The 144179-nt window shown below is 42.2% G+C and overlaps 1 protein-coding gene across 2 annotated transcripts; it reads left to right on the top strand.

Moving 5' to 3' along the window:
• The first annotated feature begins 38375 nt into the window (after positions 1-38375).
• On the top strand, positions 38376-127385 carry MFHAS1 (multifunctional ROCO family signaling regulator 1). Of its 2 annotated transcripts, XR_010021492.1 has the most exons (4): positions 38376-41522; positions 114895-115021; positions 120329-120439; positions 124887-127385. XR_010021492.1 is itself a non-coding variant. In XM_063077031.1 (3 exons), exons 1-3 carry the CDS (start codon positions 38531-38533, stop codon positions 124918-124920), a joined length of 3153 nt encoding a protein of 1050 aa, XP_062933101.1. In that variant the 5' UTR covers positions 38376-38530; the 3' UTR covers positions 124921-127385. The 2 variants fall into 2 exon arrangements, 1 of the variants encoding a protein (XP_062933101.1); XM_063077031.1 differs by lacking the exon at positions 120329-120439.
• The last annotated feature ends 16794 nt before the right edge of the window (positions 127386-144179 follow it).

Here is a 144179-nt window from a genome sequence, read left to right as displayed (position 1 = left end):
CTCTAACATCTCTACTTCCCGCTTCCCCTTTCTGTGTAAGAGCTGGCCATAAACAAATTAAGACCCTCATTCCAGTGGACCCTACCCTGTACCTGGGAGGAAGGAATGCTGCACAGAGAGGCCAAGAAGAATCTGAACAGACAGGCCTTGCTGAGTTTCCCCTACTCAGTCTATTTACATTAGATCACACCTTTTTTGTCCAATCACATTTCTACGTGCTGTCCCTGCTTCATAGAACCTAAGCATAAAAATGGAGTTTTCCCTTTATCTTTGGGTCTTCATTCTGAAGTTTCCTGTGTGCTGTGGATTGAATATCCCTTCAAATTCATTGAAGCTTAAATGTGTCCCCCAAAGTTCCAGGTGTTGGAAACTTGGCCCCCACTGTACCTGTCAAAGATGGGAAATCCTATTATGGTAATTGAAGGGTGGGCCTTGAAGAGGTGATTAGATTGTAAGTACCACGCCATAGTGAATGGATTAATAATGGTGGTCAGGGGTGTGGTTCTAAGGGCTTTAAAAGAAAAGAACATGAGAAGTTCTCACTCTCTGCTCCATCATTTTCTGCCATGTGAGGCCCCTGCATTGCTGTAAAGCCACCACCAAGAAGACTCTCACCAGATGTGTTCCTTGGACTTTGGACTTCCCAGCCTCTAAAACTTTAAGCCATAAATTTTGTTTTCTAATAAATCACCCAGTTCCAGATATTTTGTTATAAGCACAGAAATAGACTAAATACACTGGCGTTATGTAAAACACATGATCAAATAAATTTGTTTTGCTTTTTTCTTATTACCCTGTCTTATGTTATAGCAGTGTCAGCCATGACCTTTATGATGGAGAAGAGAAGGAATCACCCCCTTTCCACCCCTACTATTCTCTTAATATTCCACTATATTCCATGAATGATAAAGAGATTTATTCTAGGAAACAAGCAAACAGATAATCTCATTAAAAACATCAAAACTCTCTTCATTATTCTAGAATGACAGATTTTGAACCTATTGTTTTTTCTGCAAGTACTTTGCTGATTATTGTTAGAGAATGTCTCAATCACAAACAATTATGGTATTTCAAGGGACTAAAGTAGATTTATCCGTAGTTCATCCCATCACACAAGAATACAATGAGAACTTTATCTCCAGATTCCCACACTCCTTGATTTTGTAAAATTTTGATTCATTTTTAGTATCATTTTTCAGTTTCACAGTAGCCAAATGCACTCCAGATCCTCAGATTGTCACTGTCCTTTATGTTCTATGTTTGGGACATTGGTGTCATTAATCTGGGGAAAGAATGTTCAGGAAACTTTCCCTATAAAGTTAGAAGTGCTTTGAAATCTAGAGCATATTCCCAAAACACCATCTTGCTTTCTGGCCAAACCTGTTCAGTGACATTTCCCACCTTTCACTAACAGCCAGGCTGGGTGTTGACAGCCCAGGGGAGGTGGGGGGAGGGAGGACAAACAGAAGAGGAACGGGCAGGAGGAATGGGATAGTCGTGCTTTGTTCTTCCCCTCACCTCTCCAGCCCAGGGGAGCTGCCAGGAGAGATCACCTTCTTTTAACCCGTCAAACCTGGAAACTACACAGCTCATACAATGTACCGATTCAACAAACATTTACTTAGGGCTTACATTTCAGGCTCTGTTATGTAAAGCAGCCCCCCCCCCCCCCCCCCCCCGTGCAAGGATCAAACTGTGGAAATCATTTAAATATCATTCAGTAAGTATATAATGAATATTGGGACGATCACAGAATAGTTTTAAAAGATGAGCTAGACTCCTGTGTATTGACAGGGAAAGGGAATCCAAGATACATAATTGAAGGGAAAAAGCTTACAGGACAGTGTGCATACTGTGATCACTGTTTTGATTGTTTTTAAAGTATAAATAATGATCAGAGGTAGATTTACAGTGGAGCTAATGAAGTTTAATGCTCAAGAGCTCTCACTTGCATAGGTGTCTTCCAAGACCCTGAACTTGATTTTATATTTTTCATAAAGAAGGTCTCTAGAACAGCGTTGAAGGGTGAGGTTAAAAGCTCGAATCATTCCCTGATATTTATAGACATGACAAACATATGGCCAACCTTGGTTATCATGGGCTGTTGGATACTTCATACTTTTCTATCATCCAAAAAACCTTCCTCCCACTATGGGTTATAGTCATCTCTTTTCTCACCCATATATCCCTGGCACCCACCCTATGTCTCCTACATCTTTCCTCTGAGTGGGATAATGCGTGGACTCTGTACACAAAATCTATGCTTCGAATAGTAGATATTATCACTACTCCTATGTCCCAGCCAACCTGTAGGAAAACCTCTATCATTTTCCTCCACATTCTGTTTTTCCTAGTTTTCCTGTTGACCAATATCATGACCTTCCAGTTCACTTCAAGCTATATTTCCTGAGTCTGTCTTTGTCAGTCTCTCTCACCCTGCTCTTTAAAAAATTACGTATACATGTTTCTAAGACAGAGACTTTCTTACTAGTAACAAAAAGTTCTAGCACAATAAATGTGCCTAAAATCTATTTAAAACTTAAGACAAATAAAAATAGCTAGGAAAATTTATAAAACCAAAGGCAATGCTTTTAACCAGATTATGGTGGTTTTTTGCATATGTTTTCCTTAAGGGGCAATCTTTGGAACCCAGAGAAGTTTAGGGCTATTAATTGCTGTCTGAAATTGGCTTTTTGGATTAACTACATTTTCTTCACCTTGACATTTTTTATTTTGATTATATATCAATATACTACATTCAGCCAGCACTTCAAAACAATTAGTAGAGTATAAACCCTTTGGTCATTATGGAATGAGTGCATTAATTATCTGCAATTAATCTCATTTATGTGAATTGAATGTGAAAGAAGCGTAATTTAACTATAAATTGTATCAGTTCAAATTAGACTGAGCTGCACATAACAGCTGGCTGCTTTCTCTTGCAAAAGGATTTTGCACATAGGCAGTTTGGGGTGGTTGTGGCAAGGTATCCTAAATTCATGAAGGACCCAGTCTCCGTCTGGCTGTCAGCTCTGCAGTCTTTAGAGTATGGCCCATGTACTTATAGTCCAAGAAGGTGACTGGTGTGTCAGCCCTCTCATCTATGTTCCAGGCTGAAAACAAAAGAGGAAGAATAAACACATAACACTTCCTTTTCAAGTACTTTACAGAAGTACTACTCAGTGTTTTCACTTATATCTCTATGGCAATTACCTAGTTATCTGACTAAGTCAGCTGTAAATGATAATAGAAAATATCATCTTTTAGCTGGATTGCAATGCACCAACCAAAGACTGGTGATCTGTTACTAAAAAGGGGGGAAAGAAACTTGTATTCCGTGCCACTGTCTTAATATTAATAATATCATGATGGGGCCGAGCCCGTGGTGCACTCGGGAGAGTGCGGTGCTGGGAGCGCAGCAACGCTCCCGCCGCGGGTTCGGATCCTATATAGGAATGGCCGGTGCACTCACTGGCTGAGTGCCGGTCACGAAAAAGACAAAAAAAAAAAATAATAATAATATCATGATGATTTAAAGATATTATGTCTCTTTTCATAATACTTTGAATGCTGCTAAAAGGTAGAGCAGATAAAAATTTGTTTAAAAATAAAGTAAAACCTGTTTTAATAAGTATAGTATATCATCAGAATTTAAGTAGATTCATAGTATCAGCAATGCATTCTTGGGCTGCATTTTCACTGCTTGGAAAGATGCAGAATATTCAGGGAGCAACCACGGCTCTCCATCTGAACTACTGCACGTACTGAGATCTGGAAGGTTCATGCTAGACCTCTGTGTTTGACTGTGGAATTTAGTGCTAGAGAACAGAAAGAAACAGAAGGTGAGGTTTCTGTCCCAAAAGGCATTTATTTCTATTTGTGCTGGGGAAATAAGTTAAATAAATTATTCAGATTTTAACATATTCACAGTACAAGAGTTCCCAGAACAATAGAAGACAACCCACAAGGCAGTGATACACACACACACACACACACACACACACACACACATTTTGTCAATCGAATGTTACAGACAATAAGGGCTGTAAATGATTGCATGTGGTTCTAGTGATAAGGAGGTAAAAGCTAAACTGTAACTAAAGGAAGAAAGGTTTGAAAAAGGAATAAGGAAATCTAGATAGCAGATTGGGGAGTTAGCATTTTTTGAAAGCTGCTAGGTGCCAGGCACTTTATTGGTGCTTTGCGTAACATATGAGATAAATAGTGTTATCTCATTTTCAGATGAGGAAGCTGCAGCTCAGAGAAGTAATTTCGCATGGTTGAACGGCCAGCTAGTAGAGGGAGCAGAACCTGAATGCAACCCTATTCCAACACCTATGCTTTTTCCCCCACAAAATTCTACAAGGGGAGTCGAAAAACGTGTTGTCATCCAAGCTTCTCCTGCTGGTAGTTTCTGCATAAGGTGACATTTGTATCCAGATTTTACTAGCTCCAAGTCCCTATCACTCATTCATTTAAGAATTCTAATTTCTCCCAATAAATCAGTCTGCACCACTACCTTTCGCCAGCATCTACCACCTGGGAAAGTGACTCTGACTGCTACATGTGGGCCTGGGCACACAAGCTCTGTTCCCCTCCACCATCATAATTCATAAATCCTGACAGTTTAGCAGTCTCTTTCTCCGTGAGAAGACTGCTCCCTGCCTTTCTCTATTATGCTCAGTTGGTTTGGGGCCATGCGGTGGGAAGTGATTCCATGTCAACAGCAGGATTGATCAGTACATTGGTTCACCGAGGACTACATTTGTTTCATTCATTCAAATATTTAGCAGGGGCCTCTAGGAGAGAAGAGGTGAGCAAGACCTGTGAGCCCGGCTCTTGTGCAGACACGCTACTATTATTTTAGTGAGAGGAGGCGGACAATGAGCATAGTAATTGCCAATTGGGGTAAATGCTATTAAGAAAATAGAGTTTGTGATAGGAAATAAGGGCAGACAATGGGGGAGGGGTGGTAGGGATTGTTTGCCTTTAAAGTATTAAAGCATCTAATAGGATAATCGTTTCTTTTCGCAAACTCAGCTTTGTTTGTTTAAACTCCCTAGAGCAATCCCTCCTACCGGGGATGAGTAGATGTAAACCTGAGCAGCCACCCTGAGGCCTCACCGGGAACCACTCTTTTCCCCTAATGGCCACTCACTGCTGCAGAATCCAGTTCATCCTACCAACCTCCTCTGTCCCTCCAGATCAGTGGTTCTGAGACCTGAGTTATCAGAAGCCCTGGGAGATCTTTTACAAATGTAGATGCCTGAGCCCTGCCTCCCGTGTAAGGAAAATTAAAATATAAATGGTTAGGTTCTCTCAGATGTTCAGAATCTTGCCGAGAATGACCTAGCCTGTTTAATGGAAATATGTGCACGTGCACCCAGGTGTTCTTTGGTTATCTGACTTGCAAAGTATAAAGGACACAGGGCTCTGATCCACAGTGCCTGCGGTATGCCCTGTGAGGTGAGGCCTCTAGGGTGGCTGCTGCTAGCTACCTGAGCTTGCATCTGAATAAAGCCTATTAATTTTTACCCACCGCTCCCAGGATCTTTTCCTATTAACTAGCTTGGGACCTACATGTGAGGGATTTCTGACCCAGTCTGCACAACAGGTTTGAAGGGTCTGTGGGCCCTAGCCCCACACTCCAGAGATTAGAGTTAGTTGTTTAGGTTGGGTATGTTCCCAGATGGTTCTAATTTATAGACAGGGTTGCTAAATCACTGCTCTAGTGGTTCTCAAACTTGAGCAGGCATTGGAATTACCTAGAGGGATTTGTCATTGTTCTGCCAGTTTCCCTTGTCCTAAGGAAATGGCATGGTGGCCACACTAAACTCACTCGTGGCTCCTGATGTTATTACCTATGATTTACATGCTTAGGGCAATGCTTCTCCAATTTTAATGGGCATAAGAACCACCTGGTGATCTTGTTAGAATGCAGATTCTGGGTGGTTGCTGGAGGCTGGGGGAGGGGAAGATGGGGAGTGGTTTAATGGGTCTAGAGTTTCGGTTTTGCATGAAGAAAGCATTCTGGAGATCAGTTGCGCAACAAAGTGAATGCACTTACCTTGCTTTCACATCATACACCGAAAAATAGTTAAGATGGTGAACTTTATGTTATGTGTATTTTACTACTTTTTTTTTTTTTAAATGCAGATTCAGTAGGTCTGGGGCAGGGCCTGAGATTCTGCTTTTCTTATAAGTGCCCAAGTGATGCTGATACTGTTGTTCTGGGGTCCACGCTTGAAGTAGCAAGGGTTTAAAGTACACAATATTACCTGGGGAACTTGACTTAATGAAGTTCTTCATCGCCATCTCAGAGAGCCTGATTCAACCTGTCTGAGTTGGGCTCAGGCACAGGTGCTCGGAACTTTCCACTTTGAGGAAACAATCCTCTGTGGGTATTGCTTTCAGAGGTGAGATGGGGAGATAGATCATTTACAGATGTGAACTGATTCTGACACTTGTTCAAAGGTCAAAGTTTCTGTGTGTCTTATGCTTTCCTAATTCAATTGGCTAAGAATAGATAAGATCCTCAATTGGAAGAGCGAGTAGACCCCAGAATTGAATCAGCCAGTCTTGGAGCTCCTGGAATAACCTTAAGCTCCACAGTGTGCCACACACACCCAGATACCTCCTGGGACTCCCATGCTGTGACCATCCCCCTCTCCATCTCCAGAACAGAGCCAGACCCAAAAACCAACCAATCCAAACCTACTCCTGGCATGTCTTGGGAGCCCCAGAGTCACCCAAAGACATAATAGTTACTTCTTATATGCACCTGCTCTGATGTACTTTAGCCCTGTCATCTCACTTAATCCTGTCAACCACCCGTGAGGCATTTACTGTTATCACCATTTTATGGATGAGAAGACAGAGGCTCTGCTAAGTTAGGTAACTTCCCCAAAGTCATAGAGCTGGTGGGTGACAGAGCTAGGATTTGAAGCTAGTTCTGTGTGGCAAGGATGCCCAGGCTCTTTACACTACGGAGCCCGGCTTTCTGCAGGCTAGGAATGGGGCCCAACTGTGGATTGTAGCCCAGGCGCACTGATTAGCATGAAAGCTATGGCCGGGATGCCAGGAAAGAGCCTCCCCTTGCAGCACACTTCTCCAATGCTGGATCTCTCCTAGGAGGATTTCTATTTAGAATAACTTGTACTAAGGGGTAAGCGACACAGCCTCCCTAGAAGTAATGGTGTTTTTTAAAAAGAGCGACTTGTTAACCTAGGTAAGTCCCTGGTTGCTAGAAAGTGCCAGAGAAATTCATGGGTGTATTGTTGGGCTGGGGTGCTGAGGAACTTTCCACTTAGGTAAGACGTTTGAAACTGAAAGGGACCCTAGATCACTTGGTTTCATCTTTCTTTGTTTCACGATGAGTTTCCATAAAGCAAATTGAAGTAAAACATGGCTTAATATAAGTTCCCACATGTCAGCTTACAAATTTCTTTTTCATTTAACACCCCGTTACCTTGTTCTAAACAGGAATTGAAGATGAGATATTAGAACACAGGTTATATATTTACTCAGCATTTGTTGAGCACCTGTTTACCAGATTCTGTGCTTGAAGCTTGAAATATAAAAATCAAAATAAAATGCTTGGCTCCCAAGAAATTTACAGTCTCCTATGGATATGAAATTTTCTTGGGTACTGAGTGTATGGCTACGGCTAGTGTCTGAAATCCTGTTCACAACACCAGTTGTCTAGCTGCTCAACCACACTAATTGTCGGGCTCTTTTACCTGCCAGTAATCCTGCCAAATGGACTGATTGTTGAGCTAGGGCTGGGTCTGGAGCTCCCAGAGCCCTCAAGCCCATTCACAGACTGGGTCACAAACCCTTCATATGCCAGGATGGGATCCCACACATGCCAGGCTGGGTCACCAGACCCCTTTACGCAGGTCTATGAGCTAGGAAACTGGCCAAAAGTTCCTTGGAAGCTGTAGGTTGGAAAGCATGGCTGTGCCAGGCAGATGCCCAAGGCATATGCCTGCCTACCTCCTTCACTAAAACTCTTCTCTTCTCTCTCTCTCTCTCTCTCTGAAGAACACAAGAATAGCAACAAAACTAAAAAGATACATTGACGTTCATGCGCACTAACTACACACACACACACACACACACACACACACACACACACACACAATTTACTTACAAAGGATGTGCTAAAACCACACCCAACCGGACCTGAGGTGAGGGCTCTGACCAAACTATTCTATTTTCCCAACACTGAGGTAGCTCAGAGGGGGAAGCAGTAAGAAGAGACAGTTTAGCTAAAGTTTGAACGATGGCAGGTTCAAGAGTTTATTAGACCAACAAGCAGGGGCAAGAACCTTCTAGGCGAGGGCCATGGAAGGGCCCTGGAGAGCCCACTGCAAGTAGTTTTCCATGGAGCTCAGGGCTGTATGAAGCAGCAGCAGGATGTAGAACTAGACCAGCAGGCAGGGTCGCACTGAACCCACCAGGGAGATTTTAGGGATCAGTGAAGGTAGTAGAGAGGGATTAGCAGGGTGAGCAGACTGGGTCCACTGGAGGCCACTTGGATGGCCAGACAACAGCCCAGGCCTAGAAGCATGAGGTCCCAAGGCGGGTGGGGGGAGGCGCCTGGAGGGGAGGTGCCTGGAGGGGAAGGAGGACTCAGGAGACAGGGGGATGCATTTTCATCTCTCATAATATTCTTTGTAGGAGGTGGTCCTCCAATCTGGAATGTTAGATTGAACAGGGAGGCCAGAGAAATACCAAAGGAATACATCCACGACTGCCAAAATATGAACCTGAAGAATATGAATGGCTTAACAAAACCTAGAAGAATTACAGTTTTTTTTTTAAAGTATTAATGCACCTGAAGTGAAATTTGAGGAAATTAGTTTTTTTTTTTAACTCCTTCCGAGGATAACTCAGTGGCTATTTCAGAAAGTAATAATGACAATAAGAGTTGCTAATTCAGCACTTAATACACGCCACCCCCTTGCCAGCACTGTGTCGCCTTTCTGGGCATTCACTCACTGTCCTGCTCCTCCCGGCTTCCTTTCAGCTCTGCCAAAGATGCTGTCTCAGTAGCACTGGATGGACTTTTCGGGCTTCCTGGAAGTCCCCATGGGACCAGGAGAGGGGGGCCTGATTCCTGTTTGCTCCAACATGGGAGAGTTCAGTGGGTTTTTCCAAACTGTTTTTTAACTATTGGTATGTAAAGAGTAGGAATCTCTCTCCTTCCACCCACCCTCTCTCTCACACACACAAACACACACGCACAGTCACACACACACACTCACACATTACAACAGCAATAACATAACATTCAGACAAGAGTTTTCTAAGTCATTTGGCCCTCAGAAGATTAACTATAGCATGGAGAAAGCCCTTTGCTCCATCTAGAGTCAATCACAGAGTGTTTGAGCTGGAATAGACCTTAGATTCAACTTCATAGTTGAGGAAACTGAGGTCCAAACAGGTTTAGTATCTTGAATCTGATCATACAGCTGGTTAGTGGCAAAGCTGAACCCATAAATCACATCTCACTCTTAGCCAGGCCTTTCCCATTTTACCTCCTCTTAACTCCCTATAAAGGCATTTAAAAGAGAAGCATCTGCAGAAACAAAATAAGGGAAGTAGAGCTAATCATTTAATAATCAGTCATGTCAGTCCCCTGATTAGCAATACAAGTAAAATTCCTCCAAAACATCTTTTTTTTTTTTTTTTTCCGGTGACCGGCGCTCAGCCAGGGAGTGCACCGATCATCCTTATATAGGATCTGAACCTGCGGCGGCGGGAGCGTCGCCGCGCTGCTAGCGCAGCACGCTACCGAGTGCGCCACGGGCTCAGCCCCCTCCAAAACATCTTAAAGGGAAAGTTTCTACTGAATCACGTTAGTTTGGTCAGATATTTCCTCTTTGGTTCCCATGGCTATTACTAAAGAAATGGCCCAGAGGAAAGCAAAATTTCAATCCAAAAAGGGATCTTTTAGGCAAAGAACTTGTGCCAATCTGAACATTTAAACTTCCAAAAAGTGTATCAAATAATAGATCTTAAGAACATTTACAGTTCAGGAGTCTAGGAATCTTTATATACATTGTAGATAGTAAGATAATCTTTCCAGAAAACTGGAACCAGGTTAAGAGGAATACATTTTAGTATTTTATAATATATGCTGCACAAAATTCATCTCCCTGATTTTAAACTAAAATCTACATAATAAACCAGTCTTTACTAAAATTACTTTGCTCTGAATCTAAATCAACTGAAACAAAGGAGCCTGAAGCCTCAGATGGGAGGAAATGTATCCTCTAAGAATCATGTTTCTTGTAAACAGAGGATGCTAAGACTGGAAAAGGTTACCAAGGCAGAGTCTCTGCATTTCGTGCTCTATCCTGCCATGCTCCAAAAAGAGGACTTCAAGCCACTGGGAGACAGGTTCCATGATCAGAGAAAATTTAACTGTTTGCTTTTTGAAGATTATGGTGATATGATTTTATGTATGCTGACTTGCTAACACCACCAGGATTAGTTTTAGTTTCTTAATTCATCTAAATTGCGGTACAGTATAATTAACTAGTTTTTTTGTTTGTTTGTTTGTTTGTACTAAGATGTCCATCATCTAGAGAAGAATGTCAACTACTACTTGGACCCATTTAGTCCATGTCCAAGCATTCATCCTAAGGAAATATTTCCAAAGGGAAAAAAGCTAATCATGCAGAGATGTTTAGAATCAACTTTATTTATGATAGCAAAAAGCAAGAGTGAGTAATACTTAGACAATGGTTAAATAAACTATGACAGCAATTGGGTTAGAATAATATGCAAGCATTAAAAATGATACATAGGGAAGCATACAGGAAGCAATCTTGTGTGAACATTATGCCCCATAATTGTACCCTGTAGAGTTTATGAATTATTTTTATATTACAGTATCTTACATGTTCTTCACAACAGCTCTGTGAAATAAAAGCAATTATCTCCATCTGATGATAAGAAAAGAGACCAGTGGAGATGAATTGGTTAGCCTGGAGTCACTCATGAAATATTCAACACATCCACCACAGCAATTTAAAACCAGAAGTAGCAGAAATCAAGATCGGACATATCATAATGAGTTGCAAGTAGTTGCTCCATTAAAATAAAGTGTTCCCTATGCAAATATGTGTATGTTTTTTGTAAAACTCCTTTAAACACTGAATACTTCTAAGATTATTTATCCTAATCATTGAAGCTATGTTCTTCAGCTTTCTTATTAAACATCAAAATCTTGAGATTACCTATGACACAGGTTCTCTTTGTGTTTCACAGATACACACAAATCATATTAAAGGCCTGCACTCCCACAGAGAAAGGAAGATTCTCAGGGTGGCCAAGCAAGTGCTCCTACATGTGACCTGCTAATTGTGTCCCCAATTCCAGCACTGCTGTGTCACAAGGGAGCCCATCCCCACTCAGTCTTGCAGGAGGCATTCACTTGTATTCCCACCAAAGAGATTCCTCTCTGAAAATCAAGGCCATGGCTCCTTCATGGCTGGAAGTTTTCAGAGATGCTTTTAGAATCAGTGTCCTGTGGGAGCCAAAGTGATTTGGTAGGTATAAGTGATAAAACTTTCAGCTCGTGCTACTGTGTTAATGTGACAAGTCTGTCATCCCTAATATTTTGCTCCATCTGTTTCTCTGTTCTCCTTGAGCCTCAGTGTCTTTTTCTAGGACATAAGCATTCTCTACTGGGAATGATCATTCTAATTTAAAAAAAAGAAAAGCTGGAACCACCAGAGCACAAGGCAGGATTGTGTTTCTCCTGTCAACACAGAAACTGACATTCACTCTCACTGAGATCATACCTTCTCAGTTATAGCACAAACAATTTCTGCTTAAAAGTGATATTTAAAGGATTACTGCCTGGCTGCAACTTGGTTGTAAATATAAATATAAACAGAGGCACTGAAATCCGGAAACAATACTCAGTTATAAATGGACATCTAGGGGGTAACAGTGTGTGTATGTCTTTTAAAATTCTCAGGTCTTATGGATTGAAAATACTTTCAAGGATCCTGGTTTGAAAAACATTGATCTTTTCTCCTCCCTTCAGAATCAAGGTTTTCTAAAGAATTGTCCACATATGTTATCTCCACTTCTTTCTCTGAAGCATTCTGGCTTCCACCCCACCACTTCACTAAACCTGTCCTTCCAGCAACACCTTTTGGTAAATCAATAGGCACAATTCAGAACTTGCTTACAGCATCTTTGTGCAGCTTTTGGACTCTTTTGACCTTTCCCTATTCTCTTTTCTTCACAACCCTATATGTAGTTCCTAAAAACCTTCAGTCCCCACATTTTCATGTACACTGTCCTGGTGTAAGTCCTCAGTCAAAGGCAGATGGGAATTGGTGATAAATCCCCGATTCCCACACCCTCAAGTGGGACAGCTCACAGGTGCATATTCTTCACCATTTCCAAGATTATCCCAGAGATTAAACTCCAGTTGCCCATAAGAATAACTTGCTTGATAATACACTCTTTCATTGGGCTTCTTCTCTTCTCTGCTTCACTTTCTCGTTGACTGTATTAGTCTGTTTATGTTGCTTTTACAAAATACCTGAGACTGGGTGATTTATACAGAAAACAAAATTTATTGCTTACAGTTTCTGAGGCTGGGAAGTGCAAAGCCTATCTGGTGGTGGCAACAGTGACCCAGGGGTCTCACATTGCAGATGGTGGAAGCAGAGAGAGAGACAGACTCTCTCCTTTTAAGGCTCTCAGAACCACACCCCTGACCACCATTTTTAATCCATTCACTACTGCATGGTCCTGCAATCCAATCGCCTCTTCAAGGCTCCACCTTTCAATTACCATAATAGGATTTCCCACCCTCTTAACAGTCACAGTGGAGCTAAGTTTCTAATACATAAAACTTGGGAGATAATTCAAGCTTCCACAGTTTTGGGGGGACATAATTCAACCCACTACATTGCCCTACCACTATTTTGGGGGATCACCTCTCAAATAAAGTACTTGCATTCAAATCCTTGTTTCAAGATCTGCTTTTGGAGGAGCCCCAAGCAAGATGCTGAATTTCTTCTGTGATGTACCTACTCTTTTGCAACATCAGAGATGTGGGACTGCTAGTCCTTCCATTGGCTGAACCCAACCAGAAGGCAGGAACCCTGATGATACAGTATACAAGAGTCAGCCAATAAGAGGATAGAGCAGCAGAGAGGAGGTTGGGGAATGGATCTGGGGGAAATAGAAGGCAGCAAGTGGACCCAATCAGCACAGCACTGCTGGAGGCACACGTGCTACCTAACCATGCTGCTTTGACGGAATTCTTTGTGGCCACTGGACTACATGTGGCCCTATGATTTATTTAGGCCTACATACAGTTCCCGATTTTTCTGTAACAGACTCACTTTGCTTTTACAATAAGAAAAAAATTAATGAAAATGTTTATAAATAGATTATAAATCAGACTTTTAAATAAAAAGAGTCTTCTTTATGCAAATTGCATATTGTAAATTTGTGACTTAGAATAGCCTAAAGGTCTTATTTGGTCTTTATTTGGTGTCAGTCATTATCAACCCATGTCACTATAATAAAAATAGTATTGTTTGTATATAACAGTTTACTACAATGAAAAAAACAAGCAAATCTGGTATTGCAATCATTCTGCTAAACAGGGTCCATTATAAAAGCCATGTATAGTGTATGAAAGTTCTGCTTAGGAGAAACAATAATGAAATATAATTTCAAGTCTAGCTCATGTTAAATACATTTTCTTTAATTCTTCAGGATAGACAAACTGAAGAAATGTATGGCCACAGAAGCAAAAAGGCTAACAAGAAACAATGCAATGCATATTTTTAGAATACATATTGACAGCCCCTTTTCTCCTCAAAGGAGTCATTCTTTCACTTTTTTAAAAATTGTGGCTCAACCAATGTCAGAATTCCTGGCAAGAATCAGGCAAGATTTGCTCTTTAGTTCACCCGTCTGCAGAGGGGTGCACATCACACGATACCCGCAGCAGACTCTCCTCTCTGTGTGATGCAATGACTTCCCCTTCAGTATGTGACAGGGCACTGGAGCACAAGGGGAAATCAGAGCACTGTTAACATTTGATTTTTTTGTTATGGGAAAATATACATAATTTACCATTTTAATCTTTTTTAGGTGTGCAGTTGATTGGCAGTAAACACATTCACACTGTTGTGCAACCATCACCGCATCCATCTCCAGAGCTTTTCTTCTTCCCAAACTGAAACTCTGTACCCATTATACACTATCTCCCCGTTGTCCCCTCCCTACAGCCTCTGACAACCACCACTCTGTCTCTGTGAACGGGATTACCCTAGATACCTCGCAGAAGTGAAATCGTACAACATTTGTGCTTTTGTGTCTGGCTTATTTCACTCAGGTAATGCCTTCAAAGTTTATCCATGTTGAAACATGTGCCAGAATGTCATTCCTTTTTAGGGCTGAATAATATTCTGTAGTGTGTGCATACCATGTTTTGTTTGCACAGTCATCTGTCAATGGACACTTGGGTCGTTTCCACCTTTTGGCTATTGTGAATAATGCTGCTATGAAGTCTGGCATATAAGTATCTGAATTTTAAAGGAAATCTCCATTTCTAACACATGTGTGATGTGTATTTAAACTTACTGGGAGGCTTTCCTTTTGAGAGGTTAGAGCTCAAAGCCTTTACAACGAAATTACACTGATGAAGTATTTGTTATGGTTTTGAAATATAGATAGAAAATATGTATAAACGAGGAGAGAGGCTTAATGCAAAGGAAATAAAGGTACAGCTTAATGAGAGGGTATGAATATCAAATACCACAACTACTGTAAAACATCTTGAGTTTCTTCTTTTGTAAATATTTGTCTTAGTTTTCAGGAACAGAACATAGATGAAACTTAGGAGACTGTGTTTTAGTGCTCTTAAACACACCGTAGTGAGAATTGTTTTATTTAACACTGACTTAACCTCTTCAAACTTATTCTGTGAATCGAAGTAAACCATTTTCTTACTTAAAAGTGGACTTTTGTTTTTTAAAAAAATCTGAGTTTACACAGTTGCTATCACCTGGCACTTAGGAACTTTAAGAGGGATTTTGTTTTGGCTCCAAATACTGTCAGATTGTTTTTCAGAACTGGAATAGTTTTCTATCATCACAGTGAGCACATTCACCTTGTCAGAAGGTGGGATAAGTCAAATAAAACAGATGGCCAGTTGAGCATTAGCCCATCTAACCCCAAAAGGTGATTCTTATTAGAAAACTATACAAGTAACATGTTTAGCAATACAAGGATGTAGCTCAGGCAAGTGTCTTAACTGAAAGCCACTGGCACCAGTGCTTGTAGCTAGTCTGGAGCTGTTGCTAGGTAACCACTTTGCATGGAGACCTAGCAGCTATTAGCTGCCATATTCCTTTCCAGCTCTTTCCATGAGCAGAGATCCCAATTCTTAAATCCAGTGTAAAATCAAAAGTCCAAGAAGCCAAGGTAGGGGGACAGCGGTAAGGGGGGAGAAAGAGAGAAGAGTGCCTATTTATGGAAATACTTAAAAGGAAAACTACATGCCATTCATGAATAACTATTTTCTTAATATTTTCACTGTTTCAGACCCAAAATTTACCACCTCCCAAACCAAAGCAACTTGTGTGTTGCTCTACATTTTTTATAGGTTATACTTCTTACCATTTCTCCCAAAATTCAGCATGAGCGTAATTTTTGGTATAAAGGAAACAAAAGCTAAATATGTACTATTGTTTAGCTCATTTTAAAAACTCTTTTGAGAGGATGATGAGTTAATACAAATTATGCCACTCATGATCAATTATTATTCCATGCCAGGGCATCATCTTTTGGTGGGCAAGAGTTCCTTTCATGTACCCCTTTCATTGATTAGAATTAAGTGCTTAAGAATAGCTCAGAATGTCTCACAAGGAGAGCTGTATCATGAAAATTTATGTGGCCTCATATTTTTGAGGAACGCAGAAGTCGGTGGAGGGATAAAAAGGAAGGGAGGAAAAGATATAAGTGAAATCTGTGTTACTTAGGGTTAGATTCATCTGTGAGTGATAGAAAATCCAAAATAAGAATGGGTTAAAACAAGGCAGAAGTTTCCTTTTCATTGCATGAAATTCAGCTGGTACGATGGCTCCAGAATCACGAGAAGCTAGGTTTCTCCCGTCTTCTGGTTCCATGTCCTCAACCCTTGTCTTCCACTTTGAGTGGTTTACCTTGGGTGTCCCACGCCAGGCACTGTGTCCTCATCCTACCTGGTAGGAAAGAAGACATGTGAGGGGCACACCCCTCCCTTCACAGACACTTTCCAGAACTTTCACATTCCCTTCCGATGAGCAGTGGTTATGATCAGTTTCTTTTCCTTTAGTCTGACAGACTCCACTTTTTTCCAGAGTTAGGGTCTGTTGGGAAAATATAGGAAGATGGTCAGGGCCCCTCAGATGTTCAGAATCTTGCCAAGCATTTGATGTAAATATGCACGTGTGCCCAGGTGATCTTTGGTTATTGTCCAATGTAATTGCGCATGTGCACCCAGGTGTCCCAGGTTATGGACTTGAGTATAAAGGACGAGTGGCTCTGATCCCCAGGGCCCCCACACTCGGGATGTCCCCAGGAGGGCCATGGGGAGGCCACTATTGCTGCTGGAGGCTCTTGCTGCCAGTGAGCCCAGGACCCTCCAAGAGGCTGCCACCGCCACGACCAGACCTGTAAACTGCTGGACCCAAAAGCTGACAATTTGCTTTACTCAACAACTGGTGTAGTCATGTAGCTTTGCAATTGGCTACGTCAGAAGGATTCTGACATTAGCCCTCGCTTTGCATTTGGTGTAGTCTTCGCAAGATTCCGGGCAGGTAGAAGAGCCCAGCAGTTGGTGGCATGGGTAGGATGCCAAGCAGGTAAAGAAGCAGAAAGCCCCTTGGGACGGGGAGGAATTGTGGCTACACTTGGGTATGTGGTGCCCGGTGGCTGCTTTTCTGTTGAATGGGGTCTGGCTGTTGTTGGGGTCTGGCCATTGTTTGCTGTACTGTGAGCCAACATAGACCAGAAACCCCACGAAGACAGGTTGGAAACACAAGTACATGACCTGGAGGCTGAAGTCATTCTTGCTTCTGACACCAAAGACATATAATGAACCTGATGGTGAGTTGGGGGAAACTGTGCATCTCCTGGCACAACCTTCTCATCAGAAAGTGACGCACAATCAGCCTTTGGGACCAGGCAGACTGGTAGACAACCCATAGGTGACCCAATTTGCCACTATGTCCCATATACCCAGGTCGAATTGGTGGGCTTTGAGAAACAGTAAAGCAGCAGAAACAGGGAGAGCCCCTGGCCGCTGCAGCTATGGGACCTAGGGGTGGATGGTGCAACGTGCTCTGGAGAAGATGTAGTAAACACATGTTGTGTTTGTCTGAAGGCAAATGGCTCACAGGGTGCCACTTAAACCCAAGAAGGTGGATGGTGTAATGTGCTCTGGGGAAGTTGTAATAAACACACATTTTGCGTTTGTTGGAAGGCAGATGGCTCAGAGAGTGCCCCTTAAACCCAATGGCTCAAAGGGTGCCATACAAGCCTGAGAAAGCAGATGGCTCAATGGGTGCTGTATAAATCTGAGTGCCACATGCAGAAGGGCAGATGATCCGAGGATGGGTGCTGCTGCAGAATTTCAGGTATGTTTTCACCTGGTGGAAAAGTTAGCCTCGGTAACTACGCACCCGTCTCGGAGGCAGCGGTTACAGGAGAGCGAGCCAAAGATATGGACAGGGGCAGGGCAGCCACTCCTTGATAGACTGGGTAAATGCAGCTGTTTGAACTGGGTGGGTATAAAGTAAACCTGCCCACGATGCCAATTGTAAAGTAAGACAAATCATAACTAAAGCCAAAATGTAATTGGGAAAGATTCCAGGAGCTGTTGGCAGATGACATGAGCTCAGTCCTCAGCTTCCTCGGCGGCAGCAGCTTACAGGCCTGGTAGCTCACGGGTCCGGCAGTGGCAGTGTCCTTTCAGAGTGTCCCGGGGGCACTAGCAGCAGCAGCCTCCAGCAACAGTAGTGGCCTCCCCATGCACACCCATGGGGAGGGGACATCCCTGGGAGGCACCGTGGATCAGAGCCACTCATCTTTATACTTAAGTCCATAACCCAGGACATCTGGGTGCACGTGCGCAATTACACTAGATGATAACCAAGGAACACCTGAGCGCATGTGCCTGTTTACATCAAATGCTTGGCAAGATTCTGAACATTTGAGGGGCCCTGACTATTTTCCTATATTTTCCCAACAGTGGGCAAATGCTGCGGAACTCCTAAGACTGTGAGTGAATGGAAGGCATATGCCAAGCTGATTCAAGTAATTCTGGAGCTGGGGATGAGGCAACTATATGCTAATAGCTAAGAAAATGAGAAAGGCCCTGAGGGCATTTCAGAAGTTTGGAGGAGCGCCCCTCCCATCACAGAGGCCTAGGAGAACTGCGTTTCTCTGAGGACACACTTGGGGCTCTGTTGCCCTCAGGAACCTGCTCCCTGCAACCTAGCCGCTCTGGCTGGAGTAGCCTTGCCTTGGGTGGCCCCCAAGTGTGGTTTGTGCAGGAGCTCCAGAGAGCACAAGCAGGAAACCCTGGTGGCATCCACGTGGTGTTAAGTTTGCAGGACAGCAAAACATGAGAGCAGGGGAGGCATGGCAGCCTCCAGCCAGATTTTGGAAGATGTATGAAAAAACCATGGGACTTAGGCAGAGACCTGCTGCAGGGGTGGAGCCACTACAGAGGTCATCTATGAAGCAATGTGGAGCCGAAAAGTGGGATCGGAGCCCCCACAGAGAACCCCCACTGAGGAAATATCTAGTGGAACCAGGATGGCGGGACTGCCACCAGGAGCCCTGAACTGTGGGGCTGCTGGCAACGTGCACCACTGGCTTGGAAAAGCTGCAGGCACCAGGGCAGCTCAATGGGATGCACTTGGCAGAGCTATAGGAGCGAGGCTGCCTAATGTTTTGGGGGCCCAAATGCCCCAGTGTGCTTAATGTTTGCCCTGTTTGGGTTTCGGATTGGTTTGGGGCCTGTTTTTCCTTTGTCTGTTCCTCCCTTCTGGAACGGGAATGTGTACCCAATGTCTGTTCCACTGTATCTTGGAAGTGAATAAATTTTTTTGACTCTTTACAGGTTCACAGCTGAAAAGAGTTTTGCCTTTAGTCTCAGATGAGACTTTGGACTTTTGAGTTGGTGCTAGAACAAGCTAAAGACTGTTGGGACTATTGGGATGGAATAGGATATGTGAATGCAAGGGTCAGTTATCTTCACTAAGGGAACATCGCAGAACGTGTAGATTGTATAGCGAGGGACCCTGAAGGGGTGGATTGTTGGGAAAATATAGGAAAATGGTCAGGGCCACTCAAATGTTCAGAATCTTACTGAGCGTTTGAAGTAAATATACACATGCGCTCAGGTGATCTTTGGTTATTGTCTAATGTAATTGCGCATGTGCACCCAGGTGTCCTGGGTTATGAACTTGAGTATAAAGGATGAGCGGCTCTAATCCGTGGCGCTCCCCACCCCCTGGATGCCCACAGTTGAGCCATGGGGAGGCCGCTACTGCTGCTGGAGGCTGTTGCTGCCAGGGCCCGCGGGACCCTCCAAGAGGCTGCTGCCACCGCCACCGCCACCGCCAGACCTGTAAACTGCTGGACCTGTAAGCTGACGATTTGCTTTGTTCAACAACTGGCATAGTCGTGTAGCTTTACAGGGTCACACCTTCTCCCCCACCCCCTTCGGTGAGGTTGTTCGGTACCTTTGCAATACAGTTAGATGGTTTCACTGCATTCTGCACTCCATCCTGGGATCCCTCGACCTCCTGTATGATTTATAAATTTGCACACACTCACTAAAGTTTACTCTTTGTGCTATCATATTCTATGGGTTTTGTCATGTTATTTTAAATATTAGCAAAATGTATAATTTAAATACCATATTAATAAATCACTTAGTAATTTAATCCAATAATTTTTAATATCAGTTTAATATAAACAGAAAATAATTTGCCCAGGGTTGCAACAGCTATTAAGTTGCAGAGCTAGGGTTCAAACCCAGATGAGAGGGTCTCCGAAGCCCCCTTTGCTTCAACCATGCCATTTTCTTCCTTCAAGAATCTTGAACTCTCAATCTTCTTAGGTGTTAGGGAAAAACTTCAGATTTTCCTATGTTGAGTTATTTGTTCTTTCCCATATATTGGCATAGCACTTTCCAGACATTAGGTCAGATTTGAAAAGTGGGCATGGCTTTGTTTTTAGAGTTGCCAACTGCCAGTGGATGAAAATAGCCCATTGAAAGTTGATTTGATAACAGAGCAATGAAGGGCACAGACCAGCCAAAGGTGTGGGTGATCCACTGTAAAAGCCCACCCCATCACCCACGCTTCTTTCCCTTTGTTGTATTAATATCTTGCATCAGTCAGCACCTACTTCCTGATCCATTTATCGCTGCTGCTTACCCTGCTGTGCCCTCTCGCCTCACAGCTTGCAATGAAGTCACTAAGGTTTCTCCCCTTACTTCTGTTTGTGATGGCTGCGGCTGTGCAGGCTGAGAACAGCTGGAGGTTGTGTGGTGGCCAAGGAAGGAAATGAGCATTGTGTCAAAAAGTTGCAGTCTCAGGAAGAAAAAAACTGAGCTTTTCATAGAAATTCAGCCAAAATTTTAAATAAAACCACTGCATTTTTCTCTTCCTTGACCTGCCACTCTAATGCATTTTTCGTGCATCTCATCTCTCCTTCGTCCTCGGTAATAAAATTGTTGAATGATACCAGACTCATGGCCTCCAGAATAATGTCTTTCAGACTCTCTGGAAACTGCTCTAGTTGATAAAGTTGCCTCCCACAGGTCAACAGTAATTCTGATACCGCTATACATGTAAGCTGGAACTGGGCAACTAAGCGAATAGAGGGCGGATGGTGGGAGCCGGGTTTCTCCCTGCTGGAGCAAGGAAAGAAGGCTGGAATAATCCATGGGGTAATGAATTAGAGTTGGAGACATCCCTATGAATGCATGGTTAGCTTAATATAAATGGTTACACCAGCCCAGCGGTGATCACCGGGCCACCGCAGGAGGCGCCCTGGGCTTTCTCAAGCCAGGGCAGTGGGGAGTTGAGGGTCTCGACACCCCCCACCCCCTGCCACGCTTACCCAGCGCAGTGACGACCAGCAAGACTCAGCAAGAAGGGCCCTGGGTTCCTGAGCTGGGGTCGTGGGGGGTGAGGGCTATTGCCACACCTCCTGACATCTGCACCCAGCCCGGCAATAACCAAACCACAACTGGAAGCCCACCAGTCTCCCCTGTGGGAATGTGGGGGTGCCACAGGCCTCAATCCCACCCCCTTCCTCTTCCTTCCATCGTATTTTCTTCCCCTTTCCCCCTCCCCCTCCCAGCTGCTCTACAACATCCTAGAATGTAAAAAAAATAATAAAATTTAAAAATATATATGTAAATGGTTACAGACAAATATTTATGGATATGTTCAAATACATGGGAAATACATGCACATATTTCTTCTTTCTGCTGAGAAGCAGACCCCCAGTAGCAACAACCATACCTAGCACCCAGATCTTGATTTCTAATACCATTCTCCAATGGAAGAACAAGGGCTCTTTTGAGAAATGGCTGATTCTAGGACTGGGACAGGAAATATACAAGGTAAGTCTAAAGCATCTTGTAGAGCCAGAAATGAAGTGTTTCAAAATAAAAAATCCATGACAAAGGAGTATGTCCAAGGGACAAAGGAGCCACTGAAAGAGCTCCCAGTGACCAAAGCTGGAAGAATTTGAGCAAGAAAATAAGGAAGTACTGGATTATAACCCAAAGTATAAAACACCATCCTTGAGTACATACTGATATACCCTTGAGTATATACTGATATAAATAAATGACTCTGCCTCAAGGAAGTGGAGCGTTAACTTCTGACTCCTTATCCACCAGCTGTGCCTAATGACTTTTTTCCAAAGGGTACACAACGCAAAGGGGGAAGGGGAGGTAACTTTACAGTAGAGAGACCTGACAAATATTACCATAGCCAGTGATAAATGTGACATCGGTAGTGATGAGTCAGGTTGACAGCATGCACCCTTGGTATGATGCGATGGAAATAGCATTCTACCTCTGTGGTCTTGCTCCCGGGAACACTTAACTCCACTCTAAGGAGAAAAACACTAGACAGATCCCAATCTACAAAATACCTGACCAGTACTCCTCAAAGCTGTCAAGTTCATCAAAAAGAATGTCTGAGAATTTGTCACAGTCAAGAGGAGCCTAAGGAGACACAATGACTAAATGTACGTAGTATCTGGGATGGAATCTTGGAACAGAAAAAGGACAATAGGTAAAAACTAAGGCAATATGAATAAGTAAGGATGTTTCATCATGTGTCAGTATTGATGTACGAGTATTATTATCTCTATGTACCTGTAACAATGTAAGATGTTAATAATAGGTAAAACTGGATGTGAGATATACAGGAACTCTACTGTCTTCCCAACTTTTCTGTAAATCTAAAAGTGCTCTAAAATAAACTGTTTACTTTTAAAAGAATGATATATGGAAAGCCCCTGGCACACTGTAAACATTCGATAGTGTGTGTTGACCTGCACTAGCTGTATTATTGGTATTATTCCCCAAAATGAGAGAAAAATGACTTCCCTGCCTTAGGAATTCTGTAGAGTGGGCTAGCATTATTAGAATTTTCCAAAATTCCTGTGAAGTTAGTTTAACTCTTGACAGAGAATATAGAATGTTTTTAGAAAGAAAACAAATAGATTTTTTAAAAACTTTGGAACAAATATAGACTTGAACATCAGAGAGTAGGGAGTGACTTAGGAGCACAGAGCCAAAGTTGAAAGTGACTCACTTCACAGAAGATAACAGAGATGCACTGGACTGACTGATTAGTCACACTGCCTGCTCTAATTGTGATTACAAAAGGCAAACTGTTTTTATGGGCAACACCCAATGAGCCAGACTAAACAGGAGGGATTAAGAGAGGGCTTAAATAGGGGTGCGGAATGGTGACAGCAGTCTATTGCTTCTGAGAACCCATACCAGATGCAAGCCCAACAGCCTGGAGAAAAGTAGGGGGAAACAGCTCTTCAAAACAGCTTAAGCAATCAAGTGACAAGAACCTAAGACCCACAGCCAGTGAAGGGAGGGAGCGGTTCTGCAAGCCCAGCAAATACAAAGGATGAGCCATTGAGAGGGGCAGGGTTTCCAGTCCTAGCTCTTAGAGAGCTGAGTTCATGTGGTTTTTCTTGCTGATTTTTTTTTTAAAAGAATTTCTTTTTCAGTAGTTCTTTCCTCATTTGTATCTATTTTTCTGTTACCTTGGTTACCATTCACAATTAAGCAAGCAAACCAAATGTGGACCAAGTGTGAGAACCTGATAGAAAACAAATGAAAACTATATACAGTGTGACTTCACGTGGACAGATTTGGATGGTTAAATGGAATCACTTCTATGTTACACCAGAGTTCTGTTTAAGCTGTTGGTACCAGAACTATCAGGCATGAAAAACTAAATTCATTTTCTGGCAAGTGACAGTGATTGATTGATGAAGGCACAACAGCTCCAAAATTAGACATTTTGTATGTATCTTGTTTATTAAAAATTATTTCTGAGGCAGTTTATACTATACAAATAACCACATTGGTCCTGTAGGCTCATGTGTCATGTCAAAGTTTTGGTTATTAACAATTGTGTCTTACATTTTTATAGCTCATTACATTTTAAGAAGTGTCTCACACATTTTATCCCAGTAGCTGTCACCCTGACTGACATCCTTTCCATCTTAGCCCATTTGGGTGACTCCCAAATGCTGCCAAAGTTGAGAACCACTGTCCCCATATAAAAAGGGAATTCCCGGGCCGAGCCCGTGGCGCACTCAGGAGAGTGCAGCGCTGGGAGAGCGGCACGCTCCCCGCCGCGGGTTCGGATCCTATATAGGAATGGCCGGTGCACTCACTGGCTGAGTGCTGGTCACAAAAAAGACAAAAAAATAAAAAAAATAAAAAGGGAATTCCCGATGAAAAATGGGATTGTGTGATTCTCCCACCATACTGAATTTCGGGATCAATAATTTTCTAGTAGTGCTTGAAGAATCAAAAGTAAAATTAGACCTAGAGAAAATCTTTTACAGACACTGCACAGAGGGTTTCCCCCACGTTTGCAATAGATTTGAGCCTTATAATCCATTTTATTTTAATTAATTTATTTCACTCTCCATTTTAAAACTGAGAAATGAGCATTAATGAAACTACAAACGACTTATAGGCTATGTATTTCTGCTAAGACAGCAACTTACTTTGTAAATTACTGGACACAGATTGAGGAATGAATTCCTGAAAGAGTATTTACAGTAACTAACTCACCTGCCATCACAACAAACCAATTTCTCCCCTGAAAGGCTTCTAAATTTGGGACTAGTAAATGCTTTTAAATTTGTAACAAGCACAAGATATGGCCAGATAACTTTGGGGAGTCAGTTGCTCAAGACTAAACATCCAAAATTTTCCTCTTAATCCAGCTCTGACATTGACCCACTCATTGATCTTTAGGGAGTTAGTCTTTCTGTGCTTTAGTTTTCCATCTGTAAAATGGAATATTAGCATCTATTTCATGGAGAGAAATAATTATTTATAATGTGCTTTGAAGATGAAAAGTACATGTAATTAAATTCCATGAGAGTTCCCATGGAGGTGGCTAAAGGTATAACTGAAGTTCATAGTTCTAGCTAGAAGTAGAATGTCTTTAATTATATGTTCCTTTTCAATTCTGCCTATTCATTGATTCAACACATATTCATTTGTGACCTACATGTGCCAAGGCCTAAGTTAAGTCAGTGGTGAATAAAATAGTCAAATTCCCTTCCTAATGAAGTTGTACTCTTGTGAGGAAACACGATAAACAAATGCATAGCAGGTAGTGATAAGTGCTTGGGGGAGGAGCGAGGAAAAGATGGGTAAAGGGACAGAGTTAAACTGGGTGAGAGGAGGAATGCAATATAGTTGGGGTGGTCATTGAAGGCCTCTAGGGAAGGTTACAAGAAAAAGTAGGGGAAGTAGGCTCGTGCAAACGTCTTAGGAGAGAGATTTCCAAACAGAGGGAACCAGAAGTGGAATGCTGGGGTCTACAAGGAACCATACAAAAGCCATGACAACAGAATGGAGTGAGGTTTATTTTAAATTAATATCGACCCATGTGATGTAGGAGTCAAAGTAATACACATAGACTTCTTTTCCAAGTACGTGATGATGGTTTACAGGTTAGCATAGGAATTTCAGAAATGGAGCCTGGGCATTCTTTTCTTCATCAGATATTTATTAGTGCCCATTATGTCTCGATTAAAAAAACACAAAATACGTTCTCAAGAAGTATACGGTCTGGAGAGCATATACATAAGGTCAATCTCAGTTTGGGTGAAGAAACTAAAGGATAGATAATATAATAGGTAATATAATAGCTTTGGTTAAAAGTCGTCTATAATAATCCATTTGGTTTCATTTATGTCAGGTTAACAGTAATTTGTGCTTATAGCCTTGCTCTTTTTTCTCTTTTTAAATTTCATTGACTCATGATCAACATTAATTCATCTATATCTTTATCTTCCTTATGACTTTTCACCAGAATATTCTGAAGCAAATGACAGTTCCATCTTATCTGTAAATATTTCATTATGTACTGCTAAAAGATAGTCTTTAAAAAAACCCCAGTATTTTCTTTATATCATTGCATATAGAGTTAGTTTTCAAATTGCCTTCATTGTCTCATTTTTTTTTTTTTTTTTTTAGAATTCAGTGGGTTTTTTAAATTATGGTAAAACCTAACATAAAATTTACCATTTTAACCATTTTTAGGTGTACAGTTCAGTGGCATTAAGTTCATTCACATTGTTGTGTAACCATCACCACATCCATCCATCCACCACATTCTCATCTTCCCAAACCTCTTAAACACTAACTCCACATTCTCCCCACCCACCTGCACCCTCAGTAGTATGGCAGGTGTCTTTGAATTTGGCTACCCTAGATATCTTCTATGAGTGGAATCACCTAGCAAAATGTCTGCAAGGACCACCCACGTGGTAGCATGTTCAGAGCTTCCTTCCTTTTTATGGCTGAATTCTATTCCCTTTATGTATATACCACATTGTGTTTATCCAATTGTTTCATTTTTCTTTTTAATTGTTTTATTTCGGTCTTTATTTGCAATTTCACTGAATTCACTGGGGGCAAAGCTGTACATAAAATATATGGTAGCAATACTTTTCAAAAAGCCAAAGAGATGAATAGTCTAAGAATCAATGACCAAATTTAACCCTCGGTAAGACCTTTATAGGAACTCTAGCAATCCAAGTTTAACTACCTTTAAAATAAGCTGCCCTCCACAGTTGCATGGCCAGGCTATTACATCATTCAGGGGATTTGGTGTCTCTTTTGCACACTAAGACATTGTGGCAGAGCACCCAGAACCAGTGAGATTGGCTCTGAGTGCTCATGAGGCTCGTCAGAAAAGGGAGCTGTGACTTGGCACACTGGTTCAGCGTCCCTAGCAGAGACACTGCCACAGTGTTTGTTCCCAGATGCAATTTCCCAATACGTCTGTAGTCAGCATCTAAAGCAACAAATACTATATGCCTGCATCATCATGAAGTCACTTCTAACGTGGTCTCTTGAAAGACTAGGTTAATGTTGTAGAGACACGTGAATAGACATTTTGCATTATTGATTTTCAAGCAGGGAATGAAAATCTGAAGATTCTGAATTCATTATAGTTATATTATTTACATATTGGTGGGGTTGGGGGTCTTGGAATTACAGATCTATGACTTTTCCTCATTTCTTTTCAACCTACTCTTTAAAAATATTATATTAAAATCAGCATCAGGATCATATAGTGACTATACTGTGTATAATCATTCTTAATATATATTAATTTTAAAACATTTTAACTAGAACAATGAATTATGTCTAATTTCACACAATTGCAAAATTGTTTTCATCAACATGAAATACAACAGATATTTAATATCTTAATAAATGTTCTGTATTTTGTAGCTCTTTTATATACATACATATTCAAACCCCTTTTGTAGCAAAACTGCTTGTAAATGAGAGAGGAAATATAATTTTCATTTCACACTGGAGTCTGTCCTCACCAATTTGAAGTTTAGGTTTCTAAACGTGGTATAAAATTAAGTTTTCTAATCAAGTAAAATTGCTATCAAAATACACAACTGGAGAATCATGAAATGTTAATGTTTAATGAAATTTAAAGGGTTACATAATTCATTTGGCCATAATCTCTTTTGGATTCATCAGTTGAAAACCTGATGAAATTCACGGATCTTTTCCCTAGAAAAACGCATTATCATTCTGCTTATAATTTCACCTGTTCATGGTCCTTCTGATGCCCATTGTCAGATTCCAAATTAATAATCTCACTTAATTCGTTTTTCCTTTTATGACTGACAGAATTGAGAGTCATGATGGCTATTTAATTTTCTCATGCTACACAGTAAGGTAGGGTAGAGAGCTCACTCTAGTTGCAAAGCCATTTGTACTATCTCTTGGTTACGAAACTTCTAAATAGAGTTCACCTAACTCGGGCCATTCATATGAGAGGCCCCATAGGCCCAAGTGTATCTCCCCACCCAGACTCTGATAACACCTCATTCTTACATGTGGGGTCCTCTGATAGCATGTTTATATTCACTTGGACATGACAGTAAACACTGTCCCTCATTCAAATGCCAGGTGTAGGCAAACTGGAGGAGGATATGGGTCACTAGTGCAGACTTACTTCCTCTCATGCTAAATTCTCTCATGGGCTCTTGGTCTCCTTTCCTGCTGTTAACCTTGACCCCAATACACATTTGCCTACTTCTCCAATGATCAGCTCTGCAGAACAGGAAAAAGTGTTAGGGAAATACGGTTTCTAAAAAAGCAAGAGGTTGGGCAGAAGAGTCTCTTTAGCAGGATTAAAGTTAAGCAAAAGCAGCATTTTCAGAACTTCATCTGCTTCAAGTATTTTTTTGCAGCTAAAAGTGAGAGTATGGGAAATGTTTTGTATTGTAACACTGAGCAACCAGATTCCTTACATTGTTGAGATGTATTTAAAAATCTCCAATTTTATGAGTTTCATGCAATTAGCTTGGAGAAACTGCACATGTTGGATAGGGTTGTATTAAGGCCAAGAAGGAAGCTTAGACTGATATTCCAGGAAAGAGGGAGATTTCCTTGTGAACATATTTGCTCTCAAACAATCACAAATTGAAATGCAAAAATATAACAAGTGCTTTTTGTGATTGCTTAGCAAAATTAAAAAGGAAGAAAATAAAATTGCTGTAATTTCAGTAAGTGGAAATAACAACTGACAATTTGCATGTATTTTCAGGTTTTCTAGGAATGTACATTTATACACACACACATATACATATATGTATGTATCTATTTTACACCAAAGTAGGGTCATGCTTTATGTGAAGAACTGTATCTTGATATTTTCAACAAACGTTACAGCTTAGTTTTGGGGGGAGGAGGGTTTGGCAGCTGGCCGGAACACGGATCCAAACCCTTGACTTTGGTGTTCTAACACTGCTCTCTAATCAACTGAGCTAACCGGCCAGCTCCTAATTTTTTAAGTTATTATATTTTCTTGGAAAACAATTTTTAATGGCTACATGGATTCTATCATATATGCATGCCAACATTTATTTAACCATTACTCTACTGTTGGAAACCCAGGGTGTTTTCAGTTTTCCCCACTGAATAAACCTGTATGTAGATCTTTGGATGTATCTCTGTTTTTTTAGAACAATTCCCAGGAGTGGAACATTCTTTTAGATTTTTGCTGTATACTCCTAAATGCTCTACATAAAGTTGTATCAGTCCAAACTTCTAGCTGCAGTACCCGAAAGTGCCCCTTTTCTCTATTCTCTTATTGATATTGGATGTTTAAAAATCTATGAAAACTTGATAGGTTAAATATGGTATTCTATTTTAATTTGTATTATTTTGTATTTCTTCTCATGTGACCTGTTTGCTGATTTTTCTATTATGGTCTTCATCTTTTGCAGATTGATTTGTAGGAACTCCTTATATATTTTGAACATAAACTCTATGTCATATGTATTGAAAATATTTTCTTTATCATTTTCTTCACTTGTGATGACATCTTTTTTTCTTTAATGTGTCATGAAATGCCCCCAAGTTGATATGAGCTGAATTGCTTTACAAGGGAACAGGCCTTATCGTGTTTATCTGGTGGGATAAATGGAATGAAATAGAGAAGGCACATGTACAGGGTTTGGCGAGTTTAAGTTGAGTTTTGGAGGTCAAGTCCTCAACGCCTATGGTTTCTCTCAGATATTCCCATTCTAATCGCCAAGATTATACATTTTCTCAATAATCACTCCAATTTTAGTTTCAAAATGGTTACAACACAGAATCTGGTTGCTACTAAGGAAGATACGTGATTAGTGTCCTTTTAGATGCTTTTAATACTGACTTTGAGCAGTCTTACGTGGGTGGCTCAGGTCAGAAAGGCCTCTAGTACAGAATCGTATTCTTACTCTACTTCCCTCTGTCCGCTCCTGGCCAGGCAACCTTGGCCTGAAATCTCTCCGTTATGCTCTTACTGCGCTTCCTGAAAGCCTGCAAGAACTGAGCAGATGCTAACACTGTGACTCGGTTGGAGGATTACCCACTTCTCAGCGCATCTGCTCGGACAGCTATTTTCTTTGATGGACTGTAACTTGCAAACTCACTTCCAGATTAAAATTTCATGTTAAGATTCTTGTAGCTTCAAAGAACAGAAACCAATTCAAGAGCACTCTACCCAAAGCAGGGGATTTATTATGTCTTTAGGGAATGTAGCTAGAATTCAAGAATGCCAGCCAAGACACCAAAATGTTGTTGGAAACCCAGGATACGTATTCTGCCTCTCTTATCTGCTATCATTTCGCATCTGCCTTTTTCTTTCTAGGTGGGTTGGCCATCTGATTTTTTTTCTTGATGATCTGGCTTCCCTCTGTTCCTAAGTCCCTTTAACAGTCTGGACACAGCTGCTCATGGCTCCAAATTTACTGTCTAGGCCCACAGAAAAACTGAGTTTCCTTCTCCCAATGCCAAATCCAAATTTCTAGGAGAGAGCTGTGGGCCCAGTTTTAATTAACTGCCCACCTCCAATTAACTGAAGGCAGAGGTGTGGGGTCACATGGGACAAATGATAGACAGGGGACAGTTAAAACAACCAATGTGAATTTACACAGATAAAAAAGTTGTGCGTCACGCCACTGTGTGTTTAAAAGCATGTCCTATAATTTCTGTCAGGTTTAATGTTATGTATGAGGAAATTTAAAAATAAACTAAAACTATCCCTTTTAAGAAAAACATCTGCAAGAAAGTGAGCACTGAAATTTAAGAGAAAACCTGAGAGTTTGGTTCCAGTTAGATTTGGTTGTTCTGTGGAGACAGCCTCTGACACAATAATGACAAGCAGAAGGGGTGTGTGATTATGTCAAGTGCAGAATGGAACCGAATCTGCTAGGATAAGGCTCCTACAATTTTTCAAGTTAATTTTGGAGCATATTTTCATTTAATTTGTATATCACATTAAACTTGCTTTAAAAAAAAACGTATTAAAATAAGCCAAACTAAGAAAAAAATAACAAATTTAGTATTCCACACAAGAACAAAATCCAAATCCCTAACACATAAACTTAATATTCCAAGTGCAGTTTTGAAAATGTAAATTAAATGTTAATATAATTGTATTCAAGAGCCACTAAGATAATGGAACAATATTATCTTACAGAGGAAGGAAAGGGCTTCCTCAAATTGTTCTTTAATACCTGAACTGCCACTGTAGTGAGGGAACAGGAACAAAACTGAGGTGTCTACTTTATGTAGACTTCCATCAAATCTGCTCCAAGAATTTATTTTTTATTTTTTAATTTTTTGACGGTTGGCTGGTACCGTGATCCAAACCCTTGACCTTGGTGTTGAGGCAGGACAGAATAGGGACACACCCCAGGGAGGCTGCTCATAAATATTCAGACAGCATCAGCACTAGCAGTTAACGAACCCATAATGAGCTGATGACAGCTTAAGCACCCTACCAATCAGCATGCCACCCCTGGAACCTCGCAGATTACAAAAACAGATTACAAAAACCGACACACCTATGCACTAGAAGGAACAAACATGTAGATGACCACTATACGAACTTCCACCCGTGATGTTAGACCAGAAAGGTCGCTGTGCATGACCAGAAACTTCAGAAACTTGGGGACACATGACGGGAAGCTGATGCAACCCCGCACTGGCCAATTAGGCCTTAATTACCCTAGATTGTCCCCTATCGCTGAATATTCCTCCTCTTAGGATAGAGAAAGACCCCCTCCCAGAAGAGCATATAAACCCTCCCCCTAAGAATCTGGGGGTGTTTCTCACTTGGGGGTTCCCACACACCTTTCTGCATGGACTTTCGCTTCACAATAAAGTCCTATTGTTTGAATGTTCTGTCTGTCTATCCCTCTTCCTTTTTTCTTTTGCTGAACAGGGCTCGCCACAATGTGGACTTCACTTGGTCCCATGAAAGGTTCTCCTCCACAGCTTGAGCAAGAACCTGGAACTGCCATCTGGTAACCAGCTGAGCTAACCGGCCAGCTGTGCTCTGAGAATTTTGAAATAGACAGTATCCTTTTAATTTATTAGAGGACCACAACTGTTGAAGATTCTAATCAATAGTAGACAAATGTTGATATCTAATAAATAGTAGACAAATGCTGTAGTTTTTAGACAGGACCTTACATAAATATTTGTTGGATTAATAATGAATTTATAACCAATCATGATGCTTATGATATATCATAGTCATACATTTATAATGCATATTTCAAGAAATCTCATCATTTCATAGGATGCAGTTGACAGTAGATAGAAAATTAGGTTTTCTTGTTCTGTTTTACAGAAGAGTAAATGGAAACTCTTCTTGCTACAATAGTAATAAGTATCAGAAAGAGCATAAATGGTAACTTTGGCTTCCCTGTCTAAATACATGGCTTTATAATCATCATCATCATCAAAATAACACTTCTTTGGGAAGACTTTACATTTTTGATGCTTTGCTTTATGAAATGTGTTATATAGGATGTCATTGCAGACATTTAAAAATTTTTTGAACTACAGTGTTCAAAAAGGCATGTGCTTAATATCCCTGTGTCATTTATTTAAAAGCTAGGAGTTAAACACTTTTTTTTTTTTAAATGGAAAATACTTTTCAAAATTATGCAGACAGAAGCAAGGTCTTAAATGATTTGTCTGATTGTCAGCAAAGCTCACTAAATTTCAGAAGAGTAACTACAACTCCACTACCAGTAGTAACTAAAAGTACACCAGCCTTGGAGGAAGGCAGTGGGAGCTAGAACCAGCTGAGCCTTCCTCTCCAGGCTGTGGGGCATGGCTAGGTCTGGAGAGAGAGGCCTCAGTCTCCCTTAGAGTGGCCCCCCGTCCACAGCTGGCCTTCAGCATTATGCACAAAGTGGGGGTGGGGGGGGCTGGGGCAACATGCTCTCTGCAGCCCATCTTCCCTATTGCCTCCTCCTGGACATGCGTCATTTCAAAGTGCCAAGTGTACTACAGTTAGCTTCATTTGTCATAACTGTTCCACAGATGTTTTCCATTTATCTTCCACTGGACTAATTTTCCTTCTTTTTCTAAGAAGGAGAACGTTTGCTCCAAGATCAGGACTGAGAATGTGTGAATGGTGAGCAGTGTGTGTGTGGGGGGGGGGGATTGGGGTGGACAGGGGAGCAGCACATTGCTACTTACAGACTCACAGGGAAAGTTCTAGAATTCTAGGTGACGTGGCAAATCCTTTGGCTTTCAGTGAAATAGCCTGGATACTGCCGAATATCTTCAGCTGAAAGTACTTTCAACGGATGCTAAAAATACATTGCAGTTTATTTTCCTCGCTGGGGAGCAAATGTGTTCCCACTTGACCTGGAAACACAGAGATCCAATGTTAAATTTAATGCTGCCCATTCCAAGATAAATTTGTTTTCTGTAGAGCAAGGGGGATAAAAAACCAAAACAGACATATTGGTACAATTTTGCCTTTGCTCTCTGGAGGAGTCAATGTCTTCAACACATTTTTTAAGTTCCCTGTTTGTGGTTAAGTGATAATTCTCAGGCTTCTTAGCCACACTGCTGATAAGAACTGGCTTGCATTCAAATCAGACAGTGAGTCTAAGGCAGACATTAAATTTTTGGAAAGAGAGGTGAAGTATGTTTTAAAAAAATTTTTTTAACCCAAACAAAAGATGTCAGTTTCTTTGTACCTAATCTCAGCTTGATAAATTAGTTTTCCATCTTTTTTTTAATGCCCTCATCAAAATGTAGAGTCTGAAATGCCCTCTAATTGTATAGATCGTAAGGACACTGATATTAAGCCGCTTCTGTCTAAAACAAACACAAACAAACACAACTGACCTACAAGTGGAATAGAAATTCTGCTGGCTTCCTGCAGTAACATTTAGTAACAGATGTTCAATCCAGTTGTTGTGGTTTGGGGATACTGTTTGTTTAGAGGTTTTGATTGCCCAATATGACATTCTTCAATTTTGTAAAAGCAAAGTTCAGTTTCTACTGAAGACCTGGTGTTTGCCCTATTTCCAGCTGGTATCACTTCCCTGCAGCTTAAAACACACAGTCTGCTCCCAGTGGACTTACCCCCAGAACCAGCCAGGAGGTTAACTATGTGAGTTCTGCACTTTGCCTTGTTTTGAACCTCGACTTTGCTACTCAGTAGTTCTGCCTTCATTTTTCTCCATCTGTAACATGAGGATAATATGGAAGATGCTCTTCAGGGCTGTTGTGAAGATGAAATGAAATACTGCATGAAAAGCACAGGGCATAGTGCCTGAGTGTATAGAAAACCTTTAACACATGTTAGCTGCTATCGCTGGCGATTATTCTTAGACACCTTGGTTAGTGATGCCCAGTATCAGGAGTTTAGATGACATGACCTCCAAGTCCCCCTTTGGCTCAACTGTTCAATGTCAATTCTTGAGGTTTTATTCCCATAAAACCTTTTAGAGGAACACCCCCTCCCTTTTTCTTTGTTTTTCCCTTGATTTCTTCCACTTCTGTCTCCTACAAAACCAAGAAGGGTGTGACCTAATTAAAATCATGAAGGTGAGATTTTCTTAGTTACCTTTAGCCAGAGAGGAGGGAACATTTTTGTTGTTGTCACTTATTTAAAGCAAAATATTGGCTGGACCTAAAATTACAAGAAAATAGAAACATGGGAAGCCCTTTTCTCCTTTTCATGACAGAGGCAGTATATACTTGACAGCTCCACTTCAGGGAGAGAATTAAGTTCATTTTCTCATAAAATGTTGTAACCCAGCCCTGGGTCTCATTTGCACTGAAGGGTTAAGGAATTGCCAAAGTTCCTTTCAAGACCAGACAGGTAATTTCCATACTGCAAAGTTAGTTAGAACCTCCAGTGCACAAATGTCCTCTCTTCTAAGTCAGTAAACAGCTAAGTAAACAAAATCAGAACCATTCTGAAAGTGTAAAGCAGCTGAAGCAAGTAAAGGGGCTCCATTTCTGGGAATCTGTACTTTTTGAATTCCTGAAGGGTAAAGGAGGAGCAAGATAAAGGGCTTCTTTTAAAGACCAACTAAGGGCCGACCCCGTGGCGCACTCGGGAGAGTGTGGCGCTGGGAGCGCAGCAGTGCTCCCGCCGCGAATGGCCGCGTACGGCCGGTCACAAAAAGACAAAAATAAAATAAAATAAAGACCAACTAAGTTAACTAATTGCAGTAGTTTCCCAGGGTTGCCCTGGTTTTAATCACAGAATATCTCCAGCCTGTGCACAAAGAGACATTTGGTCACCTGAAAATAAAGACCTGGTTAAGTTGTAATTGACAAAACTAAAATTCAGTGGAAAAGGGTACTCATATGATTTTATGAACTATACATCTTTAATATAAATAGAATAATATAAATAGAAATAGATAAAACATAAAGACTAAGTGCTCTCACAAAAAGCTACCCATATCTAGGCAAATACTGGTCAGTTTGTCTATGTAGTTATAGTGGTTCATTTGGTAGTACTTATTCTAATTGCAAACCCGATCCCTAAGAGGAAATAATTAGCTCTTTTGTAGGGCTCTTTTTGAAAACCCCAACCTTTAAGTGACACCAGACATCGCACGGGCCAAGAAAGGAGAAAGTTCTCAAAGCAAGTTTAACATTTTCAATGATGGGAAGCCAAGGAAGGAGAAAGGGTGAATCGACCTTTTAGAGAGCAAGACTGATGGCGTGGTGGGCGTGGGAGGCGGATTCCCGGGCCCAAGGAGGGAGCCAGTGGAGAGGAAGCAGACCACTCTAGATGACCTGTGTAAGATATGTGACAGGGAAAGGAAGTAAGGCAGTGAGACAGTAGCGAGGGGGTTAGCAAGGCCAAAAGGAAAACCTGTCCAGGTGGAGGGAAGTTGAGTACGCTGAAGACAGAGCAAAAGAAACCAGGGATGAAAGCTTACCTGGGGCTTGTTGCTAGTCTTAGCAAGGGTAAGAGCGAGCTACTCCTGCCCCTCCATTCAGACTGTTATTGCCAGATATTTAAATGGAAGACACAGGAGTATCCAGGATCCTCCCCTCTACATAGCCACATCTTTTTAAGGCTTGGCTCAAGACACAGCCTCTTCACATGCACTCTCCTGCTCCCCTAGAAGACTCTGTGCCCTAGCAAAAGGTCTGGACTCTGGGAGAAAGCCAGTGTACATGGGATGTTAGTGCAATCAGAAGGCAACAGCTCAAGTGAAAACAGTCTGAGAGTAAGGAAAAATAAGATCAATTAAAAGCCTTAAGTTACAAAGGTTTTGGAAAGTTTACACATTAGGTCCATGACATAGTATGAACAGCCAAAGCAAGAAAACTAATATTCAGAGTCCCTCTTCTCCAAACTGGGATTTTTTGTTGTTGTTCTTTTTTTGCTTTTAGGAAAACAGTACTATTTGCAGGGCCATCCCTAATGTTTGCGGGGCTTGGGGCAAGGGTACAAATAGAGGCCCACTTACCATATGCCTAAGTATTTAAATGTGCTACATCATGCTAACAAATGTGGCACACCCATGCCCCTTCTTCTCCTAACCTGGGTTCCATCCAGCACAGAGTGGCCATGTGAGTACACAGCTACAATCATGCCCTGTGCACACCTCAGGCCTAGGGTCGTGTGCATCTGCAGCTTCTTTTGAATGACTTCTTATGAAAGACTTCCCTACTGTCCCCAATAAGGCTTGAGGCTGTTTGCACTGGGAATTCAGGGTCCTTCATATCAAGCATGTTCCAGAAAGTGGAGGGCGATGTCCCCTTGGCTCATCAGCAACTTAACCACAAAGGGTGCAGTGTGGCACCGGAAGGGCCAAGTTGGGTGCCTTCGTGACTGGGTTTAAGAGCCATACTGAACACAATTTCTTTTCCTGGAGTTTTGTTTTATCGCTGAGTTCTCCTGATTCGACTTTGTAGTTTTGAGCATACTGACTTATACAAATAAGTACTGGACAAGGCTTCTTAGAAGGCTTCCTACAATATTACTACATCAGCCCTTTGCAGGCTGAGGGGCTCTAAAGAATTGTTCCTGCTGAGCAAATTCGTTCAGACCCAGGTTTGGGGACTCCAGTGAGGGCTGAGAGACCTAGCCTGGGGTGTTCTCTGGTCCTATCCAGTTGCTTTATTAGCTAAAGCAAATTATAGATTATCTCCTGACAAAGGGAGAGTACAGTTCTCAAAGGACAGTTAAAATGGAAGTATAATTTTCTGATGGCTTCTAAAGAGGAACGGTTTAACACATGTTATTTAGATATAATCTAAACCACTTTAGGACTTAAGTCTAGCCATTTAAGGTGGAGTAGAGAGCAGATGCCTTCTCTGGTCTCCTTGCGCAGGCAGAGGCTGAGATTTGTGTTAGAAGGATCTGAAAGAGGATTTGGGGTGCGGCTCAAGAACATGACACGTGTGAATGATGACACGTGAGGGGTAGAGCCGCAACAGTTACGTGGGGAAGTTAACCAATTAAATTCAGTTCTGTGTCCCTGAAAACTATTTGCTTCATCTTTAACCAACCTGGAGGCAATGATGCAGGTGGTATCCAGAGTCTTGATAGGTTTCCAGGATTCGGTAAATTCTGCAGAAATGATTGACTTTTGAGCACTGGACTATGAGTTTGGCCTGAAACAGCTGCCTTTTTCTTGAACCCACAGAGCAACAGGTACTATGGGGGATACGGTACTTGTTTCATTGGGTTGCTATGAAGATAATTGGGATACCCCAGATAAAATACTTAGTGTCGCTCCCACTCCAACAATCCCCATTAGGCTGGACACGTGCCTGCTCGAAACCTTCCCCAGGGGAGCTGAAAACGTCTGTTTTAGTCGGTCTGGCCCCAAATAGGGCCTCAGTAAATACTGCCCAAATGAATGAAAGGCTGCCTGCTGTTCTCCTTTTGTCTAAGCACACTCCCGCTCTGAGCCCCTGCAGGGATGCCCAGGCCCCCCACTTCTGCCAGTCCCACTGCGGCTGATGGAGGGGCAGCTGCTGGCTGAAGAATGAGTAAGGGAAGCCGGCGGCCCCGACGCAGGGGAGAAGAAAAGGAACCCCTTGGAGACGTGCGGCCAACAAAGCCAGACGCAGGCGAAGCCACCCAGGAGAGCCCCGCAGCCCCGGCGCGGCAGCGGCAGCGAGGACGGCCCCCTGCGCGCCTCCCCGGCCAGCCGGGCCCACGTCCGGGCCCGCCCCCGGCCCTCGGCGCCCCCAGCCCCCCAGCCTCGCACCCCCGCGCCCCGCACCCGGCGCTCGGCGCAGCTCCCGCCCCCGGGGCGGTGCCGGGAACACGCGGCGCCTCCGCCGGTCACGTGGGGGCCGCTCGGGCGGGCAGACGGCGCTGCCGCTTCCCGATCGCGCCCTCCCAGCGCCGGGGACGCGGCGCTCGCGCTCCCGCCCGAGCCCGGGGAAGCTTCGGAGACGAGGCGGCTGCGCCCCGGCCCTGCGCCCGCAACATGCCGGCCGCGGAGCCGAGCGCCGCCCTCCCGCCGGAGCTCGCGGGGCCGCCGACGCTGCCGGAGCTCGCGGGGCCGCGGCTGCGCGGGTAGCGGGGCCGCATCGGCACCCAGGCGGCGCGCGGCGGGCGGAGCGGGAGGAGGAGCAGGCGTCCTCCGCGGCGCGCGGGCGGCGGCCCTGCTGCCCGGCGCGCCCATGGCCCGGGAGCGAGGAGAATGCGCGCGGCGCTCCCCGCCGGCCGCCGCCCCCCGGCTGCGGGCGCCCGGCCGCCGGCTGCGCTAGCACCCTCCGGCGCCGGCCGCCCAGGGGTGGTGGGAAGGGAGGAGCGGGAGCGACAGGGCCCGGCTGCCGGGCGCCGGCCCGGGCGCAGAGCGGCATGTAGCTGTGGGCTCCCGCGCCCGCGCGAGGGTGTCGGCCCGGGGCCCCGCCATGGCTGGGAAGGACAGCGGCAACCTGAAGACGGTGAGGCTGTGGCGGGACGCCGCCCTGCGCGCCAGGAAGCTGCGGAGCAACCTGCGCCAGCTCACCCTCAGCGCGGCCGGGGGCTGCCCCGGGGCCGGAGCCGACCCGCTCGAGTCCCCCGACACCCCCCAGCTCGTGCTGCCGGCCACCATCGGCGACATTGAGGTGCTGAACCTGGGGAACAACGGCCTGGAGGAGGTGCCCGACGGGCTGGGGTCGGCGCTGGGCAGCCTGCGCGTCCTGGTCCTGCGCAGGAACCGCTTCGGCCGGCTGCCCTCGGCGGTGGCCGAGCTCGGCCACCACCTCACCGAGCTGGACGTGAGCCATAACCGGCTGACCGCCCTGGGCGCCGAGGTGGTGAGTGCTCTAAGGGAGCTGCGCAAGCTCAACCTCAGCCACAACCAGCTGCCCGCCCTGCCCGCCCAGCTGGGCGCCCTCGCCCACCTGGAGGAGCTGGATGTCAGCTTTAACCGGCTGGCGCACCTGCCTGACTCCCTGTCCTGCCTCTACCGCCTGCGCACCCTCGACGTGGACCACAACCAGCTCACCGCCTTTCCCCGGCAGCTGCTGCAGCTGGCGGCCCTGGAGGAGCTGGACGTGTCTAGCAACCGGCTGCGGGGTCTGCCTGAGGATATCAGTGCCCTGCGTGCCCTCAAGATCCTCTGGCTGAGTGGGGCCGAGCTGGGCACCCTGCCCAGCGGCTTCTGCGAGCTGGCCAGTTTGGAGAGTCTCATGCTAGACAACAACGGGCTGCAGGCTCTGCCCGCCCAGTTCAGCAGCCTGCAACGGCTCAAAATGCTCAACCTCTCGTCTAACCTCTTCGAGGAGTTCCCTGCCGCGCTGCTGCCCCTGGCTGGCCTGGAGGAGCTCTACCTGAGTCGCAACCAGCTCACGTCAGTGCCATCCCTTATCTCGGGGCTGGGCCGGCTGCTCACCCTGTGGCTGGACAACAACCGCATCCGCTACCTGCCGGACTCCATTGTGGAGCTGACCGGCCTGGAGGAGCTCGTGCTGCAAGGCAACCAGATCGCCGTGCTGCCGGACAACTTTGGCCAGCTCTCCCACGTGGGCCTGTGGAAGATCAAGGACAACCCACTGATCCAGCCCCCCTACGAGGTCTGTATGAAGGGGATCCCCTACATCGCAGCCTACCAGAAGGAGCTGGCTCACTCCCAGCCCGCCGTGCAGCCCCGCCTCAAGCTGCTCCTGATGGGCCATAAGGGTGCGGGAAAGACCCTGCTCCGACACTGCCTCACTGAGGAGAGGGTGGAGGGAAGCCAAGGAGGAGGGGACAAGGACCAGAGCTACGCACCTTCCCCTGCCCCCGGGAGCAAGGGCATCGAGGTGACTAGCTGGACGGCCGACGCCTCCCGGGGCCTGCGGTTCATCGTGTACGACCTGGCTGGTGATGAAAGTTACGAGGTGATCCAGCCCTTCTTTCTCTCCCCAGGGGCCCTGTATGTACTAGTGGTCAACTTGGCAACCTATGAGCCGCGCCGCTTTCCCACCGCCGTGGGCTCCTTTTTGCATCGGGTGGGGGCGCGGGTGCCTCATGCCGTGGTGTGCATCGTGGGCACGCACGCAGACCTGTGCGGGGAGCGGGAGCTGGAGGAAAAGTGTCTGGACATTCACCGCCAGATAGCCCTGCAGGAAAAGCACGATGCGGAGGGGCTGAGCCGTCTAGCTCAGGTGGTCGACGAGGCACTGGCCCGGGACTTTGAGCTGCGCTCTGCCAGCCCCCATGCAGCCTACTATGGTGTTTCAGACAAGAACCTTCGCAGGCGCAAGGCCCATTTTCAGTACCTGCTTAACCACAGGCTGCAGATCCTCTCCCCGGTGTTGCCTGTTAGCTGCAGGGACCCCCGCCAATTGCAACGCCTTCGGGACAAGCTCCTCTCGGTAGCTGAGCACCGAGAAATCTTCCCCAACTTACACAGAGTACTGCCTCGATCCTGGCAGGTGCTGGAGGAACTGCATTTCCAGCCACCACAGGCACAGCGACTTTGGCTGAGCTGGTGGGACTCGGCGCGCTTGGGCCTGCAGGCGGGTCTGACCGAGGACCGACTGCAGAGTGCCCTTTCCTACCTGCATGAGAGCGGCAAGCTGCTCTACTTTGAGGACAGCCCAGCCCTCAAAGAGCACGTCTTCCACAATCTCACCCGCCTCATCGACATCCTCAATGTCTTCTTCCAGAGGGATGCTTCCTTGCTGCTGCATAAACTACTCCTAGGGACCAGTGGAGAGGGTGAGGGGGAAAGCTCCCCAGTGATGGCGCTTCCCACCCCGAGCCAGGACCTGCTCCCTGCCACCCAGCTCCATCATTATGTGGAGGGATTTCTGCTGCATGGGCTCTTGCCAGCCCATGTCATTCGGTTGCTGCTTAAGCCTCACGTCCAGGCCCAGCAGGACTTGCAGCTGCTGCTGGAGCTGCTGGAGAAGATGGGACTCTGTTATTGCCTCAATAAACCCAAGGGCAAGCCTTTGAATGGGTCCACGGCCTGGTACAAGTTTCCATGCTACGTGCAGAACGAGGTGCCCCATGCAGAGGCCTGGATTAATGGGACCAACCTATCTGGGCAGTCTTTTGTGGCTGAGCAGTTGCAGATTGAATATTGTTTTCCTTTTACCTTTCCACCTGGGTTGTTTGCACGCTACAGTGTCCAGATCAACAGCCATGTGGTGCACAGGTCGGATGGTAAATTTCAGATCTTTGCATATAGAGGGAAAGTTCCTGTGGTGGTGAGTTACAGACCTGCCAAGGGGGTCCTGCAGCCAGACACCCTCTCCATTGCCAGCCATGCATCATTACCAAATATATGGACCGCATGGCAAGCCATAACCCCCTTGGTAGAGGAACTGAATGTCCTTCTTCAGGAATGGCCTGGACTGCACTACACCGTGCACATTCTCTGTTCTAAGTGCCTTAAGAGAGGGTCGCCCAATCCACATGCTTTCCCAGGTAAGTGGAGAGAGGAAGTTCTTCTGTGGTGTGTGTTCAGATGAATTTTTGGAGATAGTTGGTTTTCATTTGGCAGAATATTTACTTAACCTAATAGGTTCTCCAAGAAAGTTTTTCAAGGTACGTATAGAGAGAATCGGGAATGAGCCAAAGGCGGTCAGTACCTAAGCAATATGAAACACAGTCAGTCACAAGTGTCATGCTCTCCTAAAAGTCTCAGGCTTCCAAGGTAGGCTGCATTCAGAACATTTTCCATCTCCTTTTTCTTCTCAATGTAGCCCACGTTGTGTGGAAGGAAGTTTCAGGGGGTTGAACAGAAGCTGGGGAGTGTCTGGCGTCAGCCTCTTGCCCAGCCTTGTCTGTAAAGCATATTAGACACGTCTTGAAGGGAGGAGTTTGTGTCTATTGTGATGTTCTTTTGTTTAAGTTCAGGGTGTAATCATAAAGTAAAAATCATTGTTCACTTTTCTTAAGAAATTCCAGGGAAGAATGTTTTATAGTTGGGTGACTGGATGGGTAAAGACAAAAATTTCAAGCTGTGGAGCATGACTAAATCCCGTTTCACCCAGCACCCAGCCGCTCTAGGGCAGCAGAGGGCGATTACTGAAACCTCTGAGGGGAGTTTCCTTGGGTATTTCTTGGCAATTTTGAGCTTAGTCTTAAGGTTGGTTTTTGCTAAGTGTTAAGAGAATGGAGCTTCCTGACTGTGCTTTATAAGAGATGTAAGGGACAAAAAGCTGACAAGAATTTTCTCTTGTGGGGTGTGTTTTCTAACACGTTTTTTTTTTTTTTCTTTCTTTCTTAAACCATTATAGGTTGGTGGGTGAATTACAGGACTAGTGGTCTAGGATTTTTTTTTTTAGAAGACTTTTTTTTTTTTTTAGAGTAATTTTAGATTCACAGCAACACCGAGCAGAAGGTACATAGATTTCCCGTATAACCCCTGCCCTCCCACATACACAGCCTCCCCCATTATCAGTGTCCCTACCAGAGTGGCACATTTGTGATGTCACTGACACATCATTAGCACCCAAAGTTCATAGTTTACATTAGGGGTCACTCTGGGTGTTGTACATTCTGTGGGTTTGGACAAATGTGTGATGACATATGTCCATCACTACAGTATCATATAGAGTAGTTTCACTGCCCTAAACATCTTCTGTGCTCCCCCTAGTCATCCCTAACCTCCCTCCCCCAGTCCCCCAACCCCGGCAACCACTGAACTTTTAACTATCTCCATAGTTTTCCTTTTCCTTGTCTGGGATTTTTTTGAGCCTGGTTAATTAGTATCAAGAGAGTCTTTATTAAGAACGCGTCCCTTTACTCATCCTTTGTAGTTCTTCTTTAAACAACTGATTTTTTTTGGGGAGCAGGCTTGGTTAACAACATTGCAAGTGTCTTAAGCTCACTCGGAACAACCACAGTATCACTGCGAGTTTCTCACCTCAGTCCCCCGTCCCCACGTACATGCAGGGGTGGTGAAATGGAAGACTATGATCTTTGTCCTGGTTCCCGTGCCAACAGAATGCAGCTGGTAATAGTATCAGGAAGGCACTGGATACCAATATTTCCAAAGGTGACATCTTTCCATTGCCCTAGATCTAGTAGACTGAGTTTATTCTTCAGCATGAGAAAAGCCACCGTATTCAGTTACCAGTCAACTGAACCTTATCTGGTGTCTTGTGAGTTGGTAGACTCTTCAGTTTGTTTTATGTTTGCCATTGTATCGTATTCATGCAAGCAGAACACTTCTTTGTTGTGTTAGCAGATGGAATACAGTGGTTGGGAGTTAGTATTCACAGGGTCGTTTATTGAAGGAGCTACCTCGGGCCAATTCGCCATCCAAAGATGGAGCATTAATAACTAATGTTATCAACAACAAAGGGAAAGACATAGGTTATTGAACAAATGAAGATCTGTGCAGAGGAACTACCAGTACTTCGTGGAGTAAACAGTGAGGCTGGATTTCTCCCTAACCTCAGCTCTTTATTTTTGATTTTTAACAGTCCTAAAATCCACAAACAACTTGAACTGAGATGCAGAGACAAGCCCGCTCTCTTGCTGCTGTTTTGCTTATTTGCCTTTCAAGTGAGGCACACCTGGCTTGCAATCCAGGCTGTAAGGAAGAGATTATTTTTTCAACGTGGAAAACAGATGGTTGAACAATTATTTATTATCTTGTGTATTGAGTAGCAATAAGTCATCATGTGTTTTTTTATAATACAGACTATACCTTTCTGTCTTATTTGTAGTCAGAGAAATAACATCTTTTTTGATTTGTTTAGGATTACATTTCTTTCAAAAGTAGCAAAGGGCACAGAGTTGTGGGAAAAGACGATTACAGTACATTTTTCATTACGTTAAGACGACAAGAAAAGAGAACACGTTTTCCTCTTTTATATTTTTCTGTGATCGCCATCATTGGTTAGTATTTGTCACAATTCAGAAAGACTTGGTAACAGCTAAAATAAAAGCTAGAAGGTGATGGAGGAACAGAATTATGATGTTGGGTGTTTAATTAGTTAGGGCATACATTAAAAATACACTTGTTGAGTTTCTAGATTATTTATATTTTAATTCAGGAGTAACCTATTGATAGCCTTTTGTCTTTTTAAGAAGTCGTTTTGCTTTGTTAGGGACATTAAAAAAGTTGGTTTCTTAGTCTTACATTTAGGTATCAAGTTCTGTAAACTGACAATTTTATGTACAATGGTGAAAAAACTGGATTTTTAATTTTTACAACTTTGGGACATTACACTAAGTGTAAACAGCAAATTACTGTCTCCCTGGATTTTATATAAAAGATAAAGTTGCATTAATATTTTTTAAAATATTTTTATGTAGAAGTCCTGTTTTGGCCCTGTCCTATTGAATTTTCTGGCCCGAGCTGCATTAATGTACTTGGCCGAGGGAAGTGTAATGCTACATTTCTCTTTTCTTATTTTGGCTTACACAAGAAATATAATGTTTTGGAAAATCCTCAGCCAGCAACCACTGACTTTAAAAGTTCTTGTAAAAAAGATCTAATCACATTGTCAGAGAGATTACCTATTTGTCTTATTTAAGATGAATGGGTTGAGTGACAGGAGATTCTTTTGGAAACTCAAAAAAGGCCTGTGATGAAGCTTAAATGTCTTTGTGGAAGTCCTTACTTGTTTGCTCCAAGTACTGACTTATTGCTACATCTGTTAGCCAGGCTTCCCTTCCTTTTTCTCTTTTCCTTCTTGTTACTTGGCCCTGTGTTCTTGTCCTAGAGCAAGTTTCTTCTTGTGGGATATTTATTTGTGCTTTTATTCTGTCCTACCAATATGACATCTAAACCAGAAAAGCGGAGTACTCCTGAGGTTGGACACCACGTGGTATATTGAGTAGGATGTGGCTGCTGGAACACAGGCCTGCAGCAGGATTCTAGTGCTTTGATATTCCATCGAAGCGGCTGAACGAATGCTGTGCATTTCTAAATTGCAAGATTGCCTTAGTGAGTGGCACCTGTGTTGAATGTAAACTTCCACCAGTATCCTACTCTCCAAATTATTAAAGGTCAAAATTATTAAGAATAATGGGAAAGCAACCCAAATCAGAAGCCAGAGAATGAGTTACGTGGTTTTCTTTAACTTTCGTGTCTTTCATTGGCTCGGTAACTCGATGCCTTTCCTGTCTCCCACCAGGTGCCTTTGGCCCTCCCTCGGTGCCTTGTGCACAGTGCCTGCCTCTGGACAGTGCTCAGCATATTCTGACTTGTTCTGCTGGTGTTTGTGTATGTCACAGTATCTCTTTGATGAGGTGGTTCACTTGCTTCCTCTGAGCAGGAGACACGCCTGAGGCTTTGTAGCCTGCGTGAGCGTCTCTCAGATGTTTGCCAAGTGATTGTTTTGTCTTTGGGGAGAAATATCTTTTCTTCTTTGTTATTCACATACTCTTTGTAACTCCCAGGTAGTACTGTAGTGATCATTTTGCTTTGTTCTGCTTTCCAACTCCCCCACCCCCCAAAACGTTCCTCTAGCGTTTCCATTCGTGCCTGTATTACTGGTCTTGCCCTTGAATGGGTCCTTCATTTTGACCACTGAAGCAAAGCAAAATTCTTGCCTTGTTATATCTAAGTTTTAGAATTACTGGAATTTGAGCGTGACCTAGTTGTTTGGATTGAATTAGTCATTGTTATTATTTTCACAAAGGTTATTCAATATCTTTTTAGTTTAGCTTTATTAATATTGACGCCTCTTGCTTTTTATTTTTGTGAACACTCCTCTTTGAACTCTCTGGGACTTTGTTTTATATAAAAATCAAAACCTTAATCATGCAGTGGAAGAAAGAAATACTGTACAGAATAGAATTCAGAGACTGGAAAGACCTTTGGAATGTTCAAATTATTTCAAGTACTGGGTGCCTCCTCTTTAAACTCTAGAATAAAATCTCAAGTACATCTTTGCCCAAGTGGTTTAGAATTTCCTAGAGAAAGTATTTTTTATTTGTTAACAGATATTTTATGTTATGTTAACAGATATTTTATGTTATGCTCTGCTGCCTGTTCCACTTACCTGTTTTAGTTCTTATTCATTTACTCATCTTAACACCTAAAATATTTATAGGGTGTACTTCACAGGGCTGTTTTGGGGATTAGGAGAGAGAATATGTTAAGGAAAACGGCTCTTCCACCTGTGTCTGGGAAGCAGCGGGGCTCCTGCTGCACCCTGGGGTGGCGGGCGGCCTGGTGATTCCAGTCTCTGGAAAGTGCACCGCTCAGGGTCTCCTGGGGCAGGCTCCATCAGGTGTCTGTTCTCCCTGGTTCAGCCTTTCTAGCAGATTATTATTTTTTTTTTTTGCTGGCCAGTACAGGGATTGAACCCTGGACCTTGGTGTTATCAGCACCACACTCTAACCAGCTGAGCTAATCTGCCAGCTGTGGCTCAGTTTTTGTGACAAAGCCGGCTATGGGGTGGTTGTCAGGTTTACCTTCCTCTGGGGCTGGCGACCTTCACTTCAGCAGGGAGGCATTAGGAGGCCCTGTCCTGGCCTGCATCCTGCAAGGCCACCCTGCCTTAGTGAGGCTGGCCCTCTCAGCCCTGTTTGGCTCATGTTCATGGCAGCCGGTAACACCCGGAGTGATTGACAGGCATCTCGGACAACCACAGAATACCTATGATGACATGTTGCTGTCAAACCATGAAGATCCTCTCCTATGTAAGGAAGGGCGATGTCACTCCACAGTTACAGACTCTCCTCTCAGTTCTGGGGTGTCACGCATGGTGCCGCACTCTTTGTGCAGTGTCTGGCACAGGGCTGTGCAGGTAGAAGGGGCCCAGTACAGATCTGTTATTTTGAAAGAACTCTTGAAATGCTAGAGTTTTCAATTGATTCCTGGTAAGTGCTTTTATGGTTGTTTATGATGTTCTTTATCTTACATGTATACATTAGGGGAAATGCGTACCGTTTTCCCACATGATCTTTCTGGTACGTGTATTTCTTCCCTCCATATATGAGTATATCTCCTGATTACAGGAATGGTGGAGAATGGGCAAGGGGCAGTTTAGCAGGGTGTCAAGGTGAGTTGAGTGTAGGAGCTGGCTGCAGGAAGCCTTCTACCACCTGACGTCACTTCTGCTCTCCTTGAGGCAGGGAGCATCCCCACCCCCAAAGCTGACTGTTCCCTAGCTCTTTCCAATGAAGCCCCACTGTCCTTGATGTTGGCCTCTGTTAGAGATCAGGAGTAGGTGATGAGGCTCATGGAGCTGGGATGGTGCAGGTGGAGTGGGTGCAGGAAGGAAGATGCTCTTGATGGTTTGTACCAGCAATTTGGCCTTCTACCTGGTGATGTTGCTTTCCAGAAGCTCTGTACTGGGTTAAACCTGCCACTTTGAGTTCATGGAAGATGGTGGAAGAGTTGATGGCTGTAATGCAGAGATGGTTCCCTGGGTACTGTACACAGTGGCAGCAGCGTGGATAACAAGCCCCAGACACCACTGCCAGCAGGGCTGACTTATTTGTGGAGAGGGAGAAGGAAAAACTTTTGCATTATTTTTATTTTGGGCACGAAATGCTTGAAAACATTTTCTCATTTTTCCTTCCTCAGCATAATCTCTTAGCTGAAAATACTGGGGCTTTATTTCTTAAAGAGTCAGTTAGTGACAATCTATCAGCAAAAATTTGTTTTCCTTTAGCTGTACATTTACAGAAGGCAAAGAATACAAAAGGTGCAGGTTGGTGTGGGGAAGAGTGTGGGCGGGAGCAGGACAGAGGTGCTGGGTTCCCGTGGGTGCTGGGCTCACAGGGGCGCTGTGAGTCTGGAGCTGTTGCACCCTCCTGGGGCAGGGACTTCCCGCTCTAGACAGCAGTCCTCACACCAGGCTGTGCCAGCTGTTTCCTTCTCTTTCGCAGATCTGTGCACAAGGGCACTTAGGAGGAGGGCAAGGAGGAAAGGGAAGCTGGAATTATGTCCGGAGTGCGCTTTGGAGGGTCCTGTTTCGTGTGCCCTTCAGCTTTTTGGGTGGGGTGGCTTCCCGAGTCGGGTGCCAATGCTGCTCCTCCTCTTCTTCCTCTCTCTCCTTCTTGCTGTCTTCCTCCTTTTATTGAGGTAAAATTCACATAACGAGATTAGCCATTTACAAGTGAGCACTTCCATGTCATTCGGTACATTCCCACTGTTCTGCAGCCACCAGCTCTAAGTCTGGTGCTTCTTGAGGCAGGGAGCAGATGGGTTGGTGGCTTCCTTCCTGGGGCCAATCGCCCAGCTCTTTGTGGCAACTTTCCTTCCAAGGCACGACTGAAGAAGAGTAGGGATTTCTGAGCTAGGCCTTGGAGATACCGTGTTGATTACACATCTTTTAACACAGTCCTGGTAGGAATCCTCTTAGTGTTGATGGGAGGACAGAAAGTAGGACATGCAGGCCTTCTGGTGTGTTCTGTGGCGGATGTGATTTAATGAGGGTCTGACACACACGGGGCACCGTGAAGAACACACAGAAGAGAAGCACAGTTGAGTACTGTGTAATTGCTGTCTCCTGCACAGAGCTTTTTTCCACTTAATTGTGAGTGGATCTCCTGGAATGGTTGGCAAAGCCATAGCAGATATGAGGGCAAGAGGGTGGGATGCCAGTGATACAAAATTAGGTCATTACCAAAATAGACAGATAAGTGTACCATACGTGTATGAGCTTGATTCTGTCAGTCACTGTTGAATGTGAACAGAAGTTAGCACTGAACTGGGAGCTTTAGGAGAATAAAGTAAAATACACGGACTTGGCCATGGGGAGCTGACTTGGGATCTTGGTTGATGCAGTTGTTGATTCTTGTATACATGGAATCTGTATACATGGAATGGAGAAAATTGTTCATGTATTTGAGAAATTACTGGGAACAAATTTGGCTTTTTATTTTTGCAGAAAAATTATGATTCTATTGAGGAAAACTGGTGAGAGCTTTGAATTTGCTTGACATAGATGAGTAGGTGGAAAGTAATGCCCCAGTCATTCTTTTCTGTTGATTTTCAGTTTGGATCATTCATTTGTAAGAAATCTTAGGCAGATCTTGAGAGGGTGCTGGAAAAAGAAAATGCATTATATCTGAGGATTTCTAAAAACTTCCAAAACCAATTAGTCTTTTTGAGGAAAAGAAATTCCTCTTCAAGGAATCTTTGCCTTTCTGAGTCATTTACAGACTTGCTCCCATTTTGGGAGGGATTGAAGTCATCACTCATTTCTGAACACCAAAGACTCCAAAGACAGTATCAATTAAATTGGATACCACCATCATAAAAATATGACTGCTCCTTATAGATTTCTTGGTTGAGGGGTGCCTTGTTGAGGTGCTCCGCTATTATTAGCATATTAAATGTTGAGAACATGAAAGAGTTAATCTTAGATCCTTCCTATTCCTAAAATGAAGCATATGCTTATTAACATTGTGTTCGTACTCATTACAGTAGAAGCAGCTTCTCTCCCTCCTCTCTCCCTCTTTCTTTCTTTCTTTTTTTTTTTTTTTGAAAAGAGGGAGTTAGAAAAAAAAAGTTAATGGAGATGGACAGTGTCACACCAGAAAAATGGTAGTTCTCTTATATGCTGTTTTTTGACTTATCAACTTTATTATTGTTTTAATAAGATTCTTATTTTTCATGCCATAAAGGTTATTGTATTAATCATCACAGTCTTTCTAAGGGTACAGCATTGGAGAAAAATATGAGAATGGGAGACAGTGTTGAGTTTTCATCACGTACCAGAGGGAGTGCCAAGTGGTTCCTGTGGGCGATCTCGTCTAATCCCCACAGCAACCCTGTGAGGTGTAGGGATCATTACTGTCTTCATTTTCAGATGGAGAAATTGAGGTTTGGAAATTACGTTAATTCCGCAGAGTTAGAGTGCTCTGGGATTTCAGCCCCGACCTTCTGCTCCTTCCCACTGTCATGGCCTGCCTCAGTTAGGTTGCCCACTGCTTTCCAATATACACAAACCCACCTCCTCTCTGCTCCACTTCCATATTGCTAAGTACTGAGCATGTAGCATCTGGTAATGCAGGGAACCTACCTGCATGGAGGTCAGCAAGGTCACAGCCAGGTGGGGGTGAGAGGTGGGGAGATTGCCGCCCTGGTCTCAGAGAGGCCTTCCTGAAAAGCCACCCTGCACCTGAGTGTTAAAGGATGATTTCCAGTTAGCCACAGGAAGAAGTGGGGAAGGGCATTTGCAACTAGAATGGCATTTATAAAGGCCGGGGATACAGAGGTCCCCTAGGGGTGGGCATGTGTGCACAGAGCATTTAGCATTCACTAATTGTAGTAAGGAAGAGATTTCTTTACTTAAATTATGTTTGGGGATTGGTAAACATAGGCTAGAGTTTGGGAAGCATTGTCCCAGCCTGTTCCTTTACCACCAGGCTGGGCTCTGTTGAGATCATGGAAGAGATTTACTGGGAGAGTGGAAGGGTAGTTTCCAGTGATTTGCTCAGACTCGTAATCAAGTTATTGTTGGGCTGGCAGACACCTGCTCTGCAGATCCCTGTCGAAGTGTGTGGCTGGTCACTTTCTCCACGTCTGAGGAGGGGGAGAAAGGAGCCTTGGCGGTTCCAACAGCCTGATGGCCACATGCCTCTGTAATCCCTAGGAATGTGTCCCATAACATTGATTTTCCCTGCTCTAAATCTTACCATAACAGACCCTGCGATAAAGGCTAGTTTGGATCTAATACAATTAGCATTTTGTTCTGGACTGTTTATGTTTTACTATCTGTACTTCATGCTTTCTTTGGTGGCACTGCAGACTGACTGAAAATACTAGTTTCATTAACTTTGTTCTGATGGAACACCATATTTTATGCATTTCATATGTTTGGACTCGACTTACCACACTGGGACAGCAGCTTCTTGCCTCCTTATTCGATTTGACTTCCCTTGCTTCTCAATTTATCACAGTACACCCAATTACATTTTAATTGAAATGCTAAGAAGTACAAGATGTTTTAAATTTATACTTTACATTTTGACTGAAAACACTTGGACTTCTGCATTGCGTTTTCGATTTGCAGCTTTCTAATATGGTGCTTAGTTGCCAGGGTTCTGGAGGTAGACTTCTGAGCTCCAGTCCCTATTAGCTGTGTGACTGGGTGTCCCAATAGTTTCTGTCTTGTACGGTGGTCCTGAGGATTGAGTTAACACAGGTAAAATGCTTAGAACGGTGTTGCCACATGGCAAAAACTCAATAGATGTTAGCTGCTGTAGGTACTGCCGTTTTTCCAGTAGGTGCAAGAGTCTAAGCATGTATTTGGAAATTTTATAACGTTTGTGGATAAAACTCTTTTTTCATAGAAGGAGTAGAGTATAGCGTGATCCTTATTTATAAATATCTTATACTCTTTTTTAGTATATGTGCTGCCGATGCGAGCACTAAATATCTTATACTCTTTTTTAAAATGCTTTTTCCCACTATTAAAACATTTATAAATTTGGAGGGTAGAGGTAGGAAAAGAAAAAAAGTCATTTATAGCCACTATCTAATATAATCACATTTTGCTACACATTTTGCTGTATTTCATTTTTCACCCCCTTAAGCTTAGGTTTTTGGGATATGTAATTATAATCATATTGTATAAACAATTTAAATATTGATTTTTTTAACCTAAACTATCATGGATGTAGTTTCATGTGATTAATATCTGCATGATAATTATAAATGCTTGCATAATCGTACATGAAGGTGATTTTACCTTTGCTTATTTAACCTTATGTTACCTTTGTTGATTTAACCATTTGGTCACTGATGTTGTTTTCTGGTTTTTGTTGTGAGTGATTCTGTGATGATTGTGTTTCGCTCTTATTTGGGCAGTAATCCTTGGATTGGAATCATGGAGTCAAAGGCCAAGAAAGTTATTGTCCATATACGTCTGCGTTGCTTTCCATGAGGTGGACGGTTCATGGTTCTGACTGCATTGGGTATAAGATCTCTTTCACTGCACTTCCTCAATATTGGGTGTCACTCTAAAAATGTATCCAGATTCAATGGAAAACAACACAATTCAAAATTTTTAGTGAATGTTAATGTTTTCTTGTATGAATGTTGCATAATTGTGTTGTTTCTTTTGTGAATTCTCTGATAATGTAAAAGACATTTTAATGTAAAAGATGCCAGAAGGACACTATCTTAGTGATTTTTTGGTTTTTATGGTTTTATTTTCCTTTTTTTAAATTAAATTTAATTTAATTTAATTTTGTCAATATACAATGTGTTTGATTATTGTAGCCCATTACCGAAACCTCACTCTCTCTTCCTTCTCCCCCTTTCCCTCCCAACAATGTCCTTTCTGTTCGCTTGTCTATCAACTTCAAGGAATTGTAATTGTTATGTCTTCTGCCCTGCCCCCCATTTTTTTTGTGTGTTTATTTATTTATTTTTAGCTCCCACAAATAAGTGAGAACATGTGCTATTTCTTTCTGTGCCTGATTTGTTTCACTTAATATAATTCTCTCTAGGTCCATCCATGTCGTTGCAAATGGCAGTATTTCATTCTTTTTCATAGCAGAGTAGTATTCCATTGCGTAGATATACCACAGTTTCCTTATCCACTCATCTGATGATGGACATTTGGGCTGGTTCCAGCTCTTAGCTATTGTAAATAGTGCTGTGATGAACATTGGGGAACAGGTATACCTTTGACTTGATGATTTCCATTCCTCTGGGTATGTTCCGCTGGGTCATATGGTAGATCTATCTGCAATTGTTCGAGGAACCTCCATACCATTTTCCATAGAGGCTGCACCATTTTGCAGTCCCACCAACAATGTAAGAGAGTTCCTTTTTCTCCGCAGCCTCGCCAGCATTTATCATTCACAGTCTTTTGGATATTAGCCATCCTAACTGGGGTGAGATGGTATTTATGGTTTTATTTTCCAATCACAGTGTTTTCTTTATATTAACTCTTCATGTATTAAAGATAACTTTTTGTTTATCATACTCCAGGCATTTTTTTCTAGCTTGTTTACCTTTTTGATTGCTTAGAAAACTTCTGATGTTTTGAAGTTTTAAATTTCATTCAGTACAATATATTGATAGTTTCCTGTGTGATTTCTTCTAGAGTTTAAAAAGAAAAATCCGTCACAGTATTTTTCTAAATACAGAGAGGTAGCAGAAGGAATCACACAGTGATTCTCCACTTATGTAACTTTAACTGACAATAAAAAAAGTACCATCTGTATGGTACTGTGAATGGTGAATTCAATAGCCGACACCCCTTTCTCCTAACTCCTTCCCAAGCTCTTTCTCTTCTCTGTTAAATGTTTCTTGTGATTTCTTCCAGGGAAAATAAAGCATGTATTTGCATATATTTCAGCCTGAAAGAGATCATGCTATACTTACTGTTGCACCTTGCTTTTGAGCACTTAAAAATATATTTTGGAGATGCTTCCATATGAGCAGTTATAAACCTATTGCATATATGTGTGCGTGTGTCATTTAAATATATTTAGTTTCTGTATTGTGGGTGGTCCTGAGGATTGAGTTAATACAGGTAAAATGCTTAGAACAATGTTGCCACATGGCAAGAGCTCAATAGGTGTTAGCTGCTGTTACTGCCATTCCAGAATGTACAAGAGTCTAAGCAAAGTGTAAAGTAAATGTGTAAAATGGCGAGTATTTGCAAATAACCTCTGCGCATTCTTCCATATACTATAAATTATCTCCAAATTACTTATAATACCTAATTCAATGTAAATGCTATGGAAATAGTTGCTATACTGTATTTCTTAGTGAATAATCTCAAGGAAAAAAAAGGTTTGTACGTGTATTTTTTTTCTTGAGTATTTTTTGTCTGTAATTGGTTGAATCCATGGACGTGGAACCCATGGATATGGAGGGTCAACTGTGTGTATGTATATATGTATGATATGTACATATATGTATATATTGCATAATATTCTACCAATGGGTATACTGTTTAGTCACACCTAAACTGACAGACCTTGATCCTTTCCTGGATGTTTTATAGATGTCAAGCTAAGTAAGTTTTCCATCTTCCAGAGGCTTAAGAAATACTCAATTTTGTTTCTTTTAGGGTTAGTAATCCCTCTTTGTGCCCAGAACACTATTGAGAAGTAACTAGAAAAAGACAAATCTGTGAAGCAAAATGCTAGGACATAAAAAAGGGCTTGGGGATTATGAAAGCTTATCTTTGTGATTTAAAACAAGGGTAATTTTTTAAATTAGCTTTTGTGATGCATATTGGTATATCCTTGTGTTCAGCATAATTGTGCATTTCACTGCTTACTTCATCCATGATCGTGTGATAGTGTTTAGACATAGCAATAATTACATATCTTACATGTTTATAAATAAATATACCACTGATCAAAATACTGAGAATAATGCTGTGTCCGTGTAAGAAGTCAATGAAATATCATTGATAATAGACTATGTCTCATTGACTCAAAATATTGCTTCTGGCTTTCTACTCAAGCCCTCGGCTAAAGGAAAATCCGCCTGTGCCAGTGTGGCAGTTTCATTTCTATCCTATAACTGTTCTCTAGAGTTCCACACACTGTATTTTCTAGACCTAAGCTTGGTGCGTTATGCACAGGAAATATACCTTGGATGATTTGTTTTTACACCAAATGGGGGTTTAAAATCTTGAGAGATTACGCACACTTTTTTTTTCTGTAATGAATAAAGAACGGGTCTAATCAGCACACTGAAATGTGTTTGACCTGTGAAAACAGTAGACAATTAAATCCTGTTATTGCTTTTGTGTTTAAAAGATACTAAATGGTTTGTTTAGTTTGAAGCTAACAAAGTCATCAGTCAAGGTTCTTGGAGTAAAAGATTTTTCACAGGGCTCATTGAAGTGTTTGGTCTTTAAATGCTTCCTCTCATACTAAATGCCCAAATCAATTGAGACAGTATGGAAGAAAAGAGCAGGTCACATTTTCTCTGAACATGTTATTAAAACATATATTCTGGGATTCTCTTGACTCATGGAGTAGCTGAGGTGCCTTTGACTCAGGAGGGTTGTTGCTCAAGAATTTTCTGGGAAGAACTAAAAATAGAAATGTGAATTTTCCAGGCTCGCCTGTTACCCCACTTTGTTAGAGCATGGTTCTGAGAACACCAAGGTCAAGGGTTTGTATCCCAGTACTAGCCAGCCAGCAAAAAGAAATGTGAATTTTCCAGAAGAATGCTGCAATGCCAAAGATGGCTCACTGGCCTGCCGTGAGCTGAGCCATTTTGTGTCCAGGGTACAGTAACAAAAATTGGATGCAAAGCCCATGTAAGGTGCATCTGTCCCCTTCACCGACACCACTTACCTCCAGATGGCTCGCAGGTGGCCCTGCCCTGGTGGTTCGCCTCTCACTCTTCCGAGGTATTTTCTAGGGAGCAGGTGTTCTTTTGCATTTCTTTCTTTTATTAAGCCTCTGCGTCTATGTACGCCTTTTCCACTCCCAAGAAAGACACACATGTGCGTGCTTTCTGCTTCTCTCTGGTTATTGTTTTCTTCTTTTTTCCTGGTGTAGGGAAAAGGAAAATCCACTGGTTTTCTGTTTGGTCATGTCAGGAATGTGCCTTCAGGGCTGCTGGGCGCCCGCCACTTCTGTGTACCATGGTGCTGCACGGGATGCTTCCCCAAATAGCAGGGATGGCTGCATTTTGTTGATGAGCAGGGCTGTTCTCCTGCTTCACCAAAAATCAGGTGACTGTTTCCAGGGATAGATAAACCACCGCCTATCCAGCCCCAGGTGTTCCACACGAGGGAAGCTCCAGAGTTGGAACACGCATGCCATCCTTCTTTACTGTCCATCCATCTTCTGATTTATTGTGCCATTTGTGATTCCGGACACGTTTATTCGTGGGGGGATTTCCATCGAGATCATAACGCACTGTAAACCAGGAGGAAGAATGAGGAATGAGATTGCTGTACATTGCTCTGTGTTAGAGCCCTGATTCTCTGGTTGAAGACAAATATTTGCTTTTGAAGAATCTGGTGGTGCGTCAGTGTTTTTGTGCAAACACACTGTCTTGCCTTCTAAGAGTGCAGAAGCGTGTTGCACAGCTCACTTTATAATGCTCGAATCTGGGTATGTGCCACTCAAAGGATGAATAATTTTCCACCGCATCATCATCCTCCCACCATCCCCCTCTTGACTTAGCTCATGTCTGTAGTGGGACAGACCTTCATCCCAAGGAGTCCGCACAGTTTCCTGTGGAGGGTGACATAGAACAGCTGTGTCTTTAGCTACAGCCAGAGATGAATATTGCACGCAGCTTTCTTGCTTTGTGCTAAACCAGCACCAGAGAAAGAGACCTTACAGTCTCTGTCTTTGGATGAAATCAAAGGCAGTGGATTAGGCAGTAAAGAGACCTGGACCTCTGGGAAGCCACGTAGCCTCTCCCTCCCTGAGCCTCAGTTTCTTCATCTGTAAGTGAGGAGAAATAATTCTAACAGTTCCTAAGCATTTGCACCTGCTATCACAGTCCCCTTAGATATTGTGAGGATGGAATGAATTAGTAGACACCACGTGTCCAGAGTAGTTTTTACCATATAGTATGTGCTCAGTAAATGATAGCTCTTGATTACCATTGTCCCTGTTTACAGATGAGGCACAAGAGGGCTAAGTGACTTGGCCAGGGACACACAATACGTGGCAGAGCCCAGGCTGCCTTCCAGAACTTTGCTACCACCCTGTTACTTCTCAGAAACATAGTAGCTTTCCACCTGTCAAAAATGGGTGGTTATTAGAATGAAAAATGGAATAATGTGTATGAAATGCATATAATTGTTTTTAACTCTAGTTCTGGACTGTCAATATTAACTGGGGACCTGCAGTGCCTACGTACTGGGCAGGTCCTGGGGCATTGGGGGTGAACAAGGCCCTGATCCCACGAAGCTGCAGGCTCGGGAGGCAGAGCGAGCTGCAGACGTGCAGACCTGCAGCTGCAGTGCCGTGGAGTAAGTGCCGGGAGGGACCCGAGGAGGGGCTCCATCTTGAGCTCGTTGGGTGGGTTGGATGGATGGGAGAAGGGGTCCAGAGGAGGTAATGTTTGGGAACTCGAGGACCACTGAGTGAGCTGGGGTGGGATGAGGTGGGCTTGGGGGAGGCACGAGTGTTGTGCAAATTACTGGGAGCCCAAGTATTTAGCAGTGTAAATATTTTTTAGTCTATCTACCTGATCAGCTAAAATTTTTTCACTGGATGAGAACTCTTGGCAGCTTGATGTAAAGCTAAAATAAAGCCTGATGATTTTTTTCCAAGGGTGAGAGGGAAATATTGAAGAGCCGCATGGGGAAAAGTCAAATTTACATTTTGTGAGAACACCCAGGGTAGCAGCACGGAGGATAGATTTGAATGGAGTGGGAATGGAGTTAGACCACTCCGAGGCCATCCAGACAGTAATAAATGACACAGGCCCCAGGCAGGTCCTTGGGGACAAGGAAACAGAGTCTGGGCTGTTAATGAGGTGGAGTCCAGGGCCTCTCTTCTCCTAGCTGTGAGGTCTTGGACATGCCGTGTAACCTCTCGAGGCTCCAGCTTCCTCATCTATCAGATGGAAAACTTTTTAATTTGAGTGTATGGTTCTGGCTAAATTTTAACCACAGTGAGAAGAAAACAGGGCATTTATTTTAAAAACAGAAAGCAGAAGTGATTTGATAAGATTAACTTCAACAGGATTGATGTACGTTGCCTGCTGCCGACTTCATTGGTTTATTAGGGTGGTTTAACAACCTTCCCATGATGGATACCAAGTGAATTCTAGAAGATTTATAGTTTTATACTTGTAAGTAATGCCGTTTGCAGAAGAATAAAGTTCCCCATTTCTTAAATTTGGAAGGGTCATGAAGAAATAAGAGACTTTATAAGTATCTGGTAACTTTTCACCACTTAAAATATTGAAAGGATAAATGATGCTGATTGTGGCTTGCTTTTCGTCATGAATTATGTATGCAGCGGGCCCTGGAGTTCTTTATGGCTGGGCAAAGCGAATCATCTTTTGTTCTAGCTTATTTTCTGTGGTGGTGCTTATAAAAGGAGAGGTCAAAGCAGGTGCATTAAAGAGATCTGTTTGGTGCAGCATGATGGTTTTGCCATCCTGTTCTGTGTGTTGCTTTTGTTTATGCTTTGTTTTTTCATTATCAAATTTGGGGAGGGTGGGAAGGGCTGCCCCTGTGGCGTTGACAGCTGCGGGCTGGGCTTATGGTAGAGCCTGGAGTGGGCACCCTGCTCCTTGGTTGGCTGTACCTCCAAAGCAGCTCTCTTCCTGCCCTTTTTGTCCTCCTGTCTGCACCCTCTTTAAATTCTGCAAGGCAGTAGTTCCCCATGAAGATCTTTATACTCTGTGTAAAAGCAGGCTAGATCTTAACTACTTTTTGACCTGATCATAATAAAATGAAATCATTTGGAATAAATGATTGGGAATGTGCCAGTGATCTTTTCTCACACTAATTTTCTCTAGACTCTAAAATGAAGTTAGAAAGGATTTAAGAATATGAAACACAACAGAGAATTAATTTGTCTCTCTTTCTCCCCCTTTCCTCCTCTCCCCTAGCAAAGATTCCTCTAGGGTCTTAGTGAATATATTATGTGTAGCTGAACCGTAAGTGGAAAATAGGTCATACCAAGCAAGATATCAAAGGTACTGTTTAAATTCCACACGAGGAGTAATGATGACTGTAAGTGGAAGCTAGTTGTAACATGGCTTATTTTAGTCATTTATAACTTTTCATAATGAAAGCTACTACCTTTATGAGGGTGGAGCCTCCCAGACACAGGTGTCACGTCTGTCTCATCAGTAATTAATTAGAAAGTGCCCTACCCATGGATTTCGTTGTGGTTTGGTGAGCCTGCATATCTTTCGTAAGGTGATCATTAGTGGGAATGATCCAAGGCAAAGATCCAAGGAGTTGGGAGTGGCTCTAAACTGAGATGAGCCCAAGGTCTGTTGGCCCCTCTTTTGGGAAGGGTACATCTGTCTTCCAAGGACGGGTTCCAGTGTATTAGTCAGAGTGCCACTATGTAATCAATTTATAGTTAGTTTTAAAATGTTGGGGCTCTTCTTCCCAGTGGTTAATTATGGGTTTTTTTTTTTTTTTTTTAGCTCATACTAGATTTAAAAAAAAAAAAATCTTTGCAAGAACAATTATTTAACTTAGTTTTTCTATATTATCAAATAAAAGATGCAACACAGTGCTCATGCAATATACAGAAATGGGATAACATCTAGTGTTTACACATAGGTAGATATTTGTCAAGATATTGATTCATTTAATCCTGTATTCATTCTGCAGAAATTTACTGCAGCCTTCCAGCAAGGTACAGGCCCATGGGAGATTCAGTAGGAATCTCCCTCAGAGCCTGCCAGGGGATCTTGGTCTAGAAGAGATCAGGCTTGTGCATAACTGTAACATATTGTCAAAAGGAAATCTAGACAAAGTTCCATGAGAGTTCAGAGGAGAAAAAGAATCCTTCCAAATGAGCGGGCTGTGGAGAAACTAGACTTCCATTTATTAGAGGTGGGAAAAGCATATTGTAGATAAAGGACAGAGTTAAACAAATGGTCTTTTTTCCTCTGGAGAAATCATCACATCCCTGGGTTTTTAACCTGTTATTTAAAAAGTGCAGTAATTAGTAATTTTTGAATTACTATTAGCCCATTCTCATGTAATAATACTTTGCATTATTTTTAAAATCCAGGGATTATTTTAAAGTTATTTTAAAATCCTGGATTAATAATAAAAGAGTAGAAACATTGATTTTTTAAAAAAATTTTTATGTGATGTCTATAAGGAGGTACATATGTATCTCCTTTTATTATTACTCTTAGGAACAATTTTTTTTTTTTTGCCTGTCCTAGGAAGAGTTAAAAGCATACTTTCAAGAGTATGAGAGTGTATTTTTAACTTGTGCTATAAAAATGTAACAAAGTTTATATGGTGAAGGATTTAGTGGGTCTACATGTGCTAATAACCATTGCGTGTTTTAATAACACAATAGCCGTTGCTTCATTGCATTCTCTGCTAGCACAGACTTGAAAAGCTCAATCCATCTGCTTTATTATCTTGCTCCTTCAATTTGAAGACCTGTTTTGTTTTCCCTTCTCTGTTATACTAATACCTTTTAGTAATATAGGAAATATTATGAATATATTATGTGTAGCTGAACAAAAAATAGGTCATACCAAGCCATCTCTGTTTTTCCCCAGTGTCACCTTGTAAATTTATAGTTATTTGCAAACGATGGGATTATACTTTAAAAGTGGTCTTGTATCAGATGTGTCTCCCTGTTCTCTAAAGAAGGCTAATTACACGAGTAAACTACTTTCTTGATTCATGAATTCATGTCTAGATTTTGTTTTAAGATTCCTTGAGGTAATTGCTCATTAGAGTAGTTCACAAGATGAGAGAGATCTGAATAGTAATGTAAACACTTTCCATCCCACTCATGCTGTTCTGTCTTCTGGAGATAATAAATGAGGCAGTCACTGTTTGTAGAATATGTAGGAGATTGGGGAGAGAGAAGGGACCCAGTGGCCATTTAGAATCCCTTATCTTTTTTTTTAACCAGGTCTAAGAGTGATCCTTACATCAGTAGCCATAGATCCCTCTTCTAGGTCCCTGTTTCAGTGTCTAAGTTTTATCTTCTGAAAAGACATCAGTCAGCTAGAGACAGAGCTTGGGGCAGGCCAGGGCTGGGACTCGAGTGGGTATGAACCCATGAAGAGTAGCACCCCTAGGTCCCCTGGCTGTCTTTTTTCTATAGTCGTCCAGCTTAGAGAAAGAATTTTCAAACCACTTCAGCTAGGAGTAAAGCTTTCCAAAAATGGCCCAGCCAAGTCCTGGGGGAACCAGAATTTAAGTTTCTTTATCCTCACACCTTTTGAGGTTGGGGTGGTGTGGGGCTTTTTCCTGGCTGCACTGTCAGGAGAGCTGACCCAGCACGCTGAACAAGGTGGGTGTGAGCACAGCTGTTCTGCAGTAGGAATGAGCCCTGCCCTAGTTTTTCTGTCTTTCTGACTAAAATAGTAGAACATCAGTTGTCTTATAAGAAACAGCCTTCTGACCTTTTTGGATTGTGAAATGAAATTCTTCTAAGACACCGAATGTCAAACTGGGGAACAAAAAGTAGTTGGACTAAGTGGCTGGTTGTTTAATCGCAGCAACTCAATGTGGATGATAATTACTAGAAATTTCAGAGACGTCATAGACAGCTCACCTTGAGTAGTTTAGGATTTGACAGTTGAGTGATATAAAATTGTACTTGCAACAGCCACTCTCTGAAACTAAGAAGTTTTCCAGAGAGTAATTAATGTCATGTGTCATCTGCTGTGTTTCGCGTGACTCCGCTTCCCCGGGGCTTTCCTGGGCTGTGTCCCTGGTTGGGTTTGGATTCCTTCTGCGTTAGGGAAACTCCTGATCTCCCCTCTGTGTCTCCTATACTTTTTGCTTCTTTACCCATTTTTAATTATCTCATCTAGGAGTTTCTAATTTTTGCCTTTTGAGTTTTGGTTTTTAAACTAAGTGGAACTAGGTCTTTATGAAGAAATAATTTCTCAGCCTCTCACCTTCAGGCTAAAACATCTTTAATCAAGTTTCTCATCTTGAGGGTGAGATTTTTTTTTTTTCAACCTAGGTGGACTCCTATTGATTTGTTTGGAAACTGGATATCCTTTTTAGCTAATGTGTGATTCCTACATAAAGCCAAAAGCCATCTCAAACAGCCTTTTGGATGATAAAGTTTTAGTGCTGTGTTATATGACTTTATGATGTCATCTCGTCTCCCTCCGTCCCTTCTCTCTCTCCTTTCCCTGGAGCCTGTAGGTAAGTTGAAGGTAAAAATGACTGCCAGGTGACCTCAAGTCCAAGGGGTTTTGTCCTGGGTTGCAACTGGGAATATTCAGTTGACATGATAAATTTCAAAAGCCTCCGGTAGGTAGCTGGTACAGATTATAGGAAGGGAGTAGCGAATTGTTTGCTCGTTGTGGTTTTATAAGATGATGTAAATATGTGCTCGAGTATTTTAGGAGAAAGAAATTTAAAAACAGTGATCTCACTGAAGTAGTTATTTGTAGTTTTCTGCATTTTGACTTGCCTGAAGCACATCAAGGTCAACATAAAAATATTTAGCATATGAATTTAGTCCAAAGAACATTAAAAATATTTTTGCTTGGTAATTTTTGATATGAAGATGTCACGTGTGCCCATGTGCAGGGTGGTGGTGCAGAGGAGGAGTGGGGGCAGGGCGTCTTGCGGCTTGGTGTGAATGGGGCCCTCCAGCTGGGCAGGGACAGTCCTGTGGCCATTAGCAGCACTTGTGGTTGTGGGTGTGGTGAAAAATGGCTTTGTTTATTCATTTATTGTTCTGTGGCTGTGGCTGTTGAGGGGTAAGGCCCAGACTCCGAGTGAACTGGGTCACGGTCTGGGTTAGGGACCCGCATGCTGGGAAATGACTCTCTGAGGGAAGCCAAAGATGCGGGAATCAGGTGATCAAAACAGAGGTTAAGAACTTTTTGATGATCGGTCTGGAAAAATCTAAGGACTAGGGACGGAGAGCCTAGGGGGTAATGGCTGGTGGATTCAGCAAAGAATGCTTATGGTTACAGTATAGGTGAGTGCCCATTCTTGGGGGGGTCCCCTGGGCAGGAATTCTTTATGCCCCATCTAAGTAAGAAATAGATGAGGGCCTTTCAGGTCCCACTGGTATGTGTGGGAGGAGCCACTGTTAATTTAAAAAGGGGATGGACGGAGCGTCAGCATTAGTTGGAGGTCGTGCAATACACCCATCGGGAGCGAATTGCCCCGTGAAGCATCAGCCACCACTTATGACATTATTTAAGGATAAATATTCTGAGTTGGAGGACTTACACCAGTTGCTTTCAGAACTTGCTTTGAAGCTGTGGTGATCAAGACAGCGTGGTATTGGTGTAAGTACAGACAAACAGACCCATGGAACAGAATACACCCACACATATACAGTAAAGTGATTTTTGACAGAGGTACCATATAATTTCATGAGGAAAGGATAATATTTTCAACAAATGGTGCTGAAACAACTAGATAACTGTATTCATAAAAATAAACTTTGACCCATACGTCACACTGTATACACAGAGGACTTGAAATGGATCATAGATCTAAATGTAAGAGCTACAGCTATAAACCCTTACTAAGAAAGCTAGGAGAAACTTTGTGACCTCCGGAGAGGCAAAGATTTTTTTTATGTTTTCTTTTTAGTTGACTTTATTTTTTAGAGAAGTTTTAAGTTAACAGCAAAATTGAGCAGAAGGTACAGAGATTTCCCATATGCCCCCAGACTCCCCAAGCACAGCCTCCCCCATTATCACCACCCCCTACCGGAGTGGCACATTTGTTACAATCAGTGAACCCACATTGACACATCATTATCAGCCAAAGTCCATAGTTTATATTAGGGTTCACTCTTGGTGTTTGCATTCCATGGGTTTGGACAAGTGTGTAATGACACATGTCCACCATCGTAGTATCATACAGAGTAATTTCACTGCCCTAAAAACCCTCTGTGCTGTGCCTGTTCATCTCTCCCTCCCCCAAACAGCAAATATATTTAAAACTATGTAAGAAAAAAATTTACTAAATCAAAATTAAAAACTTTTATTCTTGAAAGATCTGTTCAAATGAAGAGGCATTCCATAATTCAGGACAGGATATTTGAAAACATACACCTGTTATATCTGATTTTAAAAAAAAAACAACTCTTATAATCAATAATAAGACAACCTAATTAAAAATAGGCAAAAGATTTGAATAGGCACTTCCAAAAATGTAATATATGAGTGGCAGATAAGTATATGAAAAGACGTCAGCATCATTAGTTATTAGAGAAGTGTAAATTAAACCGCTAGGAGATACTACTACATACCCTTTAGCATGGCTAAGATTAAAAAGACTGACCATACCAAGTACTGGTGAGGATATTTAACAACTGGAGCTTTCCTACACTGCTGTTAGGAATAGAAAATGGTATAATCACTTAGGGAAATAGTTTGTTAGTTTGTTATGTTAAGCATCCATTTACCATACAGCTCAGCAATTTGATTTCTAGGTATTCACCCAAGGGAAAGGACAATCTGTGTTTAAAAAAGACTTACACACAAATGTTTATAACAGCTTTTTTCATAATAGCCAAATACTGGAAACAGCCAAGTACTGGAAACGACTTGTCTGGTGAGTGGATAAACATTGTGGTATATACCACTTAGCAATAAAAAGAAATGAACTATTGATGAAACAATATGTATGAATCTTGAAAGCATTATGCTAAGTGAAAGAAGCCAGACACAAAAGAGTACAAACTGTATGAGTCCATTTATATGAAATTCTAGAAAAGGCAAAACTGCTATAGTGTCAGAAAACAGGTCAGGGGTTGGTGGAATTGACTGCAAAGAGGTACATAGAAACTTTTTGGGGGTGATGGAAATATTCCGTGTCATAATTGTGATAAAGGTGGTAAGAACGGATAGATTTGTCAAAACTCATCAAATTCTCTACTTAAAATCAGTGAATTTTATTATATGTAAGTTGTGCCTCATTAAAGTTCATTAAAAATAAATTCTGACTAAAATGAAACATACCTTTTTTCACATTAACTTGGTATAGACCTTTGATTATATCCTTTGTGAATATTTTGGTAAGAGGACCATTGTTATTAGAGATTTATCCAGATTTTCCACATTAGTGCATGTGATTAATTATATTCTACTAGATTGAACCACATGAAATTGTTGATATCCCATCATTTTTGACCTACAAAAGCAGCAATTTCATATGGCTTAACTAATAGAAGAAGTTTTGTTTGCTTTTTAATTCATCACAAAGACTCTTGACAATGGTTGTATCTCAAGACTGTGGCAATTGTTAAATTTCAAGGGTTTTGTCAGACAAAAAGCCCCTGTTTTTTGTTTTATGTTATGCGTTTTATTTAGCCTCATTTTGCTTTAATTCAGTTCAACAGATGTTTTATATATCTCTACCACTTTTAGGGCATTCTACTTGTAATTACAGTCAATGGGTAGAAAGATGTGTTTGATGTTGGCCCAGCCCAAAATAGTTTAGGTGATTAAATTAGAAGACACGTATAGAGTTTTTGCCATAATCATTAATAAGGAACTGTGAAATACAACTCTCAGTTGTGTCCTTTGTGGTAATTATAAGTTTTTTAGATTTCATACTGAAGAAACAAGTGGTTGTGGATTTGTATACATATGTATACATAAACGTGTGCATATGAGCCTGAAAAAAAAAAAGGAGACAAGACCAATGATTCAGTTTACATGAAAATTAGAACAGTCTGCTATGAAAGCATCTCTATTAACCATTTTCAAGAAAAGAAAAAGTCTGTGTAGTTTCCCATTACTCAGTGGATGAACTTACACTGCTCTTCTTTCAGTTATTGGTGGAATGTATTGAGCCATTAGTCCTAAGTGAGATTTTTGGGTGACTTCGTGGTATTTCGTTGGGAGTGAAGATGATTTTGGGAAAGTGGTTGTCCCTTCATCCTAAAAACCTCTTGTTTGCTGTGATGGTGGCAGAGGCCACACTCAGCATCCGATGAGCACTGGAAAATGCGTAAAGACATATTCTAGAGAATTGAGTACAACAGGGTATCCAGGGTGGTCAACTTGATGCCGTGTTTTCTGAGGTCTCTGGTGGAGGTCCATCGCAGCAAGATGGAAAACAACAGAACGCGTGCTTTCAATTTCCAGACTGTGGCATATTTTCTTCTCTTTTTCTAATCGTTAAGTACAGGGGACTGCACAGGCAGGTAGTGGTTGTTATTTTCATATGGAATGGACCTGCTCTAGCGATCAGAGGTGCCACTGTTTTCACATAGCACGTGGTGTGTTGTCGTCTTTGGACATCTGCCACAGAAGAGAGTGTACCTAAGAAATGATGTTATGTAAGCGGGATGGGTTTCCATGATTTGTTCTGTGCTCGTTATGGAATCTCAGGCCCGTGTGTGTGCTTCTGATAGTGTCTTTGCTCTTGATGGAGGATTTGCAGCTCTGAGAGAGAGTGGGCATACCCACATTAATTACTTCACTAGTTTTTTTGTGGCAGTCCCTGTGGGACAGTGGAAGAGAATCCAGAACTTGGATCCAGCCAGATGCGGTTTCAAATCCGAGATCCTCCCATGTTAGGTATATAATCCTGGGCAAATTATTTGATCTCTAAGCTGCCACTTTTCTTATGGAAAGTGGCATTAATACCACATGTCTCTTAAAATTGTTAAAAAAAAAAAAAGACTAAGTACTAATATTCTTTTAAAATATTCTTTTAAAAATTATAGTAACATTGACTTTTTTGGATATACTGTTCTATGAATTTTAACTCATGTATAGATTTATGTAACTACCACCACAGTCAGGGTACAGAGTAATTCTTTTACCCCAGAAAAACTCCATCCTACTGTCCCTGGAATCACATCCTACCCCATCATAAAGACTTATTAAGAAAGGTCTTGGTGTACAAATTATGCTTAATTTATATTTCATATCACTCAAAACTTTGGGAAATCTTTAGTTTATGAAATTTAAAAAAATTCCTTTTCTGCTCTGTAGCAGGAGGTGGGGTCAATATGTAATTTTTTTTCTTCTCTCACCCTTTTCTCAGAAAAAAATACATAATCCTGCACCTTCACTGGAAAAATTAAACTCCAGAAAGTCTAATTCCAAAACCATTTCCTCTACTTTGAGATTCTTTCTAATAAAAGTATACATTTACATGATTATGATTTTGACATGATTTATGATTTTGTTAAATCATAAATTTAACAAAACCGTGTTTGTACCGAATTTAACATCAGCTTCATCCAAGGTTGTAAAATATCACTTTGTCTACAAAATCTCCTCCTCTTTTTAAGCAAGCAGAGATCTTTAAGAATTGTTATCTGCCCTTAGGTTACTTGCAGTCTAACTTAAGAGATAAAACAAAGACCCACTTTCCTGTCTATTATGGGTTGAATTATGCACCCCCCCACCCCCACCCCCAGAAAGACACATATCTTTGTTGGAGTCCTAACCTAACCTTCAGTACCTCAGAATGTGACCTTATTTGGGGATACAGGGATGTCACAGAGGTAAGTGAAAATGAAGTCATTAGGGTGGGCTCTAATCTGTTATGACTGGTGTCCTTATACAAAGAGAAATGTAGACTCAGAGACACCTCAGAGGGAGCACTGCATGTGGTGATGGAGAAGAGACTAGGGTCATGCACCTGCAAGTCAAGGAACACCAGATTGCCAGCAGCCACCAGAAGTGGGGTAGAGGCCTGGAACAGATCCTCCTTCATGGCCCTCAGAGGCCACCAGCCCTGCCAACACCTTGATCTTGGATTTCCACCTCTGGAACTGTGAGACCATTAAATTCTCATAAGCCACCCAGTTTGTGATACTTTGTTATGGCAGCCCTAGGAAACTAGTACACTGTCCTTAATAAAAATGGCTTATTAACATGACAGGTTCCGTGTGTATTTGAAGAAAGGACAATTGCTGCTTGATAAATTTGGAGTCTTGGGGCTAATGATGGCTCGGTATGTGACACATGGACATTTTCTGGTGCTGCCATGTATAGAGCTCATTCCCTTCATTACTCTTTTTTTTTAAAGTGGTTTTATCATCATCGTCACCATCAGCCCTCTTCCTTTTTCTGTCCCTCAGCCTCATCTCACTCCCTTTCTCTCCCCTGTTCTTTTTTCTCTCTCCTGAGTGCCCAGTCTGCCTCGCCCTAAGCCTGCCTTCCTCTTTTTCTTCCGCTGTCAGGTGTCTAGTCCCTCGTGGCTGTACAGAGGAGGTGTGAGTTCAGTGATTTTGTGCCTTCATCCAGTCCTCTTGAATTCTAGACCAGACTCCTCTTCTGTTTTTTTTTTAAATGTAATATTTGAAGATCAAAATTTGTAGTGCATATTTGGTTAATTATTTCATAATCCATTTATAAATCCTCTGATCCACTGCAGCCTCTGGAGTTTGGTGACTTTACCACCTTTTTTCCTATCCAGAACCAATCGTGTCCTCACTTCCTTACCCTCCCTGTGGAGGTCCCCCCGGCCATCCTGAGCAGTCGCTCTTTGCACACACCCTCGATTCCCCGAGCCCATTTTCTCTGCTGCACCATCATCTGGTGCTTAAGGACTGAATGTGGCTGGAGAAAAGTAACCACACTGTGTGATTTGACCTTAACTGTATCACGTCACATCTCTCATGTGCCCTGGGAACTGTGACAGTCCTACTTGGTCACCCTAGTCAGCTTACTTTCTCACTCTCTGGAGTGACATTTTTTTACCTTCTCCTCTTCTTGCATGTCCAGCCACCTTTCCATGTCCCCATCTCAGCTAATATTTTTGTTACTGATTTTGCTGGGAAGAAAGTGGTAGGAAGAGACTTTTCTCATTCCCCCCTTCACTCATGTCCGTGCCCAGTTGCTTCCTCCTCCTTGCCTGTCACAGCAGGTGCCCCACCCGTGCGCTAGCCACTTCTGCATGGGACACCTCCTCTCGTCCCCTCTGGCACGCTTCATTCTTACACGTGCTCAGGCATCTTAAAATAAACACCCAACCAAAAAATGTTTCTACCCACTCTTGCTGCTGCCTCCGCCTCGTTTTTAGCAAAGTTCCTTGGAAGGGTCGTTCATGGCCACATTTCTTTCCTTGCTCCCTTTTTTCTTTGAATCAGTTCCAGCAGGCTTTGCCTCACTCTGGCACTGCTCTTGTTTTGTGTGCAGTGAATTGCATGTGGCCAGTGGTCAGTTCTCCGTCAGAGCCCCTTGCACTTGACCCCACAGTTGTCCTCTCCCCTCCCCCTGGCGTCCAGCTTCTTTGCTGCTCCTGGTGTCTCCTTACCTGGCCAGGTGCTCTTCCTCATCCCGGCGTGGGCGGGTCGCGGGCCACCAGGGATGGGTCTGTCTTCACCCTGCTGCTTCCCTCCACTCTCTAGGAGGGATTGGCAAACTTTTTCAGTAAAGGGCCAGATAATATTTAAGGTTTGGGGGCCAGATAGTCAGCTGCAGCTATCCAACTCCGCTGGTGCCCCACAAAAGCAGCCACAGACATTATGTAAACAGATGACTGTGGCCGCATTCCAGTCAAACTATTTATGGACACAGCATTTGGACTTCATAGAGTTTTTATGTCTCGAGGAGAATTATTTTTAATTTTTTAAACATTTAAAAATGTAAAAACCATTTTTAACTCATGAGTCATACAATGACAGGCAGTGGCTTGTGGCCATCGTCTGCCAGTACCTTCTCTATGTCATGAAGGGATCTTATCCAGTCCTTTGTCTTCATATGCCATCAATATGCTGATGAATAACAAATTTATCCCTCCAACCTCACTATCTCTTGAATTTCAGGCTAACATATTTAGCTTCCTATTTTATATCTTTGCTTGGGTGTCTGATAGGCATCTCAGGTCAAAAACAGAGCTCTTGTTTTAAACCCCCTATTAAAGCTTTTCTGCCCTCACTTTGTGAACTGAACTCCAGCAAAAGTACCAGGGCAATGCAGCCATCCCAGGTGGAGAGGATAGCAGGAATTCTGCAGGCGGATTTGGGTTCAGACCCCCACACTCTGCTCCTTACTACCCATGTGGTCTTGGGAAGTTACTTAACTTCTTTCTTTCTTCTCCTTTTTTTTTTTTTATTGGTATGAAAAATACCTACTCTAAAGAGATATGAAGATAATGAATAATGTGCCTGACATATAATGGTCTCAGTAGATCATTACAGAAACAATAGTAAAAAGCCACTTACATGTAGGTATCAGGTGAAGGAGAAATTTTTTATAGCCTATTTTTATGTAACAGAATAAGACCACCTTACCAAGCCAGAGTATAAATCAGAGCATCAGAGAATACAATAGGACACTCAACGAGGTAACAAAATCTGTAAGGTTCTAACTTCCTGGGGAGGGGTAGGCCAGTAGACTTGACTTCAACAAATCTCTTGCCAGTTTAGCACTATTGGAGGGTGGTATGGGTTGAATTGTGTCCCTCCAGAATTCACATGTTGAAGTCCTAAGCTCTGGTACCTCTGAATGTGACATTAGTAGGAGATAGGGTCTTTGCAGAGGTGATCAAGTTACCATTAGTTCATTAGGTAGGCCCTGATCCTATGACTGGTGTCCTTATAAAAAGAATTTGGAGATAGACAAGGGAGAAAACAGCCATCCACAAGCCAAGGAGAGAGCCCTGGAACAGATCCTTCTTACAGCCCTCAGAAGGAACCAACCCTGCCGATTTGATTTTGGACTTCCAGGCTCTGGGATTATGAGACAATAAATTTCTATTGTGTAAGCCACTTGGTTTGTGGTAGTTTGTTATGGCAGCCCCAAGACAGTAATACAGAGAGGGCCAGGAGGCATGGCTTGACTTGTGGGTCTCTCCTAACACCTCATTGTTCTCAGGGTGCCTCTGGGTCATGCTCACTGTCCCCTCCTGCTGCTGAAGAGTGAGGGGCTGCTGGTGGATTCAGAGCTGCTGTTACACTCTGGGCTGACTTCTGAAGTCCCAGCCAATGCAGACCCCATGAGTCTGTGAATTAGAGCAGTTTTCCCCAAAGTTTGTTAGTCCCAGGACAGCCTATGAAAAAGGGTTTCTGGTGAAATTAATTGAGGAAAGCTATATTTTATAGAGTTGTCTATGAAAAGCATGAAGAATCTTAGGATATGAGAAGGTCTCTGAGACATTCCCCACTTAAGAAGTAGGGTGAGTTTTGTTTAACCGAACATATCTTAAACTTATTTAAACATAGAACCTGTGTGTGTGAGTTTGAGTGTCTGTGTATGTATGTGTAAGATGTATTAACGTCCCCTGGAGCTGGTATTATATAGAATATACTTTGAGAAATGCTGAATAGAGAAGTCTAGATTATGTTCATCAATAACTGTTTGGCTCAGAATGCTTTATCAATTATGGACATTTTCACTTTCCTTACTTCTGTTTAGGTCTGATTCGTGAATATATATATTTTTATACAGCTGTATTGAGGTGCAATTGACATACAATAAACACATGTTTCAAGTGTACAATTTGGTAAGTTTTGACATACGTGTGTATCCATGAGACCATCATCATCATCAAGGTAATGAATGTATCCTTCAGCCAAAAGACATAAACATTTTTAATATAGTTGTAATTATAGCATTGTATAATCATTTTAAGTAGCTTATACCTACTCTGTGGCTCTAGGTCATAGTAAAATAAATTAGTAAATATTAAACTCTTCTTAGCCTCCAACACTGGATGAGCCATTTAGTAGAATTCTTATATTTAATAGATTTTACATACTAGACTTAAATTTTCTTTCACTTAATATATTTTTCAAAGGGTAATAAAAAGAAATATGAAAAAGTAATCTGATATATTTAGAAGACATGGAGACATCTGGGTCTTTCCATAGCTATAGAAAAGCAAAATATATTTCATAGAGCTCTTGTAAGGACTAAATAAGATAATGTGTATGAAAGTTCATAGCACAATGCTTGGCGCTTAGTAGGCACTTACTAAACAATTTCCTTCCTTCCCGTCCTGGCTTAACCTCCCTGCCCCCTCCTTCCTCCTCAGTTTGTTTTCAGATACTAGACAGATGGCTACTGCTCTGGGATAGTCAAGGGTTGTCAGGCTTGAAGGTAGGGAAATGACCCCGGTCAGTATTCACCAGTCATGGTATTAGAGCATTTTGTTTGGTGCAACTTAGATATTTGAATCACTTCAGTTTTTTCTCATTTATTTAGAAAATGGTTTATCAAAAATTGGTGTTGGTGGATTACTGATAGAGGTGTCTGTGCATCAACAAGGGGAGCAGGTCAGCAGATAGGAGTTTCAGTTATAGAGGAAAACTTGCTTTAGGCTTTAGGTATTTTAAAAATTAATTTGTAAAAGTCATCTTTTGTTAAATTTACAGATAGTTTACAGAACAAAAGGCTGATTAAGTTTAAGCTTATTTTCAATTAAAATTCTTATTTAAATTCATTTCATTTGGCAGTTGTCTGTGCTCATTTTCTGAAATTTTAAATACAAACTATCCATATGTTATATATACACTACTTATGTATATTATATATAAATATATATATATTTTTATTTCTATACTTCTTATGTGTATTATTAACTGTGATTGAGGGGATTAGACCATTTTTGGCTGAACAACAGGAAAAAGTAAGTACCTGTGCCTTAGCCTAGAAAATTCACAAGTTTGTTTCAGGACAGAAGAAGTTGGCATATTTTGGCCTGGAAGATGTCTCATTATGGAATCAGAGAGCTGAAAGGTATATTACATTAGAAGCAAACTTGTCCTATGTCGGTTAACCATTGAAAGCTGGTTTTGCTGTGGGGCTGCACCTGGAATTTATTTATCATTCTGTTTAAATCCTTATTGCCTTGAATTGATAGTTGTTTTTCTTTCTTTCTTTCTTTCTTTCTTTCTTTCTTTCTTTCTTTCTTTCTTTCTTTCTTTCGTTCGTTCGTTCGTTCGTTCGTTCGTTCTTTCTTTCTTTCTTTCTCTCTCTTTCTTTCTCTTTCTCTCTTTCTTTCTCTCTTTCTGTCTCTCTTTCTGTCTCTCTTTCTGTCTCTCTCTCTCTCCTACTTTGTTTAATGGGATGAATTTGTTTTTGGCTTTCTAAGATTCTTTTTAGAATTTGGCAGTGCATTTCAAGATGTTTCCTTCTGTACAACCTCCAAAACAGAATTATAGAAGGCAGACTTTTTTGTTGTTTTTTGGATGTTATGAAATAGTTTTTTACTTTTCTGATGTAAAGTGTCTGGTTTTCAGTAAGTTATAATGTTGGGCCTTAAAAGATAAGAATAGGAGTATACTTCTCTTAATCACCTAGAGGATCATGTTGGCTGTCAGGACAGCATATAAACAGAACCAGGTGGCTGCAGAGTCTCTGTGCAACAATGAACTAATGAGTGCCAATGACAGGTGATCTGGCTTGTGGGGTTGAAACTTCATGGACAGCATCCTTTGACTCGTCAGTTTATCAGACATCATGAGGAGGACTATTCGGGGCTGTGAAGATGCTCAGTACTGGGGCTGCAAAGATAAAAGGCCAATTTTATCTTTTAAAGTGTTAGTACTTCTAATACTGAAACGTGAGACCTTGTAAGTAAAATAATATAAGCTAATTACCCAATTTAAAGTCTTTGAATTATTGTCTTTGATATACAATATATTCTGTATTTCACACCAGTGGATCCCGGAGCCTTACCTTGCAATCGTCATTGCACTTGGCAATCTCTTGCCCTCTTTTCTCTGCTGCAAGGGTATTCCAGCAGGATATAGGTACACACCACCTCTTACCTTCCTTGCTTCCTTTCTTCCTTGCCTCCTCCTACTTTTTCTCTGTGATCATGAAATCAAGGGGAAGGGAATGATTTCTAGGCTAGAGCCGTTCCTGTGCCAGGCTGTGTGGGTCATGCTGGCCCCAGTGCCATGAAGAGAGACTGCTGGGAGCCTGGGGCAGGTCTCACCAGCACTTGACCTCGCATGACCAGTCCACTCTTGTGCCTTGCCCAGCTCTCTTGGCTGCTGGTGCATGAAGAGCTAAAGAGTGAGTTTCCCAAATATGGGCCTAAAATCTTCCTTTTAGAACTGTGCACATGAGGAGTGTGCGGAGAATCCCTCATCTCAGCAGAAATGGCAAAGACTGTCCTCTGAATTGTAGTTCTGAGACAGGTAAACTATCAGATCACAGTACCTTTCAAAGCACACAGTGATGAAGATTATCTGGCATGGTGAACCACTCAGCATATATTCTTATCTGTCTTTTTGAATCTGTTTTATGACCAGTGTTCTCTAACTCTCATCAGGCTACCTTGACAGTAACTTGCTTCAGATGCAAATAGTGGCAGAAAGTAAAATTCTTGGCAATTTATAGTTCTTCACAATTGTTCAGGCCTTGGGCTTACACACGAAGTTGGCGTGGCAGTAGTAAGATCCTGTTTTCTTCTCCAGATGACCCATACTGAGCACCCACCCCATACAAAGCATGGTGCCCTCTGCGTTTATGTGGGTTCTTGTGAGGTTATCATCAAGGCAACTCCTGGAACTTTCAGAAACTTCAGCCTGGCTCAGCGTTTACTTCTCGTGTGCATTTTACTCCTAAAGGGTGAATGATGGATGGTGTCCAGTCAGAGAAGAATGTTCAGGACACTTAGCAAGTTCATGAATGAGATGAAAGAATATGTAGAATGTGTAGAATTACGGAATAAATTCTATAATGTTTACTTGTATTGTGAAGGATGGGGATGTTAGTGTGCATCTGAATTAGGATTTCATTGCTCCCTCCTCTGTGTTTCCGAAAGCACTTGGTAAGCCCCTTTAATCCTCCGTTGTAACTTGTGTCATTCTTGTTCCCATCTGGTTCTTTGACCGGACAGTGAGCTCCTGAGGGTCATGTGCTGTGTCTTAATACAATGTTAAAATTGCCAGATAAAATATAGGATGCCCAGTTAAATTTGAATTTTAGGTAAGTAATAAAGTGTTAATTATAGGTATGTACCATGGATACATGTATTGCTACACTTGAATTTCAGATAAGCAATGAATAATTTTTAGTATAAATACATCCCATGCAGTATTCACATTTGATTGGTCATCCTATGTTTTTTATTTGTTAAATCTGGCAACCCTATACCATGTCCATTACTTAGAAACTATATATATATATTTTATCTCAAATCAGTATAGTTTTATAATGTGACCATAACTAACACAAATCAAGGTGTTCTTGAATTCGGTCTCTTCTATGAAATGCTTGGGAACTGCAGATAGGAATAATTACCCTCCTTTATAAATCATGTCGATGAAGATGGACCACTGCCCGCCCCCACAACAACTTGACCGCCTTGACAATGGAAGTGTGTTGCTGGGACCCTAATGAATGGGTCTGCTCATGCTTCCTGCCTTCTAGGTGACAGGCACTTGTAATACACGTTGGTTTTGTTGTGAGTAATGAGCAGACATTGTGGGTGATTGTGCATATTAAGTAGTAAGATAGTTGTCTGGGATTAGGGAACTGTGGTCAGGACTCAGACACTGGTCCCCGCCTGCCTTTTCTGTTCTCAGTACAGCCCTCCAGTGCTTCCCTTCATTCATGAAAGGTGGGAAGGGGCAGGTGGACAGGAGTTTGTCGCCTAGTGAGCTAGAGGGGAAAAGCTTCAGAGAAAGCAGTGACAGCGTGGGGCATGTCAAGCCTCCGTTTTTTCATGGTCCGTGAGTGCGCATATGCGTAGTGTGAGTGAGTATGCATGAGTGGATGATAATAATTCTGTTTTCATAGCGCACGAAGGGGAGCAGGTAGGGCTGAAGTCGGGCTCCCGAGCAGAGACACAGGCTGCTGCTGAGAACAGAATCAGAATTTCCTGCCTCCTTTGGATTATTTTGGGTTTTTTTAGGCCATCTTCCCATCCACAAAGTAAGACTCTGAAATACGCCTGGGTATAAATGTTTTTGTGGAAACGTAAACAGTTCTGACCTTAAGTGTGTAGAAGTGAGGACTCAGGCCCTTCTCCCAGGATGTCAGTTTGACTCATTAAGGCTAAAACCAAGGATAGCCTAATATAAGAAACCGTTTAACAGACTTTGTTCTGATGTCAGCCAGATTCGAGCTGCGCGTGGTGGGTGTGCTCTGTTGGTCGTACCCTATTAGGGAAAGCAAGAAATAGAAAGCTTTTTCTCTGGACTTCAGAACCAAATCGATGTATGGTTATTAAAAGCATCCGTGGCAACCCGCCACAGAAGTCAGAATCTCAGCCTGGACGAAGGGCAGTGGTTTCCTGAGGACACGTTATTTGCAAAGAAACAAAATGTTCCCATTGGTTTTGAAGCCATTGCAACCAGCAGACAAGAGGCATAAAATCTCTTGTGATGTGTTTCACATAGTCCTGCTGATGACGTGTGAGGGCCTGGCACTCCTGACACCTCAGCCCCCCAGAGGGCAGAGTGTCTGGCATGGGTGCGATTCCCAGGGTGCTGGAGCTGCCTCCTGGAGTGGAGGCTGGCCTCCTCCCGGCTCCCTGTGCCTCCTTACTGTCGCTGCCTCGGAGGGAGCACTCAGTCCTTATTAGGGATCCACTTGGTGACCTGGAATTTTCACTTAAGCTTTGACTTTGTCCAAATAAAATACTTTCTATCACCGAGGACTTGCTGAGAATGGAGGATGTAGTGATCACTCTTGAAGTCTCCCGTACCAGAAAACGTTTGTTTTATGGGGGGCACCACAATTTTCTACTTTTCCAGTTACCTTAGTTTAATAATACTCCTATTACTGCAAGTGTTTTGGTTGGATTAACTTCCTGTGTTTGTTTTTATTTTAAGTGCATTCTTTGGTTAAAGTGTTACTGAGTGAATGGAAAGAGGAAAATAAGGCAAGAGGAAGGGGTATAATATTAAAGAATAGAGTTTTGTTTTCAGTTTTGTTTTGCAACTGTAGGTAAGAACGTGAAACTTTATATTCCCTGTTTGTTTGACAACTCATGAAGACTCCACTTTGTAGTACTGCGTGGTGTGATGAATTTGGTTGAACTGCCACGCACATTAGTCTTCTTGTTTAGAGAATAACTCCACATGTAGAGTTGGAAGAGGCTGTTGTGGTTGCATACCCCTTTTAAGATTATTTCCCTAACTCTATTCACAAAATTGAGGCAGTTGATTTCTGGCTGTTCATTGTGTCTGTGCTCAGCCCACTTTCCAGTGTGGCACTCATTTAAATGACAGAAACTTTGCTCATATTGAGTGCAGGAGCAGTGCTAAATGTCAGTATTTGGGATCAGACAACAAAATCTAGTCCTATTAAGAAGATACCCAAGACTAAACCACAGGTGAAAAGTAGAGATTCTTTTTGGTAGAACTGGGCATCTTGAAAACAATCAAAGTTTAATAAAATAGGAAAACAAACTGTATTTGTTAATTTTCTTTAATTCATCTAGCCCTGTAATTTTCTCCTAAGCTCTAGAGGTTAACTTACATATATAACCCTAGGTAAAACTTTTGGCTTATGAAGTAGGGGAGATTCATGTTAAGGAAAAACTGATCTGCTGCAGGTGATTAATTCCAGGCGCAGGAAAGCCATTGATGGAGCTATTAGGGTGAATATGGAACCTCTTGAGGCACAAAGGGCTCGTTTGTAGATGAGACAAGTGAGAGTTCGGTTGAGATTATGTGAGTGTTAAAGGGTTAAGCAGATTGGTGTGTAGCGGTGCTGGCCTGAGAGTTCAGGGTATTCTGATCTCATTTCTAATAATAAACTCTGTGACTTTGGACGTTTCAACTCTCTGGTCCTGTCTCCTAATCTTGAAAATGAGAAACTGGATTAAATGATCTCTAAAGTTTTTCCCAATTAAAACATTCTGTCATTTTGAAACACTTTTTCAGGAAAATATTAGCACTGCAGTCTCTGTCTCTGATATGGGAAGTATTTTCAGGTCGTGTATCAGCAAGAGTTACTATTGCTATTAAACATTTTATAAGAAGTAGAAAATTATTCGTGTGCACTGTCACACCCATGTTAAGGTATTTGCATTTCAGTTAATGAAAGAGAACTTTAAGTGAGTGTTAACATTTATCAAGGAGTATAGCTGAGAGTTAATAGTTTATAAATGCTAACTAGTTTAATAAGCAGTAGTTGTCACCAGATGTAAAAGTTACAATCTGATTTTGGGTTTTGGTAGCCTCAAACCTAGTCAGGAAAAAATGATTCGTATAAAATTATCTTTATTAGAACAGGCATAGTATTTGCTATTGGTGTTGCTCAAGGTAGAGATTTCAAACTTCCTGTTAGGTTTAAATAATTTCCTCTGCTTTCCTGAAAGTTTCTACCTTCCTGAGAAAGTCTAGTAGCTTCTTCAGAGACCTGGTTGCTTTCTATCTCAGAGTATTTAAAGGGAAATATATAATCTCAAAATGGAATTTTCCCTAGCTCATACCAGGTAATTGGGGCTTGGAGCCATAAACAGTCTCCCAGAATTTGAGAAAAAGGGAAAGGAGAGAGAACTTTTGCCCTTGCTAGAAAGTAAAGCATATCTTTTACCTACTTATGGTTTAGAGAAAGAAATAGTTTATTTATACAAAAACTTAGTTCCTTTGACCACAGTAGAGCAGCCACGGAGCCTGCTCGTTTCTTCCCTAGGAGACACAGAATGCATTTTGAGCCCTAGGGAGCTCTTTTGGTGCCAGACATGGGCTGACTAGTGAGGCAACCATAACCATGAAAGTATATGTGTGCAGCTGGGTCTATATCTTTGTAATAACATTTTTCTTACTGGAATGAAATACACACACACACAGAAATACACATACATATGTGGGTGGCTGAAGGAATAAAAGTAAACTAAGAGCCCTCGGAGTTACTTGTTGCAGAGTTCTGTTCTTCCAGCTAAGTGCCTCTGTCTACCGTGATACTGAGGGGAAGTGGCAAATTCATTTACTTAGCAATTTAACAGGAAATTAAGTATAATGATGGCTTGAATCCAGAAGTCCATCCCCCTCCCACCTTCAGGGAAAAAAAAAAAAAAAAAGGTCATTAGATTTAACCACTGTTTTCCAAACCAGTTTTGTGTGTCGAAGCCAACTTTGTACTGTGTTTGACAAAAGTGGTTGTGTGGACATTTAATTCTTTTGTGTTTAGTGGCCCGTGGGCTGTAGCTTGCTACAGTAGTATGCATTTTTCAATCGTTTGCTTAAAAAAAAAAAAAAAAAAGTCCTAATGTAAGGACCAAAAAGCTTTGTCTTTTCTGTGTTGAATATTTTACTTATTGTTTAAAATCAACTGTGCAGCTCTCTGATTAGTCAGAGGGCTTGTCTTTATCTCATGAAGTATTTTAATATTTCAGTTTTGGGTTAAATGGTGAGGGGTTTTTGAGTCCCCCCGTGTGCTCCGTCTGCTGTTATACTTGGGTCTCTTTATGATAATGCCTCTCACTTTTGTTTCTTTGCTTGTGATGGAGAAGGAAATGAAATTGAGTGACTTTTTATTTTTAAGCCCAACTGGCTCTTTATAAAAGGGAGAGTAAGTCACTCCCTCAAAGTGGCGAATGGGGGTTCAGCCATATGTACATTGGGGTCATAACCCTTTCTTTGAAGATGGAGTGCTATTAAGATAAATGTTGTAGAAATGATTAAAGCTGAGAGTACAGCAGGACACAAGTGGCAGTTTCAGACCCTGTGGTGTCAGATGGGACACCCTCTGAGTCCAACTAGAAGAGACAGAGAAGCAAAGGGATTACTCAGTGCAACCCTGGGCCATCAGTATGGAAAACAGTCACCCCAGGTGACTTTCCCAGCAGTCCACTTATACTGGTGTCCAGGATGTGCTTTGTCTTTTCTTTTATCTTAGGATAGGGAAAAGTATCTGAGAATAGGGAGGAATGTTTGGTATACTGCTTTTTTACCTGTTTGTGCCATACCAGATTTACTCCCTCTCCCAGTGTCTGCATTTTTTAAGCATAAATGTGGAGGTACATTGAGGTCATTCAGTCATAGAGACTATAGCAAGTATCGGTTGTACTAAACAGGGTATGCTGTCAGTGAATGATTTGACCTTAGTCACCTGCTGTTTGAAGTGGTGGGGAATGGAAATCATCCTTTCACCATTATAAGGTGGAATTTTAGCCCGTACACATTTTCTGGAGGTCTGGAATGTGCAGGGAATTTGCTGCAGAATTGGTTTATATATGTGTAATGAGGTGCCTTCATCAGGTAGTTAATACATGACAATTCTAAGCATAGGTTATTTTTATTTCTTAGTATATAACTACCAGCAGTCTCATCAATAATGAATTCCTATTCTAGCTCATATTTTCTTTCTACATATTTAAGTAAATCCTATCTACTTGCGAGAACCAGTATCTCTCAAGATATTTCTAACTAGTTTATTGGAAACAAAAACCAAACTCCCTGTGGCTGTCCCTTGCAGAGACTCCTGGTCTTTGATGCTTCTGATTTTGTGATGGTGTGCATTACTGCAGCAGTGATTAGGGCGGTGGGCTGCCTCTGAGCTCCTGTGGTTGTCCTGCTCTAGTACCTTGAGCTCCCATTTATGGGCCAGGAGAGCCCTATTTTTTAATAGCACTTGTATTTTAATAATTGCAAAACAAAATGTTTGTTGTCAGTGCATGGAAGTGGAAAGAAGAAAATAAATATCACTTGTAATCTCACCATCCTGAGATAACCACAGTTATCATTTTGTTGTATTCTGTTCTTAAATCTTTTCCATAAATGCACACATATATATATATAAAACAAGATCAGGATCTTACTGTACATCTTATTTCTAGCTCTTGTACGCTACATATAAGGAAAAGTTTTAAACTACACCATTAACTATTCTTCTAAAACATTATTTTGTAATCACTACCTTTGTTTTGCTGCAAGGCTCTGTCTTAATTTAACCAGTCCTGAATCGTTGGCTATTTATTTATGTTCTTTCCCATCTAATTTACCATTATAATTGTTACATTGAAAATTAAAAACTATCACATTGAAATCTTTGTGTGCACCCAGGACTGTTTTCTTAGGACAAGTTGTTAGAATGGGAATTGCAGGATCTGGGCAGACTGTACCACTGATCTGTGAATTGACTTTAGACACCTGCTCTTTGAAGTGATTGGAATAGGGAAATATTCCTCTCACCATTTATGATAATGTTGAATTTTAGTTACTGAAGACACTTTCTGAATGTCTAGTACATGCAGAGTTCACTGCAAATTGGTTTATACATATGTTATGAGGTGGTAATGCATATGTCAAGAACTGTGAATAGTCAGAGATCTTACCTCACTTTCAAGCTAACAAGTGAGCCTACCACAGTTTCATGGGTGCTGGCAGGAGACAGGAGACTCCCAGGTCAGAGACAAAGAACTTTATTACTTTTAGCATGGCCTGAACTTAATGTGTAAATTGGTTCCCTTTGCCTTCTGTGTTCCATAGGGGTGATGTAGAGTGGCCCAGGTACATGCTGTGCCCACACTTGATTTGTTTTACATGCCCACACTTGATTTGTTTTACTGTTGAGGAACCCTGAGTTTAGGAATCCCAAACCTTTTTATAATGTGCAGTAAGCCTCCCTGGCCATTGCCCTGATGGGAGACACTACCGTTATTACATGGGACAAACCTGCCCTCTGCTCCAGAGAGAGATGTTATCTCTATCTTCCAAGCTGTTCACTATACAAATATTCTTGAAAAGGTAATCTGGGATAAAAGCTGTTAGAACCTTTTCTTGCAAGAAGTGCAGAAATGTGAGCAACCTGCAGAGAGACTGTCTCTTAATGTTTTTAAGGTTCTTAACAAATATTGCCAAGCTGCCTTTTATGAAGAGTGTATTATTTTATATTCCTATTATCAGTATGCATAAGTACCTGTTTTCATTCTTTTTGCTACTTTTTTTTTTTAAATCATTGGCATTAGCCTCATTTGATAAATGATTGCCCTGCAAAAGCTGACAGTTGTTCTTTTGCTGAGTGTGGTTAGAAGTATTTTAAAATTCATTCATTCCTTTATCCATTCATTCAACAAATATTATTGTCTGCTGCATAGTACATACATAATAAGTTCATTCATACATTCAGCAAACATTTGAGAGTCTGCAGTGTGTCAAAGGGCGTTGCAGGCACTAAACACAGTCATTGCTTTCATGGATTTTACATGCTACTGCCGAGAGACAGAAAGCATCCAAGGACAATCTCTCTGGCAAGTGATAATTGAGCAGAGCCATGAATGCAGTAAGGAAATGGGCGATATTATTTTCTGGGGGAAGAACGTTTGAGGCCGGGTGCACAGCAAGCGTGAGGGCCCTGAGACAGTCTTGTTCTTAGTGGGCAGCACAGCAGGAAAACCACAAGTAGCAGGAGAATGATAGATGAGATCAGAAGAGGTGCCAGCACTAGAGGGGTATTCTGTGAGGGTTGGGAAGCCAGTGAGGTTTTTGAGCTGAGAACATTTAAAATGAACTATTTTTGAAAGCCCCCGGAGGGTGTGTGGTGAAAGCAGGGAGGTAGTGGGAGACTTGCAGTAGTCCAGGCAGGAGATGCTGGCACGTTGGGCTGCAAGTGGCCATGCAGCTGGCGAGAAGTGGTCGTGTTCTAGATCTGTTTGGAAGACAGAGCTAATGGGTTTGTTGATGGATTGGTTCCAGGTTATGAGAGGAAAGAAGTAGAGAAAGACAGAAAGGTTTTTGGCCTGAGCAACCGGAAAGATGGAGTTGCCATCATTGAGCTGGAAAAGATAAGGGCAGGAGCAGATACTGAGGGGAAAATAAAAAGGTGAATGTGGGACCTGTTAAGTTTTTTATTGCAGTTATGTAAAGCTGTTATTGTCTCGTTTGGTCTTCCCAACACTTTTCCATAGGAATAAGTGTGCTTTTGTTAATAAATCTCAGGGCAACACTAAGCTTGAGATTTGGAAACAGTAAGCCAAAGAAAGAAAGATTCAGCATGAAGATGAGAAAAGGCCAGTGAGGATAAAGTATACCCTGAAGCATGATACAGGCCCCAGCAGGAGGGTCTTGTAAAAGGCAGTTTCACTCAGCTGTAGGTGTCTAGTTGAGAACCTGTTTCCAGGCAATCTCACAGACACCGCATATGATCTTCTGTTCTTGGGTCTGGCTCTAAGTGCATGTGCAGCCGGGTTTGGACTTTGCTACCTGACATGCCGTGTCATGGTGTTAATATCACTAAAAAGGAATGTGGATTTTCTGATGCTTCATAAATAGATCAGTTGTAATCTTGCCAATATTGGTATTCACTGCGAAAGGAGCTTTTTAAAAAAGTTTTTAATTTTTTACGGGACGGTTTCTGACTTTTATACAAACTAACCTAGAAAACTCCATTATTTGTTTAGCTGATTAAATCTGAGAAGGCCTGTCAGTTGAAGCAGAACGTTAAAAAAAAAAAATCCACTTGATTTTATTTTTTTTGCAGATTAATGAAAGCAGACCAGTTTAACTCTATCCCTTCTTAGTTTTAAGGGGAAAAGAACATATTTGCATTCAAAATACTGAGGGCGGTTATAGCTTAGTCCATTTGATATGTCCTTGTAGTCTTCCTCTTACTCCAAACTAAAATGAGTTCTATTTTTCTTTCTTCATCTTTCGTTGCTGTTGTTCGTATCTTCACCCAAGGGTTGCTTTGTTAGGCCGATAGTGTTTGGATCTGCTTTTAAAAATGGAGCAACAAGCTATGTGCCCAGTATTAGAACTTACATTTGTTGGTTTGGCCAGGCCTGTGGCTATGGAGCAACCCTGTGTGCAGGTATTGGGGGGCTGGGATGCTGCAGTGACAGTCAACAAGGGTGAAAATCTAGTTGGGGAGAGGGATGGTCAGTAATCCAATATGCAAATATATATAATTTAAACTTTGAAGAAATATAAGGGAGAGTTATAGGGCAGAGTGTGATGGGTGGTGCATGGGAGATTATCAGAGAAGGAGGCATCTGGAGCAGAGATCTGACCCTGGACCAGCCTCTCAGCTTCTGACAGAGGAGGTGCACAGGAGCTGTCCCTGCCTCTGCAGAATGATGCCACGGTCATTTTATAGTTTTATATCTTTTCAGATAAGCAGCTAGTGCAAGAGTCATGCTAATTTTAAACAATGATAGTCATGAGGTATAAGCCTGTGCCTTTTTTTTTTTTTTTTTATTTTTGTAAACAAAACCGGTAAAGTGTGAATAGAATCATATTTTGAAGAAGGCTGTACTATTTCCTAAAATGAGCAAATGACACATTTGAAGCCTGCATCTAGTGGGAACATCTGTTGGTCCTTTTTCCCATTTTTTAAGAGGAATTGTACTGTTGGAACAATGATTAATTGACTTAGAGTCATATAGTTTGGGGGGGGGGGCTGATTTGGAAGACCTTTGGCAACTATCCTGGCTGATTTCTCCCATTTCTTTGGATGACAAAGCTGGGACTGAGAAACCTGCCCGTGGCTCCCTACAAGTTCATGGGAGGGCTGACGCTGCAGTCTGGGCTTCCTGACTTCAGGATTCTTTTCCATCACTCTTCCGAATGCTTAGAATCTGTATCTCCATGTCTTTCAGCATGACATCCAGGCAATTAGAGTCCCAGAAAAGAGCAGATTTTACATGATATTAAGTTGATTACACAATCACTTATAAAATAGGTTTCTGCTGTTTATATTTTGTCCCATTGAGGTAGGTAATTCTTCTTTGGATAATAATAAAACAGGTAATTCTTCAATTTCCCCCTTTCCAGTTTTGGTTCATTAACACTGACCTTAGTGTACAAGTTAAATTTAAAAGAAGTGCCAGTCTTTCATTTTTGGCCTAGTGTTTATGGAGATTAGGCACAGTGTGAAGTTTTAGGAGAAATGACCAGCCTCTGCCCATGCTCCTCTCCCTCTTTCCTGCCTTGCCCTGGACCATTCCACCTTTCACTTTTTTTTTTTCTCCCTCTGTCTCAAACAGCCCCTGCCCCACCCCCACACTTTCTGTCTCTCATTCTTACATGCAAACCAGACACCTACTTTCTTATTTTCCCATTGATAAAGACCATGCTAATTTGTAAATCAAAATTTCCAAAATGTGAGTGAGGAAATGGAGAGAGAATATGGAATGCCATGAGCATCCATATGTCCTAAGGGAATATGAGGCAGAATCCTGGGATTTCACTGAGATGGTGCAGATGTTGACCAGGATTAAGGCAGTGCTCTCAAACTTTAATGTGGTCACCAGTCACCTGGGCAGCTCGTTCAAAGGGATGGTCCTGATTCAGGAGACTGGGGCAGGGGCCAAGGTGATGCCAGTGCTCCTGGTCCAGATCACACTTGTTAGCAAAGCTGTAAAGGAGGGGCTTCTAGGAGGATTTACATGTGCCTTCCTGGTCACTTTGGTGTTGTGATTTACTGTATATGGAGAGAGTGTTAGTATCTGAAATTAGATGTCTGACATTACAGCCTCAAAAGGTTTGGAGAGGTGATTATGCCTCTTCAGAGGGCTTCCCTTTAAAGCCTATGGCAGGTGGTTCAGTGACTTAGATCAGGTTTTTAGAAAGGTGAAAGCCTGTTTGCACTCAGCCTTCTGCATTGCTTCGTTCCTCATTTCATTCTTTCACTGTAGAGAATCTGGCCCTGATTATTTTTAACTGCATGCCTTGCTGAGACTGAGGAGGAATTTTTATTTCTAGGACTGATATAGAACACACATCACTCTTTCTTTAAATGCAGAAAATCTCACATAGAGTTGCCAAAATAGGATGGCATATTTCCCAAAATTACATAGCAACGTAAGGGGCGGTTCATTCTGGGATGAGAGCAGTAAGAGCAGATCTTTTGTCCTGTTCAACACAAAGAGGAATACTGGGGGATGTGGTGTAGATGGGGCCAGGGAGGGTTCATGGAACCGTGAAGAACAGGGGGTCAGGAGGCTGCTTATTCCTGGTCAGTCTCCCTGCAGTCTGGGTGAGCTACCTTAAACCCTTTGGGCCTTAACATTATCATTTCTAAAACAGGGGTCCTTGACTTGACTATCTGCCAGAATAGCTAGCTCACACGGCCTCCTGCATGAGGTGGGCTTGCTTCAGGGAAGTTAGTGTTTTGCACATGGAGAGTTCATTCCCACAAAACAATTAAAAGAATCAAAGTACAGTTCACCATCATTATTTTTATCACGTGTGCTTTAGGAGATGTTGTATATTTAGTGTGATGACTTTTATTAGGGTACTTTGCTTTGTAATTGTCCTTCGTTGGATAATTTTTTTAGTTAGTTAAGGTAAAATGAAGATGTAAAATATGTACAATTGAGCTTCTTAAAATATTACATACAATTTATATATAATATCACAATTTTTAATTGCCTTGCTTAAAACAAGTTTAATATGAAAATATGCTTTTGTATAAGAAGTGGATCATTTTACAAAAGGATTTGTAGTAAGATATTTAGGAACAGCAAGTTCCTTGAGGGCTTTTAAAAGTGTTACCTTTCACACCATCTTTTTAGGAATACACCAGGCAAAGCAAGGGATATCACTAAATTAGACTTCCAGGAAGATAGAATTACAGCAGAAGTGTAGCGAGGTAGGATTTGGGGGGAGGGAGTCTTAAGTCCCAGTAGCACCCAGCTAATGGAATTTTTCCTAAAGGAATGTTTAAGAAATGATTGTCCATTTGGAGAAATTGTTCCTTTACAACAATTGAAGGACACTTTGTTCTTGTGTATAGTGTGTCATGTTTGGACATGGTGTCACTACTGGGTCCATGAGTGACCTGCAGTATCACGGCTGCCTGGTTCTTGAATAGCATGGTACAGATGGTAAAGAACCATCTTGTTGCAACCCTGGAATCTCCCTGGTAATGGGGGAATTGGTCCAGTTGGGGTTTGGATATACTTGTATGTTTCAGTGGGTAGCTATCCGTTAAAAACATTGAGTTACACTGTACAAATATATATATATATATATGAGGATACTTAAAAAAAATTGTGGAAAAATAGAGTTAAAAGGCAATATGAATCTTCCTGTGAACTTTTTAAAGTACCTTCATATATCCTTTGATTCATCTGCTAGAAGTAAGAGAATGCATCCAGACCCTAGTGGGGCTGTATCAAATCTTTTTTCTTTTTGCTATGGTTATTATGCTTTTTTTGAGTTGATAGCAAAATTCTGGGAAATACTCGTCTAGGATAGGTCAGGTTCGGACATTGCAGGTCCTGGATCTTTTACTGGGATACTGAGTGGAAAGAGGTGTACTTTATTTCTCAGGAGCAGTTGCATTCAACCAGGTGATTGTTACTCCTTGGGCTTATATTACAAAGTTATCATGATAATTTTCCATTGATTAATGTATTAAAGTTGTTTGACCCAACCTGATAGGAATAAATAATATTGCCTTTGAGAGAGCTTGGATATTTGAGTGGTTTGTTCATGTGCAGTCGTCAGATCTGCGAGAGGCTTGTGAGATGAGGAGGGTGTGGGTTGGTAGGCATTAAGAAAACAGGTTTAGGGCCAAAGTCACTCAGTTCATAATCTGTAGAGTTGGAACAAGAACTAGGAGACCTGATTTCTAGCCCAGTGTTCTTTCTGTGATGCCATGTTAAAGGGACAGTCTGGCTCTTTGACCGTGATAGCTTTTAAATGTATAGCATTTTACAGTTTGATAGCGCTTTTATATAGATATCATATTTTCTTCACAATTAGAGTGAGTAATGCTGTCTTTAAGTTACTTATGTTGGATGAGACTTGAGTAGAAACAACTTTATTTTTCTCTTTCTCAGTTAATTTTTGCATCAAGCCTTTTAAACTTACAATCTTTATTTCTTCTTCTTCTTTTTTTTTTTTTTGGTAGCTCCTTTTATTTTCTGTTCAGTATAGTGCTAAATGACATTCAGATATATCCACACTGGTTTCAGCCCTTCACAATTCTTATTTCTTTTATTCTGTTTTCCCCAGGTTTAATTTTCTTGAAAGGAGAAATTGTAATACTGATTAGTATCCAGAATAGATAGTTCCTGCAGGAAATGGATTTATTGATTTCATAAGTTTTAGTGCTCTAGTTTGTCAATATTATTCTCATTTCTTAATAGCATTTGTCTTTTTAAGTAGCAGCTTGTAATTGGATTAAAGTCTGTCTTACATGCTTAGAGTTAAGCATCAAACAAATCCTGGGTGTATTGTTAACTTATATATCTCTTTGCTTAGTTTGTGTTTTATTAGATCAAAGAAAGAAAAAGGCCTCTAAGATAGGAAAATGACTGGTACTCAGAAAGCGAAAAGAAAAGTTGAAGATATTATGTGGAAATTTGTGTGAGGTTTATTAGAAGGATTGGGCATGGGGGAAGAAGGGCAGGCTCCTGCTTTGCCTTTTAAATCCTTTGATTTGAAAATCTAGCAGGATAATCTAAATTTTTTATTGATGTATAAGTGTATAATTTATATAAAATAAGACGTACCATTTAAAATACACTGTTTGATGAGTTGTGACAAATTTATATACATGTATAACCACCACCACAATCAAGCTTATAGATCATTACATTACTCTTGAAAATTCCCTTCTGCTCCTTTCCAGTCTGAGGCAACCACTGATGCCTTTTGTAGATTTGCCTTTTCTAGAGCTTTGCAGACATGGAATCATAAAGGATAGTCTTTTGCCTGGTCTTTTCACCTAGCATAATGTTTTTGAGATTCATCCATGGGTTATTGCATGTATCAGTAGCTTGTCTCCTTCGTCACTGAATATACCACAATTTGTTTATCCCTGCACCTGTTGATAGACATTTAAGTTGTTTCCACTTTGGGGTTAGTATAAATAAAGTTATTACCATTCATGTACAAGTCTTTGTTGGATAAAAGTTATCATTTCTCTTGGGTAAACATCTAGGATTGTAATTGCTGGGTCATATATAGTGAATGTATGTTTAACTTTATAGGAAACAGCAAATCTGTTTTCCAAAGTGGTTGCACCATTTTATATAACCACTAGCGGTATAGGAGGGAGTTCCAGTTATGTTGTGGTCAACACTTGGTGTTATCTTTTTCTTTTTAATCATTCGAGTCGATATGTGGTTTTACTTTGCATTTTCTTAATGACCAATAATGTTGGGCATCTTTTCATGTATGTGTTGGCTATTCATATGCCATCTGTGAAGTGTCTGTTGAAACCTTTTGCATATTTTGTGTTGGGTTATTTGTGTTCTTATTATTGAGTTGTAAGAATTCTTTATGTATTCTCAATGCATGTCCTTTTCTACATTGATTTCTTTTTTCATTTTTTTTATTGGGGTAAAATACCCATAATACTTACAGTCACATGTCACTTAATGATGGGGATACATTCTGAAAAATGGATTGTTAGGCAATTCTTGTGTGTGAACATCACAGAGTATATTTACACAAACCTAGATGATACAGCCTACTACACACCTAGGCTATGTGATGTAGCCTGTCGTCCTAGACTACAAATGGGTACAGCATGTTACTGGACTGAATACTTCAGGCAGTTGTAACACAGCGGTAAGTATTTATGTGTCTAAACACAGGTGACATACAGTAAAAATATGGTGTTATAATCTCATGAGACCAATGTGTACGTGGTCTGTCATTGACCAAGATGTTATGTGGCACATGTCTGTATTCACCATCTTACCCATCATAAGTGTAGAATCCAGTGGTATTGAGTATGTTTACATTGTTGTGCAGCCACCACCCACCATTCATCTCTAGAACTTCTTTCATCTTCCAGAACTCAAACTCTGTACCTGTTGAACACTAATTCCCCACTCTTCCTCCAGCCCTTGACAACCACCATTCTACCATCTGTCTCTGTGATCATAGTTTGATGACTATAGGTACCACGTACAAGTGGAATCATACAGTATCTGTCTTTTTTTGTGACTGGCTTATTTCATTTAGCATCATGTCCTCAAGATTCATCCACGTTGTAGCATATGTCAGAATCTCCTTCCTTTTTAAGGCTGAATAATATTCCATTGTGTGTATGTACCACATTTTGCTTATCCATTCATCCATCATTGGGCCCTTGGGTTGCTTCCGTGTTTTAGGTAGTGTGAATAATGCTGCTATGAATATGGGTGTACATATATCCTTTGAGACCCTGCTTTCAATTCTTTTGAGTATATACCAAGAAGTAGAGTTTCTGGATCCCATCATAATTCTATTTTCAATTTTTTGAGGAACCACCATACTGCTTTTCATAGCACTGTACCATTTTACATTCCCACCAACAGTGCACAAGGGTTCTGATTTCTACACATCCTCAACAACACTTATTTTATTTTGTTTTTTTGATAGTAGTCATCTTAATGGAGGTGAGTGGGTGTCTCATTGTGGTTGTGATTTGCATTTCCCTAATGAGAAGTAGTGATGAACATCTTTACATGTGCTTATTGGCCATTCTTCTTTGGAGAAATGTCTACTGAAGTCCTTTGCTGCATTGCTTTTTAAAATCTTTTGACTTCAAAGTAGCAGAACAACTTTTTTATTCTTTTGTTCCAAGAAGTTGTAAAGAACTTGTCCAACTTAGGAGAACATTTGTATCATCGTTTAAGAACTGCGGTGATATGAACATTAGACAGAATGAGACTTGCATGCAAAGAGCCCTTTTAAATAAACAGCAAGATGAGTATTACTGCGGAAAAGAAAAAAGAGGAAAGACAAAAGGTTGGTTAAGTTACAGAAAAGTGATGAAATTCAGATGGGGAAGGGAATCAGGTTTCAGATCCACGTGAGGTTAAGGAGGACAGAAGAAAGCCACCTCCATTTCATTTCTCTTCCGAATTACTGCACACAGAGACCTTAAGTTCATGAATAGATGGGTTTGAGACACCCGGGAAGTGTTTAAAAGGAAGGCTGGATACCTTTTCTAAGTATCTTAGAGCAATTGATAATAACAGTTCACAGAAGCAGATTTTTTCAATGGGAAGCAGTCCAGAACCTGACGCTGCTGAAGCTGCACATTTTGTCAGAAGCAACAGAGTTGCCTGAAATTTGCATTTGAAAACAATAAATTTCTTTCATGTTACAGCCTTTGTGTAATTGTTTAGCTGTGTTTAAAAAGAAATGCTCCATTTAGGTGTTTGGTTTTCTCCTGTTCTTTCCTCTTTGTCTTGGATGGTTCCATGTGTTGTTTTAGGTCAACTACTCTGTGGCTCAGGGTTCAGTACGTCGTTCTAGGCCAGATACACTGTAGATCAGGGTTCAGCACACTCTTTCTGTAAAGGGCTAAATAGTAAGTATTTTCAGTCTTGTCTGCCATAGTCAACTACCCAACTCTGTCATCGTATCATCTTGGAAAGCAGCCATAGGTAATATGCAAACAACTGGCCAAGGCTATGTTCCAATAAAACTTTATTTACAAGAGCAGGCGATGGACAGTATCTTGCTGATCCCTGTTCTAAATAATTGCAGGGGGACATGAAAAGCTTAATCTGAACACAAGGTTCATGAGAACTTTTTCTGAATGTTGCCCAGGGTAATTTAGTTCACAGCTGGGGAACCACAGGTCTGGCTTCTTGTACTCAGCATATTCACGTTGTTACATGCGTTACCAGTTTGTTCCTTTTTTTTTTTTTTTTTTTATTGCTGGGTAGTATTTTATATTAGGAAATTCTGTAGTATATCTGTTCACTTGATGAGAGGGACATTTGAGTTGTTTCCATGTTTTGACGATGTGAATAAAGCCCCTATAAACATTCATGTATAAGTCTTTGTGTAGGCAAATATTGTTATTTCTTTATGGTTAGAATTGTTGGGTCATATGGCAGGTGCATGTGAAATTGCCAAACTTTTCCAAAGTGGTTGTACCATTACACTCCTACCAACAATGTGTGAAAATTCTAGTTGCTCCACATGCTCACCAATACTTAGTGTTGTCAGTCTTTTTAATTTTAGCTATTCTAACGAGTGTGTTGTGTATCTTAGTAAGGTTTCCATTTGCAGTTTCCTGATCAATAATGATGAGCATCTTTGCATGTGCCATTTGTGTGTGTGTGTGTGTGTGTGTGTGTGTGTGTGTGTGTGTGAAGTATCTGTTCAAATCTTTTGCCTTTTTTAAAAATTGGGTTGCTTGTTGTCTTCTTATTGAGTTGTAAGAGTCTTTTGTGCATTCTGGGTACAAGTCCTTTTGCCACATACATGTACTTCAGATCTGTTCTTCCAACTGATGGCTGGCCTTTTTATTGCCTTAACAATGTCTTTCGAAGAGAGACACTTTAAAATTTCAATTTTTCAATTTTCTTTTTCTAGTTAGGTTTTGTTTTGCCTTGTTTTGTTTTTTGCCTATCACAATGTCAAGAAGATTTTCACCTAATTTTCTTCGAGAAGCTTTATCATTTTGACTTTTATTTTTGGCTTCGGAAACAAATCCTGTCCCCTAAAGCCCTCACATTTGTTCAACTCCTGTTTATTGAGGGCTGGTTATTTCCATACTGTGCTCAACATGGGGGATGCACAGATGAGAAGGTGGAGGCCTTGGCCCCCCAGAGTTTCATGGGTTAGGTGGTTCCTTCTTCATGTGATACTGTCTAAAGTGCCTTTATCTTTTGCTTTCTTTCTTGTGGAAATGGTCTAGTCAAAATTTCCCTTAACTGGTAGTGTCTAGAACAGAATTAATAGCTCCACGTAGTGGTCTGAGCAGTGTAGAAGAGGGCATCCTTTCTCCTAAGATGGTTTGAGGTAAGTTACATACCCACTTCTTTTAAGGCAGTCTGAGAGCACCTGAGCTTTGGACGACCATGACTCAGAACTCCTGACAGCATTCCAAAGACGACGGCACATGTCCTTTGCTTCCTCATTATTTCCCATTCTGTGTTTGATGCTTTTGATTTCACTGCATCTAAACATAAGCTCTAACTATATCCTATTAAACATTATCTTGTTATACATTTCCTGTTGCTCCAGCCTTTTGAGATATATTTTTTAATCTCTGGTTTCATCCTGTTAATTCATTCTCTAGGTTATAAGCCAACCAAATGATTTATGAGCTCCTTTGTGTATTTTCATCATTAACAGAAATGTCCATGAAGATAGAAGTAAGTCAGAATCCCATCACATTTAGACTGCTTCACAGTGTTCCTCAAGATAGGAAAAAGGTAGCATTCCTAATCAGTGGGGGAAGTAAATTCATCAATAAATGATGTTTAGGACAGCTGAATAGCTGTTGGAAAAAAAATAAAATTCGAGTACCTCTTCATTCCTTAGGTAAAAATACATTACAACTGGTTCAGAGATTCAGACTTAAATAATGACATCATAAAGATTATTAGAGGAAACATGAGTAAATTTTAAATATATCTTGGAGTGGAGACAGAAGACTTTCCCTTCCTCCACAAATGTGTCACAAAACACAGAAGCTATGAAAGAAAAGGCTAACTCTCCAGAAAGAAAAATTTCGTGTGAAAATTTGTAGGTTCTGTTTGGCAAAAATTCCGTAAGTGAGATCAAATGACAAGTAATGTATTGGGAAAAATGTTTGTGGCATGTATATCAGAGGGCTAATTCCTTTTATATGAAAAGAAGTCTTGGAAATTAATAAGAAAAAGATAAACAGTGGGATAATTGAACTGATATTCATTGTAAGAAGATTATGAAAACATACTAAACTTCACCATACTCAAAAATTCAAATGAAAGCAATGATGAGATTTCATTTTTTTCACCTCTGAGATTGACCATGAAGAAGGCTGATAATATCCACTTGCTGGTGAGAGAATGAGGAAATATGCACATGCATATAGTTGATGTGTATTTCTGAAGGACGTTTCTATGATATCTTTCAGAATTTAAAAGGTACTTATCCTTAGACTCAATAATTCCACTTCTGACCTTGTAAGTGTTTTCCAACAAGTGCACAAAAATACTTACTCAGACATTTGTTATAACAGTATTTACAATACCAAAAAATGGAAGTTGCCTATGTTCCCATCTGTGGGCATACAGCAAAATATCATGTAGTGTTAAAAATTGTGCAGTTCTGTATGTACTGATTGGGAAAGGTTCAAGATATTAAATGAAAAAGCAAATCAGTATGTGTATTCTGTTATGATATCTGTTAAAAAAATAAAAATGTATGGTATATCAGAAAGGAAGATATTAGCTATAAATAATAAAATACCTGAAGGGGGTGTATTTACCTAGTCCAACAAGAAGTCCACGCATGTCAGCAGTGCAGGGTCAGTACAAGGTCTCATCTGTGCCATCTCCAGCTTGAGGTGCTGTCTTTCTACTCTGCAGTACTAATTATGTGGGCCTCTTTCCTCATGACAGCTGGATGGCTACACTCTACCAGGCCTACCAATCTGCATTTCCAGGCAGTAAAAAGATGCAAGAAGGAAAGTAAGATGGGATGGCTCTTGTATCATGAAAGCCAAAATGTTTCCAGAAATCTCAAGCCAGCTTCTGCGTACATTTCGTTGGCTAGAACTATCCCATGGCTACTCAGACCATCAAGGGAATCTGTGAAGGCAAACATTTGAATTAGGCATGTGTTCTCCCCTGACACACAATCTAGGATTCTGTGAATGTGGAAGAAAAAGGTATTGGTTAGGCAGCTAGCAGTGTTTGCCTCCCCCCCCCCCCCACATATTTGCATGTAGTATTTCTGGAAGGTGCCTGAGAGAGGTATAACAGTAGCTAACTCTGTGGAATAGACTTGCAGTCAGGAGGAAGAGGGACATTTATTTTTCACTTAATAGTGTTCTTTCCTGCTGAGATTTTTTTTTTAAACAATGAATATGTGTTAACTTTAAAGGAAGGATGTTGATAGGAAGTTGATACCAATCTATTATCAGAGCTTCTTGGGTACAGCTGTCCAAACATTTGGAGCCATGCTACTTAACCCCTGTGGGCTTCAGCCTCAGCTGCAGAATTAGAAGTTGGCTAGACAATATCCTGGCTCCTTCAGCTCTGAGCCTCCACCAGTTAATTACATAGTCTCCAGGAGATGAAGAAGAGGATTAAGAGTCAGCTCCTTTAGCAAGAAATAAACCCTTGCATTTTGAACAGGTTCTTATTTAGTGTTTATTATGGGCTACATTGTGTTCCCTCAAAATTCACATGTTGAAGTCCTAATCCCTAGTCCCTCAGAATGTGACTGTATTTGTAGATAGGGTCTTTGAAGAGGCAACTAAAGTTAATGAGGTCAATAGGTTGGGCCCTAATTCAGTAGGACTGGTGTTCTCACAAAAAGTGGAAACCTGGATGCAGACGTGCACAGAGGGGAGACCGCGTGAACACACAGGGAGAAGGTGGCTGTTGGGAAAATGGAACAATTTGGTCAGGCTCCCCTTGCCTCAGAGCCAGTTCAGGGTCATTCGGTAAACATTGTGTGTGTGGGTGGAGTACGTGCATCTGCACCGCGGTGCCACTTTGGCTGGTTTACTGCCTCTAGTGCCCGCCCTGAATGGCCATGTTTTTTTCCAGACCTGCAGCTTCCAAGGACCATGTGGCTGGTTACCTAGCTTATAGACCTGCGTGAAGGGGCCTGGTGACCCAGCCTGGCATGTGAAGGGTTTGTGAACCAGTCTGTGAATGGGCTTGAAGGGTCTGGGAGCTCCAGACCCAGCCCTAGCTCAACCATTGGCCCAGTCAGTGCAGGATTACTGACAGGTAAAAGAGCCGCAACAACTAGCATGGTCGCCTAGCTTTACAATTGGCGTCACTAACAGGATTGAGAGCTAGACAATTGGGGCTGTGAGGATTCCAGGCCTTAGCCATAGCTTAGCAGTAGCCAGACAATGGCCATCTACAAGGAAAGGAGTGGGACCTCAGGAGAATCCCATCCTGCAGACACCTTGATTTGGACTTTCAGCCTCGAGAATTGTGAGAAAATAAGTTCTGTTCTTTAAGCCACCCAGTCTGTGGTACTTTATGACAGCCGTAGCAAATGAATACAGTCTTCTATCCTTTTAAACTTCTGTGAGGATAGTTTTGTATTTTGCAAAATCTATTAGACAGCAAGAGATTGTGCTAGACTTAGCCACTGCCTCGTCTGTTCCCTTCCCCAGTGAAGGCTGGTACCTGGGGAGTCTAGCCTGGGAACTGGGTATGCTGGACGTGGAGAAGCACATCTGGCAGGAAGGAACAAATCTCTTGCTATGCGCACCTCATTCCCAGGCTCCTCAGGTCCTCACCTCTAGCTGGCTCACCTGCTCTCCAGTCCAGTTTCTTTCCTTGAACCTCGGAATCAATGGATACCCTCCCTCAGTCTTGATTCCTTGCCTGGCTTCTGACTGCTCTGTCTTGACTGTAAGCAGTTTTGTCTTCTAGAGTTAATCTATTTCTACAGCTGGTGAGATTTGAGAGTGGAATCCTGTGTTACACGAGTTACCGTATAATAAAGATTGGCAAGAATTGTGTTCTATATCTGATGGAGCAGAAGGTTGTGTGTGTGTGTGTGTGTGTGTGTGTGTGTGTGTGTGTGTGTGTGCGCGCGCGCATGCGTGCTTTGAAAGTACCATTGCTGGAGGATTCTGAAATAGCCTGTGGTGTTCTAGTTTAAGAGAGACCGGTTCTTTCCTGAGAGCCTGTTTTCCCATGCCAGAGTGGGTGGTGACCCCAGGGGACACCCCGTGCGCTGGGAGGGAGCTAGGCCTGCCTTTCTAACAGACAGTCAAATCATTGAAAGTGAGTGGAGGCTGGCCTTTGGGAGCCCCTGAGAGGTGGCCTTATTTATGGGGTTTGCCTGCCTGTTTTCTCATTTCTTCTTGTGGAAGTAAGCATAGAGCATAGAATGTGGAAGGCGTCCTCACTGGTCAGGTGTCAGAGCAGAGAGTGGCATAGATGTCAGTATTTAGGTCTGGCTGCAAGTCATGTGGTTATGAGCTCCTAGAGGGTACTGTTTTGCTAAATGGGGAATGAAAAGCACTTTTATTTATGTGGGAAACTAAATCTTATTACTGCCAGCCAGGCTCAGCTTGCCCCCTCACACTAAACAAGTGACTCGGAAGTCCAAAAGTTGGTGCACGGATGGGAAGGTTTATTCAGATAACCAGCACCTGGGGGATGACCAGGCTAACGTCATCCCACCTTCTGACCCCTGTTCTGGGGTTTATAAAAGGGAAGAGGCAGGAAGGTGAGGTAAGGGTTTTGTCCTGCAGGTAAAGGGGGCGGCTGGTCACAAGATTACCAGAGCGCCTGAGTCAGATGTCAGGGGCCCATGATGGACGGGGTGCTTTGGCGTCATGGAGTCTGCAGTTGGAGACTGGTCAGCTTCAAGCCCTTGATGTTATTACAAGGTTGGGGTCCTTGTCTCCTAGGGAGAGCTCAAAGACAGTAACCTCAGTCAAGCATCACCAGAACATAAAAACACCTGACTCATACCTCTAATTAATGTAGATGCAATTTTCCTTTAAGCAAGAAGGTGAGTTGATAATCAGCTAGGGTGCTTTGTCTTTTTCTTGGAATTCCTCAGTTTGCAGTTGATTAGGGAGTTAAGAAAAACAAGAAAACTTAGTTTTAATCCTTAATTTTAGGTGGGCAACATCTAAAGTAAATCAACATAAGAGGGTGTAATGGGAAATAAACAGAAATGAACTTTTGAGAAGGATCCTTTTGGGCATGATCCTTTTGCCCAATTTGTCATTGTTTGCTTTAGGGAAATTCGCAGTGATAGAAAACAAAAGTAGCGGGCCTTGTGTGTGAGCCCTGAATTGCGTGACGTGGCTGAGTTCTTTGAAACGCACGGAGACAAGCACATCTCAGAGCAGAGGGTTTTACTGGCGATATAATTTCTTTTTTTGGCTCTGACTGTCCTCTGTGCTAAATCCGAGACTGAGTGCGGCCGCAGTGGGTCTGTTGAAATTTCGCAGATAACGCTGCTCCTGGTGCCGTGTGGTGTCAGAGGAGGAGGATGGGAGAATTAGGGAAGAGGTGGGAGGGTGGCTGGGGACAGCAAGGACATGTTTGTGTGCCCTATTTAGGAGATTGTTCTACTTCATGCCAAGTTTGTGAGGAGTTTCACTTGAGAAGCCTAGAAAATTAAGTAGAAAATACATTTTCACAGTATGTAAAGCTGGAACAGACCCTGGAGATAACCCAGCTCAGCCTCTGTCACGGTGTAAGGACTGAGGTCTGGGGCACTCGCAGCCTGTGGGGAACATGAAGGGAGTTGGGGGCCACCAGGATCAGAGCCCAGCGCTGGCTCTGTGCCCTTTCCCTTCTAGCAGGAATGCCCACCAGGCCTCTGCGGTGTACTTCCCATCTTAAGGCCAAGGTTTCGAAAGATGTTTTTATAATAATTTGCTAGAGCCACATAATAACTTGCAGATAATAACTTTACAGTTCATGAAAGAAATAGATAAGGAAAGCCATTTATTAATTATTGTGTTCTAGTCAGAGCTCTTGAGTTCATTTAAGGGGAGAAAGCAGGATTTCAGCAAGGGGAAAGTGATCCCCAGAATCCAGGGACAGGAAGCAAAGCACAAGCATTCATACATTAAGTGGAAATCGGGACTGGTCTGTGTCTCTTTGTCCCTCCATCCTAGTCTTCTCTCTCTGGGTCCTGATCCCAGATTCCATGTCTGTCTCTACTGCCCTCCCGCAATCTATTGGTACCTCCTGTCCTGTCTGTCATTCTAGTTGTCTTTCATCCTGTCCCCATCTCAGTCCCCCTGACCTGGTTCCTGGTCCTCTGTCTCTTGGTCCCCTTTCCCCATCTCAGTCCCCCTGACTTGGCCCCCTGTACCCATGTCAGTCCCCCTATCTTGTCCCCCCTTCATTACACTCCCCTTCCCGTCTTCTGTCCCTCTGCCTCAGGCATGGTCATGTCTCAGTGTCATCTCTCTCTCTCTGAGGACTTGCTCCATTTCTTTCTCCCCTCAGACCAGCTTCCTCTGCAGTTTGCACATGATCTGAATGACTGACTGCCCCAGCCTCTCTCTACTTCAGTCACCCACCACAGACTAATTCTGTCTCACCCCAATTTCACATTCCCCCAGGAGCAATCTGATCCACCAGCTCTAACTTTTCTCACCTGACTGTGTGTTGCTGCCACACGTAGGAATTGGCTGCCCGTGGCCAGGCGACAGTTCTGGTCTAGTTCTGGGCCCAGGGTCATGGAGGCCTCGTGCTAAACACTTGCATGTGTGACCTCATTCAGTCCTCACCACAACCTGTGAGGCATGAGTGACATCACCCACTGAGACGCAGAAACTCAGGCCTAGAACCATCAAAGCAATTAGCCCAGGAACCTACTGCTGGCAGTGATGGAGCTGGGAGCCAGCCCTGGAAGCCAGGACCACACTGTCCACCTCCTGACAGCAGGATGATTCAAAGTTAGTCAGTAAATCCCAAATAAGTCAAATACTCCAAGGCTAGTGAACCCAACTGTCTTTTGCACATGTTTTGAAAATGACTCTTTAGGTACTTAGGCTGGATTTGAGATCAATAGCATTTTATTCAAACCTCCATCGAGAACCTGCAGAGTATCTAGTAACATCCTCATATGCTTGGGGTGGAGGAAGATTTCTCTGATATAAGTCAGGTCCTTGCAGAAACACCAAAGGAAGATTTAAACATTGCTGGCTGGTTTGAGGGATTTTCAAAAGGTCCTGCCCTCTTTTTAAGAAGATGTGAAACTCTGGCATAAATCAAATGTTGATTAATCAGTGATGATTGACTTGTGTTTTCATAACCTCTGGCATCAGTAAGGACTTTGTATAGACATAAGAATTGTAAGCATATTCGGGGGGGGGGGGAGGTGGCCTTTCTAAACTATCCTCCTGTTCCTAAGTGCTTACTACTTTCATTCTGCAAAATTTGCCATGATGAAATCTAAGAACCAAGAAATGCAGGGTGGAAATAGGCTTAGCAGTAAGTGACCTTCCATTTCCACTCCCCTCTTCCCTGTTAAGATTCTTTGACCTCCTGCCACAGGAGCCTTAGAGGCATCTGCAGGCTTTGCACAGAAGCCACTAATCCCCCTGCAGGGAGTTCATTCTGTCTCCATCTGGCAGCTGCTCCCTCTCACATCCAGGGACATGCAGGGAGTGGCCAATGAGCCTGCAGACCCCGGGGGCAGACGGGGTGAGTCTCTGTCACTGAGACCCACATGCCTTCCCATGCTGACTCATGTACTCCCTCAGCTGTGGTGGCTTTAAAAGGAGGAGGGGTGAGAAGGACAATGACACTGAAGGCCTTCACTTGCTTGAGAGCTTTTCTCTGTCACTGGTGCTGTTATTTCTTATTGAAATGCGTGATTTGGGTTTGTTAAAAGCATCCAGTGGATGCTTTGAGATCATTTAAGTACATGATGCAAATGACATCACAGCTGGTTGGAGTTTGCCCCAGGGCACCCCTGGCATTTGTCTCCCTGTAACTCTGAGATGCCCTCAGAGCAGGAACCGGCCCCACGTGGGAGGAGTGTGGCCAGGGAGACTTACCTCCAAGGGGATGGGACGAGATTGTTTAGGAGATGGGGGATTCCATTAAAAAAAATTAACGTGAGACACGAGTCCATTTATGTGAAAGAGTCTGTGTGTGTGGGTGGAGGGGCGCGGCAGGGAAGAGACAGACATTGGGGTTAGGGGAGTAAAGAAATTGCGAGCAAATATGTCTCTAACATGACGGTCAGAATATATAAGTCACATGAAAGAAAAGAATGTTGCAGTTACGCTTATGGTATGATTCTGCTTGGATGAAAAGAAATCAGCGCAAAATCCCTGGTGTGCGTGTGTGCTCCTGCAGAAAGGTAAGGAAGGAACACCTCCCAGTCCAACACTGGGTGCTTGGAAAGGGGGAGAGGGAAAAGTAATATACACTTTTCTTTACATATCATTATATTAACTTACTTATTAAAACCAGCTCATGTTAACTTTTATAATTAAAGAAATAAGTTTCAAGAAAGTTTTTTTTTTTTTTTTTTTTTTTTAAAAGAAAACTGTCCTAGGAAGAAAAAAAAATTATAGGGGGTGGATTCTTTTAAATTTTATGCTTAGTAGGTAGCCTATGTAAATAGTACAAAATTCAGAAAGTACAAAAAGGCTGTCTGGGAAAGAGAGAGTCATCTGCCCCTGTCCACAGCGGTCTATTCCCCCTCCTGGTGGCAGCTATTTTTGCCAGATTCTTGGGTACCCTTAAAGAGATGTTCTATGTTTTTAAATATATGTATTCACATGTATATATATAGGGAAAGGGAGTTCACCACTCAAAAATGATAACATAATATGAACACTGTTTTGTTTTTATTTTTTAAGTTAAAAGTGTATATACTGGGCATATTGGTATATAGAGAAATATCTGATTCTTTTTTATTGGCTGTGTGATATTTCATTGTATAAGCTGGCTTCATTTAACCAGCTTTCTACAGATGAGCATTTGAGTTGTTTTCAGTTTTTTACTATAGAAACAATTCTGCAGTAAATATTCAAGACTAAATCCTTTGACTTTTGTGGGTATGTTTGTAGAATTAATACCTTGAAGTGAAATTGCCAAATTTCTCTCCAAAGAGGAGGAACAAATTTACACTCCCTTCAGAAATGTATGGAAGTGCTATATGTCCTTTGTAGAAGAACAAGTGCTATCTTGAGGGTGGGGTATAAGACGAGGGTACTTCAAAAAGTTCATGGAAAAATAGAATAGAAGATAATATGAATCTTTTCATGAACTTTTTGAAGACCCTTGTATAACGGTAGCAACAGGGATTTTTAGAGAAGCAAGTAGGAGAGTCAGGGTCTTTTCAGTTACTCCTTTTATGACACTTTTCCTCCAGAAGTTATTTTTGCTCAAACTTTGGTTTTTATAATTCATATGAACAAGGGTATGAGGAAAGAACCATTGACTGAGCTTATGTGCCTTGCATAGGGTTAGGTCACTTTGACATATCATCATTTAATTCTTGTAGCACTCCTGTAAGGTATATTTTTGGCATTCACTATCCACAGTTCACAATGAGAAAAGTGAGACTCAGAGAGGCTAGGAAACTTCCCCAAGGTCACACAGTAGATAAGTAACAGATCCAGCTTTAGGACTTTGTCAGAGTATTCATGCTCTTTTAAACCTCCCTCTCTCTCTCTCAGAAAAGTGGAAATCTCTATAGCTCTTGCATTAGATTAAAGGAAAAATCTGGGGATGCATTGAGCAATGAATTATGTATGAGATCAATTTCACCTAAGGTTGACTATGATGTGTGACTTTGCTTGTGCTTGCTTAAAAAATTCCCTTTAATAGGATTGTGAGGTGTAAAGAGAAAATTTGCTGTTAGATTATATAGATTGTCTTTAACCACAGAGGGCTGTATTCCAAAAATTCTTTTTAGTCTACTGACTTTAAAGAAGATACAGCCCTGATGCAACAAATCTCCGAATGCTGTTTAGGCTTTCTGGCTGGTCTTCAAAGCTCATAACCAACCTACAGCTTTCTGCAACATCTCACCTGATTTCTTGGTGCTCTTAGTCCATAGTGGAATGCATAGGAGAGAAGGTATGGGTAGATAAAGGCTAAGGCCACAGTCAGGAGAAAAACAGGAGACACAAGAGCTCCCCCATCTGTGGGGGTATGGAGTTCAGGGGAATGACATCGGCACTGGAGGTAGTAGTGAGGCTGGGCTGTGACCCAGGACACAGGGCAGGAGTGGCCTGCTCAGGTGGGATTGTTCAAAGCATCAGAGAGAGCACTGCTAGGAAGAATGGGCCAGTTACTTTTGAAAGTCAAGTGTTTGTAGTTTAGCGACCATCTATACTTTTTATTTCAAATGGCTCTATTAAACTAATCATCTGTGAGACAAATGGACTTCAGTTAAAGAGCATGGATGTAATTTGCTGTAATTTCTCAGCTCAAGAATTAAAGTGCTTTTTATCATCCGTACTAGCCAGGATAAATTTTCTCATAGATGATAGCGATTATTGTGGTAATTATTATTCATTTTCCTGTTCATTTTATCAAAAGTGGTATAATTTCTAGTCTAGGTGGAGAGAAGATGTGCTCTTTTGAGCTAATTTTGTGGGTCTGCCACGAGATTACTATGGGCTTCAATGCTGAATGGGGCCAGCGTCCTGATCGCTGAGTCCCCTCAGCGTGTCTTCTCCTTGGACGTTTGGTGCGATAGTGCTGGAGGAAATAAAGCTTATGTCTGACTTTTAAGCTGTAATACTCTTAGCCTTGTAACAGGCAGGGAGTAATTGCCTGACACTGGAGGGGAAGAGGGGGAGAAAGAAGCCACGCTTACATGTCTCCAGTCGATTAGAGCCTGGTGGGGTATGTTTGCCTCGATTTATCCTCAGTGTCAGCCCTTACACACCTGCCCTTCAGCAGCAGTCATTAGGTGTGTTTCCATGTAATTACTACTCCTTCATCAGATACAGTTTTGCTTTGCAGATATTTTCTCCCGTTCTGTGACTTGTCTTTTCATTCAGTGTCTTCAGAAGAGTTTCAGTTTTTAACTTCGATGACAGGCTTACCATTTAAAAATAAACTATTTCATTTGCAGTATCAAAAGCACTTCAAAATCTATAGCAAAACAAGAAAACATACTTTTACTTACACTTTTACTTCCAGGCAAAATAGAGTAACAGGGATTGTATTTCTCTCCTACCGGGACCAAAAAAAAAAAAAAAAAACACCAGCAAAACATATTAAATAATGTTAATTTTGTTAATGTTAACATATTAAATAAAAAGTTAATTAAAAATAACTTTTAAGACCGCAAGCATCAGGCAGTGAAGGATAGAGATCATGAGCTATGGGATGTGAATGAGCTGAGCCTGCAATGGCCTCAGCCTGCTGCCCTGAGAGAGCATCCAGGCTGCGGTGCAGGAGGTGGACTGAGACAGAGGACTGGAGAGGAGACAGACCTGCCTCCTGGAATGAGCACAGAGTTGCCCTGGAGGACTCAGCAGGTTGCTGATGAGTACATGGGAGCAAGGAAGCCATCTGAGACGGAAAAAACGATGTGCTGCAGTCTCCTACCTCACACCCAAAGCACTAAAGAATTTGTCATATCTCTGCATTCTCCCTCTCAAAATAACCTATCTTCAGCTGCAGTTTGGAAGAGGATATTTTTCACTACACTTATAGGCTTCCCCTGAAGGGTCTCTGAGCCATGTAGCCTCAAAAGTTAGAAAACATCTTAAAAGGTTGGCATGAGAATCTCCCTGAATGGATCTAGAATTTGTTGTGGCTTTGAAAAAAGTGCCAGAATCAGATAAGACAGAAAAGCAAGGTGACTTCCTGGAGCACTTCTGGGTTTTTGCCCCTGACATGGCATGTGGAAGAGGCGGTGCTGCCCAGGGAAGTTTGGAAACCTCCCCTAGCTTGACATTTGTGTGCCCTTTGGAAAAAGAGGTGTAGACGTTGGTCTCAATGGTCTGTGTGCCACACCAGTGTTGTGTTTGGACCCACACAGCTGAGGGAACTTGGGAGACCTCCTTGTGTATGCCCTCAACTTACAGATTCATCACTGATTAATTCAGTTATTCAGCATATATCTAGGGCCTGTTGTGTGCCTGGCACGTTCTGTGTTCTGGATGTTTGGGATTCAACAACGAGCAAGAGAAACCCCATGCTTGTGGAGCCGGCATTCCCACAGAGGAGACACACGGTCATTCCATTTATGTCAGGTGGATATTAGTACCGTGAAGAAAAATATAGCCAGTGATGGAATAATAGGGTGACCGGGGTGGGGGTGCTACTTTATACACGGTGTCAGGGAAGGTAGTTTTGAGGTGGGGGTGCTTTGCAGGGAGGCCTGTGAGGCTGGAGCAGAATGAAGGGAGAGAGGGCAGGAGTTGCCATCAGAGCAGCAGGTGGAGTAGATCTCATAGGGCGTTGAGGACCCAGGTGAGGACTTGGGCTTTTGTTCTGCGTGATGGAGAAAGCACTAGAGGCTTTGGAGCAGCGGAGTAGCATGGTGTGACCTGTGTTAGGTCATATGAATCCCCCGGCTTCAGTGTGGGGGCAGGGGAGCAGCGGGCAGACCACCGCAGTGTCCAGCTTTGGGGGTGGTGTGGACCAGCAAGCTGAGCAGCAGGACGTGCCGATGTGTTCACTGTGGGGGTGAGAGGAGAAGGAGTGGAAAACGACTCCACGTTTCTCGTCCACAGTGGCTGGAAGAATGCAGTAGACATTTACTGATCCAGGGAAGCCTGGAAAGAAGTAACGTTGAGGGTTGGGGACCAGTGGGAATCAAGGGTTTGCTTTCGACTGTATCAGTATCTGAGTGGCAGTGAGTAGTAGGTGATCGTACCTTGGTCTGAAGCTCAGGGAAGAGCTCAGGGGTGGAGGTAAACTGAGGCTGTGGCAGGCAAGTGACCTAGTTAGAGGCTCACCGGGAGTTAGTGGAGGCTTCTCCGTAGACTGAGCCACCTCTGAGAAGTGGCTTCTCTGTGGCACCACCCTTTCCTGTGATGAAGCTGGTCCCGCCTGGCGATCCCATACGTTCTTCCCAGCTAAGTGCCTTCGTGACTGTGCTCTTTTCTTTGTCCGTCTGCTTTAGGCTTCAGTTTGGACGCCCACTGCACCTGCTGGCAGGTGGAGGTGTGATTGCAATAGAAAGACTTGGTTCTTGTTCACAATTACAACTTTTAAGCAGTTGGCAAGGCCAAGGAGTGAGTGCTGGGTTTCGATTGTTCATGAATTGAATGCCTTTTGGATCATGAGGATGCTGTGTGTTGAAAGTGCTTCAAGTCCAGCCTGGGTCTTCTAGGAATGACACTTGGGTAAGGGGAGTAGATAAAGAAGATCTCGTGTTGGAGAGCATCCTGGCTTGTAAAACTTCCCCTGCGGTGTTTGTTTATGCATATGGAAGATGTCACGTATGTGTAGCTTAAGGAAGTTGAACCATCTCAAGGTTCCTTCTGGCCTTAAGGCTCTGTGGGACCAACTCCAAGTCTGTGGGTTTTCCCTTGTCTCCCAGACCCCTTCTAAATCCCCAGGTCTACCAGCCCACCCACCCCCAGTTTTCACTCCTCCTCCTCTTTCCCTTCTCAGAGAAAAAATGATTTGCACAAATTCTTGTCTTTTTCCTTGTTAGGAGACAAGAAGCATTTATATGGTTTCTGATCATTCTTAAGGATGTCACATGAATCCCCTTAGTATTTCCAAATCAGGTAGATTTTGATAAGGCCATAAGGCTAGTGTCTCAAATTTCAGGTCATAAAGGTTCCTCTTATTTTCTGTTGAAAGAAAACTCACATTGTAGGGAGAACGTTTTCATCTGAATGCTTTTATGCTGTCTGCATTAACCTCTCTGAGCCTGGAACCACTTTCCAGTAAGAAGTAGGTGACAGGCTATCAAAATAGAGAGGAACCTTTTGAGAGCACTTCACTCCAACAGTGTGGGCTTTTTCTGATCCTGACTTGCATTTTGAGAAAGCAGAGGGCTGAGTTGGGTTTGGGCTCTGCTCTTCTCCCCCCCACCCCACCCCAAACATGCTTTGATCTGCAAAGCTTGTCTAATCCTCAGCCAAGTCTGCTGCAACTTTATCCAGAGCAGGAAAAAGGGAAATAGTTTTCCTTTCTTGGGTGGATTTGTATTTATATAAACCCTTAGCAATGAAAACTGAGCCAAGTGGCAGTAACACGTGTCTGAGGGGAGGAGCGTTGGAGTGAGCAAGTGGCGGGAAGAGGCATGGGCAGTCTGTCCCTCTGCCCTGAGTCACCTTAAACTTGGGTCGGCCGAATCAGACCTTTTAAGGGTCAGTGAGGAGAGGATGGTGTAAGTCCTCATGCACACTTTTCTAAGGATGAACTTAGATGCAGGGCCGTTGCAGAACAGCATGGGGCTGAGCCAGCAGCTGATCAGTCAATTCCAGGTCATAACGTCCAGATCCGTTAATATCAGGTTGTGGTGATGTAGATTTATCATGAGGTACATATATGTGCGTATGGGTGATTAGTTCGCTTTCCTTGTTTTGTTGTTACTAGGAGAGCAGTGTTCTGGAAGTTCTCAGCTGTCCTCTGTAACTTCAGCCTTGGAAGGTTTTTCTTCCCCCGGTGGGTCCTGCTGTTAGCTTACTTGCAAGCAATTGTTTAAACCTTCTTGTACCAGCCCTTGCCACTGAAGTGCAGTGAGTTTTCCAAGTGTGTTTGCTATTGATACGAATACTTTCTTGTCCTCAGACCACCTCATTTAAGCTTCATGTGGTGCCCCATGGTTCTACTTTTCTAGAATACAGGTGGCTCATTTTTAGACATTCCTGAGAAATCTTGTACAGAATCTAAAGACAGGGATCTCTTGTTCTTGTAGTAGTGCAATTTGTATAGTTATCAGGGCTCATCTGGAACCGGCGTGGATGCTAAGAACAGCAAGCTTAAAGAACTTTGATATAAAGCAGTCTTTTACTTTGCTATTGTTAGTTCTTTTTGAACCAAAAGCAAAGTCCTTCCTTGTAGATGATTCAGTTTCCTGCAACCTCCCTGGAGTAATTTCTCCTACATATTAATAAATGCCACGTGAGCCAGGTTCACCTGCAGTCCCGGGATGTTTATTCTGGATTATTTATTTTGTGTATGTTAGAGCATCATACTTCAAAGTGGAATCCTCTCAAAGATTCTACCTGGCAGCTCATTCCAATGCCATAAGGGACATTTGGGGAAGGGAACTCCTCAGGGACTCTGGGGATGCTGAGACTCTGAAGCTTTTGCAGCAGGTGTCTAGGAGGAAGAGCAGCCTGGCAGAGGAAGAGGTTGGCTGTCCTTTCACTGCAGATTCTAGGAACAGGGCGCACTGCAGGAAAGGGAATTTCACATAGTCTAGCATGGGGACGGTGTGGGGAAGAATGCTACAGGGAATTGGATGGGCGTGATGAAAAAACAAAAAAAGAAAAAAAGACATTATGAAACGGAAGTGTAAGCCTATATGTGAGTGTCAGGAGCCATTTTTAACAATAGCCACCATTTTAACAAATAACATCCATTTTATGTAAGCCTTTCTCTTCCTCCTCAGAAAAGCCCGCGTGTGCCAAGCCAACACCTCCCCCACCTCCTCTCTCATACCACGCCACTATCACCCCACTGCTTTTCCGCCTATCATAAGCTGCCACACTCTGTGACAGCCCGCCCCTTCTTCACTATGTATATAAGCAATCGCCTGACAATAAAATTTTGAGGCTTGATCAGAATTTTGTCTTGCCTCCATTCTGTGTGTCTCCTGTCCCTCCCCCTTTTCATCAGCTACAGGTAGTCCTCCTCGAGCCCACGTTCTTATCTGTCCCGCAGGCCAGGACATGTGAGGACAGTGACGAAACTCACGTGCAGATCTGAAAAGAAATGTCATCAGCAGTTTTTCCCTTGGTTTTCCTTGGTTGAACTTTTGCTTGATGCTCTGGAAGGGGTGCTGTGATCTGAGGCCACACCTTTTTTTTTTTTTTTTTTCTTTTTTGGCTCCTGAGGAATATTTACTGGGAACATTCACATTGTGACAATATTTACTCTGAATATTTGCATTATAACTGGGGACAGACACAGGCAAAATAGCAAAGTTGTAAATGCAGTACAATCTCAACATGTGTCTACGTATAAGTATCTTTATAAAAGAATAACATGTTAATAATGGGGGTAGAATTATGGGCGATTTTATTTTTTATCTTTGTCCTGTACATTTTCATTTTTAAAAAATTGAGACTGTGCTCTTATAATCAGAGGAAAGTTATTTGTTTTTTTAAACAACAGGGTCATTTCTGTTGCCTAGGCAACATTGTAGGGCACCTGGCACATAGGCACTCAGTACTTGATGTCCTCACCACTGAGTTATTCACACATCCTGGCATAGGATGGCGTGTCATAAAATGTTAATGTCACTGAGGCGAAGACACAGCTAATGGCAAATCTAGCTGACCTCAAAGCTAGTGCTACCACAGCGTGGCTTTACTCCTTCCCTCATTCAGGTGATTGGGGCCGGGGACATGTACTCTGTGTGTCAGAGAGAGGCCCACCGTCAGTGACAAAATGTATTTCTCTCCAACTTGGATAGTTTGCTCCCTGAGCATGTACTAGCGAGGCCTGGAGTGTTCGTCCTCACTTACACCAACCCTTCTCCGTGGTGTAAACACCTGGTGTAAACACGTGGTGTTTTATTAGTCATCAGTTCCATCTACACCCTCCCACGTGCTGTAAATGGAAACCTGTATAGATTGATCATTGCTTTCTGATGTCACAACTTTTCAATCCAGAGACCTGAATGATCATCCATCAGGGACCCCTGGGCCAAATTCAGCTCTTCGTGGTTTACATACCTGAGATATTTAGTCATCCCCTTCTCCTCCCTTGTCCCTCCTACAAACAGAGAGCGCTTTGTGTAACTAGTAAGCAAACATTACTATTGGTTCAGTCTTCTTCTGTCAGAAATTAGGCAAAACATGGAAAAGCTGGGCTTATTTGCCATAGATGGAGCACCTGCCATAAAAGGGACAATGGCAGGTGTCACTTGTCTGCACCCAGCGTGGGGCCGCCGGCTTGGCTCCTTGCATGATTCATCAGGAGAGTCAAGAACTCCACAGTGTAGGATCATTGTGTGAGTCATAGAAGTCGTCAGGACTGTGACCTTTGTATTTCCCTCTGCCTGTAACTGTCACCACCAGCATCCCTTCAGAGAAAGTCAGGGAGAAGTAGAAGCGAAGTGTTGACATCGGGTTTGTTTACTGCTGCCTGGTGACCCACTCATGGTAGTCACAGAAGATGGGTACCGAGTTGCACCCTTAGTTTAGGGGCATCTCCAAGAACCCTAACTGGCCTAAATATGTGTGGTGTGTAGATTGTTCTCTCTAACTGATAAGACTTGATACATTGTCCCCAAAGCTTCAAGGCCCAGAGTGGCATTTCTGAGAGTTTTTTTTTTTAAAGAAGTCCCAGTATTCTGAGTGAGAACTGTACTTGAGAATTCAACAAATATCTAGAGCTGGTAATTTCTTTACACTGTCAGATCTCCTACAACTCAGTGTATTCCTACATTTTGAACAATTGCAGGGATATATGGTGAAAGTGGAAACACAGTTCTAGAAGAGGTTCATAATTTTTGATAGTATAAATCTTTGCAGCTGCCTATGGAATGCCTGAGGAGGTATTCAATTATTAAGTGGTCCTATCTGTTTGACGAATTTCCAAGAAGAATTAACTGAACCAAAAGTAAACCCCGTGCCCAAGAAGAACGCAGCATCCCTGCAGTTTTGGGGACAACTCTCTGAATCCCTGAACTCCCTGAGAGTTTATGTGGCCGAGAGCTGGAAGATATCTGTGGGTATCCCAGCTGACTTACTAGTGGCTCAGCAGGAAGATTCCTGCTGACTATGGATGCTCCAGCCAGTTCCCTGGCAAATACAGCAGCAACTCCCGTGGCATCTTTCTAGAGAGTTCTGAGGGTGTTCCAGGCACCTTCTCCATGCATTCAGCAGCAGCCCCTGGGAGTAGCTTTCCAGGGACTCTAGCCAGTGCCCCATCGAGCTTCCCAGTAAGTTCAATAGCATACTCTCCCCTTGGCCTGCTCCCCGACCCCCCAAGACAGCTTCCTAGAGTATGTTGTCATCACCCAGAGGACAGTCTCCTGCCTACTAGCTTCAGCCAGCTGACTGTGGACTAGTCTGGCTTGGGGTAACCCAGCAAACTTCTCCACCATCAGGGGGCTGCTCCATACCCCATCCAACAAGGTCTGAATCTCAGCTCCCCCCATGTCCAAGCTTTTCTTCCTTGTATATTCTCTCTCAGCCTTAGAGTATTCTTTACAGTTCTCTTCTGTTTCCTCTTGGTAATTAATTCCCTGAAACTAGTTAATTATTTAGATTAAATCTTACTCTGTGGTTACCATCTCCTGACTAGACCTTGACTGATCCATACATTCATTAATTCATTCTCTCCTTGCTACAGTCTCAGTGGTTGTGTTCCTCCAATATTCATATGTATAGATTGTTTATCTTGAAATTGTTTTAATTTCTAGACTACCTTTGCTGTTTTGAGGTATGTTTATATTTACACTGAAAAAAATATTTTGAGAATTCTGATGATTAACAGAAAAAATGGGCTTGTTTCACTTGTCTTCTGTTGATTTTTTAAAAATCATAATAAAACTTGGTATTCTGTTTTCCACAGAGGGAAAAACAGTTGAGAAGAGTTTGCTGGCATTCTAATGTCAGAAATCTTGAGCCAGATTAATTAAACACAGTTTTTCAAAACTTTAAGGGGCACAAGGAGATGGTGCAGTGGTCTAATATATCTGCGGTAAACGTAGTGTTCTGTTCAAGAGGCCAGATTCTTCCATCTTCACATAGACTGAGTGCATTATAAACTGCACACGAGTAGAAAATCTCTAACAGAGGAAAAAGCATCAGCATTGAAAGCTGGCATCTCCCTCCAGTACAAAGCATACTTTAGTCCTTTTTATTATTGACCCAAACATAAATATAAATCAGTAAATAACCTCAGGACCATTCAATTTTGAATGGCCCATTTCACTGTAAATTCATGTATGTGCTTTGCCAGTTTCTGTTTCTAATTAGAGTGTACTTTCAAATTTACATTTCCACATAGACATGTCAGTCTCATAATATTTAATGACTACAGAGTATTCCATCCTGTTAATGTGTTGTCCTTTTCAGCCATTTCCCCATTCTTGGCCATTTGAACACAGTTATCAGGTTTTCACTGTATTTTAAATAGTGCTGCTATGAGCAATCATTGTATAATTTATTTCCGAAGGAAAGTCTTAATTCCTTTAAGCAAGTTCCTGAAAATGGAAATATACCGGCTGCAATGTGTGTTTTTCCTTAATCTGTTGCCAACATGCTCTCTGTAATTATAACTTCTTTTTAATAACTCCTACCAACTTTAGGATTTGTCTTTTTAATTTGTTTTTGCTAGTGATGACAGATGTGTAATAAAACCTAATTTTTTAATTTGAATTTTTCTAATTCCTGGTGAGGTGATGTTTTGCTTGTGATAATTTATGGTCTAATTCCTGGTATATTGCTTTACTACAGAGAATCTGGGTACTGATCATTTGCTTGTGTGAATTCTTTATATACAGTTTGGAAGAGTAAGCTTCTACAAAATCTTCTCATCACTCTAATAATAGTGTCAAGAACTTACCAGATACCACATAAACTGTGTAGTAGTTTTCATGTTATCTAATCATCACAATATCCTTGTCACAGAATAATATGATATGGTATTTAAGAGTTGAGTCAGATAGTCCTGGGTTCAAATTCGGACACTGCCAGTTATACGACCACTGGCAAATTACTTATCCCCCCGAGCCTCAGTTTCCTCTTCTGTATAATGTGGATAATTGTATCTACTTCACAGGTCTGTCGTGAGGACTGAGATATTACAGAGTATTGAGCACAAAATAACTGCTTGCTAAATGTTAGCTGCTACTGTGATCATCTTTTTTTCTTCCTGGGTTTATTGGGGTTTGTTTTTCAGCTTGTATTACAGCATGATGATAAGGTATATAGAGCACATACTATTCTCCATTTTCTGATAAATATTATTGTGTCTTTGGGGTAAAATGTTCTCCATTCTTTGAGGTTTTCCCCAATCCTGCAAATCAGTATTAATCTCTCCTCTTTACTCCTCTAGCATCTCTTATAAATTTCCTTGGTGCACCTGCCGTGCAGGATTGTAGTTCTTCACTCAGTTGTTTTCCTGTGTAAACACTGAGATTCTCCGCATCCGAGGCCGTGCCTTAACTTCTCGCATCCCCACATCTTCTACTGTCCCCGCACACAGTAAGGTCTCAGTAGTTAGCTCAGTGGAGGAATGCACTTTATCTTGAAGATCAAGTGTGTGTTAAAGGTGAGGATGATTAGCTTCTGCTATTTCACTAGAGAACACACGTTATGAACCACTTTTCATATTATTATCATAATAAAATCATACTATTATAGAAAAATAGTATGTGCACTATATCTTATTATCATGCTGTAATGTATATCGAACTTACCTTAAAATAAGGAAATAAGGAAAAAGCTGTTTTTCTTATATTCTTAGTCTAGGAACTGTGTGCTTTTCTTACATCTTAAGAATACTGGCACCCTGCAGTGGGTTGTTGGAGTGTATGGATGGACTGGAGCTTGGGAACTGTCCTGCTCATTGCTCGGTATTCATTAGAATTGAGTGAATTTTGCATTGTTTATGGGACATCTCAGTACTTTCCACTTCCGTGCTGTTTCTATTGTTGGCAATGCTGCTAGGAATAGGACCCAAACAAAACCAGTCACTTGGCTCTGTATGACACTGGGCATCTTGGGAGATAGTAAAGCTATTTGTTTAATAGAAATTGGTAACCAAGTCTTAATAGTCTGCTGCAAATTCTTTCAGATTCTTTGGCAAACTGGTTTTCTGCTCACCAACACCTACAACCTACCCAGCAAAGAAGCCAGCTTTGCCAGACTGGTGCCACAGATGGGTTCCAGGGCAGGGGCTTGGCATCTGCAGTTATCCTGGGTACCCAGGCAGCTGGAAGCAAATGGAGCTGAGGCCTGTGTGAAGTTCCAACCAGGAGAGAGTTTTCAAGGGAAACCAGGAAAGCCCAGTCTATGTTCAAGCCTTGGGGATGATCTTAGGGCAGAAACTAGAAATTGAAAATATCAGGTGAGGAGCCAGGTGAGTGCGGCCCAGGACCAGAGGTTTTAACAGACCTGGGCTTCTCAGAGCACTCTCTCGCTGCAGTTCAGGTGCTGGGATACACAATGGGTGGGTTGGTTGACAGATGCACAGCTCTTAAGGGACTTGGAGCAAATCTGTTACTTATTAAGTGGTGTTTGGACTGGATGACTTCCAGGTTTCAGTCTAGCTCTAACATGCTATGACTTTGGTTCATTTTATTTCTTTGATAGCATTTAATGTTTACAATATTAACTTGCATTTTTATGTTTTGGGATCTTTTCATAGTTAGTGTTGGAATATAGTTCTGGCACCTGTGTATGCATGAGACAGACTAATGTTGCTAAATTAGTTTTTGCATTAGGTTGGTGTTCATAGTAGTTTGGTTAAGGAACTCTAATTATATTTAGTTCATATTGTGCAAAGCCATATAAAAATGTTCTAATCAGGAAATTAATGTCTTTCATAGAAGTATAAATGTCATTGCTTAGTTTATTATTTAAAAAATAGTGTTTTAGATTGCTCTGTATGGAAGATGTGTTCTGGCTTAAAGAAGCAGTCTCTGCTTTGGGAGGGGTTAGAGGCTGACGGAGAAGGTAAGGTCCCCAGAGATTCGTTCCTGAGTCCACGTCCTGAGTCCGGAATGTTAGCTCCTGACTCTGGGTACACCACATAAGCTCCTGAGCATTGGTTTCTTTATTTATAAAGTGAGATAAACCCTTATTAGGGACACTGTAAAGATGAAATGCGTTGTACATTTGAAGCTCTTAGTCCAGTGCTGGCATGTGGGCAGGCTCTGTCAACGTGAGCTCTGCTGAAGGTGAGGTGTTTTGAAATATGGTAATTGGAGGCGAAGGAATTTTATGTTCTTATACATTGGCATATACTTTGGGGTCTGTAGAATTTTAAATCAGTAACAGAAGCAATGGCTACCATGGAGGTGAAGTTTGAATTTCAGTAGTGTCTCTCCTGAAAAGAAAGACATACATTGGCATCCATTTCGTGTCCTTGGTTTGGTTTATTTTTTTCTAGGCTTAAGAAGGGCAATTTAGGCAGTAAAGTGTACCATCATTAGCCAGAAGCCATTTATTGAGTACCCTCGGAGAGAGGCTACAAGAACAAAGGAAGGACAGTGTGTCCCAGGTAAGGGGACAAGGGGGAGGAAACTAGGAATAGAAGTCATCGTTGCTCTTAGGATTTAATGAGCTAGTGGAGAGAAATTATATCTGAGGCATGCAGAGGAACAGATTTCCTTTAGGTATTGTGGTAATCCGTCAAGTTAATTATCCGCTTTCACTAGACCCCATTAGTCATAAAACAGTGTTGTGTTGGTTCAACTCTGCACACATACCTACCCAGAAAGTCCTCCTGTCAGGAGGAGGCTGAGCTGGTCTTGAGCTGTTTACCTCGTCCACACCTCTAGTCTGCTGTATTTCCAGATCATTTGTGCAGGGCCTTGTTGAACAGCTGCTGCAGTTGGCCCGAGCCCTGTCTGCCCTGAATCCTAGTTATGAACACCTGCTTTGGCAGCCCTTGCTTCGTGGGGCTGTGGGGACCCTGGCTCAGTTTGTGATGTCTAGATACAGGTCTCCGGAGTCAGTCTGTGGAGAGGAAGGTGAGCAGGGTAGCGGCAGATGCTGCCTTTGGCTGGTGCCTAGCCCTTCCTGCCATAACCACTAGAACATTTTCTATGGTGATGTGGATGAGAATTCAGGCAGTGGGAGTAGGAGCCAAGCCAATCCTGCTATTCTTGGGTGCACTTTTGTTCTCTGACTCCATCATCTAGACCCTTTGCTGCCATATTACCTCCCTCACCCCCTGCCAACCCCTGCACTTCTGGGTAAAGTGGTCTCATTTTTAGGGCAAATCTTAATGTATTTTCATCTCTTCTCCTGCAGGGGAGTTGCTGAGTCAGCCCAGACCAGAAGGAGTGGCAGAGATCATTTGCCCCAAGAACGGCAGCGAGCGAGTGAATGTTGCCTTGGTTTACCCACCTACGCCAACTGTGATCAGCCCCTGTTCCAAGTGAGTTCTCAAAGTCCCACTGGCCCCTGCCCCTCCCTCCTGATCCTGATTATCAAAAATCCAATTATCAAAAAACTGATTATCAAAAAACTGTATCTGCACAAATGTTGAAAAGCACCCCAGGGCAGATGTGATTCTTCCCAGTGACATCAACCCCATGGCTTACGCAGCAAAATAGGAACTTTTATTTTTTCTTTTTTGTGATTTTTTTTTTTTTTTACTTTTGCTGATAGAACATTTTTTTAATACTCACATACTGCACAGTTCACTCATTTAAAGTGTATAATTCATTGGTTTTTAGTACAAGGGTACTTCAAAAAGTTCACAGTAAAATAGAATTAAAAATGCATTTTTCTGTGAACTTTTTGAAGACACCCCCCCCCCCCCCCCCCCCCGTATATTTGCTGGTATATGCAGCCAGAAACAGCATTTTTTTTTTTTTTTTTTTGGTGGGTAGTCTTAGCTTTATCAATGCAGAATTAAGGGAGCCCTTATCTCAAAGAACAGTAAGTGCTCATTAAATAAGAAAAGCTTGCAGAAAATCTGTGATGATTGCTTTTTCCTACAGGCCTCTGATTCTCTAGTCAGTCCCTGAAAATAAAGGATTACGCAGTTTGCCACCACTTTCCCCGAAATGGACTTAAAGACAGAGAATGTACACATGCAAATTAGCTTTTGGGTAGAATGTTACCTTAGTAATCTAGGTAAAACTCGTCCTGTTTGTTAGGGTTTTGTTTGTGTGTGTGTGTGCGTGTGCACGTGTGTGTTTGTAGTACTAAGAACCAATGAGGCCACTTTTAAATTGAGGTGAAATGCTTATTTACCTCAAATCTTGAATAGTAGCAGCCACAGATCTTCTGGGGTCAGATCTCATTCTCTGGGTAATATCAGCAACATGACTTATCCAGCAAAGTATTCATATTCATGCAGCAAACTTTAATTTTTCTTCCTAGTTGGCAACATAGAATTTTTTAAATGAAAAAGTGATATATGAATGTAAGCTTTTTATAGAAAGGTTGGAAGGTTTGCATTTGAGAATTGTGACCTTGTCATTTCATCTGGGGAAACTGGCTGTTAAGCTGCATTCCAGAGCTCTGTGTGATAGGCGTGCATGGCTCATCCCCAAGGTGGCAGCTCTCCTGCCTTTGGTGTGCGCTTTGCAGCGCTAAGGTCTCCAGTGGCATTCTCAGTCATTAGCAGCTGCAGTAGAAATGTGGTGCTCTTGGGCGACTCATTAGATGGAACATCCCTCCCTAATCCATCTTTGCTGGAAAATATCACTGAACACCCAAGGGAAACTCTTATCTAATGCTGTTATATTCAGAATGCTTTTTTATCTCACATGCACATAGTATAATTTATCATTAATATGACCCTAAGACACTGTGAAATCTTGAAGTGCTTCTTAAATATTAAGGTAGGATTACATAGTAACTTTGTATTAACCAGAACATACTCTGTCTTGGACATATCAAACAACAGAAATTTTACTGTTTTTTCAATTTCTTTGAATGTGTACACATTAGCCCCTTCCTTTCAGATACACCTAGGATAAGAGGAAGGGGATATAAAACCAGCAGCATATGTAACAGATGGTTGCATTGGCATAGATGTTCCTGAGCCAGGAGAGACATTAATCTGTTGTTTTGCCATAGCCACCTGCCATTTAATAGGCAAGGTAGAGGTAACAGTTACAGGATCCATTTGCACAAGAAACAATAGCAGCACCTAGCCAGCTTTACAAGTGTTCTCCCTCGGGCTTCTTACTGTACTTCCACAGAAAGACCACGTTTATACCCACCCGGAAAAACATTATCAGCCTCTGAGAGTTGATTGCACCTAAATAAACAAGCAGCTTTAAAGTCTTGGGTAATTAGAGGCCCATAGCCACAGACATCTAAATGTTGGAGGGAGCACCTTTAGGGATGGGACCATTTTTGACTTGGCTGTTTTATTTTGAAATGGGTTCCAAAAAAGTCTCATAAAATGGATGACAGTTTTGCAATAGAATTCTCAACTCTAAATGAAGGAATAATCTTGAAATAGGAAAGTTTCATGTTCCTGGCAAGCCTTTTCTTCGAAATTGCCATTTTTTAGTATGGAGGCAAGGAGAAAATGGTCTCTTGGGTGACTGTTTTATTACACTTAGATTCAAAGCCCAGGCTGGTGCTCTCCGGTTTTAGGCACACACCCCTCCCCTCCCTGCTCCCCTGCATGCACAGCTCTTATGTGTGAACTCCGAAACAAACACACATGGAAGCTGGGCCTGGTCCCGTGGCAGGTCTGATTCACAAATGGATGACAGTGTATTGGAAGTGGGAAATTTGGGGGCGTTGATGAGTATAGCCATCAAAAGAGGGAGTCATTAAGTCAACACAGTTTGGGCCTGAGCCCAAGCCTTGGGGTCCCGGCTGGCACTAGAACTTGGAAGACTAGGGAGATTGCACTGGCTTCATAACTGCAGCCAAGCAGCTCACTGTAGAGTAATCTTTTACTTCTCTATCATCCCATAAAAAATAGGTGGATGTCCAAGGTCGGGCTTCTTAATCAGGCACGTGTATTAGAATTCCTAGGGGAAGGGCCCAGGCATGAGTCTTTAGAAACAAAAAAAAAGTCACCCAGATGATTCTAATGTGTGTATGTTGGATTTTCTGAGCTCTTGGATCCTTTCCATGCCTCTAAGGGTGGGCTCCTGGCCAGCAGGACCTTATCTTTGGCTGTAGGACCTCTTTCTGGTCAACAACAAGTTGGCAAAACTGATCCACACTGCACTGATCTCTACCTTACAGTACAGTCCATTCTGTCTCCGGCAGGGTGAGCATACCATTTCTTGTTCAAATGAGGAATGGATTGAGAATGACAGGGAGACTATTATGAATTATCCTGGGATGACAGGCGTCACAACCAGAATGGTCCCAGGCATACCGGAATAATCCATCCTACTCTTAGGTAGTTGTTCAAGATCTTACGATGGTTCTAAAAAGACATTCCAAGCTTCTCTATGAGTTTACTCCTCTCCTTTGTAGATCAAATCAGAGACTTGTCATTGAACTGCCTGCCTTTGACCATGTGTAAAATCATGGAGCTGCATTGCGGTTTATAAAGAAAAAAACACTGATGAATGTTATTTGATCAGCCTTTTCTTATGAATTCCAAGCTTTCTATTTGTCACTTAAAAATTTTTCTAGGTGTTTTATTCCCCCAGGGGGAGAGATAGAGAATAAAAAGCAGGTGTAGTGATTTGGGGGTGTAATTGACACCTGCAACTTGTGTTGGTGGTTGCTGGTTGAGGTCTCAGCAGCATTCCACGGAGGCTACAGGAACTGATGAAATGCTTCCCCACTGCACTCCACCCTTGGGGGAGAAATGGGAGCCAGTGGCTTCTTGTCCTCTTTGCTGATTATCAGATAGAAAGTGAGTAATTTCCGTATTTTGGAAATCTTGGTCTGATTTGCAAGGATATCTGCATTTGAGATGAGGTGAACAATCTAATAGCAAATTTGCCTGGGTTGCTCTGAAAAACTGACTTCCTTGAGGATAGAGATATTTTTTAAAGCTTTATTGATGTTTAATTTACATGCCATAAAACTCACCCATTCAATGATTATTAATATATTTACAGAGTTGTGCACCTTTCACCACAGTCTAACTGTAGAACATTTTCATGGCCCCCAAAAGACACTTTGTGCCTACTGGCAGTCACTTGTGTCTATTAAAACACCTAATGTCATGCAGTCAGCAGATTATTTTTAGTGTCACTTTTTGCGATGGTTTTGCTGCCTGGTGTGTTGGTATTCAACAGGTTCCTGAGTTTTAAAGAAGTGCTCATAAACACATGGTACCCCTGGCCCAGTTTGGTTAAAGGCAGCGGATTGACTTGTGCCCCCACTGCCAGGCCCCTGTTTACTGGACAATAGAGGTGGGTGTGGCTGCTCAGACGGAGACAAGTCACCTTCAGAACCTCTTAATGGCAACCTGATTGACCGCTACATATTTAGGGGATGCTGAGCCTTGAACATTAGGAGTCACAAGGGGCAAAAATATACTTTTAGTGAGAAAAGTAAGGGAAAGTGAAGGATACTCTTGTAAAAATGATTTATAAATCCCTGTCTTTGTCCAGTTGCTTCAGGTTGAGACACTTAGTATTTTGATTCCCAGGGAGTATGAGCTTCTCTGGACAAATGGCACCTTGCCAACTGCTTGTCATTTTTAGGTACCCTGCAGAATGTTTCTCTCTCTCCTTCCAAACATGTTTAGACCAAACCCCTCCTCCACCAATTAAACAGTATGCTCTGTGATAAACTTCCAGATTACCCAATTTATCTGCCAATTTTCTTGTCAAAGGAGAGACTTCAACAGGTTGGGTAGCATATGAAAATGTGTGACCTTGAGGCATGCTGGAATGCAAACCACTTTCTTCCATGTGGTTTCTTAATGGACTGACCCTTGAACATTCGGGAAATGGGAATGTATCATTTTTATTTCCTGGCAGTTGACATCTCATGGTGGTACCCTGTCTGTCTGTGCTCCATCAACTGGGAAGTAAAGGGAGTTCTCAGAGCCTGAAGAAGGAAGTTAATTCTGATTTTGGCAGGTCGTTTGTTACAGAATTAGCAGAAATGGGCTGGTTTAAAAATTGTTGGACTAAGCTTTCTCTTTTTCCAGAAAGTACCAATAATAATAGAGGGTAAGGCTGAGATACTGCATTTCGAAACTCCCTTTTAAAAACTTGGCTTATTGCCTTTATTCTGCAGAGTTTCCATTCAAGCATGATCCCCATTAAATTCCAGTTACTTGCTGTTTATAAGTATTCTCAAAAGTATGGTGATTACTTTGCACAGGAATTTTGGCAGTTATGTTGTTATGACATAAGGATATTTAAGACCAATTGAAATAGCCTTTTATAAAAAAGTAGGATGAAGACTCTGCAGCCTTTATCTCACCAAATAAACAGGCAAAGGATGTCTAACTGCATTCAGATTAGTTAGTATGGACTTCATAAAAATTTTTTAAAAAGCAATGGAGCAAGGTGAATTTGGCTTTATCACAATGGAGAATTTTTTCACCGATCACAGAATTTTAAAACATGGAACATGGGGATGGGATGGTATTTCAGAAGAAAGACTAAGTGTGGAGATTGCCTGTGGGTGTATCGCATTGATTAGCATTGATTTGTTTTGTTCTCTGCAAGGCGTAAGACAGCTTATTGCCTTGCTACCTGTACAGGCTAAAGGGAATTGTGTTTCTCTAATTCTGTAGTCTCCCATCAGCCACATTGATACTGGAATTTTTCCCCTCTCTGCTTAGGTATCTTCATACTTTCTTGGAAAATTAAGTGGAAAAGATAGTGCTTCTTTTCCTTATGCCATCATTTTTACTGTACCCAATCTGTGACTTTAGGAGCACCAGTTTTTAAGGGTAAGTCTCTGGGAAACAGAGAGAGTTTCTTAAATAGGTAAGGCCTTCCTGAGGACTTGGAGAGTTTGGGAGGGTCGAGGGGGTTTGGGGCTGAAGGGATTCTATAGAGCAGGACATCTTAAGATGACAAATCTTTTACTTATCCAGAATCAAGTCACTTTTGGGAATTAGGAATAAAGAAACTGCTTGACTCTTTTGCTTAATTTACCATGATATTGCATATATCAGTAAACTTAGATGCTTACTGGAAAAAAAAAGTCATTTTAAAAAAAATTTGATATTATACAGAAATATGATGTCAGGAAAAGCTCAAGTTGATGAACACAACATATAGCTTTTAAAAAGTAGTGCTTGTATTTATTTCTCAAGGTCATTTGAGTCCTGGGGTTATACTTCCTGAATGTCTGTCTACTTGTTAGTGCTGTGGTGATGGATATGTGTAAAATACACATAATAGAAGAACTTCTCTTCCAGGGTTGTTGTGAGCATTTATGGAGATAGTTGCAGGTAAAGCATTTAGCATAATTCCTTACACAGAGTAAATGCATGCTCAGTAGATTTGGCTGCTGTTATTTCTGCTAGGGATATTAGTGGTGTACACTGTGGATGGCATATAAAGGTAATAATAATAATGTAAAACAGAATAAGTTCAGCACTGCAGTGTTTCGCTTATTAATTGACGTGCCTACCCAAGGAAAGTAAATGTGTGTGCTGGATAGGTAGATAGGAATGTTGGTTTCCCTTTCCCTCCATGCCATGAAGGGGTCAAGGTGGACTACATGAGTATCTATTTATAAGGCCACCTGCAGTTGCTCAGCAGATGTCAATATGCCAACCCTGTCTTCATGGAATATAAAGAGGAAGTCGGTGGTATCATTTTTTTCATGTTGTGGTCACAGTGAGGGCAACACCCCCAACTCGCTAGATCCTCCCAGCAATGCTGTAAGTCACATAGGATAGAGCGCACTGAGTCCCAGACCAGGCCATTTTCCCGCATTGACACAGTTACTGAGTGCACAGCTAGGCCCAAGTCCATGTTGTGGTGCCCGGCTTCAGCACTGTTTTTGCAGTGGTGAATGATCTCACTCACACGTGTGCTTTAAAATATAGTCCATTGGTAGAAAACTTGAGGTATAGTAAGGCCAACAGATCAGGAGACAGCTGCCATCGAAAAGACGGTTTATTACTCACAATTCCCAAGAGAAGAGGGCACCCCGCACTGGGGAGGGGGCTGCATAGGGAGAACCGGGGCTGGTCAAGAGGGAGAGCCGGAGGGAAGAGCTAAGGGCAGCAGCCTTTATGTGGCTTCCACAGGAAGGGACGAGCAAGGCAGGGAGAACAGGCTCAGGACTCACCAGTCAATAATTTCAGCGGCTCTGGGGCATAGGGGTTGTCAGTGGTCTGGTACCTGGCCCTGGGGTGATTAGGGCAGGGGGAGAGTGGCCTGGAGTGTGAGAGCACAATACCGGAGGTGGCTGAGGTGTGGGTTCAGGATTAGTTGGTTTGTATATGAAGAGCACGCTCATGGGCAAGTTGTTCACTGTCTCTAGGAACTGGCCAGCCCTGGGAGGGGCAGTCCCTCCAGGTCAGCAAGTCCCCAGATATGAAAGCATCAGAAGACAGAAGACAAAAGACCTGGGCAGTATAACATGCTCTGGCTTCAGTTTTAGTCGAAGCTTCCAAATACCTTGAGTCATAACTTCTTTGTTGAGTCCTAGGAAGGGCAAGTTCTCTAGCCTGGGAGGATTCTGGGTCTGAGGTCCCCCCTACCTTGGGGTGAGCCCACCCTTCAGCTCCTGCCCTCTGTCTTCAGCCCCCCTGGAGGGCCTGTAGGCTTCACAGGTGGAAAACTGAGTTGACCACCTTCCTCCCCCAAAGCTCTTCTCCAGCCCAGCCGTGGTCCTGTCCCAGGTGCCTCTTTGCACCCTTCTGCCCATGTCGGGGCTGTCAGCTCAACGCCTTCCTCCCTGTCCTTCCCACATGCAGTCTTCCACCAAGACCCATTGTCCCATCTCATCGGTGTGTCTTGACATGAATGAATTTGGCCATGTCACTGTCTCTTCAGCCCCATGCTTTCTGTCTCTGCCAAGATGACTGTGACTGAGTCTTCACTGGCCTCCTACTGTCCTTTAAACCAATATTTTCTTTTAAGGGCAGACCCCATGACATCTCTCCTTATTTAAAAGCCTTGAATGATTTCCAGGTGATTACAGGCTCAAGTGTAAAATCCTGGGCATGGCTCACAAGGCCCTTCAGCAGTCAGACCCCAGTCCCTCTGCCGACATACGAGGCAGCTCCTCACTGTGGGAGGGAACAACTACTGAGTGCCCCTCGCTGGCTCTCAGTCCTTTGTTGACGGCCACCCTATCTCCTACCCAAAAAAGGCCCATCGTCCCTAACGCCAAGGTTACGTGTCAACAACTCTGGGGAGCCATCCCCACCTCTTGTGCTGTAATCAGTCACTCTTTCCTTCATGTATCCTTAATCCTTTTTACACACCTCCGTTACAGTAACGATCTCATAGTATCGTGGCTGCTTTTTACCTGTGGCGTTCTCATCTCATCTCATTCATGCGTTCAGCAGATCTTCGTGGAGTGTTTGTTCTCCAGTAGGCATCGTGCCAGGTGTTGAGAATGCAGAAATAACTAGGTCGGACCTGCCCTCAAGAATCTAATTGCCTCCTTGGGGAGAATGAGAATCAAAGAAATAATCAGACAAACTTGTGAGCATCTAATTATAATTACGGTATGGTGCAGGCCATGGCAGGTGTATGGACAGTCCTGTAAGCACAGAGAAGAACGCTATCAAGAAGAATCAGGAAAAGTTCCAGGAAGTGGCATTTGAGGTGGATCTTGAAGGTCAAAGATGAGTTTATTCAGATGGAGAAAGAGAGAGAGAGAGAGAGAGAGGAGGTTGGTGATTTGGTGGCTCTTTTGGGGGCCCTAAGAGCCCGAATGTGAAAAGTGGTGTCAATGTGGAAAAATGTTCAGACTGGTTAACAGTGTGGGATATTCCCACTAGGTGCACTTGATTAGGTATGCTTGTGTTTCTCAGTCTTACATGTGGCTCAGGGGCATAGACAGCAAGACACGACAGTCAGAATTTCCAAAGGTTTCTTAGATTCCGTGAGAAAAACATTTTTGTAGCACATCTCCCGCATGAGCGCGAGACTCACAGCGCACAAGTTAACCATTTGGTTGAGACGTGTGTTTTCACACTGCCATATTCTTTGCAGTTAGATTGATATTATGACTTGAATTGGAGGCAGTTTTCAAAACTTCCTGTAGCATGACTTTACTGTATTAACAGGCCTTCAAAAATATCTCCTGGCTGCATGCCATAGAATGTGAAACTGTCCCAAGGGCTCCGAATATCCGACCTCTGTTTTGGTTGTCAGGCATGCTTTGGAGTCAGGTAACCCTAAAGGCCTGGCTCTGCCACTCGCTGGTGGGGACCCTCAGGGAAATTATTTTACCGCTTGAAACCTTAGTTTCCTTCTTAGTAAAATACAGAGGAAGATGAAGCTTACCTGGTGGGATTGTTATGAGTTGATGAGCTGAGGATTAACCAAATGCACTAGACTGAACGGTGCAATTCCTGGCACGTAGTAAATGGAAGGGGCTTATTTTGGGTGATGTCATTGTTGTTATGCTTGAATGAGCCCACAGCTGATTCTTGTATGGGCTGGAGGGATGTCTTAGGTGATGCTGAATTATCAGCGTCCATGAAGTCAAGCAGCATTAGGAGCAGTGGAGTCGTGGGGGGAGCAGATCATGGGCCCTTTTTCCTTTGCCTTCATTGCCTTGTGTGTTTCATTAAATGTTGCTAAGACAGTTTCAAAAACATCAGTTGACATGTCGTTGTAGGAAAGCTGAAATAAGGGATGGGGACATTTGACATTTTCCCCCAGCCATTTTGTCTGAATTGAATGCCACTTTGTTTAATTAGCTGAGGATGCAGTGATTTCTTCAAACTCCAGATTTTAGGTGCCAGCCTTGATCATAACACTTTAAGTAGACTTATACTTTTTATTCCAGACACACATCCATTCTCACTTTTCAGTGTATATTCCTACTCTCAGAGGGTTTTTTAGTGCGTGTCAATGTGGGTCCATGTGCATTTACTGCAAGGAAGCAGTTCTGTGTGGAGAGTGTTGGGTTTTTGATTAGAAATCTACTTAAGCTGTAAAATCACCATGGAGTAAGTAGTTACAGCCAATTAGTGTAGTTCCCCTTCATGGCTCATCCCTAATAGAAATGTCTGATTAACTTACTCCTAAAAAGACTCTTTCCTGTGTGGGCATGTTAGCTGCCTGACATTTACATGTTTATAAGGAGTTCAAGAAGTGGAGTTGATTTATATCACGGCTTCCTTTTCTTACAATCGAGAATACCATTCTCTGTTACCTTTTGACATTCCTGTGCTTTCTTCTCATCTACCTGTCTAGGAAGAACGTTGGTGAAAAGCACAGAAACCAGTGACTTTCGTGGCTGTGGACTTTCCATGGAGTCAAGAGCATCAGAACTCACCTGGGCCGTCTTTCGTACCTCCACATCCCAAGCGTGTTCTGTGAACTTGAGTGCAAAAGCATTCAGGTGCTGTCCGAGGACTGTTGAAGAGGTGGGGGGGGGAGGGGGGAGAGAATATGGAGCAAATGTTTTACAACCGGAACCTCAGAACTGATCCTCCAAGGAGAGCGCTACTTGAAGAAAAGGAAAAAAAAGTCGAATGGCTTCTCAGGGATTTTGTTTTCCATGCACATATAAGCCATAGTTACAGTACAGGTGGCAGTATTTAGAGCACTCAGATTTCAGTTCTGTTCAATGTGAAAGAGGGATCGACTGACGTTCATTGCTGTTCCGTAACTAGTGTAAAATATGTATATGTTTATCTTTATTTTTATAATATGCAAATACATTTAAATTTATACCGTTTGAAGCTTCTAGCGTTAGTTAACACTGGGTGCAATATTCTGCATGAGAACTGTGCCAAGATGGGGCTGATTCCTAATTTTAGTGTAAGACTTCTTGATTTTTTTTTAATTCATTCTTTAATCTTCCTCCAATGTTTTTTAAAAAGGTATCTATCCATCTGTTAGCCCGTGGATTAAGTGTTGATTCATAGAGATTGCCAGTAATCAGCAAGATCCTTAAACTTGCATTTCAGACAGTGTCCCCTTCCTTCTATTCAATAAAGGTCCCTGCCTGTGAATCAACCACGGTGGCAGGATTATCCCTTTCCTTTCCCCAGGTTTCATCAGAGTCGGGCAGAGATGGGGCAGTCTCTGGGGCCAAAGGGGACAAAGAGTCCGTGGACAAGCTGAGCCTTTCAATAGCTTGATAACCAGTAGTTCTGAATCATGCGAAGAACTCTGCCAATAAGTTTCTTCTTTTCCTAGAACAGAGTCTGTGAAATTTAGCAGAGCCCTTTGCAAGCCCTGCACATCTGGCTGTCAGACCGAAAGACAGTGAGCTTCCTAACCGGAGAGTATAATCCCACTTTAGGTATTTATAAATATGCAACCTCCTATTGGAAGATCTACTGCCAAGAGCTAGTACCACCCTTGTTTTAAAATCTCCACAAGGTAAAATTTAAAAAGTACTAAGCAAATTGCTGTCTATTCTACTGCTAACTGGGGCCAAACAGCGTATACTGCAGTAGTAACACATTCTTTGAAGACTCTGTTTGCATCTGCCTCCTCCATGTGTTGATTGAGAATGTGTAAAACTTACTTACTAGTGTCAGACAAGAAAAGTGAATCAGCTGGTATTACTCTTTCATTTCTTTTGTAAAGTATTGTAAACTTCACTGACTCCAGAACCTTCAGTTAAATGTGTGATCTCTTATGATCATAAAATCAAATAGGATCAGACTATTTTTGCATTTTCTAGTACTTGAATATGACATCTCAAATTTGAGATTTTATTTTCTTTTAGAACACAGTCACAAGACTGATCTGGTTAATCCTTTTGTCACAGTTCTCGTGTGTGTGCGCGCGTGCGTGCTTGTAAGTGTAATCTGAATGGTAACATTTAATTGCTTTATGGACCATTGAATTGTTGGGCAATAAGTTTTTTAATTGGCACAAGACAGTTTCTAAATTGTCAAATGAGCCAATTTCGACCAGTCTTTTTAAACAGACTCAAGTGTGTGACTTTGGGCCAACTCCCCAGGGGACCATATTAAATGAAAAAAAAAAAAAAAAAATGCTCCTCTGGGTGTCATACCCTGCAAAGTGTTTGCTATTATCCTGAACACAAATGCCCACGTTCTTAATATCTGCTGTTTTTTGACAAGTGACGTTTTGTGCTGTCATCTGAACCCTAGAGAAGCAGTGTAAGCAGAAACGCTGATGTCGCCTGTGTTTTAGCAAAAGGGTCATCATTACAGAGGTTCACATGACCAAAAGAAGCTCCAGAAACGCTTGAGAAGTAGCCTCAGGGTGTGGGGAGGGTTAGAGATCTAAAACACTCTGCTCTACAGAAGTTTTCACCATCTATGCAGGAAATTCCGTTTTCTCTTTCAACACCTGGGAAGACTTAGCAGCTTGCCAGGGCCAACAGGCCATTCCCTTAAGCACAAGAGGGATTTTTTCCAACCGAGGAGTCCCCTGCCTCTCAAACCACTGCCCTCCAAGTTTGTTATGCTTTCTGTTCCTGCAACTCGTGGTATCAAAACCACTTCCTGGAATTGTAAAAGTGCTGCCAGAATAAGTGTTATTCCCCTTCTGAGAAAAAAAATGGCAGTGCTCATGTTGGACGCTTGTGCTGTGGGCTCTCTTTTGAATGCATAAAAAGGAAAGGGTTTGCTGTAATTCTGAGGGGGTGTGTGTTGTTTTTCATGCCACCGTTTGTGAATTGTAATTGTGGTTTCCCAGTTCATTGTCATAACTGGGCAGAAATTTTAAAAAATCCAATAAAAATATAAAGAAATGGTTAAGCAGTTATATTCCCAGAGTTTAGTTATTTCTGTTTGTGTGTGTTTGTTTTTAGTGCCAATTTTATCAGTTAAGTAATAACTTTTGTATTTTTGGTTCCTAGGTCACGTTTGAGCTAGGTGAGGTAGGTGGTGGTGACTGCCATCTGTTTGGGGGTTGAGTCCCCGAGGGAAGACTGAAGGGTCCCTGTTTTAAGCTCTGTGTCTGTTTTCAGGCTGGGGATTCAACTCTTGAATATTGGCTCTGTTTCCTGAATTAGATTCTTTCTTCAGGGAGCTGCTTATTATCAAAGCTTATGAATTTATGATAGGTTTGGAAGTTCCCTTTCCCTGATCTCTCTTTCAAGGCCTCTTAGCAGAAGTCCTTATAAATATTGCCCCAGGGGACCCTCGTCGCAGGCCCCTCAGGTACCAGTTAGAAGCTCTATTCCATCAGATTTTTTTTTCTTTCTTTCTATTTTGGAGGCTGGCTGGTACGGGAATTGAACCCTGGTGTGTTACCCGTAGCACACTCCAGGTTTTCTAAAAGGACAGATGGAAAGGTGAAAAGAAAGGAAAGCAGCTGCTTTTACTGAAGGCGGCAGCAGCAGCCTCTAGGGGAGGCCAAGACCAGACCAGCCCTGCCCTGGGGCACTGCAGCGTTGGGGATCAGGGAAGAAGGGGCCCCTCAGACCAGGGGGGCCTCTTTGTAAAACCTCTAAAGAGGTAGGTGGAGCCACTGGGCACTCCTAATTCAAACGTGCTTCTGCCAAGCAGAAAAGCTGAAACCATGTGGTGGTCGGAATTCCCGCAAGAGCAGCGCATTTCCCACGGGGCAGCTCCTTCTCGCAGGTGTGTCCAGGCAGTGCCAGGTGCCACTGCCGTCCCCTCCTGCTGGAGAGAGCACAGCAAGCATATGACATCTCTTTGGGCCTTGTTTTTCTTTATCAAAGAGGTATGAGTTCTTTAAACTTGCCGAGCAGATCACACAGATGAGCAGGTGGCAGCAGTGACACCTGGAAGTGCATTATTTACCGTACTGTTCCCGAGGCTGTTTCCTACCCAGCTGTGAGCTCTGTCAGGTAGGTTCCAGGTTTCCTGAGCTCTGGATACAGGGTGCAGCATCTATGCCCAGTGCAAACGCCCAGGGTTTCCTTTGCCCATGAGCTTACGTCCCCCAGTGGTACTGACACCAAGGAAGGCTGTCACCCGGTGGGACTTGCTGACACTGCACAGAGCAGGAATGGGGTGCAGTGGGGATGCAAGGGTTTTAGAAAGCAAAGGGATGACCTTTGAAAGTTATGTGGGTTTGACGGCATGAGAAAATTCACCTGGTAACAGAAACCCGGTTTGGATATTTATAAGCTCTTTCAAGGAAGAAATGCCTTCCTCTTTGTATACAAGAAATATTTTTGAATTTTATTCTAAACACTAAGATGAATCCAGTGTGTCCTCAGATGCTAACACGTGTTCCTCTTTAAAAGGGTTCTGAGACCCAGTAAGTTTGAGAAATGCTGCATTAAATAAAGCTTGAGTCTTTGCTGCAGGAATCAGAGCTTTTTAGAGGCCGGTATAAAGTGTCTCCACGAGGGCAGCAGAGCGTGCAGCCTTTCCACATGTATCTGAGTGCAAAAGGAAGCCTGTCCCAAGAGTCATCGTTGGACATTCCTCTGACTGGTATTTCCAAAATGTGGATGTGTCCTGCCAGTGCACCCCGAGGCAGCTGTAGGTGAGGCTGAGATAGCCTCAAATCTTATAGAATCCCTTGTCTTTTACATTACGTAGGAGGCAGAGTGGCAGGGCAGTTAAGAGCACTGAGTCCGGACCTGGCTCTGCCATATAATCATCTTGTGCCTCAGTTTCCTTGTGTGTAAAATGGGGGAGACAATCTACCTCACTGTTATTAAGAATATTAAATGAGATACCACGTGTAAAGTGCTCAGGACTGTAAGCCCTAATCAAACACTGCTATTCTATTGTGTAGTTCTCTTTTTTTCAGAGAAAGCAGGTTGTAAGCTCAGAGCCTTTAACAGTATCTAGCTAGGATTTTAAATAATTTCTATTTTCATCATATTTACTAATTGGCTGTGTGCACTAGTAATAAAACGATTGCTTTAAAATGAATCCATTTAAAATACTTTAAAAATCTACTAGAAAAATATTAAGTGAATAAGTGCAGGTGATACACAGATACAGAACATATGAAGACATGAAAAAATTAGGAAAGTGGTGTGAATGTCTGGATAACATAATGGGGAGACACAGTCTGGGACCACTGGTCCCGTGTGATTCCGCTGGTTTAATGCAACCCATGGAGAGATCAGGTGATTTGCCTGAGTAAGTCCAAAAGACCCCAAAAGCTTTTATCTTTTTTTTTTTGGTAGCTGGGTAGTACAGGGATCAAACCCTGGACATTAGTGTACTCCAACCAACTAAGCTAGCCAGCCAACCTCCCCCAAAACTTTTTAAAGATATTTCCCCCAGTTTTAAAACTTCTGCCAGAAAATTTATGAGGAAATTATAGGAGAATTATTGGGTTATAAAATGAATATTTCTTAAATTTGAAATTTGAGTTTCTGCATTTTTAAATGTTGTTTTAGAGCAGCCAAAGACTTTCATATAAACACAACTCTGAAATTTGGGAAAAGCTAGTTGGTTCATGAAAACTTTAATGCTTTTTAGGAGGCTCTTATAGGTGTAATACTTTTTCTCTGAATGTTTTATAGAAGCCAGACTGGAAAAGTGAACTCACATGTTTCACTCATTAGAAATAAAAACAAAATCCCACTAACTGATTTGGTGCACACAGAACAGAACAAATCGCTTGGGTTTATTTTATGCTCAGTACTTGAGAAATCATGGCATGAAATTATGTTGAGTACAAGCCCCATGCCCTCTGTGTGTCAAGGGTTATATGTAACGCCCCGTGTACTCGTGATACATTCACTTTCCTACTCCACAAAGCATGCCAAGGTGCAGGTGCACGGGACTTCCAGAGTGACAGGAAGCAGCTCAGTGGAAGCTCTCCCCAGCACAACATCAGTTCAACCAGGGAAAATTAATTTAAAAACAAAACAAAAATAAACAATCATTTAAAGTCTGGAAAATGTCCTGAGGACACACAGCAAATGTACTAAATATTGCTCAGAGCAGCAGAGTCTGTGGCGTTTCAGCCATGACTTCCTTTGTCCCTCTCCCCTACAGCTCCAGGTTCCAGAAGCTCGACCCTGGGCCCTCTGCTCTGGGCAGATGTGGCCAAGAAGAAGGAGACTCCCTTTCTCCTCAACGTCCTGACTTGGGGCACAGTTTCAGCTTGGGAAGGACAGGCTGTTGGCATTTCTTGTCTTCCTCAGTCCTTGTTGCAGAAGCTCCATTCCAGGCAAGTGTGGCTGAGAGGATGAGGGTCCCTTCCACTTACAGGGCCAAAGCTCAATAGCGGGCCAAGAACGTAGGGCCTGACTGCCCCTTCCCAGATCTCACGCAGGGCAGAGATTCCATGCCAGGAGAGGCAGGCCAAGAAGTCGGAGGGCTGCCACCTCATCCTCCCTCAGTGCCCACCTGTAGAGCAGGGATGTCAGTCCCAAAGAGGGTTCCCACCCTCAGTGCCAGTGCAGGGGCACAGGGCTTTATCCAGGGCAAGGCAGGACGTGAGGGTGAAGAGCTCTGCAGCTTTGCTTGAGGGGACTGGCTTAATTTGGAACAGAGCCTGGAGAACTGTATGCCTAAGGGTGCTGTCCAAACCAGTGGAGATCTTGGAGAGCAGTGGAGGAGGCTGGGAGCTCCGTGATACCAATGAAACAGCAGAGCAGCCAAAAGTTTAATAGAATGAGGGTAAGAGCCAAGAAGAGCACTCCTGGGATCACAGGCAATTCTGGGGTCAGAAAAGCCGTGCACATGGGCTGCATCCACTCCGCACCAGTCTGAGCAGGATTTGGGCAGACCTGACAGCATTCCCCAAGCCACACACAGACCATCAACACAAGACAGAAGCCTCACTGGCACAGGGGCTTAAACACAACCTCTGAGCAAACACGGTCTCAGAAATAAGCTACTCCAGCCCAGGGGCGAATCCTAGGAAGCCAGGCTTAAGACTAAAATCATACTCTTTCCTGGCAGTCTAGAAGACTCTATGCACATCGAAGGCCGAGCTTTCTCAGGAGTGATCAGAGAGGGAACTCTAAGCTACTAGTCCTTGGCTGAACGCAGAGCCCCAAAAGTGTAAATGTAAATTCCGTGAAGTGCGGTGACAACCCCCAAGCCCAACACATCCAACAATAAAGGGTAAAAATCTGACTGACGAAGGGACTTAAGCATAACCTTTGACAAATAAGTGACTTATGCAGACCGAGGAGTAACCTCTAGGTAGCGAGCCCAAAAGATGGAAACAAGCTGAAAAAACTCTAAGCAGGGACATCAGAAAGTCCCAATAAAGGAAACTATGTAAGTAATGATAAAAACTGCATCAGTTACATATGTCTTCACCTTTCTTCTTTTGACTGACTTAAAAAAATTGCACAAAATAACATGTAATTTAATTGTATTGTTGGTCCTATAACATATAGAAATATACTTCACAAACTACAAAGGAGGCAGGTAGAACAAAGCTGTATTGCAGTAAGGAAATACACAAAATGGTAAAGATTAAACCACACACACCCAAATAATTGAGTCAAAGAGGAAATCACAAGGGAAATCATAAAATACTTTGAGATAAATACAAATGAAAACACAACATACCAAAACTTATGGAACGTAGCCAAAGCAGTAGCTATGGAGGGAAATTTAGAGCTGTAAATACCCACAGCTGACATTATATTTAATGGCAAAAGACTGAAATCTCTCCTTCTAAGTATAGTATATTTCGGGTGTAAGAAAAAACATCCATTCTCACAGATGGTCACATCATACTGAAGGTTCTAGTCGGGCAAGAAAATAATAAAGGCATCTAGATTGGACAGGAAGAAATAAAATATCTCTATTTGTAGATAACATAATCTTGTAAAAAGAAAATCCTGAAGTACTCACTAGAAAATGAAATGTATTAGAACTTATCAAATGAGTTCAGCAAGGTTGCAGAATACAAGATTATACAAAAATCAGCTGCATTTCTACACAGTAGGAACTTACATTCCCAAAATTAAGAAAACAATTCTGTTTCCAATAACACCAAAAAGAATATAAAATACTCTGGAATAAATTTAACATAAAAAGTGCACGATCTGTACACTGAAAATTACAGAATATTGTTGAAAGAAATTAAAGAAGATCTAAATAAATGGAAAAACAGCCTATATTTATGAATCACAAGATGTGGAGGTGGCAGTGCTCTCCAAATTTATCTACAGATTCGACACAACACCAGTCAAAATTCCAGCTGCCCTTTTTGTAGAAATAAACAAGATGATTGTAGAATTTCCTTAGGAAATGCAAAAGACTCAGAATACCCCCAAAAAGAAAAAGAACAAATCGAGAGGACTCACGCTTCCCATTTTAAAAAATTACTACACAGCTACAGTAATCAAGACAGTGTAGTGAACTAGTATAAGGAGATAAACATATAAATCAATGCAATAGAATTGAGATTCCAAAAACTAATACTTACATTTATGTTTACTGATTTTTGACAAGGGGGCCAACACAATTCAATGGGGGAAAGAGTTTCAACTAATGGTGCTGGGACAACTGGATATCTACAGCAAAAGAATGAATTTGAATCCCTACCACACACACCATACACAAGATTTAACTCAAAATGGATTATAGAACTAGATGTAAGAGATAAAACTGTAAAACTCTTTGGAGAAAATGTAGGAGTCAAGTTTTATGACCCAGGGTTAGGCAATATTTTCTTAGGATACCAAATCAAAAGCAGAAGTGACAAAGGAAAAAAAAAGTGAAATTGGACTGTATCAAAATTCAAAGCTCATGTGCTACAAACAATGCTATTATGAAAGTGAAAAACAACCCATGGAATAGGAGAAAGTACTTGCAAATCATATCTCTGGTAGGGGATTTCTATATCCAGAATATATAAACTACAACTCAAGAAAAAGATAAATAATCCAATTTGAAAATGAGCAAATAATTTGAATGGACTTTTCTCCAAAGAAGATATACAAATGGCCAATCAGCACTTGAAAAATACATAAAATCATCAGCCATCAGGATACTGCAAATCAAAACCACAAAATACTGCTTTGTACTCATAATAATTAATGTAGTAATGGCCATAATAAAAAGATAGATAATAACAAGTGTTGATGAGGATGTTTAGAGGTTAGACCCCTCATACATTGCTGATAAAATGGTGCAGACACTTGGAAAACAGTTTCACAGTTTCTTCAAATGTTAAACATAGAGTTACCTTATTACTAGGGAATCTCACTCCTCCGCTCCAAGTTTATACCAAAGAGAAATAAAAACATCATCCAAAAACTTGTCAAGAAATATTCATGGCAGCATTATTCACACTAGCCAAAAAGTGGAAACAGCCCATGTGTGTATCTGCCAATGAACAGGTAAATAAAATGATACGTTCATGAATCAGAATATTACTTGACAATAAAAAGCAATGAAGTACTAATACATGTTATCACTTGGATGAACCATGAAAAGATTATGCAGGTAAAAGAAGCCGGTCACAGAAGAGTACATATTGTGTGATCGCATTCATGTAAAATACCCAGAGTGAGCAGATATATAGAGACCTAGAAAGATTAAGGGTTGCTTAGGGCTGGAGTGAGAGGGATACGGAAAGACTGCTCACGGGTACAGTTTCTTTTGCAGGGGAAAAGTATTCTGAAATTAGATTGTACAACCCCATAATCATTGAATTGTGTACTTTAAATGGGTGACAATTCTGTTTTAAAAAATGGCAGATGAGTGAGAATGCCACTCATTTAATTCATTAGTAGCAACAGACACTTGTGACACACCCCATTGAGGAATCTCAGTGTGTTACAAACACTTTTCTGAAGATTTCCTATTCTACATGGCTGTAAGAAGAAATAGTAGATAAACTGGACATTGAATGGTTAATTAATCCTGCCTTGACTTTATTCTGAGTTGACATTTAACTCGTTAGGCAGCTCCTCTGAACTTCGCTCCTGACGTTCCTTCCCGGTGCACGTGCTGGAAGGAGGAAGCCAGGGACGTGGCTCTCCACTTTGTTATGAACACGGAGGAGGTTTGGGGACACAGGGTTGATGTCAGGGACTTGGCTGAAGCAGATCACGTATGGCAGTGCAGGTAGGAACTATGCAATAGTAATAAGAGGAAGAAGGGAGAGATGGGGAATTAAGAGACTGGAAAATTAACTCTTAAGCATTGTTGTACTGGTCCAAATACTCTATGTGCCTTAACTAATTTAATCCTCCCAGTAACTGCATGTGGTGATGTACTATTCTATTAGGGCTGCCGTAACAAAGTGCCACAGCCTGGGGACCTAAACACGTGAATTTACTTTCTCATAGCTCTGGAGGCTGGAAGGCTGACGTGAGGGTATGGGGAGGGTTAGCTGCTTTTGAGGGCCGTGGAGGAGCATGTATTCCGGTCCCCGCTCCTTGGCTTGTAGGTAGGTGTCTTCCCCCTGTGTTTTCACATCGGCTTCTCTCTATGCATGTCGGTATCCAAATTTCCTCATCCTATGAGGACAGCAAGTGCGATGATTAATTTTAGGTGTCGCTTAGATTAAGGAATATCTAGAAACCTGGTAAAGCATGAGTTTGGGGTATGTTTCCAGAGAAGATCAGCGTGTGAGCCTGAGTGGACTAGAAGGGAAAGATCCACCCTCAATATTGGCAGGAACCATCCAGTCTGCTGGGAGCTTGGACAGAACAAAAACAGGAAAAGGCGAATCTCTCCCTATTGTTGGAACTGGGATGCACTCTTCTCCCCGGTCTGTGGTTATCACACCTCCAGGCTGTTCAGCCTTTGGGTTCCAGGACACCAGCGGCACCCCTGGGCTCCTGGGCCTGTGGTCTCAGACTGTGAATTACATCGTTGGCTTCCCTGGTTCTGAGGCCTGTGGATTTGGACTGAGCCACGCTGCCTGCATCCCAGGGTCTCCAGCTTGCAGACAGCCTATCGTGGGACTTCTCGGCCCACATAATCACATGAGTCAATTCCCCTAATAGATCCCTTCTCATCCATCTATCTATCTATCTATCTATCTATCTATCTATCTATCTATCTATCTATCTATCTATCTATCTATCTATCTATCTATCTAATCTATCTATCTTTCTATCTTTCTATCTTTCTATCTTTCTATCTATCTATCTTGTTGGTTCTGTCTCTCTGGAGAACCCTGATTCATACACCAGGCATATTGGATTACGGCCCACCCTGATAACCTCATTTAACCTTAATGACCCCTTTAAAGACCCTATCTTCAAAGACAGTCACATTCTGAGGTCATGGGGGCTAGGACTTCAACATATGGATCTGGGAAGTAGGGAATGCAATTCAGCCCAGAACAGGTAGGTATTGTTACTACATTTTAATTATCTGCTGTTAGGAGAGCTGAGGGCACAGGTTTCTGTAAGAAAGCCCCAGAGAATGTAGGTGGAGAACGATGAGCCAAATTGAGAAAGGAGTGATGAATCTTCCAGGTGAAACACAAGACAACTAAGGGAGAAGATTTGGGGCAGGGAGGGCTAAGGCTGCTGGTCAGTGGCTTAACAGTGTCTGTGGACTTGAAGGATGCAGAAGCAGCTGCCCGCGGCCCTGATGGAGGCCTTCCACAACATCATGCCTGCTGGACACAGCTCGGAGTCCTTGGTTGATTGGCTTAAATCTAACTTAACTCTACTCCCTCTACAGGTGTACTTGAGACTGTGTGTGCAACTATACCTGCTTCCAAGGGAGACATCTTTACCGCAGCCCCTCTGTCCCTCTGCCAATCCAGCATCGCTGATTGAAGTAGGCGTGGGCATCAGGTGGCCTGGTAGGCAAAAATGGAGCAGGCTGGCAAGTTTCCTCCTCTTAGGACTAGAAATGGGAACTATCAAGCCAGCAAACAGTAGGAGCAGGGGGAATGTTGTGACATGGAGAGAGGGGTCAGAGTGGCCATCATGGCCACTTACAGGCCAAAGCTAAGATGGAGCAGAGACCTGGATAAAGCAACAGCATCTAGCTAAAAGAGAAGGGAACTGAACAAGGCAGAAAAAAGCATGCCAGAGGCCACACACCCTGTGAATGGGTCTGAAGACAATCAGGGTCCCTAGAATCACTTTCATCGAGTCCCAATATTATCTTAAAGTGACCCCCTCTCCAGAACCCCACCCATTGCTGGAGGTAATTTGGGTGGATTCCTGTATTTGCATCAGAAATGCCCAGCTGAAGCAATACTCCTCTCCTAGGAATTTCTTCACTTGATCATTAGGCACTGCTATGGTCTCGGTGTTTGTGGCCCCCAAAATTCTTATGTTGAAACCTAATCCCCAGTGTAATAGTACTAAGAGGTGGGGCCTTTAGGATGTGATTAGGTCCTGAAGGAGGAGCTCTTGTGAGTGGGATTAGTGCCCTTATAAAAGAGGCCCAAGAAAGTGTGTGTGCCTCTTCTACCAAGTGAGGACACAGTGAGAAGGTGCCATCTGTAAAGCAGAAAGCAGCTCTCACTAGACATGGAATCTGCTGGTGCCTTGATCTTGGACTTCCCAGCCTCCAGAAATGTGAGCAGTAAATTTCTGTTGTTTATACATTACCCAGTCTAGGGTATTATTTTATAGCATCCCAAACAGACCAAGACAGGCACTCATTATGTGCTGGTAGCTGTTTTGGGGCAATGGAGGTTCAGCATTGGATAAGGCAGACCAGGCCTGTGCATCGAGCTGATTTTCTCATGGCTAGAGACTGTAATGTTTGATACTCACGCTGGATTACTCACCCCAAACATCGAGCCCTGCACTTGCCCATCCCCGGCCATGCGCCTTTGACTCACCCTGTTCAAAGGATTTCCTCTGCATGGAGTTCCCTTCACCAGCTAAAATAGAACCCCACTTGCAGGCCCAGCTCAAATGCTGCCTCTTTTTTTGTGGCCTTCTAGGATCGCTCAGGCAGAATTGATTTCCCTCTTTATGGTGCCACTCAACACTATCATGGTGCTTTTGCCATTCTGCTCAGAGCTATTAATATGCCTATCTCATCTTCAGGAAACACTCCTAGAGAACCAGAAATGGTCCTGATTTCTCCTCTCTCTAGGGCCTGTCATGGAACCTTCCACACAGGATCCATGCATTGCATATTGGTTAAAGTTAAATTCAACCTATGAGGAGCTAGGGAGGGAGAGAGTGAGGGGGACATTGACCCTCATCCCCTGTTCCCAGCTTCCATGTCTGAGAATAACATGAGTCCTTTTTCTTCACCCCATCTCCTAAAGTAAAGGACAATGGTGGTGCATAATTAAAGACTTTAGTCCAGCTGCCTCCCCGCAATTCCAAAGTATCAGCAGCTCACAGACAAGCTAGTTACTTTCAGCCTTGGCATGTGGTCAGCACTGCACAGCTAGGAAGAGAATGTAATACTTCCAAGTGCTCTGAACTGGCAAAAGTGTGTTCATACAATTACATGAAAACAACCCACTAGGATGTCATTGCTGAGGTTTAATGATGTGGGGGTCAGGAAATTACAGTTCCCTAGTTATGTGCTTCACTGCGGGTTGGTTTGCGTCTCATCAGAAGAGAATCTGGCTTTGGAGTTATCCCTTCATGCATGGGGCTGGCTATAAATAAAGGGCTCGGGAAATGGATTCTACAGTGAAGTTTATTTCCTCCTGTGAGATGAATACAAAGAGAAGTGGATTCGGCTTCTAGGATGTATCAAAAAACTCCACTAACTATGTGCAGGTGACAGCAACGTAAAGAATAATAAAGGGTGTCTTCTCACGTGTCCAGGTTTCTCCTTCAACCAGTTCTGCCAAGCTCCATGGACATGGGCCAGAGATGCAGCTAACACGGTGCTAGAAAAGGCTCTGGGGGCCGAGCCCGTGGCGCACTCGGGAGAGTGCGGCGCTGGGAGCGCAGTGACGCTCCCGCTGCGGGTTCGGATCCTATATAGGAATGGCCGGTGCACTCACTGGCTGAGTGCCGGTCATGAAAAAGACAAAAAAAAAAAAAAAAGAAAGAAAGAAAGAAAAGGCTCCGGAAGTCTGGTTAAAGGCCCAGGTAGCCATCAAGTAGCCACGGGATCTTGGGCATGTCGCTGGACTTCTTTACGCCTTAGATTGCTCATCTGTGTGCTCAGTGATTACTTAGGGTCCCTTCCACTCTTTGACTTGAATCTATGCCAGTTTGTTAGACTGTTGTCCCACATCTACAAAATTACTAGAGCCAGGCCACCAACATTAGGTCATTTTTCTGACTGTGCTCATTCACACATGTTCTGACCCAGTTTTTCTTGTCACTAACCCTACGTCTGTCACACAGTGGCCTGAGATAATGGGGTTCGGCTGAAACTGTGACACTGTTTCCTCTTACCCATAAGTGGCACTAGGGGAACGGGTTCGAAGACTGCTGTCTCTCTACTGATGTACTCTAACAGTTAACCCATGAACTTATGTGATGGCCCAACTTCAAGGATTTTTTCACAGTATTATTTTTGAATTCAAGTGAAAAGAACTAAGTGTTCAAATTCTTAAGTGGAGAGGTTGGCTGAGTCGGACATTGTCTGTGCAGGAGTGATCTCTTGTAAAGATGAGAGGACCCTCAGCACAGCTAAAGGAAAACAGTCAATCTGCACTCACTACGAATGTTTACACCCTGGGGCATCTCTGCAATGCTTTTCTTGGAACCCACGTTTTTGAAACATGGACAGACAAGAGTATAATGGGAGGCATTTCTGAGGCCAAACTCCCCAGACGGAATCCAAAACACGTTATTTGGATTATAAAGTGAGAATGCTAAGGGGAGTCATGTCAGTGAACCTACCAAATTTTTGACATCTTGTGCCACCTAGTGCTACAAACATTCCCAAGCACTGTCCCTTGAACGTTTGCCTCTTTTGCCTGCGTATGCTGAGGTCACAGCAGTGGAAATTGGACCACTCTGAAAAGGAATCAGGAATATCTATCACAAGCCATCAGTGTGTTCTAATCCTTTCATCAAGTCACTCCACGCTGGGAAATCTATCCCAACATCATGAAGATATAGTGAGAGATATGTGTATAGAGATGTTTCTGGCAAACACTCAAAGCAACAATGGAAAAGTGATTTAGTGAAGTATGAGTATAAGTACATGATGGGAAATGTCCCTAAGCTGATGCTCTTCAAGAATGTTTTATAATATTACACATACGTGTTTGCTTTGATTTTGTTTTTTCAAGACATGTGAAGACAAATGCACAGGCAAAAGATGTGAGACAGAAAGCCAGCGGGATCACTTTAGGCTTAGGACAGGCGGTTTTTTTCTCCTCCTTTATCCTTTCACTCTGTTTCACAAATTACCCACAATAAGCTTTATCTTAAGTTCTAAAAATCATTTAAAAAAGCAACTGACGGTGTCCATTGGGCGATCACCCCGTTCGTCACTTGTGACTGCCTCATCTCCCAGCTCATCGCCACTTCCTTCCTTTCCCTCTGCAGACACACTGAAATGAGACATCAAAGCCACAGGACTTTCTTTTGCTGCTGGTGGTGACAAATGTCACAGCCCACGCAAACAGGTTTAATGGAAAATTCCAAGACAGGGTGGGTGGGGGCAACCATCTATCTAGCTTCAAATGATTATTTTGAAGATTACAGAAAGAATCACAGTAGGATGGGTATTTGTGGATGGCTCTTTGGCTCTGAAATCCTAAGCACCGTCCAAGGGCCAGAAGAGAGCAGACGATGCCAGCACAACTCTATCCTAGAGGAAGGCCGGGATGATTTCATACTTTTTCTTGGAACAGGCTTTTCACTTTGTGAAAGCCCCAAACTCTAGGAAGATTCTAGCATTTTCCCCCTAAACTAACCCATACTAAAGAAGTCAAGGTGTTGCTAGGGAAAATCAGAGAGCAGACTTCAAACCTTGGACCTTTGGATCATGTCCAGCAGATGAGGTTATTCTGGAAGTTTGTCTTGTAGGAACCCTGAGTGTGCTTTGTAAGTTACACAACACAGGAAGAAATCACATCTGAGATGGATGATCTGGGAGGTATAATCACAGATTAGGAGGTTAAAGATCACATATAGGTCTTTTAAAAATATGTACAAAGATACACACAAAATCTGGAGGGATATCCCCCAAGGCATTTGCATCTCTGAATGATAAACTTATTGGGGGTGTTATTTTCCTTGTGATGCTTTTCTATATTTTCCAGTCTTTTTGAGAGAGTTTGTGTTGCTTTTATAAGGAAAGGAGTAGTTTTTCTTTTTAGCATTATAATTGAGGGGGCTATGTAAAAAAAATGCAGAGAAAAGAAGGCCCAGAAGGTGGTAGAGTAAGAGACATTTTTATTTTCTCTTTTATACTTTCTTTGCATTTTCTAATTGCTTTGCAATAAAACTGCATGTCATTTTCTATCAAAAAATACACCTATTTAAATGTACTTGAGTCCTAACCATGTTCTAGAGAAATATTTATTTCTGAGATGAGGGGAGAGATTTTTCTCAGTGATTCACTGGCAGATCCATGTACTCAGTTCTGATGCTGTCACAAATATTTGCAGAGCATTTGTTAAATACTGCAGGAGTTCATTTACTGCATTCATTCATTCATTCAACAAACATTCTTGATATTCTGTACTTTAAAGTGTATTCATCAATACATTTATCCTGTCTTGCTCAGAATATAGACAAGTTAGTCAACAGTTTCAGTACAGCAGTGGTTCTTAAGATTTAGCACTCATCAGAATCTCCTGGAGGGCTTTTAAACCATAGGTTGCAGGGCTCTACCCCCAGAGTTTCTGATTCAGTCATTCTGGGTATCCTCGGTGCTCCTGGTGCTGCTGGCCTGGGGCTCATGCTTGGGGAAGCACTACATTCTAGGTGCTTGAAAGAGAGGTACATTGGGTGCAGCGGGAGCTCAGAGTTGCACATCGGCCTCAGATGGTGAATTAGTGTTGAAAGCTATGAAAGCGGGCTGGGGGTAGGGAGCATGGGCTCCCAGATTGCAGAGTTTGCAATCAGTCCACTAGAATCCTTGAAGCCTTAGTTACTAGGTGGCTCTCTAGGCCACCACACCTCCTCTTTCAGGATCTGGCAACCTCTTTCCCTGCTACTTGCTTCGACAGAATTCTCCCGATTTCATTTCTCTCCTACCTCCTCCCAAAATTCTCTCCAGGCCTCAAAGAAATCAGCAGTTCTACACCCTTCGAACAGGGTAGACCCCACACTGTAGGTGGCTGAGAATTGGCCTCAGAACAAAAAAGGACTCCAAAGCATTAAAACTGTTCTGTTGCCATTAGACAGACAAGAAACATGACTTTGCCACTATGGAGACAGCCCACCGATACACAAGCCCTTCAAGGAGGAGGCTTCACTAACAATATCAGCATAGTTAGCCCCAGCAGAGACTCTTCCAAAAGCTTGTGTATGTGAGGTGGGAAGGAAGAAAAGGATCAATATCCACAAAGCTAAAAATGCTTATAAAGCTGACCGTGTTGACTAGATGCTTTGCTATGGATGCTTTGACCCCATTTACTGACTTCATAAGTGCATAATGTAACCAATGGTTTACTCCAAGTCTGTGTAATCGTAAAATGTTATAATGGGTAGCTACATTATTAAAATAGTAAGGCCACTTATAAAATACTTTCTGGATGAAGGTCAAATAGATGATTACAGTATTTCCTGGGTGGAAGTTCAGCTGAATATAAACTAAAAGTCACACAGAAATGTCACGAGCTTCATTTTCTGCACCCATGAACATTGTGTTTTATCAATTGGGTGATTTTAAAAGTACCAGGAGAGATAACTGTTAAAAGGATCCATAGAGTAGATACTTTTGCAGTAGCATACTCATCCTCTAGTTTATATTTTATGTAAACTTGGGGTTTTACCTATTGGGTGTCAGGGTTTCTAGCTGCAATGTTTAGTAAGTCTGTAAGGGTGAGAGTCACTACATCATTATCATTCCTTTCCTTGAACAAATGTGTGTGTGTGAAGAATAAAACTGAGAATCAAAATAGCACGTAGAGAAAAAATCTGGATCAAATGCATGCAGGTGAAATTATGTGCAGGTTTCTCTTTTAATCTGGTGAATTATACTGCCCACTTACTTGTTTCCTTCCCTTTCCTTGTCTTGCAGTTGATCTGATTTACCTTCCTATACATCTGATCAATGATCCATCCAGGGACTGGTGAAAGGAGAAAAACACAATGCTCAGGAATAACACTGAGAAAACCGTCAGTGAGAACATTTCCCCCAAAGTGCTTCGTTTTAGCTCCAGATGGGTTATGGATATAATCGACTTTAACCCTTGCTGGTGCATTAATTCGGGGCATCAGAGTTTCATAATCTTCTTTTCAAAGTGCTTTTCTTGCAAGTGAGAATGAACTAGCCATGCAGGACATGAGCTGATGTTTCCTATGTGCAATGAAATGATGAGGTGGAAATTATTATATCCAGTTTACAGGTAAGAAGCCCCAGACCGTAGAACTAGAAATCTTTGTTTTTTTTAATGGCTATTTATTTTTTAGAAATATCACCAAAAGAGTCCTGGAAAATATGTTTGAATGTTTCTACCTATGGAAAATAAAGTTAGCCTTTTCTTCTTAGCATGTACCTAAATAAATTACAGAAGGGAATAAGATTATGTGTAAACACTGAAAATAAAGAAACACTAGATGAATAGAGTGAATATTTACCTAATTTTAGAATAGGATTTCCTAACAAAAGCCATGGAGGAAATCACTGCATTTGATTATATGCATCTTTTAAAAGTTCTGTCTGTCTAAAAGCACTGTAGATAAAATGCAAAAGTAAAAGATAAGTGTAAAGAAATATTTGCAGCAAACATAAATGAAGACATGGTACTATAAAAAGTAATCTCAAAAATTACTTAAAATTTGCCACTTCACACACATTAGAATGATCACACTTTAAAAACCCAGAAAATAATAAGTGTTGGCAAGGATGTGGTGAGATTCAAATACGTGTACATTTTTGGTGGTGATGTAAAATGGTGCGGCTGCTGTGGAAAACAGTATGGAGATTCCTCAAGAAATTAAAAATAGAATTACTATGTGATCCAGCAAGTCCACCTCTGATATGTAACACAAAAAGCAGGGACTTTATGTGTATGCACCCATGTTAATAATGACACTGTTCACAATAGCCAAAAGGCGGAAACAACCCAAGTGTCCATTGATGGCTGATTGGATAAGCAAAATGTAACATGTATGTACAATGGGATATTATTCAGCCTTTAAAAGGAAGGAAATTCTGGCACATGCTACAACATGGATGAACCTTGAAGATATGATGCTAAGTGAAGTAAGCCATTCACAGAAGGGACAAACATTGTATGATTCCAATTATATAAGGCACTTAGAGTGGTCAAATACATAGAGACAGAAAGTAGGATAGTGGTTGCCTCCCATCAGGGGTGGGAGGTAGGGAGAACGAGGAGTCATTGTTTAATGGGTACAGAGTTTGTCTTGGAAGCTGAAAAGAGTTCTGGATGTAGATGGTGGTGGTGTTTGCACAACGTGAATGTACTTAATGCCACTAAATGACACACTTAAAGACGGTTAAGATGGCTGATTTTATGTTATGTGTATTTTACCACAGTCAAAAATAATTTTACAATGAATTAAAATTTAGAAAAGTGGTCAAATAGCCTGGACAATTCACAAAAGAGGAAATACACGAGTAGCAAGTATACATAGGAAAATGTTGCACT

Source organism: Cynocephalus volans, chromosome 13 (assembly GCF_027409185.1).
Source record: "Cynocephalus volans isolate mCynVol1 chromosome 13, mCynVol1.pri, whole genome shotgun sequence".
Taxonomy (NCBI): domain Eukaryota; kingdom Metazoa; phylum Chordata; class Mammalia; order Dermoptera; family Cynocephalidae; genus Cynocephalus; species Cynocephalus volans.
Note: the sequence above shows the minus strand (reverse complement) of the source record. Positions and strands in the feature narration are given on the sequence as shown.

What these genes read in the sequence shown, in the direction of transcription:
- MFHAS1 (XM_063077031.1), top strand. Translation starts at nt 38,531, where the DNA reads ATGGCTGGGAAGGACAGCGGCAACCTGAAGACGGTGAGGCTGTGGCGG. An exon ending in CAATCCACATGCTTTCCCAG is followed by an intron (nt 41,523 to 114,894) that starts GTAAGTGGAGAG and finishes CTTCTCCTGCAG; the next exon opens with GGGAGTTGCTGAGTCAGCCC. An exon ending in GTGATCAGCCCCTGTTCCAA is followed by an intron (nt 115,022 to 124,886) that starts GTGAGTTCTCAA and finishes CTACCTGTCTAG; the next exon opens with GAAGAACGTTGGTGAAAAGC.